This window comes from Somniosus microcephalus, chromosome 12 (assembly GCF_052327205.1).
Source record: "Somniosus microcephalus isolate GS21.2 chromosome 12, FLI_Smic_1.0, whole genome shotgun sequence".
NCBI classification, from domain to species: domain Eukaryota; kingdom Metazoa; phylum Chordata; class Chondrichthyes; order Squaliformes; family Somniosidae; genus Somniosus; species Somniosus microcephalus.
Window position 1 is genome coordinate 85778671 of NC_140998.1, and position 144179 is coordinate 85922849.

The window sequence follows — 144179 nt, forward strand, 5'->3', positions numbered from 1 at the left end:
AAGCAACCACCTCTGGAGAACCAGACAATCATCACAAGTTCCCAAATGACTTGTTAAACCTCTGCAGTTTCTCTGATGAATGCTTAACACTTGGAACCAAATTTGATTTTTAACTTTCCTGCAATTTTTTTCCAGTTACCTTCTTCGAACAGTTCATAATGATAAGATTGAAAACATTATTTCTCTGAACTTTCTTTAATTCTTCCAATTTACCTACAAGTAAAAAATAGCGTATCTTCAATTTTTTTTTAAATTAATTCATGAAATGTGGGTGTCGCTGGCAAGGCCAGCAGTTATTTCTCACCCCTAGTTGCCTTGAGAAAGTGGTGCTGGACCAACTTCTTGAACCGCACAGCAGTTTGATACAACTGAGTTACTTGCTGGGCCACTTCAGAGGGTAGTTAAAAGTCAACCACGTTGGTGTGGGACTAGAGTCACATATAAGTCAGACCTGGTAAGGACGGCAGTTTCTTTCCCTAAAAGGACATTAGTGAACGAGTTGGATTTTTACAACAATCCAACAGCTTCATGGTCACTACAGGAAACTTTTTTTTATCCGGCACCGACGGGACCGACGTGGTGCCGGTTCATCAAAAATTCCGGATAACCGAAAGCTATAGTAAAAGATACGGAGAGCTGAGAGCTCCGTATAAAGCAACAAACCCTGTTGCTTAGCAACAGGTTCAGAACAATGGCCACAAGTTCCAAGCGTCTCTGTAGCTTAGCAACAGCTGCAGCCACACCCTTGCACAGCAACAGATCGAGGAAGGCAAGTACAATATGAAGTAAAACTTACCTGAACCTACTCCTGAATTTTGCCGGTTAACCGAGATTTCCGGTTATTTAGGTGCCGGTAAATCGAAAGTTTCCTGTATTAGTGATATTTCCTTTATATTTCCAGATTTCCTTTTAAAACAATTCAAATTTTCAAACTGCCATTTGAACTAACATGCTCTGGATTATTAATCTAGGCCTCTGAGCCAGTAAAATAACCACTACACTACTGTACCCGAGTATATTGTGATAAGCAGTTTAGTACATTAACCACAAATGAAAGAATGAGGTTCTTTTTCTGTAGACTAAGGCTTCTGAAGAGATCAAAAAATGCAGCAATGCAAAAAGTGTTTTGCATCATAAACAATCTTGAAGCTTATTCTTTCATATTAGTGTTTTTGCTTGTAGATCTTTTGCATCTGTTTTGGGCTCTGCACATGCTGTTTAAGCAAAGCTACCAATGCCTTTGTAACATGCGGCACCATCTTGAACCTTAAACAGAACCCTACATAGCTACTTTTCAGTTTTTGTCAGCTCATGGGAACTCATTGGACTGAAATAGTATAAATTCCCAACAATTAACCCACACTTTGTACTGACCATGTTATGCTTTCTAAACATGCAGCATTCTAATCTAAATCATGCAATAAAAGCCAATCAAATGCATCACATTTTTCTACAGCAGACACTCACTGTGCTCAAAGATGGCTAATCTTTTCACTGTATTATCTCTTATAGTTAAAACAATTAATGCAAATTAATTTCCTTTAGCAAGACTATGCTTCAGTTCTTCATAAATTAAGATGATGGCATTTCCTTTGGTTTAGTTTCGAAGGGTCTATCTGTTGTTCTTTCTAAAAGTTCGAGGTAACTTGATGTTAGAGAGCCATTCACTGTTTTTAAATTAACTTAAATTTTGCAGACAGATACAATTTCCCATTATAATATTTGGTGCTGAAATGTTTCTGAGGATATGTAGAGTAACTATAGCATAGTTGCAATCAGTTTTTAAAAGTGCAGATATTTACCTTTACACTGGATAACCTATTTTTCTGTTTATTGCTGAATGTTAATTTTTGTTTATGTAAACTTGCTGACTTGAGGATATTACCATATGAGATGTAATGAGAAGGAAAGCTAAAGACGTTCAGATGCAGTGCTGTGTTTGTTCCATATAGTTGAACCCACATAAGGATACTCAGAGTGTCCTCTTGTGGGCAGAATATTTTCTTAACATTTACACAAAAATAACTCTTTGCTGTGCATTCTCCTTCCAAATCTCGTTATTTTCAGAACCCAGATAATGATCATTTACATAACTAGCCAGTTTCCAAACCACTGATCATACAATTAGGTTAGACAGTGAAAATACAAAAACCTGACGCAGACTCTGGATAGCATATTGATGTGTAAACGCTTTTGTTAATTTATACATGCATATATGCTTTGAATCCTCTGGAGGGTGGCAGTGCTGCATTATACTGCTGTTCTGCAGAATAATAATACTGGTCAAACCCTTCTCTGCTACTGTTAAATACTTCTTTTACATTTTGGTATACAGATAATGTCTATCAAATGTGAATGTGGCTGGAATTTAATAAAGTATATAAAGCACAAGCTTTAAAAAAACATTTTAGTCCAGACTTGTATACAACTAAATTAAAAGATTTAAACATTAGGATTTACTTTACCTTTTGAAATTTGAGATAATATAGAAAGTAATGAAATGCTGGCATATCTGAATGGATTGTGATATTTCTCCTTGCTCTGACCCTCGCTCCCATCAGGGCTCTGCAACCTACTTCTAACAAAACTGGAATCAGGAGAGAGAAGTCTCAGACAAAGCTAAATCTGCTCTTCCACAGTGATAACATCTCATGTAAACACAAAGACCCAGATAATTTCATTTGAATTCTCATCCAAGAAAAATATTTAAATTTCCTCCTAAGCTATGCAGCTTTCCTTAACCAAAAGGCTAGGCAATGCATTTCACCCAATTTCTGGCCGTGCCTTTTTAGAGTTACTTGCTGAAGTTGTGCAAGAGCATCTGGGTGAACTGCCCTTTTTAGTTCTATCCTCTCTTCCTGGGTGAATTTCCTGGGTTACACGACACTAAATAGCATGACACAACCCGTAAACTTCCCAGGAACCACTGTCAAAGTACTCCATGTTTTACCATAAACAGGATGGCTAACTATGCAATCACATTATTACATTTGTTGTAATATGAGGTGGCCACTCCCAGGTATACACGGTGATGAGTGTGTTTCATATTTCCTATTTACTCAATCAATACTAATTGTAGTAATGAAGCTTAGACTTACATCAGGCACACAAATGAATTCTGGCTACATAAAGAAGAAATGATGATTGAGGTCCAAGATATGTTGGAGGGGGTAAACACTTAAATGTTTTCTTTACCCACAGACCAGCATGTAGAAATGGACATAGAAATGGCCTTTTGGTTAAGGAAAGCTGCATAACATAGGAGGAAATTTTAAATAATTATTTTTTCTGGGTTCAGAATTCAAATGAAATTATCTGGATCTTGTGTTTATACAAGATGTTATCACTGTGGAAGAGCAAATTGATCTTTGTCTGAGACTGATCTTGTCTGAGACTATTGGGCCAACATTTGCAATCGGAGGCTTCCCGCGGGCGGATGCCTCCGACCTGCAAAATATCTACAAATTTACCTGGTGGCCCAGGAAGAATGGTTGCTTGTGATCCTGGCTCTCTCCAGGTCCACGCGGGCAGAGCCCCATGTATCCCAGGGGCGCAAGCGGCTCGTAGGCGCTCCAGAACTGTCAAAAGTATGAATGGGGATCACCTAAAATATATACCAATGTGGCGACATGCCACCACTGGACATAATCCGCTCACGGCGGCACAGACAGTCTAAGCAGAAGCCCCCAGCCGGGGGCCCTTTCCTCCAGCAACTTGTTTCCCGCAGGGACAGGCTGCCGGGAGCACTTCCTGTCTGGGAAGTATTTAAGTGGATGCGCGGGCTTTTCTAGTTCCTGTTTGTCATGTGGTTGGAATAAAGCAGTTGTGTTTTCAATAGCTCTGGTCTCGACTCCCACGTTTGCCGCGGTATCTCAACACTGGTGACCCCGACGCTCAGGACGAATCCTAAGCTAGCATGGCGGATACAAACGCAGTCACGGTTAAATTACCAGACTTTTGGGAGAACCTCGCCGAAGCCTGGTTCGTTCAAGCTGAGTCCAGATTCCGGCTGAAAGGCATTACAGTCGACGCCACGAAGTACGACTACCTCGTCGCCTCGCTCACCTACGCTACAGTCCCCAAGGTTTGGGCAGCGCTGCAGAATCCACCAACGGAGGGCAAGTACGAACATCTGAAGGCTGCGCTACTTAAAAAATTTCAAACGTCCTCTTACCAGCGCCACTGCCAACTCCTGGACCTCCCCGGCCTTGGTGACGCTTCACCATCAGACCTGCTTTCCCACATGCTGTCCCTCTCAGACGACAAAAACCCCGGCGCCCTTTTTCGCACGCTTTTCATTCGGCAGCTCCCCGCCAGCATCCGCCCGCTCATTGTGGAGTCTGACTCCACGGACCTGAATGATATAGCCGAAAAGGCTGACCGACTGCTCTCTGCACAGGCCGCTCGCGACGTCGCGCCCGACCTCACGGCAACGACCACGCGGTCTTCCCGGGCCGCTAGGCCCGACCGCCCTACCACTCCGGGTCACTGCTACTACCACACCCGTTTTGGCGCTAGGGCTCAACGCTGCACGCCACCGTGTACCTTCAAACCCCCCCCCGCACCGGCCCCCGCGATGGCCGCGGGGCAGAAGGAGCCCCTACTGTACGTCACTGACGACAGAACCAACCGCCAATTTCTGTGCGACACAGGGGCCCAGCACAGCATCACCCCCGCCTCCGCCCTCGAGATCCAACGCGGCACACGGGGTATCACACTGGCTGCAGCCAACGGCTCTGAAATCCGCACATATGGCACCCGCATGGTCACGCTCGACCTCGCGGGCCGCCGCTACCGCTGGGAGTTCCTCACAGCCAAGGTCCTCTGCCCACTCATCGGCGCCGACTTCCTACGCGCCCACGGCCTCCTTGTCGACATTCCGAGGCACCGCCTCGTCGACATCAACACTATGGCCCCCATCCCCGGCGCCTTTACCCCGGCCCGTTCGGCCGGCCTGACGACCTACTGCCTCGCCAGAGCCACGGACGACTACTCGGCACTTCTAGCTGAGTTTCCCGCCCTCACTAACCCGACCTTTTCGGCCAAAGCCGCCAAGCACGGTGTGGAACACTATATCCCCACCACCGGCCCCCCAGTTTCTGCCCACGCCCGCAGACTCAACCCGGCCAAGCTGGAAATCGCGCGGGCCGAGTTCACCACCATGGAACAACTCGGCATCATCCGCCGCTCCAGCAGCCCTTGGGCCTCGCCCCTCCACATCGCCCCCAAGCCCGGCGGAGGCTGGCGCCCTTGCGGGGACTACCGCCGCCTCAACGACGCCACCACCCCCGATCGATACCCGGTGCCATACATCCAGGACTTCTCGGCCCGACTGGCCGGACGAACCGTCTTTTCCAAAGTCGACCTGGTGCGCGGTTACCACCAAGTCCCCGTACACCCCGCGGACATCCCCAAAACGGCCGTCATCACCCCATTCGGCCTGTTCGAGTTCCTGAGGATGCCCTTCGGCCTCAAGAATGCAGCACAGGCTTTCCAGCGCCTTATGGACTCAGTCCTCCGGGACCTGAACTTCCTATTCGTCTATCTAGACGACATTCTCGTGGCCAGCTCCTCCAAACAGGAACACCTCGAACACCTTCGCATCCTGTTCGGGCGCCTAGCCCAACACGGGCTCATCCTCAGCCCGGCGAAGTGCCGATTTGGCCTAACCGAGATCGATTTTCTCGGTCACCACATCACCCCTGCTGGGGCCGTCCCCCTGCCCAACAAGGTGCAGGCCGTCCAGCAATTCCCCCGCCCCACAACCATCAAGGGCCTCCAGGAGTTCCTCGGGATGGTGAACTTCTACAACAGGTTCATCCCCAGAGCCGCAGCCCTCATGAAGCCCCTATACGACTCCCTCCGAGGAAAATCCAGCAAGATGGACGTAGCCTGGACCACTGACACGGCAGCCACCTTCGACGCCACCAAAAACGCGCTCGCCGACGCCACTCTGCTCGCGCACCCGAGGGCCGATGCCCGGGTCGCGCTCACCACCGACGCCTCCGACCACGCGGTCGGGGCCGTGTTCGAGCAGTGGGTCAATGGCGCGTGGCAGCCACTTGCCTTCTACAGCCGCCAACTGCGCCCCCCGGAGGTCAAATACTCCACTTTCGACCGCGAGCTTCTCGCACTCCACCTGTCGGTCCGCCATTTCAGGTTCCTCCTGGAAGGCCGCCCCTTCACCGCGTATGTGGACCACAAGCCACTCACATATGCGATGGCCAAGCACACCGAACCCTGGTCCGCTAGGCAGCAACGCCAGCTCGCGGCCGTCTCCGAGTTTACTACGGACATTCAGCACGTCTCCGGTAGGGACAACGTGGTCGCCGACTGCCTTTCCCGTCCCGCCGTCTGTGCGAATCACCTCGCGGTCGACTACGCACAACTAGCAGCAGCCCAGCTCACGGACCCAGACCTCCTCTCGGCGGCTACCAGCCTGCCAGGGCTACGCCTAGCCAAGGTCGCGCACGGGCCCGAAGCCACGGCAGTCACGTGCGACGTCTCACTCGGCCAACCCAGGCCGGTCGTCCCTGAGACCTGGCGCCGCCGCGTTTTCGACGCGCTCCACGGGCTCTTTCACCCGGGTTCCCGCGCATCCGTCAAACTCCTCTCCAAGCGCTTTGTCTGGCGCAGCCTCAGCAGAGATGTTCGGACTTGGGCCACCTCCTGCCTCGCCTGCCAACGGGCTAAGGTACAGCTGCACACCAAAGCACCCCTGGGAGACTTTGAGGTACCCAGCCGCCGCTTCGACCACGTACACGTCGACATCGTCGGTCCCCTGCCACCATCGCAAGACCAAACTTATCTCCTCACGATGGTCGACTGCTACACACGCTGGCCTGAGGCAGTGCCGCTGACCTCCACCACCACAGCCGACATCGCCAGGGCGTTCGTTAACGCCTGGGTTGCAAGGTTCGGCGTACCGGCCGACATAACCTCCAACAGAGGCGCCCAGTTCACCTCCGAACTCTGGACGGCCACAGCACGCAACCTCGGGGTGACGCTCCACCGCACCACGGCGTACCACCCGCAGGCCAACGGACTTTGTGAACGCTTCCACAGGTCACTCAAGGCCTCACTCCGCGCCGGCCTGCAGGACAGTACCTGGACTGACCGCCTACCGTGGGTGCTACTCGGCCTACGCACCGCGGTCAAGGAAGACCTCCAGTCCTCGGTAGCGGAGTTAGTCTACGGACAACCGCTGCGCGTCCCAGACGAATTCCTTCCGGAGCCTACCAAGCCTTGGTCGGCCGAACAGCAGCGGCTCGACTCTTTCTCTTCCGCTCAGCAGTTCGCCCCACTTCCGGTCAACCGACACGGCGAACTCGCACCTCACGTCCCGCCAAATTTACAGCAGGCGCGCTTCATCTTCGTGCGACACGACGCGCACCGCGGGCCCCTGCGACCCCCGTACAACGGTCCGTACGAGGTGCTACAAACCGGGGACAAGGTCTTCAAGCTGCGACTTGGCGACAGGGTCGAGACAGTCTCCATCGACCGGCTCAAACCAGCACACACAGAACCAGGGGAACAGGTCCCCGTGGCCCAGCCTCCAACTAGAGGCCGTCCCCCCGGCAAGCCAGCACAGCCGGCGGCGAACCGCCCGACCCAACCAACCAGACCGGCGACCACTCAGAGCCGCTGCGGCAGAACCATTAGACCACCGTCACGACTCGTCCACTCCTCCTAAGCGGATTCTGGGGGGAGCTCTGTGGCGACACGCCACCACTGGACATAATCCGCTCACGGCGGCACAGACAGTCTAAGCAGAAGCCCCCAGCCGGGGGCCCTTTCCTCCAGCAACTTGTTTCCCGCAGGGACAGGCTGCCGGGAGCACTTCCTGTCTGGGAAGTATTTAAGTGGATGCGCGGGCATTTCTAGTTCCTGTTTGTCATGTGGTTGGAATAAAGCAGTTGTGTTTTCAATAGCTCTGGTCTCGACTCCCACGTTTGCCGCGATATCTCAACACCAACACATTAAATTTAAAAAAATGTAATTACATATTTAAAATGAATTAAAATGCCACTTAATTAAATATTTTAAACAAAAATTTAATTTTTTGGGGGGGAAATTAAATGTTTTTATGGGGCTAAAAATAAACTTAACTTTTTGAAGAGTATTTTTAATTTATAAATGAGTTATCAAATTTCATTTTTCTATTTTTTTAAACTCTTAAGCTGGTAAAAGCAGGCCTTATGCCTGCTTTTACCAGGCGTAAAAATTTGACAGTCATTCAGCGGGCGGAAGTTGTGCAAAAAGTGCAACTCTCCACCCGCAGAGGCACTTTTCTTGGGCATGCGGATGATCTGTCAAGGGAATTCTTGACAGAGCACAAGTGCCGGTTTTCAGCGCTTGCGCTTCGCATGCCTGAAACCGGCACTTGCGCAGCCCCTATGGGCGCGTACGCACCCATAGGGGTCGCAAAATCCGTCCCATATTCTCCCTGCCATTGGTCTATATTAAAAATAGAAAGTTCCTGAAACTGATCACTGGGATACCCTAATTATGCCCTCTGTTTCCTGTTTTTAAACCAAATATCGATCTAGCACATTTTAACCCTCATGTGGACTCCTTATTTTAGCCATTAATCATCAATCTGGAACCTTGTCAACGGCTTTCTGAAATCAAAGTATTGTATTAACTGAATTTTCGATGCCCACTATGTCTGCAACATCTTGGGGGGAAAAAACGTAGTGTGGCGGTACCACCGGTTGTCCCTTACATTGAGATACATAATTCCTTTTAACTTACCTTACTGTATGTGTCTGTTACTATACTCAGGCTTCTCTCCTGTACTCTGATGTCATGACATCAGAGCTCGGAACCTTCCAACATTAGAGCTCGGAACCTGCTGGCAGTTGAGCTCGGAACCTGCTGGCAGTTGAGCTCGGAAACTTCTAGTCAGTCCTCGTGGAGTCCCCGCTGGGACAAGACCTATACCACGGTGCTCCTACAGTCAGCCATCTTACCTGATGTAATTAGTCTGTTCCTGTAAATAAGCAACTTGTTAATAGTTCGTCAAAGTCAAACTCTCTTATTTAGTGGCGATCTACACGAACCGCTACATTGGTGACCCAACGACGTGAGTACGAGAGCTCAATTCCAACACTACAATTGGTGAACCCGTATCTGTGAACGATTTTCATGGTAGCAACGCGCACCTGAACCTCGTCTTCCCACAAGACGACCAACGCACAACCGACGAACAACCACGGAACAGCAACCACCTCACTCCGCCAAAGGCGACCCCGTCTTTGCGAACGTATTCGCAAGGTAAGCGCAGCCTGGAGCAGATCCCGTTTGACACGGACAAACCTCAACTGGACCCCATTCGTTTTTTTGTGAGCAATTTTCACAAAAGAAGCACGCCATGGAAGCACCAGCCGTTTTGCTGTCGCTACCGCAATCCAGGGAGCCACAGTCTCCCCCGTGCTTTATACCGGTAGAAGCCCTGTTCGACGAGAACATCGATGCGGCGCCGACCACGCACTTGCTCACGGTCCCCGTACTCGTCTTTCCTACCACCACACGGATCGTCCGCCTCTACGTCCACAGCGACAGCAAGTATAAATCTCTCCAAGTGCGGGGTACAGCATGTTCGGGCCCACAAAATCGGAGCGCGCCCTGCAGGGATACCACGAGGACTCACCCCCATGAAACACGAGGACGCACTCCTCGCGCACGAGGACCCATCCCTCGCAAACCACGAAGACCTATCCCTCGTGAAAAACGACGACGACTCCTCCGCCGATGACGCACCAGCCCTTCAACCTGCTGGTTGTGTTACCTACTACACGATTCGGCGTGAACAAAAGGCGTGCCGCCCTCCCGGCTGTTTTCTCCTAAATCTACAACTGTTAAAGTGTTGCCGCCCTCCAGGCAGAGTTAACTCCTCCTGAAAGCAACAACAACCTGGACCGTTGCCGCCCTTTCTCCAGTTTTCCCTTTGACAAACGCAAACCTCTACTGACGTTGCACTCATCGAGGACGGGTCCAACGGGCATCCTGCGGCTGCGTTCAGCCACGTAAAAGTTGCTGGCCTCACCGATCACTGATCAACGCAGCAACTCTTCACCCTCTGTTGTGTTCACGTTGTAGCACTATGGCACGCACCGTTCCGCATGTTCCCTCCTGAAGGTTTCGCTCACCTGTCGGCGAGTTCACTCACCTCGCCTGTCAAGTCCTTCTGGAACGTTCGTTTGGCGTTCCTGCAGAGTTCGTTATAACAAGGACTTGTTCCAACATCAACAGAGTCATCGCCCGCGTCCGCCCAACTTGCCCATCACTCTGACAAGGCCTGCTGTTTCGCACGTCTCCACGGTCTTTCGCCTGACGGATACACTTTATTCGCCACGACGCGCATACGGATCCCCTCACGAGCAGCATCTTCGGAACTCGCTCGCCAAGCCGAGACAGCACGATCGCCGAGACCACCAGCTCGTCAGACCATCTCATCCTTGGACTTTCGTTAAAGCGAATTCTGGGGGGGCCTATGTGGCGGTACCACCGGTTGTCCCTTACATTGAGATACATAATTCCCTTTAACTTACCTTACTGTATGTGTCTGTTACTATACTCAGGCTTCTCTCCTGTACTCTGACGTCATGACATCAGAGCTCGGAACCTTCCAACATTAGAGCTCGGAACCTGCTGGCAGTTGAGCTCGGAACCTGCTGGCAGTTGAGCTCGGAAACTTCTAGTCAGTCCTCGTGGAGTCCCCGCTGGGACAAGACCTATACCACGGTGCTCCTATAGTCAGCCATCTTACCTGATGTAATTAGTCTGTTCCTGTAAATAAACAACTTGTTAATAGTTCGTCGAAGTCAAACTCTCTTATTTAGTGGCGATCTACACGAACCGCTACAGTAGTTTATTTAAATGTGACCTTCTAGTGTAGAAGCTGTTGGTACCACCTCTAACTATGGGCACCAGTTTTATGGAGAGCCATGCTTGGGAGGCAGAGCTAAATCCCTTGATTTGGGATTATTTCCTTGCTAGAAGGAACTATATAGTTTGGAGAGAGCTTGTGGTGCATCAGGGTTGCCTGTTACCTTAGGTTACTTTAAGTACGCTTACGCACATGGTACGCCCCTGGGATCCACAGGCCACTACACTGTGCACAACTCCGCAGCAAAACACGCAAGTTTTCGAAGGGGGGGGTTCACACCAGGTAAGTGCAGATTTCGTTCAGAGGTCGGCGGTGTACTCCTTAGCTATGCCTTAGCCCTCCCGGTTTGTCTGAAAGTCTCTGGGAATGGAAGGTGAATCTCCTGGGCACTGCTGCTAGCGACCTGGGAGAAATTGCGCCATCGTACTTCCTTTAATTGAACATGGGCAGCCTCCTGATTCTCAGAATTTCTTGCACAACAGCAACTGGCGCAAATGGGCGAGCAAAGATACTCAATTATAGGGGACCCAACCTTTATAAGGTAAAGTATAACATTTGCAAACTGCAGGCAGAGGTCACGTGATCAAACTCCAGGAATATGTCCAACCAGAGTTGGCAACCCTTTACTCAGGGCATTAGCATTACACAGAATTTACAGCACAGAAACAGGCTATTCAGCCCAACTGGTCTATGCCGGTGCATAAGCCTCCCCCCACCCTTCTTCATCTAACTCTCAGCATAAGAGGTTTCTTTCTCCCTCATGTATTTATCTAGCTTTCGCTTTAAATGCATCTATGCTATCTGCCTTCAATTAGTCCTTGTGGTAGCAAGTTCCACATTCTAACCACTCTCTGGGTAAAGAAGTTCCTCCTATTTGGATTTATTCGTGAGTATCTTATATTTATGGCCCCTAGTTTTGGACTCTCCAACAAGTGTAAACATTTTCTCTACATCTACCCTATCAAACCCTTTCATAATCTTAAAGACCTCTATCAGATCACTCCTCAGCCTTCTCTTTTCTAGAGAAAAGAGCCCCAGCCTGTTTAGTCTTTCCTGGTAGGTATAACCTAAATCTTTTTTGCACCTTCCCCAGTGCCTCTATATCCTTTTTGTAACACGGAGACCAGAACTGTACTCCAAGTGTGGTCTAACCAAGGTTGTGTGCAGGTTGAATATAACGGGCCCTGAAATTGCAGTCGGCGGCATAGCTAAGGAGTACACCGCCGACCTCTGAACGAAATCTGCACTTACCTGGTGTGAACCCCCCCACTTCGAAAACTTGCGTGTTTTGCTGCGGAGTTGTGCGCAGTGTAGTGGCCTGTGGATCCCAGGGGCGCACCATGTGTGTAAGCGTACCTAAGATCACGTGGGGCAGTGCGCCAATCAGGAAACAGAAATCTCCGATGCCCATTTATTTGTAGGGCATGGATTTGAGAAGACTTTTCTGCCGTCCTCCTGTTTCTGGTGCACCCTGGCACGTTAGGCAGTCGGTACAGAATTTCATGTGGAAGTGTGGGTCGATTTCCAATATTTAGGCTATGCAAGAAAAAAAATTAATCTCTTAAAAAGCAACACGCACTTAGAGCTTTGGACCCCGTCATTCCGTTTGAGCAATGTTGCATTCAACCGTGAACTTACTAGACATGATTTTTAATGCACAAAAAATGAAAGTGTTCTAAATCTCAAAAACATTCCAAATATACTAAGTTTATTAACCTGAAGATTTATGAGAACCTGTCTTTTGAAACAGTGCAATTAGCACTTGCTGTTCCCGGAAGGACAGTTATTTATATTTAATCTTACTTTATCTTAACTGCTTTTCAGTTTGATAAGTTTTAAACCCATTCATCGCACACTGAGAACCATATTTCAAGCTGCTATTTTGATGCTTCACCTAATATTGTATATCCCCCCACTTCCCTTATGCTATGTGAACATGCTCCTACGCCTGTTTGCACCAGCCGTAAAATTTTCCAGTGTAATTGATGCGCAGTTGGTGGGCAATTAGCCCAACTCTGTGCAGAAATGAGGATTTGACAGTCGCAGCAGATGATCTGTTTAATTGGAACTTGACAGATCACAAGTTTGGGATTTAGCGCATGCGCTAATTTCAAAGGCGGTGTGACGGCGTACTCGGAGTACCGACTGCAAATTCTGCCCCAATGTCTCTGCTTTTCAATTCTATCCCTCTAGAAATGAACGGCAGTGCTTGGTTTAAACATTTAGAACGTTTAGCGGTTTATGATCAAAACTAGAGTGAGCCAGAACACAAACTGTTTAAACACATGGAGCTGTGTTTATTTTTTTCAGACTGCCATGTATCAAAGGTTACATTTTTTAATTAAATGGTTGCGACTTGACAGAGCTTCGCTAGTCACCGGGCAATTCAATGTTGGCAAATCCCACTCCGTCTCCGTCCCGCCCCCCCGCGCTGCAACAAGCAGGAGAGGTGTTGCAGGCCTGGAATATAGAAGGAACAGTAACCGCGAGGGTTAAGTCTTCCATTTCTTGGATAACACTGCCCCATTAAATTCACATTAGAAATGTTTCTAAACCATTTTTCAAGCTGCTGTTTTGATGTTTCACCTAAAGTCGCATATTCCCCCCTTACGCTGTGCAAACAGGCTCATCGCTGTCTAACTGATTCATTCCAACAGCTTGCTAATTGTTTTCTGCCCACTCACTCCCCAATGCAAGCTCCACACTGAGGACAAGGCCCACACACGTGACCCGCACCAGCCGCCTCCACTCGAAGGGCCGGCTTTGGCTGCCTGCGATGCTTCTTACCAACTGTGGAGTCTAATTAGTGCCTGACAAATCTGTTGAGAGTTGTTTTTTTTTGTTATTTTTGCCAAATTACTCGAAAATCGTCATTAGATAAATAAAACTCAATAGAGAAGCGTTTGGGGGTTTTTTCCACACAAAATAAAGTGTGAAATACAATCGGGCAGTGTGCAAGCGCTGCCGCGCGGTGGGTGAGTGACGGAGCCGGGGGCCTGTGGGCGCGAGCGCTGGCCGTTGTCAGCGGGTGCTGTGGGCTGGAGCGCGAGCAGCGAGGGCCCGGCCTGGCGCGAGCGCAGTTGCGGGATGCCGCTGTTTGAGGGACTGGGCACCGGAGGCGAGAAGACGGCGGTTGTGATCGATCTGGGGGCCGCCTACACTAAGTGAGTCGGAGAATACAGAGGAGGGGAATAGAAGGATATGCTGATCGGGTTGGATGGAGTAGGGTGGGAGAAGTAGAGTGTGGAGCACAGGCCCAATGGCCTGTTTCTGTGCATATTTAAAAAATAAATCTATTCAATTAAAATTCAAAGTTGTTTTCAGATTCGGTGAAATGGTTGATAAACCGCGGTGTGCTACCAGTGGTGGTGGATGTTGTTAGAACTACATCAGGACAGGCAACTGTTTACCTACAGGATTCCCTTTGTTTAATGTTGACATACAAAATACTGTTCTAAGTATTTATACAGGAACTAATGCTTGTGTGCAAGAAGTGAGACATCTGAATTGTGAAGGATGCTCTCAAAACGTGGATATGCATAATGCTGCCCTCTTAGTGGACACTCTCTCACTCTTGATTTTTAATTCAGGGCGTAGACCCCTGGGGCCAATCATCAGCTGCATTCAAGAAAATGGTGAGATGCTCCTAGTCTTTTAAAACAGCACTGTGAAGCTGGCACTAGATATTGTGCGAGAGTGGCCCAGGAATGATGTGCTTATTCCCCCTCACCCCATGCTGTGATCAAGAATTTAATTGATTGTATTATTGTCACTGGTCAGTTAATGTAATTTTTAAAAGCACCATAGCAATTGTTACAATTTTTAGCTAACTCTAAATGTTCATTCCGATGACTGCTTCTGTAAACAAGCCTATGCTCCCTGTGAACTGAAGTATGACATTATCTGCTCATTTTCCAGAGTTAACAGAATTTGTGACCTACCTAATTTTTCAGATCGCAGAAGATCAGTTACTCCCGAGCAGTGTAACTGAGGCTAAAATACAAATTAGATCTTGAAATAGAAAAAGATCAAAGCGGTGGATTTTACTTGAACATTATTTAACTCTGAATCAGTTACAAAACAAATAAACATTACTAAACTCTGATTTTTTTGGTCTGATTATACTTCTGTGAAGAACCTTGGGACGTTTTACTACATTAAAAGTACTATATAAATGCACTTTGTTGTTATGTTCATGGAGCATTTCCACCCTAGCCAATCAATTGGCTGGCATGCAGAGAACCACTGAACAATGGCTGCAGACTGGGGTCAGAGATATCTCACGTCCCTCTTAAAGTTCAAACTGAAACAAAGGTATTTTTCACAACTAAACAAAGCTGTTAGTCATCTGTAGGATTTAAAAGCACATATTGCTGCAACAGATTCTCATCCCCACCCCCCCCCCCCCCCCCCGGATGGGTTAGCTGTCCCTGGTGGTTAGTTTTATCTACATTATGGGCTCAGACTTAACTAGTTCTAATACCTGGATGGACTTCAACTCTTCACCTGCTACATAATAGTGATACAACTTCCCCTCCACCTGTTTGGTCCTGATCTTACATTTCCTCTTCAAAACAATTAACATCAGATAAGAAAATACATTTCTAATTGCTCTATTTACACAACTGAGCCTTAGATGGTGGGAGTTTAGATATTTAGTATGTTCCAATCAGCAGTAAGAAAATAAAGCAATCACCTATGTAATCCTATGTAAAACATTTCTCCAATAGATTTTGGGAATGTTGCCTTTTTGCGATTTGAAATATGGCAGATCTTTCTATCTGTCACTGCATTGTTTAAAATTGCCACTAAACGTGTCTCACCATCTGACCTAAGGGTGCTTTGTATTGGAACATTGGTGATGCTATAAAGCAGTTACTGCTTCGTAGCAACACAAGATGCAGTGTGAATTTAGAGTTGCGGCCTAGCTAGACTCCAGTAGTAGTGAGACTGCCTGGGGCAAGTAGTGTGGTGTGAAACAGGTTTAAACTTTTTTAATTTACCTGAAGTTAATTTAAATGTTTAGAGAATGTAGACACTGCCACTTACGCGCGCTTTAAATTCTTAAATTGTAAAATTTTAAATTGCATCTCCCTCCAGAATGTCCATTCACTTGCGAACAAGGCCCTTGCCATCCATGAGCTTATCGTGGATGACTGCATCAATATCATGGCCCTGACGGAAACTTGGTTGAGGGGTGATGACACCTTACTCTTAAATGAAGCCTCCCCACCTGGCGATACCTTCCACCACTTGCCCCGCTCAGACCGCCGTGGTGGCGGTGTGGCTCTCATCACCAAATCACACCTTGGTCTGCCCCTATTCCTCCGGCAGTTTCTCCTCCTTTGAGCATCTCGCCTTATTCCACCCCTCTCACCTCTCATTTAAAATTCTTGTTTTCTACCACTCGCCCAAGTACCAAAAATGTTATTACTGAGATATCTTCACTGTTCCCCCTCAGCCTCTGCACCGAACGACTTCTCATCCTCGGTGATTTCAACCTCCATCTCAATTCATCATGTTCTCTCTCCTCTGAGTTCACTAGCCTCCTATCCTCCCTTAAGCTCTCCCTCCATGCAAACTCCCCAACCCATATTCACGGCCACCCCCTCGACCTGGCCATCTCTCGTGGCCTCACTACTCCCATCGTGTCAATTGCAGATAAGGCCATCTCTGACCATTTCCTCGTATCGCTCCCAATCCACATCCCCACCCCAGCAAATCCTTCTGTGTCCGCCCCTGGAAAAAACTCTCCCAACTCTCTTACAACTGCACTTATGAAATCCCAACTGTCCAGCCTCTGGCCCTCCATTCACTATGACATTTCTGCAGCTACCGATCTGCTCAACCACACCCTCACCACTATCTTTGATGCCCTAGTTCCTTCTAAAACAATTACCCTCTCACCCTGGCCGTTCCCCCTGGTACAGCTCTCATCTTCGTTCCCTTAAGCCCAAGGGATGCAGACTCGAACGGATATGGCAGACAACTAGTTTAGCCATTCACCGCCAGATCTGTCTGGACCACATAAAGCACTATCAGGCCCTGCTCTCGTCTGCCAAAATTGCTCACTATTCCCGAATTGTTCTAGAATGCAAAGATAAACCCCAGCTCCTATTCTCTACTGCTAACCGTCTTCTTAAACCCCTCTCCTCTGTCTCCTCCACCCTCGCCTCCAATAATAAATGTGAGGAGTTCATGGACTTCTTTGCCTCTGCCACTTCCCTTCCTTCCCCTAGCCCACTGGGCCAAACTTCCTCTAAGGATCCCCCCTGCCCTAGCCCTGAACTCACATCTTTCTCCAGTTTCTCTCCGATCTCCCTTCATGACCTCTCTGCGCTCATCTTGTCCATGAGACCCACCTCCTGCTCCCTCAACCCTATTCCCACCAAACTGCTGACCACCCAACTTCCTTTTCTGGCTCCCATGGTATTGTTAACGGTTCTCTCCTCAGGTACTGTCTCCCCCACCCCCACCTCCAATCTGCTATCATCACCCCTCTCAAAAAAACAAACCTTGATCCCTCAGTCCTTGCAAACTGCAGCCCCATCTCCAACCACCCTTTCCTCTCAAGTCCTTGAACGTGTTGTTGCCTCCCAAATCCGTGCCCATCTTTCCCACAATTCCATGTTTGAATCCCTCCAATCAGGTTTCCGCCCTTCCCACAGTACCGAAACGGCTCTCATCAAAGTCACAAATATCCTTTGTGACTGTGACAAAGGTAAACTGTCCCTCCTCGTCCTCCTTGACTTGCCTGCAGCCTTTGACATGGTTGACCACTCCATCCTGCTCCAACGCCTCTCCACCATCGTCCAGCTGGGTGGGACTGCACTCGCCTGGTTCCATTCTTATCTATCTAATCGTAGCCAGAGAATCACCTGCAACGGCTTCTCTTCCTGCTCCCGCATTGTTACCTCTGGTGTCCCCCAAGGATCTGTCCTTGGCCCCCTCCTATTGCTCATCTACATCTTGCCCCTTGGTGACATCATCCGCAAACACAGCGTCAGTTTCCACATGTACGCTGACGACACCCAGCTCTACCTCACTACTTCTCTCGACGCCACCACGGTGTCTAAATTGTCAGGCTGCTTGTCCAACATACAGTTCTGGATGAGCAAAAATTTTCACTGATTAAATATTGGGAAAACTGAAGCCATTGTTTTCAGTCCTAGCCACTGACTCCATCCCTCTCCCTAACATCTGTCTGAGGCTGAATCACACTGTTCGCAACCTTGTGTCATACTTGACCCTGAAATGAGCTTCCGACCACATATCTGCAGCATAACAAAGACCGCCTACTTCCACCTCCGTAACATCACCCGTCTCCGCTCTTGCCTCAGCTCATCCACTGCTGAAACCCTCATCCATGCCTTTGTTACCTCTAGACTTGACTATTCCAACGCACTCCTGGGTGGCCTCCCACATTCTACCCTACGTAAACTTGAGGTCATCCAAAACTCAGCTGCCCATGTCCTAACTCTCACCAAGTCCCGTTCGCCCATCTCCCCTGTGCTCGCTGACTGACATTGGCTCCTGGTTAAGCAGCGCCTCGATTTCAAAATTCTCATCCTTGTTTTCAAATCCCTCCATGGCCTCGCCCCTTCCTATCTTTGTAACCCCCCCCGAGATACCTGCGCTCCTCCTAATTCTGCCCTCTTGAGAATCCCTGATTATAATTGCTCAACCATTGGTGGCCGTGCCTTCTGTTGCCTGGGCCCTAAGCTCTGGAATTCTCTCCCTAAACCTCTCCGCCTCGCTACCTCTCTTTCCTCCTTTAAGATGCTCCTTAAAATCTTATCACTTTGACCAAGCTTCTGGTCACCTGCCCTAATTTCTCCTTTTGTGGATCGGTGTCAATTTTTTTGTCTTAAAATACTCCTGTGCAGCGCCTTGGGACGTTTTACTATGTTAAAGGTGCTATATAAATACAAGTTGTTGTTGTAGCTGTTTTGATGGGGAATCAGAGATCCAGCAAGGCAGTTCGAAATGGTTCAAACCCATCCTGCATCTACCAGTCTGAGTATAAATGTAGTATGAAGAATACATGAAATAGAATGTATCTTGTAGGAGCAAAAAGGTGCCGTGATTTTACACTTGGGGAATTGCTCTTTTATCTCCTCCCATGATTTAATTTTATTGTTAACGTAATGGCCACTTTTCCCTGAAGAAACTCAAGGCACAAACCATGGCTTTATAAAGAAAACAATTTATTATTAACACATTAGAAAAGTTTCATTAGCATCTAAACAATATATTGGTTTTATTATGCAAAAATTAGAACTGCCTTAACAATACACTACCTTTTGAATTTCCAAAATACATAACCTTTAAAAGTAAATGTCTATCCTAGACTAGCCCTGTAAAAGTCACATACTCATGTTTGGCAGCAAGCAGCTAAGAAGACACCGGGTGAGGTAGTGTCGTCAGGAAGCAAAGCAAAGTTGCAGCAGTCGCGGTGGAGCTGTCTCCTCTCTCTTAAAAGTCTAGCTTTTATAAAAGTCCGTTTTAACCTGCCACCCCAACTGAGACGGTGCTTTGTCAATAATTGGTTCCAATCAATACCACCCACGATTGGTTGACACACTTGTTCTTTCTGTGTCCACAACCTAACATAAGCAGATGTTCAATATTATTGTCAGCCAGCCCGGACTTGTTCTTGTTGCCATGGTGATCTCTCCTCTGCTGCGTGGTCTTTTACAATGACCCGGAAGTTGTGGCCAGTGATGAAGCGATGGCGCTCGCCACTGACCTCGTAAAAAGCCTGGTTATTGACCCTTCTGCCAATGGAAATAGGTCCTTCCTATCCACTCTATCTAGATCCCAAATAACTTTATACACCTCAATTAGGTTCCCCCTCAGCATTCTCTGTTCCAAAGAAAACAACCCCAGCCTATCTAATCTTTCCTCATAGTTAAAATTCCTGGTCCCAGGCAACATACTCGTAAATCTCCTCTGCACCCCCTCTAGTGCAATCACATCGTTCCTGTGATGTGACCAGAACTGCACGCAGTATTCTAGCTGCGGCCTAACTAGTGTTTTATACAGTTCAAGCATAACCTCCCTGCTCTTATATTCTGTGCCTCGGCTAATGAAGGCAAGTATCCCGTATGCCTTCTTAACCACCTTATCTACCTGTCCTGCTACCTTCAGGGATCTGTGGACATGCACTCCAAGGTCCCTCTGATCTTTTGCACTTCTCAGTGTCCTACCATTTATTGTGTATTCCCTTGCCTTGTTAGCCCTCCCCAAATGCATTACCTCACACTTCTCCAGATTGAATTCCATTTGCCACTGTTCTGCCCACCTGACCAGTCCATTGATACCTTCCTGCAGTCTGCAGCTTTCTTCTTCATTATCAACCACACGGCCAATTTTTGTATCATCTGCAAACTTCTTAATCATACTTCCTACATTCAAGTCCAAATCATTGATATATACCACAAAAAGCAAAGAAACCAGCACTGAGCCCTGCGGAACCCCACTGGAAACAGCCTTCCAGTAACAAAAACACCCTTCGACCATTACCCTTTGTTTCCTGCCTCTGAGCCAATTTTGGATCCAACTTGCCACTTTGCCTTGGATCCCATGGGCTTTTACTTTCATGACCAGTCTGCCATGCGGGACCTTATTAAAAGCCTTGCTAAAATCCATATAGACTACATCAAACGCTCTACCCTCATCGACCCTCCTTGTTACCTCCTCAAAAAATTCAATCAAGTTAGTCAGACACGACCTTCCCTTAACAAATCCATGCTGACTGTCCCTGATTAATCCGTGTCTTTCTAAATGAAGATTTATCCTGTCCCTCAGAATTTTTTCCAATAATTTTCCTACCACCGAGGTTAGGCTGACTGGCCTGTAGTTACTCGGTCTAACCCTTTCTCCCTTTTTAAGCAAAGGTACCACGTTAGCAGTCCTCTGGAACCACACCTGTAGCCAGAGAGGATTGGAAAATGATGGTCAGAGCCTCTGCTATTTCCTCTCTTACTTCTCTTAACAGTCTGGGATACATTTCATCCGGGCCTGGGGATTTATCCACTTTCAAATATGCTAATCCCCTTAATACTTCCTCTTTCGCTATGTTTATTTCGTCTAATATTTCACACTCCTCCTCCCTGATTGCAATGTCTGCATTGTCCCTCTCTTTTGTGAAAACAGATGCAAAGTATTCATTAAGAACCATACCCATGTCTTCTGCTTGCACACACAGGTTACCTTTATGGTCCCCAATAGGCCCTACTCTTACTTTAGTTATCCTCTTGCTCTTAATGTATTTATAAAACATCTTTGGGTTTTCCTTGATTTTACTTGCCAATATTTTTCCATGCCCTCTCTTTGCTTTCCTAATTTCCTTTTTAATTTCACCCCTGCACTTTCTATACTCCTGTAGGCTTTCTGCAATATTGAGTCCTTGGTATCTGTGATAAGCTTCCCATTTTTTCTTTATCCTACCCTGTATGCCGCTTGACATCCAGGGAGCTCTAGATTTGTTAGTCCTTTATTCTTCTGCACCAATCCTTTTGTAATAAAGGTTAACATACTATTTGCTTTGCTAATTGCTTACTGTACCTGCATGTTTACTTTGTGATTCTTGTACAAGGACACCCAAGTCCAATGTTCCCCCTAATTTTTTTTTTAGGGTGTGCGGTCCCTTTAAGGGGTTGCGCGGCCCATTCAAAATTTCGCGCATGCAAAATCTCCCATTTGAAAAGTCGGTCCTGTGCTGCGTGGGACCTCCAGACAGCCGCGCGGTGGCGCAGCTTAGCAGAAACATCACTCCGGTCCCTCTGAATACCAGCGTTTCCCAATCTCTCACCGTTTAAAAAATATTCTGCTTTTCTATTTTTCCTACCAAATGGGATAATTTCACATTTCTCCACATTATATTCCATCTGCCATGTTCTTGCCCACTTATTTATATCCCTTTGTGGCCTCTTCACGTCCTCCTCTCTACTTACTTTCCCACCTAGCTTTGTATCATCAGCAAATTTAGATACATTACACTCGGTCTAAGTCATTGATATAGATTGTAAATAGCTGAGGCCTAGGGACTGATCTTTGCGGTACCCCACTAGTTAGAGTCTGCCAACCCGAAAATGATCAGTTTATTTCTACTCTCCATTTGCTGTCCATTAACCGGTCCCTAATCCATGCTAATATATTATCCCCAATCCCATGAGCCCTAATGTTGTGTAATAACCTCTTGTGTGGCACCTTATCGAATGCTTTTTGAAAATCCAGATATACTACATCCACTGGTTCCCCACCCCCCCTAATTATCCTGCTAGTTACAACCTCAAAAAAACTCTTAACAGACTTGTCAAACACGATTTCCCTTTCATAAATCCACGTCGAATCTCCAGCATCCAGCAACTGTAATGTCATCAAGCAGGCTAAGCAGCCAATTACATTGAAAAATTCTCTCAGACAGCAAACCAGGAAGTAAAATGCACAGATTATCCTTCACTTTTTCTAAATTTCACAGAAAGAAAAATAAAGATTGGGACATACACATGGGATTAAGGTAGAAGCTGAAATATCATAAACTTCAAAAAAAAGTTATATTAAAAACCATGGAATTTATCATATTAATGGAAAAATTTGACATTCCACAAATATAAAATTAGTTTTTCAGGGCCAGAACGGTTGTTCACCAGTCAATATGCCATTAAAAATCCAGCTGCACCTCTTTCAACGAGGCTTAACTTTTGGGTTTTTTTTTAACAGCGATATTCCAGCGTAGTGGGGTAAGTTTTCACTGGGAACTACATTTCAGTGTGATTTGAATTGATTGTGGGCTCCAGGGAGTTCCACAGCATACTCAGTGGAGGAGCAGAGAATGACTGACAGCAACTTCTGGATTTCCGTGTTTATCTACGCATGCGTTGACTCCAGAAGTTGCTGTCACTTTCAGAGGAGTAATGACTCTGAACGCTGACCGTTTCGCCGTTATTACCACCGCAAAATCTGGGCTATTGTATCCAAAACTTAGCCAAGTTAAATCGACAGTTGTTCAAACGACCTTTTCAGAATCCTTTTTTATAAGACACGCTGGAGCCGATTTAGTATCAGGCGTTTGTTACTACATATGAATTTTCGTTACAACCTACTATGAGACATGAATTGGGGGTAAAGATGGAAAGAAAATAGATTTAATATTTAAAAAAAACCTTTTATTCAAGGCGTAGGTGCTAGATTTTGCTTTCCAAAAGTCCTACAGAAAAAGTGACGGTTCCAGTTTTTACTACTCTGATTGCTCAGTAATTTTATCCAGTGAGTAGCTGACTATACAGACCAGGAAGATCCCAGGTTCAATCTCTGGTTTGTGCTGACTTCATTGATCTCAGCTAGGTAGACTTGGCACCCTTGGTAGTGGATAATCATCCTGCTTCCCACTCATCTTCACTAACCAAAAACTCCAGCATGTTTGGACTTTATGAGGATAGAATGGGGCCAGGCTGTGACGGCCCCTGCAGTCAAAAATTGGCAGAAAAACTGGCAAGGGAGGAAGATACAGTATTTAAAAACCTCATTGCCAAAAGAATTGCTAGATGTTTATTTTCTGCTAATTCATCTGTTGCTTTGCAAAAAGATGTGTAGCATTGCCACTAATAAGGTTTTTTTTTAAAATTTCATTGATGCAGGTATGATATTTAGTAATGTCAGGTACATTGAAAATTTCTCTTTCGATTTCTAGATGTGGTTTTGCTGGAGAAACTGGACCAAGATGCATCATCCCTAGTGAAATTAAGAAGCCGGGTATAGCCCAAGTAAGATTTTTACCTGCACTTGAAAATAATTTGTGTAAAGTGCTTTGGGACATTTTTTTGAGATGTGATAAGGTGCTCTGTAAATGCAAGACTTTTTGCTTTTCTGCAGTGGGCTTGGGGCAGGCACTTACAATGGAATTTTTACATGCAGAGCAGTTTTCATTTGAGTGTAATCCCAATTGACTCGGGAACACAGGAGCATGAGGCTCTTTCAGAAATGTTGTCTGATACTGTTTGGGGCTTGATGCTGCATCTGGCTGGGTTTAAAAAGTGTTCAGGTGGTCTGTTAGAACTATTACGTATATTTTATAAAACTTAAACAGTTAAATCTTTTGAGAAGCAGATTCTCCTGCCTGCGATCTTTAAACGTTAAAATATTTACTGGTTGATAATGAAGCTTTCTTGTGTTGCAGTGCAATTCACAGTCTGCCTTAAAACTTAGTGCAGCCTACTACGAATAGCACTGTGCAGCGATCAGTTTTGTATGTCTAGGGTGATGACTAGCTGCTGCATGAATTACTGATTTGCTAAGGTCTAGAATCTAAAACTTCATAACTATATTACCACTTTTGAAGATTATCATGAATTTAAAGTGGAGATAATGTTGGTGCAGAATTTATGGGCGGTATGATGGCATACTCTGAGTACACCGTCAGAACCGCCTTTGAAATGGACAGCAAGTTTGAATTTCCACATGCGCTTGCGACTTGACAGACCATCTGCTCTGACTGTGAAATCTTTGCTGGCACAGAGTTGGGATAATTGCCCACCAACTGCCCAGAAATTCCGTATGAAAATGTTATGACTGGTGCAAACAGGCGCAGGAGCCTGTTTGTACAGCATATGGGGAGGGGGGATATGCAGCAGCCTGAAAAAAAGACCCGTCATGACCAAAAAAATGGCTTCAAAATAAATCTATATCCATCTATCGCCTGATCCCAACACAACTCTACCAAGAATAAGAGACTGATTAATTTATTAATTTACCAGGGTGATTTATTTATTAATTTACCGGGGTGCGTGAGACTAAAATTTTTATGAATGAGCATCGGAGATTTCTGTTTGCTGATTGGAGCACTGGCCTGTGTGATCCCAGGAATGCTTGCGCACAACTCTGCAGCGTCTGACAGCAAGTTTATGTGAGGGGCCTCGCACTAGGTAAGTGCGAATTCCTTTTGGAGGACTCCATAGCTACGCCGCCAACTTCAAGTTCTTAGCCAATGTGTTGGTCTTTGATATTTTTAGTGTACTTTTTTAGTATGATGGAATTAATTCATGGGATGTGGGCATTGCTGGCAAAGCCAGCATTTATTGCCCATCCCTAGTTGCCCTTGAAAAGGTGGTGGTGATCCACCTTGTTGGACCACTGCAGTCCATGTTCTGAAGGTGTTTCCGCAGTGCTGTTAGATAGGGAGTTCCAGAATTTTGACCCAGCGATGAACGAACGGCAATATATGTCCAAGTCAGGGTGATGTGTAACTTGGAGGTGGTGGTGTTCCCATGTGCCTGCTGCCCTTGTCCTTCTAGGTGATAGGTGCTGCAGTGCATCTTGTAGATGGTACACACTAGCCATGATGTGGTGGAGGGAGTGAATGTTTAAGGTGGTGGATGGGGTGCTGATCAACTGGACTGCTTTGTCCTGGATGGCGTTGAGCTTCTTGAGTGTTGTTGAAGATGCACCCATGCAAACAAGTGGAGGGTATTCCATCACATTCCTGACGTGTGTTGTAGATGGTGGAAAGGTTTTGGGGAGTCAGGAGGTGAGTCACTCGCCACGGAATACCCAGCCTCTGACCTGCTCTTGTAGTCACAGTATTTATGTGGCTGATGCAGTTAAGTTTCTGATCAATGGTAACCCCCCAGGATGTTGATGGTGGGGGATTTGACCATGGTAATGCCATTGTATGTAATGGGGAGGTGGTTAAACTTCTCTTGTTGGAGATGGTCATTGCCTGGCACTTGTGTGGCACGAATGTTACTTAATGGCCCAAGCCTGGATGTTATCCAGGTCTTGCTGCATGCGGGCACGGACAGCTTCATTATCTGAGGAACTGCGAATGGAACTGAACACTGTTCAATCATCAGTGAACATCTCCACTTCTGATCTTATGATGGAGGGAAGGTCACTGATGAAGCAGCTGTAGATGGTGGGGCCTAGGACATTGCCCTGAGGAACTCCTGCAGCGATGTCCTGGGGCTGAGATGATTAGCCTCCAACAACCTCAACCATTGTCCTTTGTGCCAGTGGAGAGTTTTCCCCCTGATCCCCATTGACTTCAGTTTTACTAGGGCTCCTTGATACCACACTCGGACAAATGCTGCCAAAGGCAATCACTCTCAACTCACCTCTGGAATTCAGCTCTTTTGCCCACATTTGGACCAAGGCTGTAATGAGGTCTGGAGCCAAGTGGTCTTGGCGTAACCCAAACTGAGCACTGGTGCTCAAATGTAATTATGTCGCCTGTGCAGCTGAGAGCTTTCACACTCTCAACATTTAAATCAACTCCAAGTGGGTTTTTTTTAAAATTGCTGCCTTTATCCCAGGTTTGGCATTGCGCTGGAGTTGTAGTCCATGAAGCGTTAACCCAAGTAGAATGAGACTGCCTGTCCCTGGGGATCCTGTGTTTCTCTCTGGAATTGGGTTGGGACCCAGCTCCTGATTCATACTGCAACTTTTAACATTTCCGTTAAGCAGAAACTGCTTTGCAGTGATGCTAAAGTTGTATAATAAATCCACCATAAAGTCCTAAAAATGTGGGTTTTAAAAAGGGACTTTAAAGCAGGAGAGAGGTGCAGGGGTTTGTTACCATTTTGGAGTCACTTCAAGAATTATGTGCATATACACACATTAGTCAATTTCCTGTGACATTGCACATGGGTATTCAAGGTGTGGAGATGCCGGAGTTGGACTGGGGTGGACAAATGTAAGAAGTCACACAACACCAGGTTATAGTCCAACAGCTTTATTTGAAATCACAAGCTTTCGGAGCGCTGCTCCTTCGTCAGGTGAAGTGGAGAAATGCATAAAGACACAGCTTATATAGTCAGAGAATCATGTCAGATGTTTACAGGTAATCTTTCCAACTGCCACTTATCACACCTCGGCAGAGAGATAATCACAGCAATCCAAGGTGTGAATGGTGTCCAAACAGGTCAGTCAGGAAAACATTACATCAAAGAACAATGAGGTGGAGTCACAAGGGGTCAAATATTGCAGATGCTGGGGTCTGTATGAAAAACAAAAAAACAGACAAAAAACATTTTTTTTGCTGGAAATCACAGCAGGTCCGGCCGCATCTGTGTAGAGAGAACAAGCCAATGTCGACTCGAGTCTGGATGACCCTGCGTCAGGTGGGGTTACATGTAGCGTGACATGAACCCAAGATCTCGGTTGAGGCCGTCCTCATGGGTGCGGAACTTGGCTATCAGTTTCTGCTCGACGATTTTGCGTTGTCGTGTGTCTCGAAGGCCGCCTTGGAGAATGCTTACCCGAAGATCGGAGGCTGAATGTCCTTGACTGCTGAAGTGTTCCCCGACTGGGAGGGAACACTCCTGCCTGGTGATTGTTGCGCGGTGTCCGTTCATCCGTTGTCGCAGTGTCTGCATGGTCTCGCCGATGTACCATGCTCCGGGGCATCCTTTCCTGCAACGTATGAGGTAGACAACGTTGGCCGAGTCACATGAGTATGTACCATGTACCTAGTGGGTGGTGTCCTCACGTGTGATGATGGTATCTGTGTTGATGATCTGGCATGTCTTGCAGAGGTTGCTGTTGCAGGGTTGTGTGGTGTCATGGTTGCTGTTCTCCTGAAAGCTGGGTAATTTGCTGCGAACGATGGTCTGTTTGAGGTTAGGTGGCTGTTTGAAAGCGAGTAGTAGAGGCGTGGGGATGGCCTTAGCGAGGTGTTCGTCGTCATCGATGACATGTTGAAGGCTGCGAAGAACATGGCGTAGTTTCTCCGCTCCGGGGAAGTACTGGACGACGAAGGGTACTCTGTTGGTTGTGTCCCGTGTTTGTCTTCTGAGGAGGTCGGTGCAATTTTTCGCTGTGGCCCGTCGGAACTGTCGATCGACGAGTCGAGCGTCATATCCCGTTCTTACAAGGGCGTCTTTCAGTGTCTGTAGGTGTCCATCGCGTTCCTCCTCGTCTGAGCAGATCCTGTGTATTCGCAGGGCTTGTCCATAGGGGATGGCTTCTTTAACGTGGTTAGGGTGGAAGCTGGAGAAGTGAAGCATCGTGAGGTTGTCCGTGGGCTTGCGGTAGAGTGAAGCGCTGAGGTGTCCGTCTTTGATGGAGATTCGTGTGTCCAGGAATGAAACCGATTCTGAGGAGTAGTCCATGGTGAGTTTGATGGTGGGATGGAACTCGTTGATGTTATCGTGCAGTCTTTTCAGTGATTCTTCGCCGTGGGTCCATAGGAAGAAAATGTCGTCGATGTATCTGGTGTATAGCGTTGGTTGGAGATCCTGTGCAGCGAAGAAGTCTTGCTCGAACTTGTGCATGAAGATGTTTGCGTATTGGGGTGCGAATTTGGTCCCCAAGGCTATTCCGTGTGTTTGGGTAAAGAACTGGTTGTCGAAGGTGAAGACATTGTGGTCAAGAATGAAGTGGATGAGTTGTAGGATGGCGTCTGGAGATTGGCTGTTGTTGGTGTTGAGTACTGAGGCTGTCGCAGTAACGCCGTCATCGTGGGGGATACTGGTGTAGAGTGCCGAGACGTCCATCGTGGCGAGGAGTGTTCCTGGTTCAACTGGTCCGTGGGTGCTGAGTTTCTGTAAGAAGTCTGTAGTGTCGTGACAGAAGCTGGGGGTTCCCTGTACGATGGGTTTCAGGATGCCCTCGACATATCCAGAGAGGTTCTCGCACAGGGTTCCGTTGCCTGATGCGATAGGACGTCCAGGTGTGTTGGCTTTGTGTATCTTTGGGAGGCAGTAGAAGTCTCCCACGCGGGGAGTACGTGGGATGAGAGCATGTAGGATGCTTTGAAGGTCTGGGTTGAAGGTTTTGATCAGTCTGTTGAGTTGGCGGGTGTGTTCTTTGGTCGGATCTGCGGGTAACTGTCTGTAGTGTTCCTGGTTGTCCAGTTGTCGGTATACTTCTTTGCAATAGTCCGTTCTGTTCTGTATGACGATGGCACCTCCTTTGTCTGCTGGTTTGATGACGATGTTGCGGTTGGTCTTGAGAGCGTGGATGGCGTTGCGTTGTGCTCGGGTGACATTCTGGACTGTCTTGTGAGTGCGGCTGATGAATCTGGCGTTGATGCATCTCCTGACAGCTTGAGCATACATGTCAAGCTTAGGGCAGCGACCCTCCGGAGGGGTCCAATTTGACTCTTTCTTCTTCGGTTGCTGCACTGCGGATCCTTCTGTCTGCTGTTCCTGATCATTGATTGTCTCATTGGGTTCGCTGCTGACATCTTGGGATTTGTGGAAGAATTCCCGGAGCCTCATTCTCCTGATGAATTCCTCTGTGTCTGCCACGAGACCGATGGGGTCCATTTTGGTGGTGGGGCAGAAATTGAGCCCTCGGCTGAGAACTTCAGTTTCGTCTGGTTGAAGGGTGTGGTCGGACAGGTTGACGATGGATTTCCCTGTGGTTTCAACCGTGGTACCAGGGGACCTGTTTGGACACCATTCACACCTTTGATTGCTGTGATTATCTCTCTGCCGAGGTGTGATAAATGGCAGTTGGAAAGATTATCTGTAAACATCTGACATGATTCTCTGACTATATAAGCTGTGTCTTTATGCATTTCTCCACTTCACCTGACGAAGGAGCAGCGCTCCGAAAGCTTGTGATTTCAAATAAAGCTGTTGGACTATAACCTGGTGTTGTGTGACTTCTTGCATGGGTATTCAAGAGCAATTAGAATTTTTCAGATCAAGCAGGATTGGGGAGAGGGGGTTAATGGAACTGATGTTGGGGAGAGGAGGTAAGGATAGGAGACTGGAGGGAGAAAACAGTGGGAGGGGAAGAGGAAAGAGTGCTGAAGATGGGGAATTCAAATTGGCAGGGATAGGGGAGGGAGCAATTGAACAGCCAGCTATCAGAGGGGAGTGAGCCAAATATTAAAGCTTTGCAGATATAATAGTGGAAGTAATTGACATGAACTGTTTGGGAGTGTGATAGAACTAGAACTACTCCATAGAAATATCAGTCCTCATAAGCTGTGTAGACGTACAGGGCAATGATCGTAAATTGTAAAACTCCAAATCTTGGATGTGGGTAAGCCATTTTTGTTTTTGCTTTTTTTTTGCAGGCTGTTAAAGTAGTTCAGTATAACATCAATACCGAAGAGCTTTATGGTTATTTGAAGGAATTCATTCACATGCTGTACTTCAGGTAGTGTATACTTTAAAATTATTTTTACTGTAATTTGATATTTTAATGCTATGCTACATGCAAAGCAAGCAAGCACAATTGAGTCTGCATTAAATTTCACAGTGACTTTTTTTTGAGCTATTTACCTTCCCCACCAAGGAGAACAGACCTGTTCCAAATCCCGACACAATGCCACTCTTGATCCAGCTGCTGGAACATGCGCAAGAGCATCTTTGACCTTTTTTTTTTAATTCCGAGGGGGGGGAAATGCTGATCTCCCGCCGTAACTTCATCGAAGGTTGGCAGAAACCCCAGAGAAATTATGTAAAAGGCCATTAATGCTGTTTCTCAGGAGTTTCCGTCCTTACAGGAGAGCCCCTGCAGAAATTCTTTACCACCATTTTTTAATGGGTTACGAGGATTGCAGACTTGCTGTGTGGGGAACATAGGGTGCAAACTTTAATCTAGTTTCCATAATTCACGGACTGCCATACTACTCGTTCCTCTTGTGGGGGGGGGGGGGGGGGGGGAAATGACTTCAAATAGAAGATTTTTTTTTAAATACAATTTTCATTTAAATTGAGCACAATGCAATTGATCCTTAATCATGGGTTACATGCTAATTGCTCCATGCTTTTTAACAAAACAACTAAGCTTCTAGATGACTTTCTATTTGTTGATTAATTTCTCTGTAGAAGTTTGCAATCAGTTCTATTTAATTTTAATATAGTCTGTCTTTTTTCCTCTTTCCTTTACAGACACTTACTGGTAAACCCAAGGGATCGTCGTGTTGTCATTATTGAATCTATTCTGTGTCCATCACACTTCAGAGAAACGCTCACCAGAGTGTTCTTTAAGCACTTTGAGGTAGGAAGCGATGTAGCTAATGGTGCATTAAGACTAAAGAGAATAAATGAGCTAGATTAACCGGAGTGTAATATAATTGGAAATTAGTTTATATGTTCACTGTGACTGCCCGTATAAATCTATTACTGGCTTATGTGATTTCTGAAGATGTCACCTTTTTCTATAGTTTGTGGATTTTGTAATTTGCCTGAATAGATGTGAAAACAGCTGACATGTAACCAATTTAGTTTTTTAAACAAGCAGTGACCCATTTTCATCATATAGATCACAAGTGTGACCTATCTGCCTGGAATTGTGGAAAATGTTTTGTAAAAGAAAGGTTGGTGAGCAAATTATCTCAGGCCACTTTTGTGCACTTCTTAACAGTAAGATTTTAGCAGCATCGGGAGATGGCCAAGAACAGATTATCTACCTTCTCAACTGGAGAAGAGTGTGCGCACAGTAGGTGGAACAGGAATGGAGTAAATACATTAAAATGGCACCTATCATGCTTACTATTGATGCAGTGAATTATGAACACTACATTTTGAATTGCAGAAGTTGACCAGGTTTTTTAGTTCTTTGCCGGGCCACTAGATGGAGTGCCACGCTATAATGACCACCTCCATTTCTGGGTAGAATGGGGAAGCAAAGAAAATTCGTTCATGGAGGAATGATCTCCTGGTGACTATGCTGCAATTGTGGAGGAGCAGATGTGAGCAGCCGACAAATAGATATTTTAAAGTATTATTACATTTGGATTTTCCGTAGAAATTGAATCCCTTGGAGATAACTGAAAATCAGAAATAAGTTATATGATTTCTCCACTTTGTGTTTTTGTAGGTTCCTTCAGTGCTCTTTGCTCCAAGCCATCTCATGTCTCTACTGACTCTCGGTATCAATTCTGCTGTGGTATTAGATTGTGGATATACAGAAGCACTAGCATTACCTGTATCTTTTTGAAAGTTCAATTTTATAAAGGACGAAATAAATGCTGGTTACTAAAAACTTGTCTAGTTTGTAACCATCATCAATGTAGGCTGTGGAAAAAAAAAAGTACTGGTAACAAATAGAAGCATGGTTGTAGTAAATTTTGGCAAGTAAACTTAATGACTGAATTTAATGGCATTTTGATAAGGTTTAACAAAGAAAGGTCCTCCTCTAATGGTGGCTAACTTCGTCCTTCCTGGATTTAATAAATCCATTTGCACAAAATGGTTTCGTAGATTTCCCCCTTGCTATGCTGTAGATGTGTTTATTCATGTACTGTGCTTTCAGGTTCTGTTGACCACATATGAAATTGCTCATTCATTGGCTGCCTTTCCTGTTTTCATGAGTTCTACATGTCAAAGATTGACTCGACTGCTTTTGTAATACTACAATATCTTAGTCCTTCCTTGAATAACTGAAAAATATGCCGTTGCAACTGCTTAGTAGCAAAGTAAAGTAAATAAAGTATAATATTTTAAGAGGAAAAAGTATAAAATAGATTTAGGTTAGATTATGTAGAAATAGAATACAATTCAATATAAATGAGCGAGAGATAAAGAGACAAAAGAAGACCGTCGGTAGAAGTAAGCATTTATTAGAAGTAAAGCATTTATGCACTAGTATTTGTTTTTATTAGTGTATATAGTTAGCTACTGTAATAATGTTTGCTTCAACAGTACAGTGAAAACCAGAATTTCCCTAGACATGCCAGTAGCCTCTTATATTGTTCCACGGAAGCTCAACGTAAACTCGAGGAACAGCACCTCATCTTCCGATTAGGCACTCTGCAGCCTTCCGGACTCAATATCGAGTTTAACAATTTCAGATCATAACCTCGGCCCCTATTACATTTTTACTTGTAATTTTTCCACTCCTTTTCCCCCCCCCCCCCTTTCCTTTTGTTTCTCTCTCACACCTGGCAGCTATCTCTTGCCCTGCCAGTACACTTCACACCTAATCTCAGCCTATTACCATCTCGTCTAGCTTCGAATACCTTTTATTGTCTCTTTTACTTCTTTTGTTTCTTTTACTTCATTTGTCCGATCGCAGCCCTGCCTTCGATCTATTTTATTTTCTTTCCAGTTTTGAAGAAGGGTTCGACCCGAAATGTCAACTCAAATTTCTCTCCACGGATGTTGCCTGACCTGCTGAGTTTTTCCAGCATTTTCTGTTGTTATTTCGGATTTCCAACATCTGCAGTATTTTGCTATCGTCCCAGTAGCCTATGGGTTTGCTCTCCCAACATGCTGTATTGGCTCACTTGTCATAACCACATCTGGCAGTTAAACTGGTAACCATATCACTACACAACCTTGTTAACAGTTTGGGTGAAATTGGTTGCTGTTAGGAATTCTCTCTCTCTCTTAATTTAATATCCATTAGTGCCATGGTTTCAGGCCAAATAGCCTGCTTATACTCGCTGTTCAGGCTACTTCATGAAAAATGCCAACTTGGGTACCAAGTCCACTTGTGGAAGTGTACCTCATCAAAGAATTGACATCTTCAGGTTAAAAAAAGTGCATTGGAAGCTGGGTCATGGATGAAATGGGAGATTAGATCAAATTGGTTTCCTAAAAAAAAATGTTTTACTTCTTACAGGGCAGATAATACAATCAGGGCAAATATATATAAAAAGAGGTAAGCTACAGAAAGGAGTATAAAAGGCCAAGTGGGAGTATGTGAAAATTGACACAAGAACAAAGATATAAAAAAGCTTTCTTAATAGGCACATTAGAAAGAAGATAGAGGAGAGTAGGGTGCTGAGTTGGTTGACGAGCTTGTAATGCAGAGTCAGGTTATGTAAGAAATACTAATTAAGTACTTCACCTCCGTTTTCACACTATTGATATTGTGATACTGTAGAACCATCAGAGATGGGTGTGGAAAATTCAGTAGAAGCTATTATTCAATGAAAGATAGATATAAAAAATTTACTTAAACTTAAGATAAACATATTACCATCTGGGGATCCTCAGGGAAGCTAAGGAAGAAATAGTGTAAGCTCTGACTATAATTTTAAATTATGTGGAGTGAAAAATTGTGCTGGAGGGTGCCAAATGTCACTTGTTTGTTCAAATTAGGAGACTGTAAGCCAGGACATTTTCGACCATCTAGTATTACTTCAGTTGTTGGTAGAGTCTGGAATATAGGATGAAATTGCTAAGCACTTGGAAAAATATGAGCTAATCGAGGCCAGTCAGCACTGATTTCTAAAATTTTGTGCTTGAACAATCTTAAAGAATTCTTTGAAGAAATAACAGGATAGATAAAGGAAATGCAGTAAAAGGTGACAATACAAGTAGATATGGCCTTTTCGATTTAAAAATAGAACAAATTGAATTATTGATTTTGTATGTAGTGGCACAGAATGCAAAAGCAAGGAGATTATGTTGAACTTGTAGACGACCTTGGCTTGGCTATAGTTGCAGTAACCTATTATAGGATAGATATAAAAGCAATGGTGAAAGTTTCACGTCAATTCACCAGGATGTTGCCCGATACGAGAGATTACAGCTAGAAAGAGAGATTTTAGAGTTGTGGCTTTTTTCACTAGCACTGAGAAGGTTGAGTGGTAACCTGATGGCGGCCTTCAAGATTATGAAGGCTAATGATAAGGTAAACAGTGATGGATTGCTTCTGCTGGTTGGAGGGAGGGTAATGAGGGCACAAATTGAAAATGATCACAAAATTGAAGAGAATTTTTTTTTAAATACACAAGTGACTAGCATTTTGAATTCTCTGCCACAAACCATTGTTGAAGCAGAGTCCATAAATTATCTTCAACAGGAGTTAATTGCTTGAAAAGAGGAATACAGGAAACTCTTTTTTTTAATCCGGCACCGACGGGACCGGCGTGGTGCCGGTTTATCAAAAAGTCCGGATTACAGAGAGGTATAGTAAAAGGTATGAAAGCCCCATACACGGCCACAGATCCAGGCATCCCTGTTGCATGGCAACAGGTGCAGGAACCCCGGCCACAGATCCAGGCGTCCCTGTTGCATAGCAACAGGTGCAGGAACCCCGGTTACACGGCCACAGCTCCAGGAACGGCCACTAATATGAAGTAAAACTTACCTGAACCTACTCCTGAATTTTGCCGGTTAACAGAGATTTCCGGTTATTTAGGTGCCGGTAAATCGAGAGTTTCCTGTATTATAAGGTATGGGGAGAAAGCAGGGAAGTCGTATAGACTAGGTGGCTTATGTGGACAAAAACACAGATACAGACTTGATAGGCCAGGTGGCCTGTTTCTGTGCTGTAAGATTTGAGGGAAAAAATTGCCCGGGGTGGCTAAAGGGGAAACAGTGACTGTAATTATGGTGTGTAATGCAATCAGGAAAACGTATACAAGTGTATTAAACTTTTTGCCTATTTGAAATTTAACCTTAGCTTTGTCAGATATATGAAGGAGTTCCTATTTTGAATGCCTGGGAAGCACTTCCACTGGGAGGAAAAACAATCCACAAGTAAGGATTTAAAATGTTACTTCTGTGTATTTATTGATGTTTGTATATTTGAAATTTAGAAAGATTGAAGTGTTAAAAAGTCCAAAATAAATGTTTTTATTACTGAAGGGAGTTGCAGTCACGGTTATTAGAAGAATGCACTGTGGACACAGGGACTAAGACTGGAGAAGGCTTGGCTTCTGTGATGAGTAAGGCTTGAAATACATTTTTTAAATATCTTGCATATTTACAGATGATATTTATTTCATGGCACTCTATCAATAATTTCTCTATTTTAAAAGAAAGAAATAATACATTTATAGAGAGCTCCATTTGGTTTCAAAATGTTTTGCATCCAAAAAATTACTTTTTGAAGTGTAGTCACAGTTATGTAAACAAATTGGTTAAAACATTAAAAAGAGCAAAAAGGTCATTTTACAAAGAATTTGAATGTATTCGATTTTTAAAGGTATCTAGCCGTAAGTTCATCAGATAATTGACAGTCAGTATTTAAAATGTTATAGTATAATATTATGTGGCATGGACTCTTAATGTTCCCAAATTCATTTCAACAGGCTCACTTCCAGAAGAAACTCTAGAGGATGTCAAAGGTAGGAACATAACTATCTTGTATGATTCATTGTTAATTGGTAAATTTATGTGGAAAATACATTTGCTTATCAAATAAAAAGAAAGACCACAAATGTACATCTAGAATAAATACATAAAATGGTGAAATGTGCATCGTCTGAAAGAGCAGAGTAGATTAATTTTTCTGGTGTAACCTTTGATCTTTTTAATCTGAATTTTTTGGAGGGGAAATGTTAGCATCTGAAGTTCATATCTGTTCAGCCACTAGGACTACCAAGCTTTCCTATTTCTTTTAAAAGCATGAAATAACTTCACAGCACATTCATATGAAATGATGTAACAAAAGGATGTGCGTAAGGTATATGGAACTGAACTGCTCAGTGAAAACAAGAATAAAGCACGAGAATGTTGCCTGCTTTTAAACTTAAAAAGTGTCTAACCATACTTTTTTTTATTATGTTAAACTCTGCCAAATAAGCATCCATTCTATTTGAAATCTGTGTACTCATGATTTTTAGGAGAATTTAAACTTTAAAAAAAATTTACCTTTTCAGTTCGTACTTGCTTTGTGAGTGATCTCCAGCGGGGTCTGAAAATTCAAGCTGCCAAGTTTAACATCGATGGAAAAGCTGAGGTAAGCATTAAGTAATGGTGAATAAGACAGACTAATTGAGCTGCAAAGTCAGAGTTGCATGGCAGTAATTTGATATTTTATATTTATTTGTAGCGCCCCCAACTACCTCCAGATGTGGCATACCCTCTGGATGGAGAGAGGATTTTGCATGTCAAAGGATCAATCAGGTTGGATCATTTGTATGAACAATATAAATTAAACTGTGCATCATACTTGAGTTGCAATAAAAGGAATGGCATGGTATGTTGAAGTGGTAAGTGGAGTTTGTGACTGCAGCTTCCCACTTAGTCTTGGTTTCAACCATTTTGCCATTGGGAGACAAAGGAAAAGTAGACGACTAAGCATTCAGGCAATTCTCGTGCACTTCCCACCAGCTGACTCCAAACCATCAGAGACCCCTCCCCTGGTATTTAGTTGAGTTTTTCAGTTGAGAAACCATTAGTATACACTTGTGAAGAATATAGGCAGAGGACAGATTAGAAAATTACAAAGTTGGAAATGGATCTCAGTAACCAATGGAAAAAGTAAATCAGCTACTATAGGGAAATAAAAATTGAGCAAATCAGGTTCCCTCAATGACTTTGTTAATAAAAAAAAATTGTCCAGTATGGAACTGAGCCATAAAGAACAGAAAAATCTTGGGTTTGATCCATGGTTTGTGCTGAATTAGCTCATCTCTGCTAAGATGGTACTGGGAATGCTACATTTAGCTTCAGTATATGTAGGCTAGGGTTGGGAGGAGGGGGCAGCAAATCGGCCAGGGCTTTTGCTCCTGATTCCTGCTGCAATGTGTGGCCATCTCGTGTGGATAAAATCAGGCTCCGCTATGATGTACCCTGTGGTTGAACTACCTAACAACACTCGCTGCCTAGGATCAAGTGAAGATTAACTACTTAGCCAAGGTACCAGAGGGCAGCTGATACTTGTAGAGCCAAACTCCAGTATAACTTAGACAGCTTCAGTGGCTGGGGGTGTAGGGAGTGGAGTAATTTGTACAGAAAGAGATTAAGAGTAAAAACCAATGGGGTCAAATGAATAATATTTAGAAGAACAAGTGGCAAAGTGCAATATGAATTTAAAAGTGTGATGTAAAATACACATAAGGCCGGAATTTTACCGGTGCTCAAAGTGTGGGTTTGGAGGCGGGTCCGCTGTCAAAATCACAAAGATTGACCGGGTCGGTATCCCACTGTAAACCCGCCTCCTTGTCAGCTTCCCAAGTGTCGGATCTGTCATCCCTGAACAGACCCGACACAAAGCGGCGGGGCAGCCAATTTAGATACTTAAAAGCTTGTTAAAAGGTAGTTAAGAACCATTTTCCCATGTACTTGCCATTTTACCAGGTTTTTAACGAGGTTCCCGGCGAACGGCTATCACGTCAGGTAAGTAGGTTGGATGTTGTGCCAGCATGGGAATGATTTACAAACCTGACAGCTACAAATGTTCTATGAAAGCTCCCATTTCATAGGTCTTCACTTTCCAAGGTTAGAAGCTGTTGCTTACTGCATTTGGAAGACAGATTGACCTTTATGCAGCTAGCAAGTGTTTGGAGCAAACTCTCTATCCAGTGTCACCTCATTGGAACAACCTCTCTCATCATTGACAGAGCGCTTCTGTCATCTCAACCTCACCTGCCATCTATTCCATCAGCGTCGATGCCCTTAAAAAAATCTCACCTTGGTCCTCAGAATCCCAATACGATCAGCCGCAATACCAGCATCACCGGGCACAGCAGCACCAACATCCACACCAACCTTCTCCACAATCAACTGATGCTGCACAGGGCATTATTACCCATGTACATTGCTGCCCGGGATGCCAGCGATGGCCTCACCATGTCCAGATTTACTTCACTTGATGCTGTACACCCTGGCTGCCACATGATGCACCAGGTTGGCACTACCCCACACCAACACCATAAAGCATCCCTACAATGTCCAGGCCATTCCTTTCACACGCATCATCATTGGGGGAGGGAATGTTATGTCTCACCATTCACTGGGACTCACCTAAGACACTTCTAAAGGTGCACATAAATATGCCCAAGAAGGCAAAGTGTTGAAAATAAAGATTTCAGTGCTTGACAACACATTAACAGGAACTTTACACAAATATTGGCTAAAGCACACAAGTGCCCACCCTTGTGTGTTGTTAGTTTGAATGATTGGACAAGGATGAGGATGAGTGTGAGGGGTGGCTAGTGCGATGGGGAAGTGATAATGTAGACAGAGAGGGATGGGTGCAGGTGCAAGGTAAGTTGGTGTAAGGATGTGCAGGAGTAGGGTAGGGAAGGCAGAGTAATGGGGATGTGATGAGTGGCACAGGAGGATGAGTTTGAGTGTGGCTTTGCAGTAACGTTTTGTGATCATTGAAAGATTTGCACCACTGCAGCCAGGTCATCCTGACATCATCCCTGCTTGTGTCCTCCTGTGCAACCAGGCTGCATTGGGGTCCTGGGGAGGTGTCTTCCGCTCATGGGATGGGAGGAGAACCTCCCTGCGTGCTGTGACTCCCTGCATAAGCATTTGGAGGGAGCCATGGGAGAGCCTGGGTGCAGCAGTGCACCTTTGTGCAGTGCTTGTCAGTGTTTGCAGCACCTCAGTAGGCAGAACACTGACAGCACAACTGTCAAAATGAATGTGGACATGGCCCCTTTAAGGAAACCGGCTGATGACGCATCATCAAATGATGTCATCAGACCCGCTTCCTATTAATTGTCCGGGAACCTCGTAGGGCGGGCTTAACGAGCCCCATCAACGGAAAATCATGTTGGAGGCCGGGATCGAGACAGATGCGGGGTCCCCACACGCCACGGACGTCGCCTGCCGAGTTTGGAAAAATCCAGCCCAATGTGTGCAAAAGTCAGAGTAGCAAGAGAATAGAGAAACAAGATTAATATGCGTGTAAATTCATCCAAGCTAAACATTTCTCTAATTCTCAATGCAGTGGACTTATTTTTTTTTACTGTACGCCATGTTCAGGTGGAAAATATACAAGTAACCAGAATCCGTTGTCAATATTGGTGTTTCAGTATATTAAATATAGGAGAGAAACTGGAAAAATTGCTTTCAGTTTCACTGCAAGCACTTTGGGGAAAAAAAAACAAACAAATGTTTTTAAATGTCACCTGGAGTGATTGACTTGAAGCTACAGCAAGTGGCCTTGTCAGCATAATGATATTAGTAAAGAAATCTCAGCAACCAAACAAAACTGGTGACGTACAATTTTATAGTTGTTAAAACAAACTGTTCTGTTGAACTTGTGAATTTTGTTACCTTATAGTAATTCTATGATTGCCCACGCAGAGAGCTCCTATCGTCAAGATTTCACATTTAATTTAAGGAGTAATACTGAATTCCGAGTCTACTTTGTTACCATTGACTGCCGAATTAAATTAGTTGTTTGTGATGTGGTTCTATACTAAGTGATTTGCTTAAATTTTCAGTTCAAGGAATATTTTCTCTTCACTTTTTTTGTTTGCAGAGATTCTGTAATTGAAATTCTCTTTGAACAAGATAATGAGGAGAAGTCTATTGCCACTTTAATCCTTGACTCACTTTTACAGGTAAGAGGATGCTGTGTGCTAAATTTGATGGATTTATAAAAACAACTTTGTCAGCCTCTTTTGATGCCACATTAAGGTTTGCCATTAAATATGTGAAAGTGACCCAGAGTTGAAATACTACAGTATATTGTTATCATGGGATTCATGTTTAGGATAGCTTCAGTTGCAGTTTGACTCCATAGTAGCACTAGCACCTCTATGTAAGTAGGTTGAGTTCAAGCTTCACTTGAGCACATAATCTAGTCTGATGCTTCAGTAGTGCTGAAGGAGCGCTGTATTGTCAGAGATACTGTCTTTCAGATGATATGTTAAATTTGCCCAGTGTCCTGCCCAGTATGAATCTTGAAGCCATCACCCCCAAAACCGGATTCGCTGGTTATTTATCTCATTTACTGTTGTCGGACCTGTGAGTGAGTGTACTTCAAAAGTAATTTGCTGTGAAGAGCTTTGGGATATCCTGAGGACATGAAAGGCACTATATGAAAGCAAGTTCTTTTTTGTGCAAATTTGGAGCACCATTATGTGGCAGCACAGCACGATGGAGTGGTACAGGTTTGATATTTTCCCCTTTTTGCTGATTAGGTGCCACTCTTAGTTGTACTGATTGAGGAGATACCAGGTACCTCCTTATGAGGCATGGGGGAGAAGAGGAGGAGAAAAAGAGATTGGGAGGAAAGTGAGCCACTGGTACAAGTGGTGTTGGCAAAGTAGGAGTAGATAACTCATTTGGTTTATTGGGTATACATGGTGCATAGTTTTGAGAGAAATAGAGGGAGAGTAATGATACTTCTGTTTCACTAAAGTATGTTTTTAAAATTGTTACTAGTGCCCAATTGACACAAGAAAACAGCTGGCCGAGAACCTTGTGATCATTGGTGGAACTGCTATGCTGCCTGGCTTCCTACATCGTATTATGGCTGAAATTCGGTACCTGGTAGAGAAACCAAAATACAAAGAAGTGTTGGCTGCCAAGACGTTCAAAGTTCATACTCCACCTGCAAAACCAAATTCTGTGGCTTGGTTAGGAGGTGAGAATGTGTTCTCTATAGCACATCTTGATTAATGAAACGCTTTTATTTATGAACGGTTTTATTGTATCAAAGTATGATTGTTTAAGACTAATTGACGTGCGCCCAGGATGGGATTGGTGCACAGTGGGACATCTGTCCAATACTGTGTGTGGCCGTTTCTGCTGGATTTCTGTTTTGGCTCAATATTGGACACGGTCCACATTATGCAGTGGGCTTCCCCAAGAGCTTGCATGCAAGTAGGTGTGACTTCAGAGTACTGATGCAGCAAAAGGGCTGCAGCAACAAATTGTACAGTTTTTTTTTTTTTTGTTTTACCCCATTCTGCACTCTGAAACTGGATGTGGTTGTAAAACTGAATTGCTTCTGGCTAACCATACAGCTCGATAGAGTATGTAAATGAGTAAAGTTCAGATTTACCAAAAGAGTGACAAACTGCAAGATTACAAATCTGGCAAACTAAAGCACTATAATATGTTAAGCATCTTTCAATTACTTTAAAACATGTAGAATCATGGTATCTTACAGCACAGAAGGGGGCCATTTGGCCCATCGTGCCTGTGCTGGCTCTTTGAAAAAGCTATCCAATTTAGATTTCCGCAGCCCTGCAAATTAGTTCTCTTCAAATACCAATTGCCTTTTGAAAGTTCCAATGGAATCTGATTCCAACACCCTTTCAGGTAGTGCCTTCCAGATCATAATAAGGCGATGTTGGAGCACTGCCGCGTTTCAACGCCCCTCCCCTTCAGTTAAAGGGGAGGACCGCTGCACATTCTGCAGGGCCTCCGATGGCTCATACTAGGCCACCAAGGTGGTTTGGTGCCATGGCAGCAGCCCGGTGCCGAGATGTGGTGCCGAGCTGCACAATGATGGCCAGGGCCATGCCACGGCCCACCATGGAGGGCCGACCAAAAAAAGTAAATGGCAACACAGGTCTGGGCTGCACCTCCCCTTTAAATACCACCCGCGAGCGGAGGTCGGCCCAGCTCGCGACCCGTGAGGCTGACGCTGACACCGCTCGCGGGGGTGCAGCTGAATTTCTGCCACGGGGCGCTAAGGGGTTGCGACGCATGGCAATGACGTTGGGGGTGCGGCGCTATCGGGTAGCGCCTCAGCAACATTCAGCCAAATTTCTCGGGAGGCGCTTTTTTTTGGCCCCTCCCTGGACGATAAGCCCTTTGCACAGGCAGTGGAGCCGAATTTCTAGCCCGTTAACTTTGAGCAATGCCAACATATTTAGCACCACCTTTCTATCTATTTTTATCCTATCCAATATCTCTACTTCCCCCCCCACTGCAACATTAATTTCATCCTCTTTTGTGAAGACAAAATACTCATTCAGTACCTCAGTCATGCCCACTGCCTCAAGAAAATTTTTCTTTCCCTATCGGCCCCACCCTTCCTTTAACTATCCTTTTACTTTTTATATGTTTATAAAAGATTTTTTAGTTTCCTTTTAATCTTTTCTCTCTTTGCCCTTATATCTTTTTCAATTTTCCCCTGCACACTCTGTATCCTGCCTGGTTTTCTACTGTATTCTGTACCTGACATTTGTCATAAACCTCTACCTTTGTCATCCAGGGAGCTCTAGCTTTGGATGCTGCATTTTTCCTCCTTATGGGAATATGCTTGGTTTCTACCTTCAGTATCTCTGCCTTGAAGGCCTGCCATTGCCTATTTACTGTTTTCCTGGCCAATCTTTGTTTCCAGTCTACCTGTGCTAGATCCCTTCTCAAATCACTGAAATTGGTCCTCTTCCAGTTTGGTATTTTCACCTTTGATTTATCTTTGTCCCTTTCCATAACTACTTTAAACCTAATATTTTGATCACTGTTACCCAGATGTTCTCCCACTGCCATACACTCCACTTGCCCTACTTCATTCCCCAGAACTAGATCCAGCACATGGTTCCTTCCTCGTTGGACTAGAAACATACTGATTAAGGAAGTTCTCCTGTACACATTTTAGGAATTCTTCACCCTCCTTGCCTTTTACTCTGTTTTTTCATAAGAACATAAGAAATAGGAGCAGGAGTAGGCCAATCGGCCCCTCGAGCCTGCTCCGCCATTCAATAAGATCATGGCTGATCTGATCCTAACCGCCAATCCACTATCACAGAACCATCTCCTGAATCTAACAGAATTAGACACACGAAATAGGAGCAGGATCAGGCTATTTCCCCAGTCTATACTAGGTAATTGAGTCCCCTACTATTACTGCTCTATTATTTTGTTTTTGTACTTTGCACTGAAAAGCAGAATCTGTTTGTCTGAAGTTTGTAAGACTGAAATGTTATTCCAAAGCAAACTCATCATTTGCAGGCAGCAGTAAGCAAGTTGCAACAAAACTCTTATTTAATGTTTCCCCAATGATCTGAAAATAAAACACATCTGGAACTGTTGATGCACTGCAGTTTTAATAGTGCTTCACCCACAAATCCTGCGAACAGATTCTGTCTGCATGATGCATATTTTATTGATGGGAATGGCTATAAGATTGCCAATTATCATCAATGACCTACTTCCACATTGTGAAATGCAGCAGTTTGTTCAAATCATTGTTATTCAGTAGGAAAATAATTGAAATGCTGGCCCTGTTGAACAATGCATCAGCCGCTTACTCGGTACATATCTGGACATTGAATTGGCTGATATTGCAGATAATCCCAGGCAGTGAGGACATAAGAACATAAGAACATAAGAAATAGGAGCAGGAGTAGGCCAATCGGCCCCTCGAGCCTGCTCCACCATTCAATAAGATCATGGCTGATCTGATCCTAACCTCAAATCTTCTATCACTCTGCATCCACCCGAACCCATGTGATCTCCCGGGAGAGGCGAAAAACCAGATAAAGACCCAATGGCCAATTTGGGAGAAAAAAATCTGGGAAATTCCTCTCCGACCCATCCAGGCGATCGAAATTCTTCCAGGAGATCATTCTGTCCCTATATTTTCTACAGTACTTACCTTCTGTAAAGGCGATCTCCACCCCAGCCAGGAACAGGAATAAAACCATCTCCTGAAATCTAACACAGAATTAGAACACAGTAGGAGCAGAACAAGGCTACACGGCCCCTGGGCCCACTCCACTACCCACAGGGCCATGACCATTCCGAACCTAGACTCATGTCCAATTTCCTGCCCGCTCCCCGTAACCCTTAATTCCCTTTACTTCTAGGAAACTATCTATTTCTGTTTTAAATTTATTTAATGATGTAGCTTCCACAGCTTTCTGGGGCAGCAAATTCCACAAACCTACCACCCTCTGAGTGAAGAAGTTTCTCCTCATCTCAGTTTTGAATGAGCAGCCCCTTATTTTAAGATTATGCCCCCTAGTTCTAGTTTCACCCATCATTGGGAACATCCTCACCGCATCCACCCGATCAAGCCCCTTCACAATCTTATATGTTTCAATAAGATCGCCTCTCATTCTTCTGAACTCCAATGAGTAGAGTCCCAATCTACTCAACCTCTCCTCATATGACCACCCCCTCATCCCCGGGATTAACCGAGTGAACCTTCTTTGTACTGACTCGAGAGCAAGTATGTCTTTTCTTAAGTATGGACACCAAAACTGTATGCAGTATTCCAGGTGCGGCCTCACCAATACCTTGTACAACTGCAGCAATACCTCCCTGTTTTTATATTCCAACCCCCTAGCAATAAAAGCCAACATTCCATTGGCCTTCTTAATCACTTGCTGCACCTGCATACTAACTTTTTGAGTTTCGTGCACCAGGACCCCCAGATCCCTTTGTACTACAGTACTTTCCAGTTTCTTGCCATTAAGATAATAACTTGCTCTATGATTTTTCCTGCCAAAGTGCATAACCTCACACTTTCCAGTATTGTATTCCATCTGCCAAATCTCTGCCCACTTACTTAGCCTGTCTATGTCCCTTTGCAGGTTTTTTATGTCCTCCTCACTCACTACTTTCCGTCCCATCTTTGTATCATCTGCAAACTTTGATATGTTACACTTGGTCCCCTCCTCCAAATCGTTAATATAGATTGTAAAGAGTTGGGGACCCAGCACTGACCCCTGCGGAACACCACTAGTTACTGGTTGCCAATCTGAGAACGAACCATTTATCCCAACTCTCTGCTTTCTGTTAGAGAGCCAATCCTCCACCCACGCCAGAATATTACCCCCAACCCCGTGATTTTTTATCTTGAGCAATAATCTTTTGTGTGGCACCTTGTCAAATGCCTTTTGGAAGTCTAAATACACTACGTCCACTGGTTCCCCTTTATCCACCCTGTATGTTACTTCCTCAAAAAACTCAAGCAAATTTGTTAAACATGACTTCCCCTTCATGAAACCATGCTGAGTTTGCCCTATTAAATTATGTTTATCCAAATGTCCCGTTACTGTCTCCTTAATAATGGACTCTAACATTTTACCAACCACAGATGTTAGGCTAACAGGTCTATAGTTTCCAGCCTTCTGCCTACTACCCTTTTTAAATAAGGGTGTTACATTAGCAGTTTTCCAATCTGCCGGGACCTTTGCTGAGTCCAGTGAGTTTTGGAAAATTATTACCAATGCATCCACAATCCCTACCGCTACTTCCCTCAAGACCCTAGGATGCAAGCCATCAGGTCCAGGGGATTTATCCGCCTTGAGTCCCATTATTTTACCAAGTACCACTTCCTTAGTGATTTTAATTGTATTTAGTTCCTCCCCCCCCCTAGAGCCCCCTGTTTGTCCAGTGTTGGGATATTCTTAGTGTCCTCTACTGTAAAGACTGATACAAAATAATTGTTCAGTGTTTTTGCCATCTCCATGTTTCCCACCATTAATTTCCCGGTCTCATCCTCTAAGGGACCAACATTTACTTTAGCCACCCTTTTTCTTTTTATATAACTATAGAAACTTTTACTGTCTGTTTTTATATTTTTTGCTAATTTACTTTCATAATCTATCTTCCCTTTCTTAATCAATCTTTTTGTTATTTTTTGCTGTCTTTTAAAGACTTCCCAATCTTCCATCCTCCCACTAGATTTGGCTACCTTATATGCCCTTGTTTTTAGTCGGATACTATCCTTAATTACTTTACTTAGCCACGGATGGCTATCTTTTCTTTTACACCCTTTTTTCCTCAGTGGAATATATATTTTTTGGAAGTTGTAAAATAACTCCTTAAATGTACTCCACTGATCATGTACTGTCTTACCCTTTAATCTATTTTCCCAGTCCACTCTAATTAATTCCGCTCTCATACCTTCATAGTCTCCTTTATTCAAGCTCAGCATGCTTGTTTGAGATCCAACCTTCTCACCCTCTAATTGAATATGGAACTCAACCATGTTATGGTCACTCATTCCAAGGGGATCCTTTACTAGGACATTTTTAATTAATCCTGTCTCATTACACAGGACCAAATCTAAGGTTGCTTGCCCCCTGGTCGGTTCAGTTACATACTGCTCAAGAAACCCATCCCTAATACACTCAATGAACTCTTCCTCAAGGCTGCTCTGCCCAATTTGATTTGTCCAGTTAATATGATAATTAAAATCCCCCATAATTATAGCTGTTCCCTTATTACAAGCCTCAACTATTTCCTGATTAATACTCCGTCCAACAGAGTTGCAACTGTTCGGAGGCCTATAGACTACACCCACTAGTGTTTTTTTTCCCCTTATTATTCCTTACCTCCACCCAAACTGTTTCACTATCCTGCTCCTTTGACCCAATATCATTTCTCTGTATTATGGTGATTCCTTCCTTTATTAACATAGCCACCCCACCTCCTCTCCCTTCCTGCCTGTCCTTCCTGATTGTTAAATAACCTGGTATGTTTAATTCCCAGTCATGGTCACCCTGCAGCCATGTTTCTGTAATGGCCACAAGATCATACCCATATGTCATTATTTGTGCCGTTAACTCATTCATTTTGTTACGAATGCTACGTGCATTCAGATAAAGAACTTTCAAATATGTTTTGTAACACTTAGTTCCTGTTTTTTCCCTTTTTAGTACTTTACTTTTTACTCCATACCTTCTGTCCCTTCCTGACACATTCTGTTTTTTAATTCCCCCACTGCTACCTAAGTCTATGACCTTCTCTGTTGTCATTTCTATTATTTGCTCTCTAGAAACCTCCCCCCCACTAATTAGTTTAAAGCCCTCTCTACAGCCCTAGTTATATGATTTGCCAGGACTCTAGTCCCAGCACTGGCCAAGTGGAGTCCGTCCCAACAGAACAGCTCCCTCCTGTCCCAGTACTGGTGCCAGTGTCCCAAGAAGCAAAACCCATTTCTCCCACACCAGTCTTTGAGCCACGCATTTAACTCTTTAATTTTATTTATCCTAGCCAAATTCGCTCGTGGCTCAGGTAATAACCCAGAGATTATTACCCTTGAGGTTCTGTTTTTTAATTTGACCCCTAGCTGCTCATACTCCTTTAACAGAACCGTCTTCCTTGTCCTATCTACGTCGTTTGTACCAACATGGACCACGACAACTGGATCCTCCCCCTCCCACTGCAAGTTTCTTTCCAGCCCAGAAGAGATGTCCTTAACCCTGGCACCAGGCAGGCAACACAGCCTTCGGGACTCCCGCTCTTGACTGCAGAGAACCCTATCTATCCCCCTAATGATACTATCCCCTACAACATTTCTTTTTACTCCCTCCACTTGAATGGCCCCCTGTACCACAGTGCTGTGGCCAGGTTGCTCATCCTCCCTGCAGTCCCCGCTCCCGTCCTCACAGGGAGTAAGAACCTCGATCCTGCTGGACAAGAACAAGGGCTGCGTCTCCTTCAACACTACATCCTGGATCCCTGTACCTTCCTCACTCGTAGTCACACCGTCCTGTCCCTGACCACGGACTACATCTGCAGTAATTAACTTCATAGGTGTGACCATCTCCTGAAACATAGAGTCCAGGAACTTCTCCCCCTCCCTGATGTGTCGCAGTGTCCGAAGCTCGGTCTCAAGCTCCATAACATGGAACTTGAGTTCCTCTAGCAGCAAACACTTGTCGCAGATGTAATCACCGTTAGCCTCAATGGGGTTCACCGGCTCCCACATCTCGCAACAGTAACACATCACCTGCTCCATTCTATATAATTAATTTAATTTCTTATTATTAGTTATGAAGACCCTGCCCGAGGAGGCAGTGGTTTAACAGTTGAGGGAGGAGATGACTATGATTGTCACTGACAGTACCATCTCTATGCTGGAGTTTGGCTTCAGGTGTCCTTGTAGCAGATGGCACAGCTTTGCAATTGCCTCTGTGATGCCCCAGAACCATGTGATGAGGCGGATTGCTTGGTCATTGCTAAGTAGGCATCAATGCTTGCAGATATAGTCGGTAGCAAAATGGTATGTTCAGTCAGTCTGCCTTTAGTGCCAGCTGGCCTTGTCTGGAAAATTTTCTTTTATCATTATCTTCAAATATGAAAGCATTTGTACATTCTGTAAGAGCTAAGTACATCGGCAGTCAACATGAAAAATTATTTCTGATCTATTCAGAGTTTTTCAAAATTGTTTTCTTTCCCTATGTTGTTCAGCTATTCTGAACTGTTTGCATTTATTACATATAACTTGGAGTAATACCAGCTAGGAGGTTGGATAACTGTCCTGGAAGATCTAAAAATGTTATGTTTACTTGCTTTTAGGAGCCATTTTTGGTGCTCTGCAGGACATTTTGGGTAGTCGTTCAGTCTCCAAAGAATATTACAGCCAGACAGGTCGTATTCCTGATTGGTGCTGCCTGAGTAACCCACCTCTAGAAATGATGTATGAAACTAGTAAAGCACCACCTCCATTGATGAAGAGAGCATATTCCACCGAGAAGTAGAGATGATATTGATGTTCTGAGGCAACCTACTTTAGAAGTAACAGACTATTTGTTTAGCAAGTATATTGTCTGCTCATATTTTTAAAATTATGTTGCTCAAAGTTTCTACATGTTAACACTGTATCAAATATATTTAAACACTTGTTGGTAGAGCAAAAATGATGTGTACTCTGAAAGCTCTTAACTAAAACACTGCATGTTTCCAAAAAGCTTGTTAAGCTCTGAAAGCTGAAGTAAACGTATGGCATTAAATTCTTACTATAAGTACTGCTGGAGATGGATTTTTGCAACAGATAATTTAGTTGGATGTAAAGGTTTGAAATTGCAAATGTTTGAGTGGAAATGGATCCTGATGCACAAGTGTATATTTTTGGTCCAAAGTTTACACCAGTAAAAGTTCTTGAAGCACTAAGTGTTTTGAAATATAGCTTGGTTATAATATGTTGTAGTTAAGTTTTCCACATAATCCTTTGCCAGTACACATTGTTGTGTGCAGTGCCAAATGCTGTTTTGAAATAATCACATTTTAAACTGATTCATCCAATAAAACTTGTACATTTACAAGATTTACATTCCAAAAAGATCAATCAGAATATATTTTGACCAGTGGGTACATATTTGTGTGTTGAGATTCTGCAGGCATTTGTTAATGTAACCACTATTTCTGTAATAATGAAACACATACTCCAGGATAAGGTCACCTTTGCCTCAAATTTCCTCCTTTTAAAAAGAAATCCCTGTTCCTTTAAACCCAGCTCTTTTACCAAGCTTTTGGTCACCCCTCCTAATATCTCCTTCTTTGGCTCGGTGTCCATTTTACAATTTTTTTTAATTAAGCTTCTGAAGCGCTTTGGGACATTTTTCTACATTAAATGCATCATGTTGGGAGTTGCTCTCTCCAATTAGTTAAGGAGGATAAGTCAGTCTCCTACTTATATCACAAACAGGACAAATTCTATCCTGTAGAAGGCCAGCTGGCAGATCGAGCTGATTGTATCTGATATCAGACTTCACAACAGGTACCATATACTTGTGGAAGGAGATAAGCATACTCCCACTATTCTTAGTAAGTGGGGATGCAAGACATTTCTGGACTGTGAGGACCTTGTATGTTATGCTGCTCTTATTTATCTTGCAGATGGTTAGTGATTTTTGGCAAAGCCTGTTTGTCTGCCTTTGAATTTTGCAAAATAAACTGGGTCATAGATCTTTAACTTTAGAAATTGCTTTAGATTGCACATGTGTGTCCAAATAGATACTTTTAAACTTGGAGTGAGGACCATTATAATAATTTTTGTGTGCCCTAAATATACTGTAAATGAATCCTAAACAACTGATTAATGGTAACATTCCTGCTGGCATTCCATGTACTTTTTTTATGGGAAGCAGTCATGCAGTTACCTCAATCAGTCTCAATCGACTCATTTCATTAAAATTAACTTTAAATTGACCTTTCACAGCATGATTGGCATGTCATTCTCCAGCAATCATTTCAGTAAGACCCACACAGTGCCTCCCTCATTCACTTAATCTGAAACCAGTAAACATGTTGTTTACACTAGCAGATCTGTAAGTAATTATACATCCGTTCCCTAGTGCTGGATGATAGCACAACAACTTCACTGCAGGTTGCTTAATACATATGGTAGAATACTAGAGCAGGTAATATTGCAATTCACATCATGGGGGGAAGTATATCTAAAGCTAGTCGATTAGTTGTGTAGTGATTAAAGGAATGATCTGTTAAAAGTTTTAAAGATGTGGAAATTATCCATAAAACAGTAATTTTTTAATTAGGCAGTGGTAATTTTTTGAAGCTTTACCAAATGACTTTGACACATGGTAACAGTATATAGTGGTCATTTGTAAATATTTCATTTCAGAATATATTTCTTAATCACAGCAGTGAAATTGCTCCGAAAACTATGCCTACTGTTAGCAAGCGGATACGAGTACAACATTCTGAAAATGAAAAAGGTTTTTCAACAAATTAGAACTTTTGTGGTATTGTAGACGTTTCAGGTTTACTATATTTTCCTCATTTATGAGCCAGTCCAATAATGTACTATTGGCAGTACCAAATATATAGAGGGCAAATTTCCTTGGGGCTGCTCCTGTTCTGGCACCTTAACTTTGGTGGAAACCCCAGTTACATTCAAAGTGATTCTGCTGAAATTCCAACGAGGTTATGACAGCAGAGCAGGACAAGCCTTGAGGAAATTCACTCCCCATAAATTATTAACTCATGGTAACACATTTTGGTGGGGTGAGGGGTGGAATTCACTCCCCATAAATTATTAACTCACGGAAATGTTTGGGGGGGGGTTCCGCCAAGGTTATGGTGGCCGATTGGGAGTATTCCCAAGGAAATTACTGGCGTGTTTTACTTCATTGTAGCCTTCATGGCTGTATTAGAGATTCTTCTGCTTTTTGTTGATTAATTTTTGATTTAAACATGATTTGGAAGGGAAATTTTGTCTTTCATTGGGATTGCCATATCTTAAAGCTCTGTCGGACAGGATTTGGTGCAGGTGAATCTATCCCTCTTTGATCCTCTAAGTCTGACAGATTTTTGGAAAGTGCTTTGTTCGGTGATTTGTTGTCAATTTGCTCGATACTGGACTAGTTCAGTACTGAGAAGCAAGAACAGATGGAAATTGATTTTTTTTTATTTGTACAGGTAATACAAGTTTTATTTTTTTTTAAAAGGTGTTGACCTCTACACTGCAGTAAATATCAGAATTCATACATATGCAATTCTGTATATTACAGCCTTGTGAAAGACTATTCACTATGGTTAGTCAGAGAATCAGGAATAAAAAGCATAGGCCAGGAAAATCCTTGGGGCTTCTCCCACTCAGGCACCAGAAGTTTGGTGGAAGCTCTGTTTACACGTGTAAACGGGATTTCCGTTGAACTTCCGTCAAAGTTACAGTGGCAGAGTAGGAGAAGCCCAAGGAAATTCCCAGCAATAGTAACTTGCTTCAAGTAGAAACCAATTAAGAGAGTCTTCATACATAAGAATATTGTTAACAGATTTGTTCTTGCGGTCATAATTATTCATATAAACATCTTCCAAATTCAAAACTTGCATCCAGTAAAGAATCTTCAAGTGTGCTAGGGTGATTTATTGTTTTAAATGTGACTGCTAAATTGAGTTTACATCAAATCTTACTGTTATGGGCACAGTTCTGTGCAGCTTAGCACTTACCATGTCAATTACATAAACTTGGCAATGTTAGTTAAAAAACTAACTAATGGGGTTTTTCTAATATGGATGCATCCTAATGTTCATTTGAATTACCTGTTCATCACTCTTTATGGTATCAGAGAGCCCATCATTTAATTTCTGCTTCTCGAAAAATATCAAGATGGATGTTATATAAACTCAGTTTAGTATTCATGTTGACTTGATCACCAAATAATCATGAATCACTTGACTTGTATAGAATTAAGTATGAGTTTAATCTTTCCCTAGCTTTCAAGATATAGAACAGTAACTGATATCTCTGTTGTAACTGTCCAACTGCAATAATTTACCAATAGCTCAAAATAGTTAAAATCCCAGGCGATTCAGGAGAAGCTGTAATGACCTTTGTCTCATTAATCCAGACCTTGTGCAAGAGAGATGGGTTTCTGTGGACTATATTGACTAGTTTCCCTTCCTACAGTAAAAAGTAAAAGCACAAAAATTAAGAACACAAATATCGCAACAGAAATATATCTTGTATGTACTATTATCATTAGGGTTGACTGTTCAGTAAAATTAACATTTAAGATGGCCAGCACAGCTCAATGATATTACATGCCCAATTCACCAGCCAAATGTATTCTATTAATCAGGCTTATAGGAAAAAGTGAAAGGTAGAATCTGAACTAAAGATGGCAGGAAAAAGAATGTGATTGGTGAGTGGGAAGACAATTAGATTCACTATATGAAGCATGCTCAAAAAGTGAGAAACTAGCAGCTGTAATGATTTTTCAAAACACATTAACTCAAAGACCTGGGCTGTTCACATGCTAATGTGCATATGGATCTAAAGAAAAGATTGGCAGAGGGGATGGGTCAAACTCGTAAAACATAAATTTAGGACTGATATCAACAGCTCTTCACACAAAGCATGATGAATACTTGGCGTGGATAAAGTAGTGGAGGCAAAAACCCTGGAATCATTTTATTAAGAAACAACAGTTTCAGAAACATATTGCAATGGTTGGGGGGGGGGGGGGGACTTTTTAAGGTCTTTCTGGGTTAATGAACTAAAATGAATGGCATCATCTGTAAATATTTTGTGAAACTGCTGAGCATATTTCTGTACATTATTGCTAGCTGAGGTGCTATAACTTAGAGCTTGTTTTAAGTCAGAAATGCTTCTATTATCATTCAATTATATAAATCACAGCTTGCATCTGAGAGATTGTGATAATTGGATTATGATAAAAAGTGGCACAATATTAAGCTTACATAACAACAGTGATTACAATTCGAAAAGTAATTCACTGGATGTAAAGCGCTTTGGAGTGACTGGAGGATGTGATGAGGCATAATGTAAATGCAAGTTCTTATTGTAATGATAAACAAGATCTTTGCATATTTTCCTAGACATTTTTGAGGGTGGGACTTCCAGTTTTTAAAAGGTTATTGGCTCTTTATTGCCTTCTTTGGTTCTCTTAGCACCACACACCATTCCCAGTTGCTGAAGGCAGATGAGCAACCTGTTCTCAGCCCTCTATTAATTCTACTCTGAAATTGGCTGCTACAAAGTGAGTGATATCAGCTCAAGATGATTCTCCTATTAATTTTCCCTCCTCTGTCAAATGTTATAGCCTCTACTTAGCATCTCGCCTCGATGGCACAGCTAGATTGGTAACTTTCTATGTGGAAGATTAAGAATCCGTGTGAAATATGAATCCACATGCTAACTCAGTGGTACCCCCATCTGTAATTTATGTTTAACTTTAATGTGTAATTTTTTGGAATGTATAACGATGCAATCAACAACAATCTTATTTCTGACTTTGCAAAAATTGTAACAAGCAATTGGTAGAAGGTTTGTCATTAGTTTTATATAACCTTGTCATTTTCAAAAATTCATTTTGATATATTTGTAACAAACTATCTTGATTGAAAAGGATATGTTTTAAAACACCTTGATTTGATTAGCTTTCATTCAGTCTTTGAAGGAAATTAAAGTTTGTGATTGTGTTGATCACTATCAGCAACAGAGGATCAATTAAAATATCTATAGTTATATATGCAACATGCAATGCACCAAAAGCTATAATTACCGCTACATCCCAGACTAAAATCTTCTTTCTGTCACCTCCACTAACGAGTCTATTTCCGTCCAGGTGTAGGCATCGCACCACCCCAATGTGCTCTGTCAGGGTAAAGAGACATTTTCCTGTGGGAAATATTGGATATTTCTTAGAGTACTTTACTCATTACAGCACTAATGTCAATATATTATATAATAAAAACATAAAATGCTGGAAATACTCCGCAAGTCAGGTAGCATCTGTGGTGAGAGAAACAGTTAACGTTTCAAGTCAATGACCTTTCATCAGACCACAACTCTGTTTCTAACTCCACAGATGTTGCCTGACCTCCTGAGTATTTCCAGCATTTTCTGTTTTTATTTCCGATTTGTAGCATCCACAGTACTTTGCTTTTGTATTGATGTCAATATGTTATTTATCAATCCCAAAAAACAATTTACACAGTTGTACATTCATCTAAGTACCAAGTGTGGTACACGCTTGAACATACGCCCAGAAAATGGTTTCCTTTTTTGGTGGTGAGGGGGGAATTGTACGTTTCTTTGGCAGGGTGAATTCAACAGGTTCAATAGCCTCCATCCACACTTGGTGATACTACCTAATTTTTAAAGTTTTTATTTTCTCTGTTCCCTTTCTTGGTCTCTGTATCACACAAATATTAATGGCAGCAGGCATGTGACTCCTTTGAGTGTATATGGAAAACAACACTGCTTCCACCTCTAAACTCCAGGCTTTGCTTGTTAAAGTTCCTTATGTTATACAGGAAACTTTGGTTTATCCGGAGGTTAACTGTCCGGAATACTCGAGCCACCGGCAAAATTCAGGCGTTGGTTCAGTAAGTTTTTTTTCCACTAGTCAGGCTCTGCAAGGTCTAGCTAAAGCTGTTGCTTAGCTACAAAGACGCTTGCAAGCTACGGCCGACTGTTTAGAAGCTGTTGCTAAGCAACAGGGTTTGTTGCTAGATACGGAGCTCAAAAGCTTCCGTATGTTTTAACATTAGCGCTGGTTTGTCCGGCAGTTTTGATGGGACGGCAACAACTCGGTCCTGTCGGTGCTGTATAAGGATATAGGAAGTCTTTGTTCACCATCCAACTTTTGCCCAATATGGTATCAGAATGTAACATACTCCAAGACAATGTTTCCTCTTTCTGTCTGACAGAGAGATGTTTGATACTTGGGGGTGGGAAGGACCTATGCTGTGTTTTCTACTTGGGAAAGTCTTGCAGTTCTTCATGAGCTATAGAAACAACACCCAGGGTTCTCCAAGCAGTATTTGTACTGATTTATCAAAAATACTGTACTCATTATCAAAATGCAAAACCCTGGCATTAAAGTATACTCCCTCTGTGTAGCAGTCATTTATGAACTCTTTGCATCACATTTGTATGCAGGATATCTATATAGCAGCTCTGGAAAATCCACACACTTTCACTAAGATTAACCTTGCTGAAAATAAAAATATAGGAGCTGAAACTCCATTGGGGTTTGATCCCAGCATAAATGTCAGGATCTGCCTGCTGGAAACCTCTGACACCGACTCTGCCCAAGTTTGCAGGATCAGGGGAAGTCACATCATTTCCCAATGCCATTGGGGGCACATGTTGGGCACCTACCACAGGGGAGAGGTTGAAACTTCTGGCCTGAGAGTGAGACAGTTCGCCCATCGACTACCTATAAATGTTATATTTTTCTAAATCTTTGGCGGTCCAGGCCTGGATCCTCAGGTGGGCCCTACATTCACCATTTAGCCTGTACTCGCCCAGCATGCTGGTCTGCAAATGCTACATCAGTCTCAAGACAATGAAACTCCTGGCCTGTGAGTCCCTAACCCCAGCCATAGCCTTATGGTGGCACAGAGGTTCTGCCCCTATCCAAGCCCATCACAAAGTAGCAGAGAAGGCAGGGACCCTGTTTATCTAGGTGCTGGTCTAACTTGCAGCCCTTCCGCCTGAGTTACCATGTCTGTGCTGAAGGGGCTATGGATTTTCAGCCCCATACAGTTCGGTGGAAAGTCCTCCCTTGCGTCCTCAGCACTCCCAAATAGGTCCTCTGTGCTACAGGTTCTCAAGCGTAAGAGAACTCAAATATTACAATACAGCTTGATCTTTAAAACACAAAGTCTAAAGTTTCACTCTGAAAGACATTGAATAAAATTATTTGTTTTGGGCCTCTTGGATTTTCTCATTGAAATAAATGCAGAAAAACGTGGCACAGTGCTGTGACGTATTAATATTAGTGCCACAAATTAGTAGTACGTTTCTACTGTTACTCAGCAGAGTTCCTGATCTAATTGGACACATTTAAAGGGAGGCTTGATACATGAGGGACAAAAGTATGGGGAAAGGGTGGGAAGAGGTAATTAGAGTGGAAAGAAACTTGTGTAGAATTTATAGACCAGTTGGGCAGAATAGCCTCTTTCCTGTACAATGTATGTAATTCTATGACTTGCTTGGTATAGAGCGGAGGTGATACAGAGGGAAGAAGGAATCAGAGGGTGAGTTAATCCACATCAACCTTGCATAGCTTTTCAAAATTGTTTAAAGAGTAGCATGGATACAGGCCTATAAAAAAAGATCAGCTGCCTGTATCATCTATGGAATTATTTTTGGCATGAAGAAAGAAATGAGCTTACAAAATAAATTCATCATTTGTCTATTTTTCACCTGTAAAGTCCCAGACTCGAATGGTGCTATCTGACGAACCAGAGCAGATTGTCTTCTCATTAAACATCAAACAGTACTGTAGAGAATAAGTTGAAGTATGACATCAAAAATTGTAAAATGTGGACGATGTTATTTTCCTTCAATAATGCAAGAAATAAACAGACATGAACATAAGAGATCATAAAATATCAAGTCAGTGCAGAGAAGGAGGGAGGAATATTTCAGGAAGAAACTTGAGATGGGACTTTTGTGAGAGGGATCAATAGAGAACAAGATTTTAAAGGAGAGGCAAGAGGGGTGGAAGAAGGTAAGGTGCTCGAAGAGGAAGGTGCTAGATGATATGGGGGGGGGGGGGAGGTATAATCTGGTGATAAGGTCCACCCCACTAGCATGACTGGGCAGGGCAGGTGGTGAAAAGTAGGGAAGCTTCTGTAAGGGACAAGGTTCTGTCAATACTATGATGTCAATACAATTGTCCACAATAAGGTTGTGGTTGGCAAGGGCCTTGTTCGTGAGGGAACAGACATTCTAGAGGGAAATGCAGAGGGGGGTGATTGTTGATCAGCTACCAGAGTCCCGAGGAGGCAGTATTGGGTGGAATGAATGGGACGGGAAGGAGGTTGGCAAAATTAGCCCCCAGTAGACGGGCTGTAATTGAGTGGTCTTATTGAAAATACATAGGATTGTAATTTCACAAAAATTTCATATATCTTCCTTTTAGATCTTCACTAAAATAGGGCACCAATTTAACCTGGTCTAACTCATTGAATTATCAAACTTTGTGTACTTAATTTAGTCACTGCACGTTCTTTTACTTCTGTTAATATATTTGATGATTATGAGCTCCATGTTAGCAAATAATTGCAGTCCAAAAGCCAGTATTTTTCTAATATAAAAGAGCATATCAGATAGTAAAAGGCTATCCATAATTGTGAACCTTATCACAACATAAAAAGCAAACTATGGAGGAAGGGTGATATAAACTTTAAAAGGGTAGTGGAGGAATTTCCCTCTTAAAATAAATGTTATGACATTTTACCTTACCTAACTGATTTTTGAAATACAACTTTTCCCCAATTGGAGTCTCTGCAGGTCTAAGAAGAACTAGAGGACCAGGATAATGGGTATGGTGCATTATTCCTTCACACTTGCCATTAATGAGAATTGATGCTGAAATAGGAGCATAAAAACACAGTGGAAAGACCAGCTGAAGTGAAAGATGCTGTGAAACTGCAGACCGAAGGAGACAGATGGGTAGAAATCAAGGAGAAAAACAGCAAAAATGACAAAATTTAACAGACAACAATCTTTAAGAGGGAGAAGGAAAATCTGATAGAAACATAAAGAAGCGAAACAGAAGATACAGGAAGAATAGGAGATAGATAATTTAAAAGCAAAAATAAATAGAAATAAAATGAGAATAATTTAAAGAAAATAAAAGGGAGAAATTCATATAGCAAAAATTAAATAAAAAATAAAGAGCATAAAATACAGCGGAAAATATTTTAGAACATTCCTTATTTGGGGTAAAGGGCTAAGTGAAACAGTAATGGGATGAAATTGCACTGCAATATTAGACCTGGGTTTTATGGGCTGATTGGGGAAATGGTTGGGCAGGACTGCTACCCACCAATGTGATTCTGCTGGTACCTGGCCACATTTTCCTTGGGGGGGTGGGGTTCAGATTCCCGCTCCTGATTGGTTCTCCGTGATTGGGATAGAGGGAAAGGAGTGCACGGGGGAAGGAATGGGAACCGTTAGGTCATTGAGTAATGAAGAGAAAGCGCTACAGTTCCTCAGCAGACAAACAGGGGAGGCAGTGGAAGATTGAGAAGTTGGATGACAGCTGTTGGGTTCAGGCTGGTGGTGGAATGGCTGCTTCCAGTATTGAGTGTTTACTGTCTTCAGACATTCTGATTACTTAAAAGGTCTCCTATCATTGCTCAATCACATCTTCTGATTCACTAATTACAGTGCACCCTCTTAAAACAAATGTCCTTACATCCATCACAGATGCTGGATGTTTGGAGAAAGAAAGATTTGAAAAGCAGCTGGGAGCTCCACAATGCCAAATCCTGCACTAATGCACTGATTCTGTCAATGCAACCTATTCAAGTATCAGCCAGACACATCTGTTTGGTAGGCAAAATTATGGAGCCTTCCCGCCGCTGCGTCAGAAGGTGAAAGGTTTGAGACCCACTCCAGACACCCCTGGTGAGTGGAGGCTAGAATATGGTCTCTAAATACTGGGTTGACAGTATTCCAGCCTCTTGAAAAGTGTTGAGTTCAGACCCCACACCTGAAAGCCTCAGCAAGTATGCCGGCTCTGAATATGTGCTGACGTTCAGCAGGGGTACTTGCGTCTGATGGATACAATGCCCCCCCTGCCATCGTAAAGGCTAGGTGGGGCTCTTTAACTAGAAGAAGGAAAACCATGAGGAAGGCAATGGAAATGACCTCAGCTACTCTTCCCTAGTAAGTGGCTCAAATATCTCATGTGTGAGACTTGAGTTAGGACCTGCCCTGGGGCAGAACACAACAGACAGACTCTAATCCACTATAATTCTTGAAAGCTTTGCTAGACTGTACCTTAGGGTTCACCTGTCCTATCCAGGCAACAAAAATAGGACTTGAGAATCCCAATGGTTTGCTCAACTACTATTCGTGTAGCACTCAATGCTTCATTGTAGCTGTTTTTTACCTCTGTGCTTAGATGATGGAAGGGAGTCATCACTATGGCGAAGCAAGTACCCCAGGACTCTTATCAGCCATCTTGACACATGGCTCTGGCTGAGCAATGCAGGCATCCTCATTTCCAAGAGGTTCATATTGTCACACAACAGTCAACCTCCTAGGAGTGCACTCCTGCACTCAAGTAGGCACTTAGTAGGAACACTATATTAGGGTTAAAGGTTCACACTTCACACAAACTTGTGCAGCAGGAAGCGCGTAAGATTATGATTGGAGACAATCCGAAAGGAACCATAATTCTAGAGACCCGAGCTGGACTTTATTGCTGGGCACCCTCGGAATAATCCAGGCATCTAAAATGCTCCTTTAACATGCCAATGGTGTGCTCTATGATGATTCCAGTAGTTACACGGACTCTTTGCACTGGTGCTCAGTTCACGTCCTGGGAAACTGTACAGGTGATGTCAGCCACGACTGCAGAGAATAGCCTTGTTCCCTCAGGAGACACCTGAGACTTTCCTTTCAGAACAGAATAGTGTCGGGACACTGAGTTGCCTTAAAATGAATGCATCATGGCAGCTGCCACAACAGCAAGCATTTACTTCTATGATCTAGTGTTGCTGGTTGCAACCAAGCTAGACATTGAGAAAATTAAATTGCTGATGGGATTGAACAAGAGAGCATGTATGACCACATGGGGACAATCCATAACTCCTTGGATCATGGAAAATCTGCCACTCTCTTAAAATTCCAGTATCCTGCCATGACACTTCTGGTTATCCAGAGGGAAGTGGGTGAAATGGCTTACTCTAGCAAACAATGCATCTGTGACCTATTTTATAAAGCACTGGTTAGGCCACAACTGGAGTACTGCATCCAGTTCTGGTCACCACACTTTAGGAAGGATGTGAAGGCCCTTGAGAGGGTGCAGAGGAGATTTACCAGAATGGTTCCGGGATGGGGGATCTTAGCTACACGGACAGGTTGGAGAAGCTGGATTTGTTTTCATTAGAGCAAAGGAGGTTGTGGGGTGATTTGATAGAGGTGTACAAGATTATGACGGGTTTGGATAGGCTAGACGGGGAAAGGCTGTTCCCACTAGTTGATGGTACGACTACTAGGGGACACAGATTTAAGGTTTTGGGCAAGAGATACAGGGGGGGACGTGAGGAAAAACTTTTTTACGCAGTGGGTGGTGAGGACCTGGAATTCACTGCTGACTGAAGTGGTGGAAGCGGAGACACTCAATGTTTTCAAGGGGAGTCTGGTTAGGCACTTGAGGGCAGACAGGCAGACCAGGCTGCCAAGAGAAGACAGGATATGCTCTCACTGCAGTCAGGGAGTAGTGGAGACAGAGGTGCACTTCCTCACAGCCTGCGGAAAATATCAGGGCATCAGGGAGAATTTCTACCAAAAATTCTCACAAATATGCCCTGATTTCAGAAATCTGAATGACAACCAAAAACTCCCATTCCTACTGGGAGAGGAGAGAAGCTGTGTAACACTGGCGGCACACTATGTTACAGCTTGCCATGAACAGAGGGACAACCAGTAAACTAAGAAAAGAATATATATAAACAATGCGAATGTATATTTATACACTCAGGGATATACCTGTTTATACACTGTATGAATAGAACTGCGTTTATGTGCTAAACCATAAATGTATTTTGATGCTTTGGCAACATAAGATGTAACTTATCATGCCAATAAAGCGATTTGAATTGTGAATTGTGAAATAAACTTGCAGGGCTACGGGGATAGAGTGGGGGTATGGGACTGATTGAATTGCTCTACAGAGAGCCGGCACAGACTCGATGGGCCAAATGGCCGCCTCCTGTGCCATTATGACTCTATTTTATACACCTGCATACAGCTGATTGAATAATGTTAGTGATGTCCCAAGGAGCAACCTGGAATGAACACTCTTGTTCAGATTCTCCTATCAATACTCCTATCCAGCACAGCTCTGTGTTGGGAGTGTGATATTGCAGAATCTCCCTTAAAGCATAAATGTTATACAGGCGAGAACATGACTGATCAAATAGACCTGATAATGACAGCCAATAGGATATGTGACATCACCACATCATTAACAGCTTATTTGAAGGTACCCACCCATTTTAGTATTGGTATCCTTTTCCATTTCCTCCTCCCACCTGCCCAAGTACTGTCTAAAAGTCCAGGCCAGTTTGCTCATATGAAATTTCTTTGGTATTTTAAGACAGGATAAAAATAAATGAGTTCTTGACTCCACTAAAATAGGAATTTCATGCAGCATGCTAATATTGCATAGTGTAATTTCACCTCATAAGAGTTCTCTTTGTTCTCATGAAAATGCAAAGAATTATGGAGAGTCCCTAACTAGTAATGGTTTCAAGTACTCATATCTCTGGTTTTTAGTGTACCAATGCCTTAAACAATTAAAGCCCTAAAATAAAAAGGGGTGATTCTGAGATCCCTTGATGCCAGGGAGAACAGAACATAGATAGGGCTACAAGACTCTTGTTCAGATTCTCCTATCAATACTCCTATCAAACACAGCTCTGTGTTGGGAGTGTGGTATCTCCCTTAAAGTGTAATTTCTAAATATGGCAGTGTTATAACTACCAGTTGATACACAGCAGTGTGCCTAAATTAAATTTCATACAATTGACAGCACATCTACCTGGGGTAGTGTTATCTCTTCAACTGGAGGTCTGTGTGTAACCATTTGTTTCATCGTTACATTATCTGTGTTCTTAAATCTGGAAAGATACTTTATTCTCACTATTTGGTTTCTGTCTCTGTCACCTTGTGCAAACTACTTACCACATCCCCCATGTGTCCTTGACACTTACACAGCAATTTTCCACTGTCTGTTGACCAGACAAGCACTAAGCAATCCCCTCCTCCACTCACCAAATACCGACAGTCAAACTGACAGCAGTTCACCACTGCAGAGAAGAAAATGCACACAAGACTGTAAACAGATTCACTCTCAGTCAAAAAAGATTATAATATACTGTATACTTTATCTTTGATCCTTTTTAAAGTTTTTAATATTCAAGTTTCTACTTTAGAAAAATAGTATGAAGTAGATCATCGGTGGACTGAACTCTACAAACGATTTGCACTCATAATATTGGATAGAATTTACACGGGGGTACTTCCAAGCTCTCGCCGTTTATGTCAATTTTCCAGGGTTTCTGCCAAAGTTACAGCAGGAGATCAGAAGAACCCCCATGGAAATTCCAGGCGATTATCAAGCCGATAGATTTTATTTAGAAAAAATTGAAGCAAAAAATAATTATGCAATCTGGTATAAATGCGAAACTTCAAGATATGTAACAGAGTACAGAGAAGATTTAGATTACTGATTTTATCCTAATGATGGTATTTGTCTGTACTAATGTATAAACCTAAGCACAATTCAGGATACCATGTGTTACATATTTATTAAACAGTAAACAGCTAAGTGAAGATTAGCAATGGAATGCTGTAGATTTGCATCTGTTATAAGCTTATCTCTCCTCAAATTGGTAAACTGCAAAACTGAAATGTAAATATTAACTTTTTTTGCTGACCATCCATGGAGTCTTTGGCCTATATCTCACTCTGATGGCTAGAGATGGACAATTTAATTTTACAAAACAGGCTGAGAAATATTTTTCCAAAAATAATTGGGATAAAGCATATTTAACTATATGCCTCTTAACAAGAATGTATATATAAACATTTCCTACAAGATGCTTCTATTTGAGTTGAATGACTTGGCTCCTACATTGATTACCTGACCCAGATAATAATATGCCTCTATGGGCTGAATTTTGCTGGCGCTCAGAGTGCAGGTTTGGAGGCGGGTCCGCTGTCAAAATCGAAATGATTGACAGCAGGTTGGGAACCCGCTCCGATCCCGCCTCCATGTAAGTTTCTAAAGTGTCGGGTCTGCGATTTCAGAACAGACCCGATACCAAGCGGCGGGGGAGGCATTTATGATAGTTAAATGCTTGTTAAACGCTTGTTAACTACTATTTTGCCAGCCTTTTTCTATTTTCCCACTTTTTTAACGAGGTTCCCAGGATTCGGAGATCATGTCAGGTAAGTAGGTCGGATTCTCTGTCTCCCCATTGCTGTGAATAGGTGACAGCTGCAAAAGTGGTATGAAAGATACCATTTCACAACTGTTCACTTTCCAATGTCAGGACTTGGAAGACACTTTTGAGCTGTATGCAATTTGGAAGTGTTTGGAGTAAACTCTCTATCCATTGTCACCTCCTTGGAACCAGCTCTCTCACCATTGAGAGATCGCTTCTGTCATCTCAACTTCAACTGCCATCTATTTCAGCAACATCGGTGCCCTTGAAAAAATCTCACCTTGCTCCTCTGAATCAGCCCCAACACAAACATCACCAGGCTGCAGAGGTCACAGGGCATCAGCACCTGACACTATTGCTGCCCGGGAGGCCAGCAATGGCCTCACCATGACCAGATTTACTTCACTTGACTCTGTACACCCTGGCTGCCACATGATGCGCCAGGTTGACACCAGCACCATAAAGCATCCCTACAATGTCCAAGCCATTCATTTCACACTCATCACAATTGGGGGGGGGGGGGGGGGGGGGGACGTTATGTCTCAACATTCACTGGAACTCACCAAGATACTTCCAAAGGTGAGCACAGATCCTTCCAATAAGAAAAAGTGTTGAAAATATAGATTTCAATGTTTGACAACACATTAACAGAAAAGTTACATGAACATTGCATAAAACACCTAAGTGCCTATCCTTGTGTGTTGTTAGTTGGTATGCTTGCAGTAGGATGAGGGTGAGTGTGAGAGGTGGCTAGTGAGATAGGGAAGTGATAATGTAGATAGAGAGGGATGGGTGAAGGTGCAAGGTAAGTTAGTGTGAGTAAGGGTGTGCAGGAGTAAGGTAGGGAAGGCAAAGTGATGAGGATGTGATGAGTGGGACAGCAGGATGAGGTTGGGTGTGGATTTGCAGTAATGTTTCATGATCTACTGAGATCCCCTGGACCTGATGGCCGACAGCCTTAATCTTGATATCGATTGGACAAATCAAATTGGCAAAGGTAGCCTTGAGGATGAGTTCATAGAGTGTATTCGGGACAGTTTCTTAGAACAATACGATGTGGAACCAACCAGGGAACAGGCTATTTTGGATCTGGTAATGTGTAATGAGACAGGGTTAATTAATGATCTCATAGTAAAGGATCCTCTGGGGAAGAGTGATCATAACATGATAGAATTTCACATTCAGTTTGAGGGTGAGAAACTTGGGTCTGAAACTAGTGTCTTAAACTTAAATAAAGACAATTACAAAAGTATGAAGACAGAGTTGGCTAAAGTGGACTGGGAAAATAGATTAATTGGTAAGATGGTAGATAAGCAGTGGCAGACATTTAAGGAGATATTTCCTAACTCTCAACAAAGATATATTCCAGTGAGAAAGAAAGACTCTATGAGAAGGGTGAACCATCCATGGCTAACAAAGGAAGTTAAGGGTGGTGACAAATTAAAAGAAAAGGCATACAATGTTGCGAAGATTAGTGGTAGGCCAGAAGATTGGGAAATTTTTAGAAACCAGCAAAGGATGACCAAAAAAATTATAAAGAGGGAGAAAATAGATTGTGAGAGTAAACTAGCAAGAAATGTAAAAACAGACAGTAAGAGCTTCTACAAGTATATAAAAAGGAAGACAGTAGCTAAAGTAAACGTTGGTCCCTTAGAGGATGAGACTGGGGAATTAATAATGGGAAAGAAGGAAATGGCAGAGACTTTGAACAGTTATCTGTCTTCACGGTAGAAGACACTAAAAGCATCCCAATAATAGTAGATAATCAAGGGGCAAAAGGGAGGGAGCAACTTAAAACAATCACTATCACTAGAGAAAATGTACTAGGCAAACTAATGGGACTAAAGGCTGATAGGTCCCCTGGACCTGATAGCCTACATCCTCGGGTCTTAAAAGAAGTGGCTGCAGAGATAGTGGATGCATTGGTTGTAATCTACCAAAATTCCCTAGATTCCGGAAAGGTCCCAGCGGAATGGAAAACCGCAAATGTAACACCTCTATTTAAGAAAGGAGGGAGATAGAAAGCAGGAAACTATAGGCCGGTTAGCCTAACATCTGTCATTGGGAAAATGCTGGAATCTATTATTAAGGGAGTAGTAGCAGGATATTTAGAAAATCATAAGACAATCAAGCAGAATCAACATGGTTTTATGAAAGGGAAATTATGTTTGACAAATGCATTAGAGTTCTTTGAGGATGTAACGAGCAGGGGAACCAGTAGATGTAGTGTATTTGGATTTCCAAACGGCATTCGATAAGGTGCCACATAAAAGGTTACTGCACAAGATAAGAGCTCACTGTCTTGAGGGTAATATATTAGCATGGATAGAGGATTGGCTTTACTATCAGAAAACAGAGTCGGGATAAATGAGTCATTTTGAGGTTGGCAAACTATAACTAGTGGGGTGCTACAGGGATCAGTGCTGGGGCCTCAACTATTTACAATCTATATTAATGACTTGGATGAAGGGACCGAGTGCACTGTAGCCAAATAACTGATGATACAAAGATAGGTGGGAAAGCAAGCTGTGAGGAGGACACAAAGGGCTGGATTTTATCAATGGGGACGCGTTGGGGGTGGGACTGCTGGTTGTCGGGTTTCAGTCCCGCCCCCAACGACGTCCAGGCAACACACGCTATTTTCCCTTGATTGACCTTGTTAAGCCCGTCCTGCGGTAGGAAGAATAGAAAAGCAAAATATTATTTAAATGGAGAGAGACTACAGAATGCTGCGGTACAGAAGAATCTGTGTGTCCTCGTACATGAAACACAAAAGGTTAGCATGCAGGTACAGCAAGTAATTAGGAAGGCAAATGGAATGTTGGCCTTTATTGCTAGGGGGATGGAGTATAAAAGTAGGAAAAGTAACTGTACAGGGCGTTGCTGAGACCACACCTGGAGTACTGTGTAGTTTTGGTCACCTTATTTAAGGAGGGATATACTTGCATTGGAGGCTGTTCAGAGAAGGTTTACTAGGCTGATTCCTGAGATGAAAGGATTGTCTTATGTGGAAAGGTTGAGCAGGTTGGGCCTATACTCATTGGAGTTTAGAAGAATGAGAGGTGATCTTATTGAAACATATAGGGCTAAAAATGGAGTAGCGCCCCAATTGGGGCACTAACCGGAAAAATTAGCGTCCCCGCGCCGGAAATTGAGTGGTTGCGCCCCAAGAGGGAAGCGAGGCGCTACTGGAAGTGCCCCACATCCCTCTTGGGGCGCTGTGAGTCAATATTGCAGCGTTATGTCACGTCACGCCGCGGTATTGCAGGCCTTCCTCCCCTTCTTAAAGGGGAGGGGCCGTGTGCAGCGCGACCTGGGGCCCAGCTGGACCCCCGGGGATCGGGAGTGCAGGCAAAAGAGCCCGGCACTCAAGAGAAGTGCCGGGCTCTTGGAGCGCAGCCAGCACTCTGCGGGGCGGGGGGGGGGGGGGGCGTTTCAGGAGGTCTGGGACGGGAGCGCAGACAGGTGCTGACAGGCGGCCAGCAACAAAAATGGCCGCCCCGCACCTCGCCTTTAAATTGCGCCTCCCCGGCCGCAGGTACGCCCCCCCTGACCCCGTCGGACATAGCGTCCGGCGGTAAGTCAGGGGGCGCTCCCGAAGATCGTGGCCGGGGCGTGAGCAGGGCGCTGTGCACGCCAATGATGTCATCGCCAGCGGCGCAGCGCCGCAGGGCGCTACCGGTTAGCACCACCACTAAGTTCCCGCTGAATTTTGCGGGAGGCGTGGGCAGTGCCACGCCCGGGCGCTAGTTGGTTTGTGTCCCTTTAGCGCCCTCTTAAGGCGCTAACAGGAGCCGCAACCAACTGAATTTTTCCCCCATAAGATTCTGAGGGGGCTTGACAGGGTAGATGCTGAGAGAATGTTTCCCTTCGTGGGGGAATCTAGAACTTGGGGCATAGTTTCAGGATAAGGGTTCGCCCATCTAAGTCGGGGATGATGAGGAATTTCTTCTCTCAGAGGGTCATGAATCTTTGGAATTCTCTACCCAACAGAGCTGTGGAGGCCGAGTCAGTGAATATATTCAAGGCAGAAATAGACAGATATTTGAGCTACAGGGGAGTCAAGGGTTATGGGGAAAAGGCAGGAAAGTGGAGTTGAGGCCAAGATCAGATCAGCCATGATCTTATTGAATGGCGGAGCAGGCTCGAGGGGCCAAATGGCCTACTGCTGCTCCTATTTCTTATGTTCTTATGAGATCAATGAAAGGTTTGCGCCACTGCAGCCTGGTCCTCCTGACCACATCCCTGCTTGTGCCCTCCTGTGCAATGTGCAACCAGGCTGCATTGGTCTCCTGGGGAGGTCTCTTCCTCCCTTGGAAGGGAAGAGAACCTCCCTGCATGCTGTGACTCCCTCCATAGTCATGCGGGAGCCTGGGTGCAGCCATGCACCTTTGTGCAGTGCTTGTCAATGTTTGTAGCACCTCAATGTTGCAGAACACTGACAGCACAACTGTCAATATAAATGTGGCCATGGTCACTTTAAGGAAACAGGCTGATGACGCGTTATCAAATTACGTCAACAGATCCGCTTCCTTTTAATTAGCCGGCAAACGCACAGGGTGGGCTTAACAAGCCCCATCAGGAGAAAATCCTTTTCACAGAGCGACTGGAGCCAGGAAGGGACCGGGACCCACCAATGACCTCTCCCGCCACGATCCCGCCTCCGATGACGAAATCACGGCCTATGTCTCAAAATAAGTTGGCCCATTTTCTTTGAGTGAGCCTGATTTTTAACTCCATGACAAAAACAAAGAAACTACAGTAATACCACAGTAAATTCTAGTTTATTGATTGTCACTGTGAAACTAAACTTGCTTAAACTAATTTCTCATGAACTAACACATTATATTGCCATTTTTAAACCAACTGTTGAGGGGAAAAAGTGGCTTCACAAAGTGGTAAAAATTATAGGGCCTTTTCTGTCTTCATTATAGGCCTGAAAAAAGTAGCATCTAAACTACTAATTTGGAAGTCTCTGCCCCATCACAGAGACAGATCTGTAACAAAACATGTTTTTTTAAATGTTTTAAATCAGCAAATGGCAGTATGGTGACACTGTTACATTGTTTAACGTGGGATTATCAGTGTACAAACTCTAGTGGTTTGCTTATCAAATGTATTACTGATATATATATTCTATTCAGAAACAATATTTTATAATTGTGCATAAAACATGTTGCTACAACAATTCTAACATAAAACTTCACTATATATTTCAGACAAATTCGTAAATTTTAAATTAACACACTACAGCACCCACAGGCATATAATTGCAAGCTATGAGACTGATCTTTGCTGATGTCAATGGGAAAGAGAAATGAGAAAATCAAATGGAAAATGGAAATATTAACCAATAAATAAGCAATATCCTACTAGATGCAATAAAAAAATTCAATGCAAAAGGGCCCTGAAATTCCCCAGGTGACCACTGTTTCCCACTGTTAGTTCAGCAGGAGACTGTAGAAATCTCCATAGAAATGGCATAAACAAATTAAAAATGCTTTTGATGTTGTTTCTTTGGGGTTTCTAGTGGTCTCCTGCCAAAGTTACATAAGGAGATTGGTGGCACTCCCACGGAATTTCAGAGCCAAGATTCACAAATTCTGGAGCTGATTTTCCTCTGCTCTGTGCCCACGGAACACTTAGTTCCTGGGTGCAAAGCTGAGAAAAAAGGGGTTCAGACACATTACTCCACGTCTCCACCCACTTTCCATTGCTCTTTTACTTGCAGGGTTTCCCTTGAGGGCAGGCTAAATGCTTGCACCTGGAACTGGCACAAGCATTTAATCATTCTTTTTCCTGAGCTTCAGCTTTGCGGAAGCTTAAGCAGGGCAACTCAGCAATTAGGGGACTTAGTCCTTGTGACCAGACTCCTTCAGAATGCAGGAACTAAGAGGGTCAGGCAGCAAGGACTTGGAGGGCACAAAAAAGGTAAGTGTTCTTCTTTTTGCAGGAACAACAAAGAGTTATCAAGACTGGAGGCCTTCTGGCTACATCCCTTGGATAGTAGCCAGAAGGCCCCGCAGCCAATGACCATTACTGCCGATGCATGTCTCTCAGACCTGCAGCAAGAGTTGCATTTCCTCCCTCACTTCTGAGCGCAACCACAGGCCAAGGGACAGGCTTGCACCAGGGGAACGTCGGGCCTCGGGTAATGACTTGAACCCAGAAATACAGCGGGTTCAAACTAGGTCAGGTAGAGTGCACTTTGGGTTCAGAGGGAGGAAAATAGGCCTCAGATGTATGATTAAAAGATAATCTTGAAAACAGACATTGCAATCTTTTACAAACGTTTTCTTCTTGTGTTTATTTCAGTGTAATTACCTTCTGTATGGCCTTTTAGTACAGCTGTACATACTCCTCTTTGTATATTCCATATTCTTACAGTGTGGTCCCAGGATGCGCTAGCAACTAGATGGTCTTTCATAGTCAAGTACTGTTTAGTAAGCAAATGGATAGTACCGTCTCAAGCAAATATAAATGATCCTATCATGTGCAATTTAAACATATTTCAACATATGATTAGCCATGATCGCATTGAATGGCAGAGCAGGCTTGAGGGGCCGAATGGCCTACTCCTATTCCTATCTTCTATGTTTCAACATATGCCGTCATTTGAAAGTATTACAAGCATCATGTAAATTATTAATTTTTATTTTAATTATATAGACCATTTAAAAGAAATTCAATTAATGTCACTATATGATCATTATAGGATCTCCAAACGAGATAAATAATGCACTTGTTTTGAAATATGTTTCCTATTATAAACGTTAACACTAATCTTCACCATTAGTAATCTTTGGGAAAAAAACAAAAGCAACAAAGATTTATTATTATCTTTAATACATTTTCACTTATTTTGTGAATAATTTTGTTTAAATAAGACAACAATGGGATAACTGGCTTGGAGGAATTGCTTAATGAATATCCATAAGGGCTGATTCAATGAGGCACGCTTCCAGAATGCATGGGTGCCTCACAAGGAGGCCCACGCACCTAATTCATGAGGCACCAAAAAGATTTTTCAAAAAATGTTGAGACCTCAGAGTGTTACTATATATATTGATATAGTGGCCTTTTTACACTGATTAATTTTAGCAATTTTAGTATATAAATTGGTCCCACACCAAAATCAGCAATTTTTCTCATCTGTTCACTGGCACTGCTCACCTGTATCAAATATATGTTGCTCAGATTTCCTGCTCTGGCCTTTAGAAGTTTGATCATCCAAACTGTCATCATCGAAGGGGGCATTTCTACACATGTGCCCTTGCTGGTGCTGCATAGCTTCTGTTCAAGCAACCAGTGATGTTAAAATGGCACAGCAGCCTTTAAGATTCCCTGCCCCCTTCAGTTCATTAAACTTCCTGCGCTCAGGGAAAACAAGTAGGGAGCAAATTCAAATTATACTGAGCTAACATTGCAGAATGTGGTGCTCCCCTCTCTACTTGTATGAAGGATTGCAGGAGTGCAGCAATCTTGGCTCCAATTTTTTTGGTATCGATGAATTGGCTCCATAGTTAAAATGACATGATCACTACAATGGCCTAGGGTTCCCAATCTCAATGCCAATGTTAGCCCACTCATTTTAATGGGTTAACAGCTCCACCAAATATGAGGCTCAGTAACTCTTCCAAACCCCAGAGATGTGATGGCTTAAACAGAAAGATATAAAAAATGATATAATTTAACTCAACAGTTTGACTTTTTTGGTTTAAAAAATGGGTATTGATGATTATACTCACTGTTTAAACAATCTTTAACAGAAAGGCTATCAATTTTTCCTCTTATATCAATAGACAATAGGGGCAATTTTCTAATGTTGTATTCCCAGTGAGGCCATTGGGATGCACAGTGGAAATTCAGACATTGAAGCGGGTGCCCGAAGCTAGAAATGTAATCCATTGTGTCTCATTGATAATAACACAGTATTTGAAAGAGAAAGTGGTATACTGAGACCTTTTTGTTAAACAATTACTGGATTTCATGAATTGAATGTAAAGGTGAGCTGTAGAAGTTAACTAGATAGGTGATAACATTACCTGGATCTCATCTTCATGACCTCGGAGAATGTTCCTACACCGGCCATCCTGAATTGACCAAACTCGAAGAGTTCTGATTTACAAGAGCAGATGGGATAAACTAGCATTGATTTACAGAAAAGTAATATATTAACATAAAATTACTAATACCAGACAAATATTTCTTGCCAAAATTCAGTCATGATAAATTGCTTTTTAATTCAAACTAATAATATTTTCTTAATGTAATTTACTTTTGCACAAATTTCAATTGTAGAATATCTTGTTTTTTTGAGAATATTGCACAGTGATCAATAAGGCTCCAACGCACTGTTCCCCCAATGGCTTAGCTGGCAGTGAGTAGCCAAAACATAGAGACCAGGAAGATGTCAGGTTTGATCTCTGATCTGTGCTGAGTTAGTTGACTGGGGTACAGTGCCACATTGGCTTCCGTGCCCCTGGACCAAGAAGGGGAAAACTGGCCAGAGTTCCTGCTCCAGATAGCTATACAATAATGCTGCTTTGAATTGTGCTTGCATGTGTGAGTTGCACATATGTGTGTGTGGACAAGATAAAGATCAGCTGTGATGTTCCCTTCAGTAAGATAACTTAGCAATATTACATGGTTGAGAGAGACAAGAGAGTGAAAAGGAGTGAAAAGAATAGTTAGTTTACCCTCAAATATAAAAACATACTAGATTTTGTAGGGTGGCAAGATGAAAAATAATATTCAAGTTCCAGCATCCTGTGCCATGGGTTGTGGCTTTGTGTCTGATTCGTGACACAGTGAGTTCCTGATCTCAATCATGTCACCTTGTAGGAGATACCGAGAAGAGGTCAAGCACTTCTCTACGGAGGAAGATGGAAAAATGGAAGTCTAGTGAGCCTGAGGCATTCTCAAGCACCCACCATAGTAGTCAGTGACAGGGTAGTTTTGTTGATTGTGTGGGAGCAGCTCTCCAGCATGTGCTCTCGGATCGGTGGATGGTGTGAAGAAAAGTAAACATAAAAGAATATTACATTTTATCCCAACATCAATTATGGACAGATCTTTAGACAATATTCTTGTATTAAAAATATTCAATTATTGAACTATCACTTCAAAGGTGAATGTGCTACCTGTAGAATCTGAGCTTTACCTATCCGAGCTGGCACTGACCACCTTTGTTCCATCAAAACAGAGATGATCAATTCCTGAGTTGTGACCCATCAGTGCTCGCAGACAAGTCCCAGTTTCCGTTTGGAAAATTCGAATCAAGCTGTCAGCGCAGCCTGTTATAATGACTTCGTGCTGAAAATCAGAAATCTTTACTTTAGCTTCTTACACTATTAATAATTACAGCATTCACACTCAAAATCTGTTGCATTCATGTAAGTTTATTTAAAGGCATTTTAAGAATGAAATATTTATCCAGTTTTGGCACTGCCACCCAGTGTCATTATCAAGCACTCTAGGTCATGTGTAACATGAACCAAAAGCTACAGTAAAAGTCATTATACTTTGTGCTATCAATGTGCCTGAATGCCAAACTCAGAAATTTACCATGTGAATTTTTCCATTTTATGTTGAATTATCAGCAGTTTTGTGTTGTGTAGGGACTGAGAGCACATAAACTCACTTCATGTAGGACCCAAATGACTGGTGGATTTTCCAACTTTCCATTAATTTGGGCTTGAACCTAGGCACCATAAGGTAACGGGCAGTGTGCCAAGTTACAGTGCCACCCAGTCCTCATCAAAGATGTTTTTGTAAATGTGGTCATTTCTATTCAAGAGATTGTATCATCTTGGAAGAAAATCCAGAGAAATAAAAATTTAGAGTTATGTGGTTTTCTATAATATTCACAACGGTTTTGATTCTATCTTTTCTTTTATTTCATTTTTTTTGCGATGTGGGTGGCACTGGATAAACAGCATGTATTGCTTATTCCTAGTTGTCCTGAGAAGGTGGTGGTCGGCTTTTTTCTTGATAAGTAATATTTTTACAACTAAGTGGCTTGCTAGGTCACTTCAGAGGGCAACCACATAGTAAGGACTAGAGTCACATGTAGGACAGACCAAGCAGGGTTGGCAGGTTTCCTTTTCTAAAGGACATTAGTGAACCAGTTAAGTGTTTATGACAAAACAGCAGCTTTCATGGTAATTTTTTGGTGTATCAGCTCACAAATTACTACATTTATTGGGCCAGACTTTGCTGAACAAATAATAGCGTCTGAACGACGCATGCCATTATTAATTCGCAAATTGGCCAGCAACTTGTAGCGAAGAAGAGATACCCTGTGAACTGCGAATTGCCATAGTAGCTGGCTGATTTGCACCGCTTTGCCATTAGCTTTGCAAAAACTACATCTTGTGCGTAACCTCCCCGTGATTTTCATGAAGTTGCCGCATTTGCACATTAATTGGACATTAAACTTACGACAGAATGATAAATCTTGTAATTAATAGAGGAAATAGCCTTTTAACAATGTGATAATTGTTAATGACTGCCAATCAACCTCTCTGGCACTGAAAATTAACTATTACAAGTGTGGAGTCTCATTCCTTCAGGTTGTGAATTGTTATAGATTTTAAAAATGTCAAATTTTACATTCAAATTTTTTTTCTTACTTTTCTTTTCTGTCTCTTTTTTCTCACTCTCTTAATCCAATCTTTCTTTCCCTCTCTTTATTTCTCTTTCTGTACCTGATTTGAAATTGACTTCACCCACTCTAATTCACCCTCCTTCTCAGTGCTTCCTGTTTATTTCTCAATTCTTTAATCTCTTTGGTTAAGGATATATACTGTTTGTCCCATTGTTCACCAAGGTCCCAGATGCCCTGTTGCCCTCACCTCTCCATTATCAGCTCGCATTTCCAGCAACTTCGTGGACAAAATTTTTAAAACCTAAATGTACATGATTAAGTCTAACTAACGGGACAGGCTGTGAGATGCCCTGCTCCCACAAATTCTGGCCCATTGAATTCAATTTAAGACTTGCTATGGTGAGATTTGAACCACTAGGGTTGCTAGTCTAATACTATAACCACTACCTGAACAAGACAGGCCGCATTGCCATTACCCTGAAATTAATCCTGTGTTTTTAGTTGTCAGATTCTGCTTGTCAGGAATTTGCTTCAAGACTCTGTGGCCCTATTAAGGAAAAGTGGGATTACTTTAGGAAGTAAACCCAGACCAGTACAGCTCAGCAGTCTTTGTGAGCAACATGAACTATTCAAAATTAATTATAAGATGGAATCAAATTCACTTCTGAAATGATATGACCTATAATCTAAAATTACCATGTATAATACTAGAAATACAAGACTGAGTTAAAAAGCTGTAACTCAATTACATAGTTTAGATGGTGTTATACTGAAGCAGCATTTGACTGAGTGTGACATCAAGGAGTCCTGGTAAAACTGAAGTCAATGGGAATCGGGGGGGAAACTCTTCACTGGCTGGAGTCATACCTAGCACAAAGGAAGATGGTTGTGGTGGTTGGTGGTCAATTGTCACAGCCCCAGGACATCACTGCAGGAGTTCCTCAGGGCAGTAACCTAGGCCCAACCATCTTCAGCTGCTTCATCAATTCCCTTCCCTCCATCATAAGGTCAAAAATGGGGATGTTTGCTGATGACTGCAGTGTTCAGTGCCATTCGCAACTCCTCAGATAATGAAGCAGTCCATTCCCACATGCAACAGGATCTGGACGACATTCAGGCTTGGGCTGATAAGTGGCAGGTAACATTCACACCACTCAAGTGCCAGGCAATGACTATCACTAACAATCGAGAGTCTAACCACTGCCCCTTGACATTCAACGGCATTACCATCGCCGAATCCCCCACCATCAACATCCTGGGGGTCACCATTGATCAGAAACTTAACTGGACCAGCCACATAAATACTGTGGCAACAAGAGCAGGTCAGAGGCTGGGTATTCTGTGGCAAGTGTCTTGCCTCCACCATCTACAAGGCACAAGTAAGGAGTGTGATGGAATACTCTCCACTTGCCTGGATGAGTGCAGCTCCAACAACACTCAAGAAGCTCGACACCATCCAGGACAAAGCAGCCCGCTTGATTGGTACCCCATCCACCACCTTAAACATTCACTCCCTCCACCACCAGCATACTGTGGCTGCAGTGTGTACCATCTACAAGGTGCATTGCAGCAACTCGCCAAGACTCCTTCGGCAAAATCTCCACACCTCTACCACCTAGAAGGACAAGGGCAGCAGGCGCATGGGAACACCACCACCTCCAAGTTCCCCTCCAAGTCACACACCATCCTGACTTGGAAGTATATCGCCATTCCTTCATCGTTGCTGGGTCAAAATCCTGGAACTCCCTCCCTAACAGCACTGTGGGAGTACCTTCAACGCACCGACTGCAGCGGTACAAGAAGATGGCTCACCACCACCTTCTCGAGAGCAATTAGGGATGGGCAATAAATGCTGGCCTTGCCAGCGACGCCCACATCCCATGAACGAATTTAAAAAATATATCCACTGAGCCTTGAAATTGAATTATACCCTTTAAATTACTCACAGGCATTTCTTATTTTATATCAATTGCACTAAAATAGTTTTAATTTTTAAAAATTATTTTGTGCAATGCCATTTTCAAGATTGAGCTGTTAGTCATTCATTTCCACATGGATTCTCCTGATCAACAATAACTTTGGGGGCAGATCTACAGAATCCTGGAGAAACACCCTAGATATTTTTGTTCCTTTATCAGAATTTTGATGGATCGTCCGTCAAACCGGAGAACCCTTATGGAAATTCAACCCGAATGTGACATAGGAACAAGACATACATAAAGGATGGAATATGATTTACATTCCCTGACTGGGTGACCTGCTAACTGATGAGCAACAAAGATATGGGAGAATTGTGATCAATATGAGTAGCATACAGATTAGCTCATCATCGTGTGCCCTGATGATATTACATTAGGTAAGTAATTAATATTATAAAAGATATAATCATTTAATTTTAAATAGGATCTAAGCTAATGCACAGATTGCAGTGTGATTATGAAGACATCACTGCAACTGTTTTTTTCTATCTTCTGTTTACAATTATAACACCACCTCCATGAAATACAAACAAAAATGTCAATACTTTGGAAGGAATTAAAGCATACGGTTACTTTTTGTATTTGTGTAACTATTCTTGCAGGTGGCTGGATGGAAAAAAAAATTCTACCTTAATGCAAACACATGTGACAGCATCTGTATGGCTATTCAGTACATGCAGACAACTTGCAGTGAACAGGTCCCATACACGTGCAGTTTTGTCTGAACTTCCACTAACCAGCTGTTTCCCTGTGAACATGAAAGAGGCAGAAAGCATATATTGTACAATTCAGGTAATGTTTTATGTTAATTTTTTTAATTAAATAGACATAAAAAGAATGTGGTATGTGGCACAATGATGAAGTGTGTTAATGCATTAATGTGCGTACCATGAAGTAGGTAGACATGAGTTTGCATATGCAATTACCCACACATCAAGTTTCTAATTTCTATTATGCCACCAGTAGGAAGGTCAAGCAGTGTCCCACAGGAGAGACAGAAGCATAGAAACATAGAAGATAGGAGCAGGAGTAGGCCATTCGGCCCTTCGAGCCTGCTCCGCCATTCAATGAGATCATGGCTGATCATCCAAATTCAGTACCCTGTCCCTGCCTTCTCCCCATATTCCTTGATCCCTTCAGCCTCAAGAAACATATCCAACTCTTTCTTGAATATATTTAATGAACTGGCCTCCACCGCCCTCTGTGGCAGAGAATTCCACAGGTTCACCACTCTCTGGGTGAAGAAATTCCTCCTCATTTCAGTCCTAAATGGCTTACCCCTTATCCTTAGACTATGACCCCTGGTTCTGGACTCCCCGGCCATCAGAAACATCCTTCCTGCATCTAGTCTGTCCAGACCTGACAGAATTTTATAGGTTTCGATGAGATCCCCTCTCAATCTTCTAAACTCCAGTGAGTATAAGCCCAATCGACACAATTTCTCCTCATACGTCATTCCTGCCATCCCAGGTATCAGCCTGGTGAATCTTCGCTGCACTCCCTCCATGGCAAGAACGTCCTTCCTCAGGTATGGTGACCAAAACTGCACACAATACTCAAGGTGCGGTCTCACCAAGGCCCTGTACAACTGTAGCAAGACATCCTTGTTCCTGTACTCGAACCCTCTTGCTACGAAGGCCAACATACCATTTGCCTTCTTAACCGCCTGCCGCACCTGCATGCTTACCTTCAGCGACTGGTGCACAAGGACACCCAAGTCTCTTTGCACTTCCCCTTCTCCCAATCTATTGCCATTCAAATAATAATCTGCCTTCCTGTTTTTGCCACCTCACATTTATCCACATGATAGTGCATTTGCCATGTTTCTGCCCAATCACCCAACCTGTCCAAATCGTACTGGAGTTTCCCGACATCCTCCTCGCAGCTTACCCTCCCGCCCAGCTTTGTGTCGTCTGCAAATTTGGAGATATTACATCCAATTCCCTCATCCAGATCATTAATATATATTGTGAACAGCTGGGGCCCTAGGACCGATCCTTGCGGTACCCCACTAGTCACTGCCTGCCACTCGGAAAACGACCCGTTTATTCCAACTCTTTGCTTTCTGTCCGCCAACCAGTTCTCTATCCAAGTCAATACCTTGCCCCCAATCCCATGTGCCTTAATTTTGCACGCTAATCTCTTGTGTGGCACCTTATCGAAAGCCTTCTGAAAGTCCAAATACACCACATCCATTGGTTCTCCCTTATCTATTTTACCAGTTACATCCTCAAAAAATTCCAGTAGATTAGTCAAGCATGATTTACCTTTAGTAAATCCATGTTGACTTTGTCCGATCCTGTCACTGCTTTCCAAGTGCTCTGCTCCAAGAAGCAAGTCAGAGAACTGAGTCACTCTGGGCAGCTCTTGTGAAAGCGAGAATGAAAGGATACAGGAGAGGAGGTGGAACAATTAGAAAGGATAACGATACATAAAGAAGCAGTACTGAAAAGGTTGGTGGAACTCAAAGTGGAAAAGGCACTGGGATGATGGCATGGATGCTGAGTGGAAATGGCAGAGCCTCTGACTACAATGGATATGGAAGTTGTGCCAGAGGACTGCCAGATTGCCAAAATAACACCTCTGTTCAAGAAGGAAGAAAAGGATACCATGTAACATAGTCAGTAAGTCACAATGTGGGATAAAATTAACACTCACTTACAATTATATGGGTTAATTAAGGACAGTCAGAGTGTATTCGTACAAGGCAAATCATATCTGACAAACCTAATAGAGGTCTTTGAGGAAATAACAAATTGCGTTGGCGGACATGGCTCATATGTATTTTTATTAAAGTAAGGAGGGAGTGAGGCTTTGGCTTAGTGGTAGCATTCCCGCCTCTAAGTCAGAAGGTGGAGGGTTTAAGCACCACTCCAGACATCCCGGGTGAATGGAGATTAGAATATGGTCTCTAAATACTGGGTTGCCACAAGCAGGTTACTCACATCCGGACAGAGTGATCACTGGCTCAGTGGTAGTTTTCCAGCCTCTGAGTCAGAAGGGTTGAGTTCAGGCGCCAGACACCCCCAGCATGAAGAGACCAGACAGCTGGCTCTGCATACTGGATTGATGTCTAAGGGGGGTACTTGCATCTGATGGGTACAAGTGGCCTCCTCCCTCATCGTAAAGGATAGGTGGGGTTCTTTAACCTTGGTTGCAACCCATCTAGGAGAAGATACTCCGAAGATAAAACTGGAAAAACTGGCAATGAAACCCACCCTCAGCTACTCTTCCCTAGTAAGTGGTTCAAAAATCTCACGTGTGAGACTTGAGTTAGGACCTGTCCTAGGGCAGAACACAATGGATGGACTTGATAATGTGCCACATAGGAGGTTTGTTGATAAAATTAAGATGAGTAGAATTAAAGAGGTGTAGCAGCATAGACAGGAAGTTGGCTAAATGATAGAAAATAGTAATGATTAATAGATGCTTTTATTGAACTGCAGAGATATAAACAGTGGTGTTTTGCATGGGTTTGTGTTAGGACCATTGCTCTTCTCAATGTATGTAAATGATCTGGACTTGAATAAAGGGAGCACAAAGCAAAATTTGGAGATGACATAAAAATAGGGAGCCTTGTTGAATGTGAAGAGGACGGTCAGTGACTTCAGGAGGACACAGACAAGTTAGTAGACTGGGCAGATTGATGTCAGATATAATTTAATGCAAAGAAATATGAGGTTCAGGAGGAAGAATCAGTATAGAAAATATAAGAGCATACTTTTCAAGCCCTTGCATGCGATGAGGTACTTCATATACTGTGAGCCCCCACTGAAAAACTGCAGACCCAGTGCTTGCAATTTTTCAATGCACACTTGCGCTGTGCAAGGTTTCTTACCACGTGCGAGGACTTGAAAAATGTATCCTATACACTAAATGGTAAAAATTAAAAGATCTAGAAGAGCAGCGATATTTAAAGATGGTAGGGGCAGAGGTGGAGTTGCATGAGGCCAGAGGTTAAAGGAATGGAAAATTCAGGGAGATTTAGGGCTAGAGGTGATTGTGGCTATATGGTGGGGTGGGGTGAGGCCCTGGAGGGATTTAAAGCTGAGGACGAGGATTTCAAACTTCAGATGTTGGGGGATGGAGAGCCACACTAGGTCAGTGAGGATTTGGGTGAAGGAACGGTGGGACTTAGTGTGGAACACAATATATCTGGCAGAGCTTTAAATAAATTGGACTTTATCGAAGGTGGAGGATGGGAGGCTAGCCAGGAGAGTACTGGAGTAGTTGAGTCTGGAGGTGACGAAGGTGTGTAGAAGTGTTTCAATGGCAGAGGTCTGACGGAGGAGTGGAGGCGGCAACATGTGTGATGGACCAAAAGTCCACTATCTATACTGTAAAATTTTATGATTCTAGATGAGTCAAATGTGACTTTGGCAGAAGCCTTGTGGCAGATTTCTACTTAAAACTTTCTATTTAAAATAATTCAAAGCAATTACATTTTTCTGGATTGTCAGGTGTGTTTTCAATTAATTGCTCAACTACTCCCAAAGAATTACATGGGTACAAAATCAAAAGCATAGACCCAAATTCTTTGCGAACTAACAAATTCTATTCTTTGAAATGCAGTTCCTCATTTTAACCAAAATATGTACATTAATAGGCTGCATATATTAAAAAATAAAAATAAACTGTTTTTACAAAATACCATGTTACCATATTAAGTTCAATTAATAAGAAGTTATCAGTGTATAATTGGAATAAGCTTTCTAATCTGTAACACTTGCTGTCATCTTAAATCTTCTTGAAGTGGACACATATCAATGGTCTAGATAAGACTGATTAGCCAATATTTAATATATGAGTGCCAATTTTTTGAAATTAAATACAAAAGTATTTAGTGGTTTCAATATTCTTGCAGATATTTGGTTGTTTGTTTGCTGATATGCATTTCCAAGGGGAACACTGCTGCTTGCTCACAAGTTTATCCTGCAAGTAACTGGTCCATAGAGCTCAATGAGATCCCATTTTCAATCCTCAGTCTGTGCCACGTTAGCTCATCTGTGTTACAGAGGGAAACATTGGCTGGGGTACCTGTCCCTGGCCTCTATCCCTCAATCGCTCTTGGAAGTGCACTTGTAATGATCAGGTAAGGACAAAATTGGGTTGGTCTGTAATTCCCCTGCAATTGTGTTTAAATCCCTTCATGGCTTCGCTCCTCCCTATCACTGTAACCTTCTTACATTACAACCCACCTCTTCCCTGAACTCTCCGTTCCTCTGACTTGGACTTCTTGCGCAGCCCATCCCTTTGCCAACCTTTGGTGGCTGTGCCTCCACCCATCCAGGCCCCATTTCCTCCGTCTCCTCTTTTAAGATCCTCCTTAAAATACACCTTGTTGACCAAGCTTTTGGTTACTCCTCCCAATATCTCTTTTTTTGGCTTGTCATTTACTTTTTCCTTTACGCCTCTGTGAAGCACTTTGGAACATTTTTCTATGTTAATGGTGCTTTATAAATGCAAGTTCTTATTGTCATTGTGATTGAATAGCCAGCCAATGCTCACAGTCTAGGTTCACATCTGAATAATGACCACTTAGTCAAGGTACATGAGGGGGACTGGTGTCTGTAAAACTGTAGAAGTCAATGCCTACGAGAGAAAATAAATTGCAGTTGTTTTCATAATCTACATTTTTCTATCTCACATTCTCTGCTCTTGCTGAATAGTTACTCACCATCACAGTCGAGGCAATTCACTCTTTCTTGATGGCCTCGAAGTAAAGGTAAAACTGTATATCTGCCCAATGCCCAGTTTTGATTTAGGTGACAAGCCCTAATGTAAATCTCCTTCCATCGGCAGGTTGGAGACAGTGATGCAAAATCAGAAAAAGTACCTGTGCGGTATGTCGGAGATGTGAGACCTAATAAAATGAAAGGGTAACAATTTATGAACAGATGTCAAAGAGCAAATATTGCATGGCATATCACTCCAGGCTGGTTCTGATGACATGATAAACCATTAGATTGACATTTATGAATGTCAGTAAAATCCTGAGGTTGTCTTAAAGTTCCTGCCAGACAAGGTTATTCTTTACAATATATAATCTATCGTAAATATTTTACTTGTATACCATTAGGCTTAATGTGGCAGAGGGTGCATGAAATATGCAAAAGGATAATACAGACAGATAACGAGTTTGAAGGTGAAAGTATGTGATATATGTCATTAGTACTACCTTTAGTGTTTTTAATACAAATACACAAAAAATGCACATTATTTGCAGCAAAAAATATATATTTTCCTTTTTGAGAATCTGACTACATAGTTGATGCAGATTAAGTACTTGCTGAATCTTAATGATAGAACACATGCTTCAGTAATACACTTATTAGCTTCTCTTGGAGATAATGCAGAAAGACTTGCCTTCTGTGCTGGTATAGACAAGAAAAGGGGTTGAGGGGGTTGATTAGTTTGTTACTCATCCCTGGTTCCTTCAGTGTGTTATTACATTTGGAAAGTTATTTTTGCTCATTGCTTTGTGGATTACAATGGCAAGTGGTTTCCAGTGAATCCCTTCAAAGAACTAACCTAATCTGATCTTGGTTGCAAACAGAGAAACCCGCCTCATGCAGCAGCATGTATAAACAAAAGGTTGGGGCAGTGCTCCTCTGTTGCTTGCCCACAGAGTCTGCTTTGTAACTCCATCCACACTGTATTTTCTGTCCTTTCATTCGCAGCCCCCATTCAGCCTTTGCATAGACTGAAAGCTTTTCAAAGTTATTTTTGAGACTTTAAAAAGACTAACATTTTTTTCTCCCCATTTGTGGCCACATTTCTTTAACTTTCAAGCTTGTCAGCCAGGGCTGAATTTTTCAACCTAACCATTGTACAGAAAATGAGTTGAAGCGGTTATATAAAGTATTGCAAGTATGCAGCCTTAAAGGACAGCAGCTCAAAATTAAAGAGATGCAGACACTTGAAGGTAAATGCTGTTGAATAAGGTACAGCATTTTGCAGATCTTAATGTAAGACTTTACCACTGATTTTGTGCATTATCAGAAATTACATGTATTCATTTGAAATCAAATCATTTCAAAGCGCTTCTCACTACTTAACCAAAGAATATTCTAGACATTTATCATCCTATCATTTAACATGTAAGAATTATCGTCTTCACCAACACGTACGTTGAGTTTTCTAAATAATAACTTAGTCACAATTGTAATTTCAAAAGCATTTTTTTTCTAAATTAATTCAACAATATATTATCACAGCATTTTTCCTTTACTGTGATAAAAATCCTCCTAACACATAAATAAATCATTAACCAGTAATGTACAGTTCTAAAAGACAGCCATTAGTAGAGTTCGGCAGGAACCCCTGCCAGCTGATAGATAGTGCAGTATGTTACCTGTGGGACTGTAACTGTACTGGTTCTTGGAGAAGAGCTGCTGATCAGTGTCAAAATTAAGCCAATTTTGAAGAGCACATTGTGACTGCCTATTAAAAAAATTAAATGGCTAAGTATTACATATGATATGCCGACTAAAAAGAAAATTTAAACCATTTACCATTTAAACAAATGTTTTGCTCTCATTATTTTCAATCAATTTTCAAAACAATTCAAATATCTGAAACTTAGTTGTAATATATCTGCGTTCTACAATTATTTGCTTTAAAAAAGCAATGACTGGCGTATCAGACTAATGAGTAAAAGGTGATAAGTTCAAACTTTATTTGTTCAGGTATGCACAGTCTGTAGCCTAAGACCTTCAAAGCTAATGAAGGACAATAAATTGTTTAAAATTCTCCCTGAAAAGACCATAATTTAGTAGTCCACAATGCTGCTTATTTTCCTTAGGAATGACACTCATACATTTTCCTCTACAGGCTTCTGTGATTATTTTATCCTGATGATCTTTCAACAGTTATCAGCTAAGGTATTTTATGAAGTTCCTTTCCTATTAAAACAATATGAGTAAAGACCAGTCTATTTTGAATTAAGTAAACTCTGCAGAATTTCTCAAAAGGATAATTGGAAATAAGATTTAAATTTTTCACCATGTTATTTGTTCAGACTGACTCTCTACTAACGTTTTTAATGCTGAGACATTTGGTTTTTCACCATTAAAACCATAACTATTAAATCAAATTACACGCTTAACTGATATCGGATTTTGTATAGCTATCTTCTTTCTAAAATTTAGCTTAACTTAAAGTCACATTTGTTCAAACTTTAAGTTAACTAAAGCATCTCATTAATAAATATTTTTAAAATACTAATGTTTGCACAGTACGTATTTCATTGCAGTTTGTTATTTTTTGTATGACTTGTTATACTCATTAACATGAAGGATTCTGAGGAAAGGGATTATCAAGTTGATATGGCTGTTAAAAAAAGCATACAGGATCCTGGGCATTATAAATAGAAGCATAGAGTACAAAAGCAAGGAAATTATGTTAAACCTTTACCGAAACGGCGCTTATCAATGTCACAAATGACATCCAATGTGACTGTGACAAAGGTAAACTATCCCTCCTCATCCTTCTCGACCTGTCTGCAGCATTTGACATGGTTGCTCACACCATCCTCCTCCAACGCCTCTCCACCATGGTCCAGCTGGGTGGGACTGCACTCGGCCGGTTCCATTCTTATTTATCTAATCGTAGCCAGAGAATTACCTGCAATGGCTTCTCTTCCCGCTCCTGCACCATTACCTCTGGTGTCCCCCAAGGATTTATCCTTGGCCCTCTCCTATTTCTCATCACGGAACATCACGGAAGACCTCTCCTGGTCCCTCAATACCTCCGCTCTGGTGAAGAAGGCCCAGCAGCGCCTATATTTCCTAAGGAGGCTGAAGGGATGTAACCTGTCACCCCTGATCCTCTCTAACTTTTACCGCTGCACAATAGAGAGCATCCTGACAAACTGTATCACAGTATGGTATGGCAGCTGTAGCTACTATGACCGGAAAGCCCTGCAGCGGGTAGTCAAAACTGCCCAACGCATTACCGGCACCCGGCTACCGACCATAGAGCACATATACCAGAAACGCTGTTTACGGAGGTCACGGTCCATCATCAAAGACCCTACCCACCCCAGCCACAGTCTGTTCGCCCTCCTGCCATCTGGGAGACGCTACAGATGCATTCGCACCCGTACGACCAGATTTAGGAACAGCTTCTTTCCCAGGGCTGTCATCCTACTGAACTCCACAAATAAACTCTAAAGCCTGCACATCTGCCAACGCACTTTATTATGGTTATGTTTATGTTAATGTATTACAAGCCAAATGTATGTCGAATGTCTAATTGTCTTAATCTAAATGTACACTCTCGGGAGCCGCAAGCCTACATTTCGTTGTACTGCACTTGTGCACTAACAATGACAATAAAAGTTGATTTGATTTGATTTGATTTGATCTACATGCTGCCTCTTGGTGACAACATCTGAAAACACAGCATCAGTTACCACATGTACGCTGACCACACCCAGCTCTACCTCACCACCACCTCTTTCGACCCCTCCACTGTTTCTAAATTGTCAGATTGCTTGTCCGACATCCAGTACTGGATGAGCAGAAATTTCCTCCAACTAAATAGTGGGAAGACCGAAGCCAGTGTCTTCGGTTCCCGCCACAAACTCTGTTCCCTGGCTCCATCCCTCTCCCTGGCAACTGTCTGAGGCTGAACCAGACTGTTCACAACCTTGGTGTCATATGTGACCCCGAAATGAGCTTCTGACCACATATCCACGCCATCACTAAGACCGCCTATTTCCACCTTTGGAACATCGCCCAACTCCGCCCCTGCCTCGGCGTATCCACTGCTGAAACCCTCATCCATGCCTTTGTTACCTCTAGACTTGACTATTCCAATGCACTCCTGGCTGGCCTCTCACATTCTACCCTCCATAAACTTGAGGTCATCCAAAACTCTGCTGCTCGTGTCCGAAATTGCACCAAGTCCCGTTAATCCATCACCCCTGTACTCGCTGACCTACGTTGGTTCCCAGTTAAGCAAGGCCTCAATTTTAAAATTCTCATCCTGTTTTCAAATCCCTCCATGGCCTCGCCCCTCCCTATCTCTGTAACCTCCTCTAGCCCTACAACCCTTCGAGATCTCTGCACTCCTCCAATTCTTGCCTCTTTATTTTAATTCCGATTTTAATCGCTCCACCATTGGTGGCCGTGCCTTCAGCTGCCAAGGCCGTAAGCTCTGGAATTCCCTCCCTAAACCTCTCCACCTCTCTACCTCTCTTTCTTCCTTTAAGACGCTCTTTGACCAAGTCATCTGCCCTAATATCTCCTTATGTGGCTCGGTGTCAAATTGTGTTTGATAACGCTCCTGTAAAGTGCCTGGGACGTTTTACTACGTTAAAGGCGCTATATAAATACAAGTTGCTGTTGTTGTATCACTGGTTAGACCTCAGCTGGAGTATTGTGCTCAATTCTGGTCACCACACTTTAGGAAGGATGTCAAGGCCTTGGTGAGGGTGCAGAGAAGATTTACCAGGGATGAGGGTCTTCAGTTTTGTGGAGAGACTAGAGAAGCTAGGATTGTTCTCCTTAGAGCAGAGAGGGTTAAATGGAGATTTAATAAAAGTGTTCAAAATCATAAAGGGTTTTGATTGCGTTAATAAGGAGAAATTTTATCCACTGGCTGGAGGGTCGGTAACCAGAGGATACAGATTAAAGTCAGATTTAGGACTAATTGAATAGCTCTTTCAAATAGCCAGCACAAGCATGATGGGCCTTCTGTGCAGTATGATTCTATGACTTTCCATTTTGGGCAGTGTCATGAATCAAGTCAGGTTTTGCACCCTGTGCAGAGCTCCTTTTAGTCTGTTCCAGCAACAGATAGAGATTTCCCTCTACTTTGTTCTTTTCTAACACCAGCTATCATTTCTCTGCCAATTTATGTCAATGAATGCAGTATTATGGACAGTTATTGTCCTTTGAGTCCATGCCCACTAGGAACTGAACTGAAACTGCATAAACTCATTTTGTGTAGGACCTGAACAGCCAGCATACAGGATTTAAACTCAGGTCGCAGGAATGATAGGCTAGTATCTAACCCAATCTCCTTTGCTGCAGTCTGTATTTATTAGTCGAGATTCACTGGACTACATCTGTAGAGAGTAATAAAATATTTTTTTTTACAGAAAATAGATAATACAATTTTTTTTTAAAGATTATTTTAACTCACAGTCAGAATGTAACATTAAAACAGGTAAAGAAATTTTAATTTACCACAGAATGTCAGTGTTTGTAAATTCCCTCCAAGATTTGTTACAACATGCCATCCTGAATAGATCCTTTGCGGATAAATATGAAAAGATTCTTTCCACCAGCTCTTGGGGCAGGATTGATACAAAGTCAATGGATAACAAGGGACAGAGTTCGGTGTAGATCTCTTTCAGCTGTGACAGCTGGAAAATAAAAGCCATCACATAATCAGACTTGCACTAAAAATGGACGTGATTGGAATTAGTATTTGAAGACACTTTAAAAATAATTCCTGTAATGAAAGCAAGAACTCAAATTTATATAGCACATTACAACATCTCAAAGCACTTCACAACCAATGAATTACATTTTTTAATTGGGCAATTGGGCCTATTTCGATATAGCAAGATCCCGGGAAAAAAACAATTGAGATAAATGACCACTATTCTTCAAATAGTGCCATGGGATCTTTTACATCTACCTGAAAAGGGAAACGAGGCCTCGGTTTAACATCTGACTGGAGGATAGCAACAATGCAGTACTCCCTCAGTACTATACTAAAGCGTCACCCTAGATTATGATCTTGAATGAACGATCCTCTAACTCAGAGCCAAAAGTGCTATTAATTAAATCAAGCTGACATTTCACTGTAGTTTTAAACAGCAACTATACCCTAATGGGATAACATCTTTGTCAGGGCTATTTTTGAGCTATTGTACCGCAAGATATCCTATTCTATGGAGTATCAAAATTAACTAATGTGGTCTTGAATACATAGCTACTTCATGCTGCAATGGCTTCCATTGCAGTGAATTGAAATTCTTTCTCACATTCTTGCTGTGAGAAATAATAAAATAAGTCTACAATGTCATAAAAAGGATCAGGACTGATTTTCTTCTGTCCTGCTCCCAAATACCACCCTAAAAATGCGTAATATTCCTTTGCTCCCATTCTGCTCTTAAAAACACTGCTCCCCCAAATTCTCTATGTCATAGAGTCATAGAGTCATAGAGTTATACAGCACGGATAGAGGCCCATCGTGTCCGCGCCGGCCATCAAGCCCTGTCTGATCTAATCCCATATTCCAGCATTTGGTCCGTAGCCTTGTATGCTATGGCATTTCAAGTGCTCGTCCAAATGCTTCTTAAATGTTGTGAGGGTTCCTGCCTCCACAACCCTTTCAGGCAGTGAGTTCCAGACTCCAACCACCCTCTGGGTGAAAAAGTTCTTTCTCAAATCCCCTCTAAACCTCCCGCCTTTTACCTTGAATCTATGCCCCCTAGTTATTGACCCCTCTACTAAGGGAAAAAGCTCCTCAGCATCCATCCTATCTATGCCCCTCATAATTTTGTCGTTTCTGATATCTGCACCTGATGTGTCCAAAGAGGGTCCAGCAATACATGAAAATGAATGTCAGAGGACTTTGTATGGAGATCTCTTCTAATAGTGCTGGGTGCAGGTCAGAGCAAGTTGCTCCATTGCAACCTGGTGCTGCTGATTTTTGATCTGCTGTTTAGATGCTATCTGTCTTAAATAACAGGCTGATATTGTCAAGAAAGGTCTTTATTTTTGACATCCGGAATTTAAAAAAGTTTTTGCTGCTCAGTATTTGTTGCAGAATGCAGTTCATCTTTTTCACTTACTGATGAAAGCTGTGTTCAGTACTGTGCATCTCCCCTTTGCAAAACGGCTTATTTGGAGGCTCGTGAGGAGCAACAACCACAGGCCCCTTGACACCTACTGAAGAAATGTGCCCGACCCTCTCCTGAGCTACTAATAACGTTTCAATAGCACATAGTAAGAAATCCCCCTCCCCCAACTGTAAACCCGCTGCTCGCCACCTTGAATAAAAGACAAGGCTCACAATCAAGTCAACTTCCTTCTATTCTCACACTATTATTCCTCATACCCACACTTATTTTCCCTATTTCTCCACCTGCTAGGCACCATAGTGCCACTCTCTTACCAGCTTCCTCCAGAGTAATCTGCAGGGGCACATGGATTGCTGTTTGGGGTGCTGCTGCCATCCCAGCCATGGCGCAGCTGGATGAACTAATTGACAGGGGATGGACCCTTTAAATAAACATGATGAAGACCACCAAAATGCAACTCGCAGCTTCTAGTAGGCACAAATTAAATTTAAAAACTTATAATGGATCAGTAGCTGGCACGATAAAACATTTAAATGACAAACGTTTGGCACACTGAACGCATTTTTTTCAGAGAATAGTAATTGTGACCAGGAGGTGCGGGCTGCTGGCAAATATAAGGTGAGAAACGCACTTGTGAATATTTTCCATGCTCCACGTTATACTTAAAAAATTCTGATTATTGTGTTATCTTTCCAGCAGAAAATTCAAAACAGGCGACAAGAAAATATTAATAATACTTCCAAAAGATGACGGTGAACAACATCTTGATTGTGTATAATCCTAGTACTATTTTGTTTGGATAATTAAGTGTGTTAACGAATTATACTTCCGAAAGGTAAGGCAGGCCTGAATCAGAGGCGCTCCGCCAACATCTTTACCTGACACACACGGAACAACCGCGACAACGCTTCATTCTGCTCCTGTACATTCAGGGAGGTGAATGCAGAAGTGATCAGCTCCATTTTCTCTTCAAATGAGCGGTCCATCTCTGAGATCTGCAGCAACCCGTCTCTTCCCCCCGCCCCAGGCCCAGGCCGTGCGGCCTCGCCAGCAGACGCCGAGCCGCTGCCATAGCAACCGGCAGAGCGGCGGCTGCGGACGGCACCAAGCTGCCTTCACCCGGGGCAAGTCAGGGCGAGCGGGGACCGGAGCCCGGAGCCGCCGAGTCATTTCTGGATTAATAGAAGTTGTTAGAATTAAATAATCGTCGAAGCGTGTCTGAAATAAAGAGGGACTTGTACTCTGGGGCGGGATCTGCCGTCGGTGCAGGATCGGCCTGAATACTGCCCATGCAATGCCACGGGAGATCAACTAGTTTGTATAAGAAAGGCTCCCGAAGAGATCATCAAAAAGACATTTCATATATTAAGACTTATAAGACTTATATTTAAATGTGTTGGCAAAATTCCATAAAATGTAAAAATCAACCGCCCAACGTGGGGCTCGAACCCACGACCCTGGGATTAAGAGTCCCATGCTCTACCGACTGAGCTAGCCGGGCTACAATTAAAGCATTTGGGGAAAGGAATCCTCTGCTGCTAATCTGGTCCAAGATAATCTGGTTCACACAGAGAGATCCCGCACCCCGCAGTGGATCAGCATTTCAGAATTTATCGGTGCACAGCCCGCCACTTCCATAGTCTGGCCCTATGCAATGCAAAAACCTGACAATGTCATCCAAGCATTGTAGCTGGTCTATCCTAACAGTGCAAAGTCCACCCTCCCAATTACACTGAAAATGCACATTTGACCTGTCAGACAAAAGACAGATTACCTGAGTGCACATCCTTTGTCAGCACAAAAGCTGCAAACCCAAAACGTTAACCTGAAGGACCCTTATGTGTAATTGCAGCATTTTTCTAATTGTATTTCAGATTTACAGTTTTTCTCTTTTTTATTGAGGCGGTTAACTCCTCCAGAAATATAATAGTAAATCAGCTCGGTCGTCAGTACGCACAAGACTGATGGTGCATGGCCCCGCTCTCAACGTGAAATCGACAGATATAAACACAAAGCAAAAAACTGTAAAGCTGAAACAGAAAATGTAGTTCTGACATCTGAAATGTTAACTCGTCTATTTTCTCCACAGATGCTGGCTGACTTGCTGAGTGTTTCCAGTATTTTCTGTTCTTATTATTGGCAGAATAATTCTGCTCTCAATATGAGGTTGACATTATATAGCCCGACCCCCCAGAGTAGAGTAAAAACAATTGGCCCAGTTTGCTCTAGAATGCTAACCGAGGTTTGAGGAAGAACCACCTCAGAGGAATACTTCTGTCGAAAGGTCGTCGATCTGTAAACGTTAACTCTGTTTCTCTAGAGACGCTGCCCGATCGGCTGAGTGTTTCCAGCATTTTCTGTTTTTATATTATAAGAGAAATACGTTATGTTCTAAGTATTCCTTGTACATTTATATTATATTTAAAATGTTATATATGCACATACTTCCTGTCTACAAAACCTTGCTTCCCATTGCCACAATTTTGTCACATTATGTCAAAGATGTGCGGGTTAGGTTGATTGGCGATGATTAAAAAAAAATTGACCCTTAGTGTTAGGGGGATTAAATGTGTGGGGATAGGGTGGGATATGTGTTGGTGTAGGGGTTATGGGGATCGGGTGGGATATGTGTTCGGTGCAGGCTCGATGGGCCGAAATGGCCTCTATCTGAGGTTTCTGTGATTCTGTGATTTACTATTGAAGCTGTCCATGTGAATATTTATAATTGGATTGCTTTGTGTAAATAGTTGACTAATTATGTAGTTGCAGGGTTTGGACACAAAATGGCACTATGTTGAATCTCTCAAATTAATCTGGCAATTCTGCCATTTTGCTGCTTTTACTCCACATCAAAAAATCTCTTCTAAATTGTAAATAATATATTTATGCATTATAAAATATATTTTAACTTAATTTTTTGACCCTTTCTGCTCTGTCCACGTTCAAAGGCATTCGCCCAACCACATACTGCTTTTCTTTTCCCTTTCGGCTTTTGCGATCTGTAGCTTCTAGCCTTGCTCCCAGCTCAGCCTTGGTGCTGCTCTTAGCTTTAACATTTATAAATTGCCCTGTTAGTCCCTCTCATAGCTCGCAACGAATCAGCCTTCGCTCCACTTCCCATTGCAAATAATTTCCTTCTGCTTTCACTTTCGGCTCTGCCTTCACACCACTCTTCAGCCTCTAACCCCGATTCTTTCCTCCTTTAAGACGCTCCTTAACCCTTTGACCAAGCTTTTGGTCTCCTGCCCTAATTTATTCTTATGTGGCTCGGTGACAGATTTTTGCCTTATAATACTCCTGTGCAGCGTCTTGGGACGTTTTACTACGTTAAAGGCGCTATATAAATACAAATTGTTGTTGATTCCAGCTCTAATTTTTTTTAAACGGTCTATTCTTGGCTCTTACTTTGCTCTTCATCCTCTGGTCAGGACATGCTTGTGCTCCGTGATCTCTCTGTTTCTGAATGCCCTTTTCCCACAGCCTGTACTGCACTGTCTTTCAAATTCTCACTCATTTCTCACGACTTCCCCAAACGACTTAACTGGTGCTGCACCCCTACCAAATTATTACAAACCAAATAATCCATTCCCACAAAACATTTTCTCTCAAACGTAATAATGGTCTTACCAGATCCACTTCATTTTAAAATATTCTCGCAGTGCGGGAAACACCACAACAATATTTTAGATACAGTATCTGGGCTGGATGGGGAGAGTGACTCTGTGAAGTGACACTGTGGTAGCTCTTAGGGAAAGTGATGGTTTGTTGAATGTGGATAAACTCAAATTCAATTATTTTGCCAATTTTTTTAGATTAAAAAAATCCATGAATTGTGTAATGAAAATGTTGGAATTTAACTACAACTAGCCATTAAATGTACAGACCCAACATTTTACAAGGGAGTGTGCCCCAAGGTCCCCTTTATAAATACACGACCAGCGGCTGGGGCAGCAGTGGGCACAGACCAGCTATCCGGGGCACAGCTCCATTTATGCAGCCGAACACGGGCTTAATGTCCTTATTTCATTTTGAGCTGCACCTTTATAACGGCCCTTCGATAGCTCAGCTGGTAGAGCGGAGGACTGTAGGGCTCAGAATAGACATCCTTAGGTCGCTGGTTCGATTCCGGCTCGAAGGACGCCAATTTTTTTAAAAACGCATAGCATTTTCATTAAAAAAAAATCCATTAATTGTGTAACATAAATGTTGCAAATTAGGTGCAACAGATCCAATTTTTTTTACAAGGGACTGTGCCCCAAGCAATTTTCTTTCGCTTTAACACCAAAGTCTGAGTGATTTTTCTGGTCTGTTTGTTTCCATCTTTTAAGCAACTATGTATTTCACCTCCACTTCACTAACATAGACTCAAGCACCAAGTGGCAGCTCAGCAATTACGAGCCCAAACACAGAACACGACAGACTGTCTGCTGCTGGAGCACAAGCCGCAGTGTTTAGCTCGCTGCTGATGAGCTCACGGATGATAACACACAAAGGGCCCTGTGCACGTGCTAGTCCCCACAGCCCGGCTAGCTCAGTCGGTAGAGCATGGGACTCTTAATCCCAGGGTCGTGGGTTCGAGCCCCACGTTGGGCGACTCATTCTTTTAAAAAAAAATATATATATTTTATCAGGCGACTCGTTCTTTTTAAAAGAATATATATTTTATTTACAATACTTTTATTTATCTTCATCATCACCTCTAAAGATTATAAAAGAGATGCAGGGTAGAAGACGGAGAAATGGGAGCGAGGAAGAAAACTGTTTAGTGAACTGTGTCTCTGCCTGGGAAATTATCTCAGTGCAGGTGAGTGCCAATGACTGCACCATTCAGCCAGCAAGAGGGGGGTCGAGGCACAGGAAGCCAGCTAGTATGGGGGTGGATCTCGTGGCAGTGCTGCCAAGGGGAATTCAGGATTGGGGCGGGGTGGGGAATCAGGGCAGAGGAAGACCAGCAGTGGGGCAAAGGGCTGTCAAGGAAGGGGATTCGGGTCAGCAGGGAAAGGGGGATTGATGTATGCGAAAGCCAGTCTGCAATGGAGCACGGGTGTGTCAAAGAGAAAATACAGCCAGCCCGAGCTGTTGGTGGGAACATGGGAACATAAGAACATAAGAAGTAAGAGCAGGAGTAGGCCATACGGCCCCTCGAGCCTGCTCCGCCATTCAATAAGATCATGGCTGGTCATCGACTCCACTTTCCCGCCTGATCTCCATATCCCTTGATTCCCCTAGAGTCCAAAAATCTATCTATCTCAGCCTTGAATATACTGAAAGACTCAGCATTCACAGCCCTCTGGGGCAGAGAATTCCAAAGATTCACAACCCTCTGAGTGAAGAAATTCCTCCTCATCTCAGTCTTAAATGGCCTACCCCTTATCCTGAGACTATGCCCCCTAGTTCTAGACACTCCAGCCAGAGGAAACAACCTCTCAGCATCTACCCTGTCAATCCCCTTCAGAATCTTGTATGTTTCAATGAGATCACCTCTCATTCTTCTAAACTCCAGAGAGTATAGGCCCATTCTACACAATCTCTCATCATAGGACAGTCCTCTCATCCCAGGAATCAATCTAGTGAACCAGAGTGAAACTGACTCTATTCACCTGGGGGAAAGGAGGCAAGGAGTAATGGCCCACAACAGTTCGAAGGCACACAAACACAGAACTCAGTGACCAAAATATTAGAGACTGACTGGCTGCGGCCGAAATGCAATCGAGAATATATGGAGCAGCAGGTTTTGTGATGGGCGATTGTGGAGGCAAACCTCGGGAGCAGGAGCCATCTGAGTCACGGCCGTCCAAGCACGGCTACTCAGCTCAAGCTTTTTCTACTGGAGCATTTGTTTGAGTTACTTCTGGAGCTTCTGCATCAAAAGTTTTTCATGTACAAAATAGATACATTTCTGAATGAAAGTTACTGAGCAGAGCAGCAGACAGCTCAACAAACGTTTTTGTGCGGCTGGGGCAGCTTGTGACGGTGTCTGGGCCTCGGTAATTCTGTGTTTCAGTAAAACGGGATAGTATCAGGAAAACAAGGGAACTGGGGATGGGGCAGAAAAGGAGACAAGGAGTAGAAAGCTCTTCAATTCGGAAAGATCCCAGGAAGAACAGGGGTAATCATTATGAAGAGAATGTTATCAGGTAGGACGAACAACTGCCTCTACATTGAGTGAGTTGGGGAGTTCAGGGTGATTGGAGTTGGGCTGCCACAGTAATCATAGAGTCATAATGGCACAGAAGGAGGCCATTCGGCCCATTGAGTCCGTGCCGGCTCTCTGTAGAGCAATCCAGTCAGTCCCATTCCCCCGCTCTATCCCCGTAGCCCTGCAAGCTTATTCCCCTCAAGTGCCTATCCAGTCTCCCCTTGAAAACATTGAGTGTCTCCGCTTCCACCACTTCCGTCAGCAGCGAATTCCAGGTCATCACCATTCGCTGTGTAAATTTTTTTTTCCTTACATCCCCCCTATATCTCTTGCCCAAAACTTTAAATCTGTGTCCCCTAGTCCTTGTACCATCAACTAGTGGAAACAGCCTTTCCCCGTCTAGCCTATCCAAACCCGTCATAATCTTGTATACCTCTATCAAATCACCCCTCAACCTCCTTTGCTCTAATGAAAACAAATCCAGCTTCTCCAATCTGTCCTTGTAGCTAAGATTCCCCCATCCCTGGAACCATTCTGGTAAATCACCTCTGCACCCTCTCAAGGGCCTTCACATCCTTCCTAAAGTGTGGTGACCAGAACTGGACGCAATACTCCAGTTGTGGCCTAACCAGTGCTTTATAAAGGTTCAGCATAACTTCTCTACTTTTGTACTCAATACAGGAAACTCTCGTTTAAACGGCACCTAAATATTCAGAATTCTCTATTAACCAGCAAAATTCTCGCTCTGAAAACAACACCTCAATAACCAGCAATGTTGCCAAGTCCGAGTCCGAGTCTCCAGCGGTGACCGAGTTAGTCAGTGGGGGTAGTTCTCCAAACTGCCACTACTCGGCTTCTTGGAGCTGTCGGAAGTCGGAACACCTCAAAACTCCTGTAACAGGAGTCTGACTCTCCCGCGCTGCTGGTAGTCTCTTCTGAACCGCCATTTTACAGGGGTACCGTGTGTCTCCCACGCTGCTGGTAGTCATTGCATTGCATTATGGAAATCCCAAAAGTTGGTTCAAGCAAAAGGAAGAGAGTGGTGTTAACTTTAAAACAGAAAATCGACATATGCCAATGACTAGAAAGGGGAGAGAAGCGTATCAACATTATGAATTAATTCAAAAACGGTTTGTCAACAATCTATGACATCAAATCGCAGAAGGATAAGCTGCTCAAGTTTTATTCAAGCTCGGAGATATCTAAGAGTGTAGAGAAACGGCGTACGCTTCGTAAGCCTAATCTGGAAGAGCTGGATACCGTGCTTTATGAGTGGTTTTATCTTAAGCGTTCAGAGGGTGTTCCAATTTCCGGATCCATGCTAATCAAGAAAGTGAAGGATTTCTACGTAAAGATGGAGCTCACTGACAAGTGTGCTTTCTCCAAGGGATGGCTAACGTGCTTCAAGTTACGGCACGGGATACGACGTAACCTCAGTGAAAGTGATATTGAGCAATGGGTTGTTGCAGATAGAGAAGTTGCTGTTGTGCATATGCTAAATTATGATGAAATAATTGAGACTGTTTTGAATCCAAAGAAAGTGAGATGGAAAGTGAAGAGGATGAGATTTCTGAAGAGAAGAAGATTTCTTGGGCTAAAGCTGCAGAAGGATTTGCTTTATTCCTCAAATTTGCTGAAAGGCATCCTTGCTACTCTGCCCAAGAAGTTATGCACCTCCATATTCTGCATTCCACATTTCTACAAAAAAGGCAAAAGTCCACTAAGCAAGCAGACATCCGGGACATGTTTAGGAAAGCTTCCAAAAGAGTTGAAGCAGTGGAAGTGCCTGAAGAATCTGTTGAAGTGCATGATCCTGATGACCCAGCTGGCATGGATATTCCTGATGAACCAGCTGACTTGGAATAAGTGTACAGTCAACCACAGTACTGTACTTTATACTGTACTGTACAGTCATTTATAAGTTTTGTTTTACTATTAAGTAATTAAAGAGTTATGGAGTACCCTCAACTGGCAGTACTGTACTTAATCAAGCATCTTCCACCATCCATTTAACACAACATTCTGTAGGTGAGTACCCAATTACTGTATACTGCACATTTCTTGATTTTTTAATTTTTGTTTGTTAAAAATAGCCTCGGTAGATAACCCTCTCTGTCATCCGGAATTTTTGATCAACTGGCAACACGCCGGTCTCGTCGGTGCCGGATACCAAAGAGTTTCCTGTACCTCTGTTTATGAAGCCCAAGATCGCATATGCTTTGTTAACCACTTTCTCAATATGTCCTGCCACCTTCAGGGACCTATGCACATTAACTCCCAGGTCCCTCTGTCCCTGCACACTCTTTAAAACTGTGCCATTAAGTGTATATTGCCTCTCCCTGTTCCTTCTGCCAAAATGCATCACCTCACACTTCTCTGTATTAAATTCCATCTGCCACTTGTCTACCCATTCTGCTAGCCTTTCTATGTCGTGTTGCAGTCGATTGGTATCATCCTCACTGTTTGCCACACCCCCAAGTTTGGTGTCACTGGCAAATTTAGAAATTCTACTCTGTATTCCAATATCCAGGTCATTTATATATATCAAAAAAAGCAGTGGCCCCAGCACTGATCCTTGGGGAACACCACTGTCTACCATCGTCCAGTCTGAAAAACAGCCATTTACCACAACTCGCTGTTTTCTGTCCTTAAGCCAATTATTTATCCAAGCTGCCACTGACCCACCTATTCCATGAGCCTCAATTTTGTTAACCAGCCTTCTATGTGGTACTTTGTCAAACGCCTTCCGAAAATCCATGTAGACAACATCCATTGCATTCCCTTCATCGATCCTGTTACTTCAGCAAAAAATTAAATTAGATTAGTCAAACACGATCTTCCTTTTACAAACCCAAGTTGGCTCTCCTTAATTAGCTTAAACCTCTCCAAATGCCTGTTAATTTTTTCCTTGATGATTGTTTCTAAAACTTTACCCACCACTGATGTTAAACTGACCAGCCTGTAGTTACTAGGATTGTCCTTACATCCTTTCTTGAACAATGGTGTCACATTTGCCACTTTCCAATCCTCAGGCACCTCCCCCGCATCTAGGGAAGATTGGAAAATTATGGCAAGCCTTTCCGCTATCTCCTCCCCCAATTCCCTTAGCAACCTGGGATGCAAGCCATCTGGACCGGACGACTTATCCACTCTAAGCATACCCAGCCTTTCTTGTACATCCTGTCTATCAATTTTCACCCCTTCCAGTGCTTACATAGAAACATAGAAACATAGAAGATAGGAGCAGGAGTAGGCCATTCGGCCCCTCGAGCCTGCTCCGCCATTCAATGCGATCATGGCTGATCATCCAAATTCAGTACCCTGTGTGGTAAACCACTTTTATCGTTCACTATCGTTACACTATGGTTATCACTGTTTATATCGTTACACTATGGTTATCACTGTTTACACTGTTGTATCACTACACAAGGTCACCTCTTGTCACGCTGTTATACCTGGGCTGACCACAGCTGACTCCGCCCATGGCTCCGCCTGCTTGCCCAGGTATAAAGGTGGTCGACTGGCTGGTATTCCTCCTTGTTGGACCCGATCACCCACGAGGGTGGGCTCTGTTATTTAGCCAATAAAAACCTATAGTTACTATCTTAACTCGTCGCTTTTCATTGGATGAATTGATAGGTATATCACCCTGTCCCTGCCTTCTCTCCATATCCCTTGATCCCTTTAGCCTTAAGAAATATATCTAACTCCTTCTTGAATATATTTAATGAATTGGCCTCAACTGCCTTCTGTGGTAAAGAATTCCACAGGTTCACCACTCTCTGGGTGAAGAAATTCCTCCTCATCTCAGTCCTAAATTGCTTACCCCTTATCCTTAGACTGTGACCCCTGGTTCTGGACTCCCCGGCCATCGGGAACATCCTTCCTGCATCCAGTCTATCTAGTCCTGTTAGTATTTTATACGTTTCAATGAGATCCCCTCTCATTCTTCTAAACTCCAGCGAGTATAAGCCCAATCGACCCAATTTCTCCTCATACGTCATTCCTGCCATCCCAGGTATCAGCCTGGTGAATCTTCGCTGAACTCCCTCCATGGCAAGAACATCCTTCCTCAGATAAGGCGACCAAAACTGCACACAATACTCCAGGTGTGGTCGAGCCAAGGCCCTGTACAACTGCATTCTACCTTTTCCACTTCTACCGATATTTTGTCAGCGTCCACCTCCTTAGTAAACACTGATACAAAGTACTCATTGATTTTTGTAGCCTTGCCCTGCGCCTCTAAGCATATATCACCTTCTTTGTCTCTAATAGGCCCCACCCCGCCTCTTACTACCCGCTTACTGTTTACATGCCAGTAGAAGATTTTTGGGTTCCCTTTTATGTTAACCGCCATTCTACTCTCATATTCTCTCTTTGCCAATCTTATTTTCATCTTCACATCCTCTCTAAACTTATTGTATTTGGCCTGGTTCTCCCTTGAAGAATTCATCTGACATGCCTCATAAACCCTCTTTTGCTTCATCATCTTCTCTATCTCCCTCGTCATCCAAGAAGCCCTTGCTTTGGTTCCCTTACCCTTCCCTCTTGTTGCAATGTGCCTAGTCTGTACTTGGAACATCTCCTCCTTAAAGATCACCCATTGTTCCGTTACAGTTTTTCCTGTCAGTCTTTGGTTCCATTTTACCCTGGCTAGATCCTTTTGTATCCCATTGAAGTTAGCCCTATTCCAGTTTAGAAGTTCCACTCTAGATTGTTCCTTGCTCCTCTGCATTGCTAATCTAAATCTTATGAAACGATGATCACTCGTATCCAAGTGTTCTCCCACAGACACTTGGTCGACCTGGCCCAGCTCATTCCCCAGAACCAGATCCAGCAATGCCTCCTTCCTAGTTGGGCCAAGAATATATCAGTCAAGGAAATTCTCCTGAACACATTTCAGAATTTCCCCCCCCTCCTTTCCCTTTAACCTAGCATTATCCCAATCGATATTTGGGTAATTAAGGTCCCCCAATATCACCACTCTATAGCTTTTGCATATCTCTGTGATTTCCCTGCCAATTTGCTCCTCTACCTCTGTCTCACTATTTGGAGGCCTATAGAATACCCCCAATAGAGTGATCATACCCTTTTTGCTCCTCAACTCTAACCAAATGGAATCTGTCCTTGTCCCCTCAAGAACATCCTCCCTTTCCAAAACTACAATGTCTTCCTTATTCAGCATTGCCACCCCACCTCCCTTTTTTCCTTCCCTATCTTTTCTGAACACCTTGTACCCTTGAATATCAAGTGCCCAGTCCTTACCATTTTTAAGCCACGTTTCCGTTATTGCCACAACATCATATTGCCACACAGCTAATTGTGCTTGTAGCTTGTAGTGTCCGAGTATAAATAATACACGGACTGCAGGAGAACAATAGTAACAGGTATTTACTGAACAGAGGGTACTCTTTTTGTTTGGACCCAAAAAAAAAACAATTGGACTGTAAATAAACAAAAGTTCAACTAAAACTTAACAAATCAAATTAAAATTTGGTTTTCCGGGTTGATAATGCACTCCAGTCCCCGCGGTGCCCACCGGTCGCGGAAATACTCAAGCGCGCCGATGGACACCACGTGCTCCAACTCCAGGGCCACCCGGGCGCGAACATGGCCGCGGAAGAGAGGCAGGCAATCCGGCTGGACGACCCCCTCGACCGCCCGCTGCCTGGACCAATTGATGGCTCTTTTAGCCAGGCCCAGGAGCAGGCCCACAAGGAGGTCCTCCAACCTGTCCGCTCCCCTCCGCACCGGGTGACCGTATATCAAGAGCGTGCGACTGAAGTGCAATCAAAAATCGAGGAGCAGCCCCTTCAAGTAGTGAAAGAGGGGCTGCAACCTCACACTCCATATAAACGGCCTGGGAGTCCGTGAACCTACTTAAAACCTTATTGCACGGACCGCTCCGTGCAACACCCTCCAGGCCAAGTCCCCGATGGAACAAGGGAGGACTCCCGCGTAGAGAGCCCTCCATTGGGGACCTCCGCCACCGCCAGTCGGCAAGACGCCACGCCAAGGCGTGTCCGGACGGTAGACGAAGATGGCAAAGTGGAGAGTGTGCAGGAGCAGCCCGTACAGGAAACCCCTCCGCGCGGAATGAAAAGGCACGGAGGGTATTTCCTCGAGACGGCTCAAGTTGTAAGGCGCCGGTTCCCGAGGGGAGTTTCGGGGCCGGGCGCCGATGAGGAATTCCGTCCGAACGGGGGTAAGCTCGGACGGGATCGCCCCACGTGCTTGAGCCGCCTCGATACACCTAGTGGAGTCGGGGCCCAGTGCCACTTTCACCGATTCGATGGCTTCGACCGCGAGCCGGACGTTGGCCCAGGACAGGCGCCGCGCCAGCTCTTCCGGCGCCATCCAGCCCGCTCCTCCGCCATCGAGCAGGTCCCCGACTCTGGTCACCTTGCCAGGCACAGCCCTGCCCTCCGCCAGCCGCCCGAACCCGCATTCGTGGAGGTGCGGATTCCTGAGCAGCGGCTCCCGAAGGAGAGCCGCCGCTCCTGACGGGGGAGAGCTCCGCCTGGAAGTGACGTAGTTCCAAACCCATAGTAGTTCCTGGTAGAAGACAGGCAGCTCCCGCAGGCCGGCACGCCTGCCGCCCACTTTCGCAAACAGGAGCTGCGTGTCGTAATTGAGGCCGTGCAGCTGGCGGAAGAAAAACGTCGCCAGCGCACACCATCTCGGAGGATTCTCGACGTACAGGTATCTCTGCAGCGTCTGAAGACGGAAAGTCGCAGCCTGGGTGCGAAGGCACACCAGCGCCTGACCGCCCTCCCTAAGCGGGAGACACAGAACCGCGGCAGAGACCCAGTGCTTCCTTTTGTCCCAGAGGAAGTCGATGAGCTCCTTCTGCATCTTGGCGACAAACGCAGGGGGAGGGATCAAAGTGACCAACCGGTACCACAACATGGCGGCCACCAGCTGGTTTATGACCAGCGCTCGACCCCTGTAGGACAACACTCGGAGCAGTCCTGTCCAGCGTCCTAGGAGAGCGGTGACTTTGGCCTCCAGCTCTTGCCAGTTCGCCGGCCAGGCGTCCTCGGCAGGGCTAAGGTAGACTCCCAAATAGAGGAAGTGCATGGTGCTCCAGGCGAAAAGCCTGAACTCCTCCGGCAGGGAGTCCACCCGCCACTGACCCACCAGGAGTCCGGAACATTTCTCCCAGTTGATCTTGGCGGAGGATGCGTCCGAGTAAATCTGCTGGCATTCCCGCATCCTCCGCAAGTCAGCGGGATCCGTGACCGTGAGGAGCACGTCATCGGCGCAAGCCGAGAGGACCACCTCCACGCCCGGCCCTTGCAGCGCCAGTCCCGTCAACCTCTTCCGCAAGAGGCGCAGGAATGGCTCCACGCAAACGGCGTATAACTGACCGGACATGGGGCATCCCTGACGCACCCCCCTCCCGAAGCGAAGGGGCGCCGTCAAGGACCCGTTAACTTTAATCAGACACTCCGCGGCGGCGTACAGAAGTCGGATCCGGGCGACGAAATGCGTCCCGAACCCGAATGCGCGCAGAGTCCCGAAGAGATACTCGTGATCCACCCTGTCGAACGCCTTCTCCTGATCCAGGGAAAGGAAGGCGACCGACAGACCAGCCCTCTGGGAGTGGTGGACCAGGTCCCGGACCAGATGGATGTTATCGTGGATGGTCCGGCCCGGGACCATGTAGGACTGGTCGGGGTGGATCATGTGGGCCAGCACGGTGCCAAGGCGAGCAGACATGGCCCTGGCAAAGATTTTATAGTCCGTGCTGAGGAGGGAGACCGGGCGCCAGTTCTTAAGGAGGCGGAGATCGCCCTTCTTAGGCAGCAGGACAATGACTGCCCTGCACCAAGAGAGGGGCATCTCCCCGGTCGCCAAACTTTCCCCCAGGACCCGTGCGTAGTCGCCCCCCAAGACGTCCCAGAATGCCCTGTGGAACTCCACGGTCAGCCCGTCCAGCCCCGGGGACATTCCCCTAGAGAGCTGGCGGAGGGCGCCGGTCAGCTCCGCCAGGCTTAGCGGAGCGTCCAATTTTTCGGCGCCCTCCGGGCTGACCTTCGGCAGGTCCTCCCACAAAACTCTGCGCGCATCCTCGCTGGACGGATCCAGAGAGAACAGAGCCTCGTAGTAGGCGCGGGTCTCCGCGTTGATTCCCTCCGGATCCGAGACCAGAGATCCGTCATCGGCCAGCAGCCCCAAGAGCTGCTTACAGACCCCCCGTCTTTTGTCCAGCGAGTAGAAGAAGGGGGAGCCGTGGTCCAGGTCCCGCAGGAGCTGGATCCGCAACCTCACGTACGCGCCTCGGGACCCGATGAGCTGCAGGTCCTTCAGCGCACCCTTCTTCTCTTCGTACACCTTCCGCAGGGCCGGGTCCTCGACGACCTGACCGAGACGGGACTCCAGGTCGAGCACCTCCTTCTCCAACCGCCCGACCCGGGCCTCCCGCCTCTTGGTCGACCCCTTCGCGTACTCCTGACAGAAGAGACGGATGTGAGCCTTGTCCACGTCCCACCATAGCCTCGAGGAGGGGAAGCCCCCCCGCTTCGTTCTCCAGTCGGCCCAGAACGGATGAAACGAATCCCGGAACCGCGCATCCTCCAGCAGCAGGTTTTTAAAATGCCAGTACGCGGACCCCCCCCCCGCGCGCGTAGTGGAGCGAGCTCCGCCCACACCAGGTGGTGGTCTGTGCACGGCACTGGCCGCATGGAAGCCGCCGGAACGCAAGAGACGTATGATATGCCTATCAATTAGTCCAATAAAAGGCGATGAGTTAAGAACGTAACTGAAGGTTTTTATTGGCTAAATAACAGAGCCCACCCTCGTGGGTGATCCGATCCAACAGGGAGGAATACTAGCCAGTCAGCTACCTTTATACCTGGGCAGGTAATGGGCGGAGTCGGAGGTGGTCAGCCCAGGTATAACAGTGCGACAAGAGGCGACCTCGTGTAGTGATGTGACAGTGAGAACAGTGAGAACAATATACAGTGATAACTATAACAGTGGTTTACCACATTCACCCCTTGTTTAGATTAGAGTCCGGCGGGGTGAAGTGTATTACCAGCTCTGGTATGTCAGTCTGTCCGGAGGCTTCGTTAGCCTCTCCGATCGTCGCAGCGGCGGTGTTACATTATCCGGTGTTAAAGCTGGTGTCTGCGTAGTCGGCAAAGGCTCGTGGGGTTCCGGCATGCCGTCTACCTCGGCTGGACTCGGGGGGTTGGGAGGGGGGGGTGAGGGTGCGAGGTCTCGTAAGGAGACAGTGTCCTCCCGTCCGTCTGGGTAAGCCACATAGGCGTACTGGGGGTTGGCGTGCAGGAGGTTCACCTTCTCGACCAGGGGGTCCGTTTTATGGGCCCTCACGTGCTTTCGCAGCAAGACGGGTCCCGGAGAGGTCAGCCAGGTTGGTAGGGTGGTTCCCGTAGTCGACTTCCTGGGGAAGACAAACATTCGAGCATGGGGGGTGGTGTTAATGGCAGTGCAAAGTAGTGACCGGATGGAGTGCAGCGCAATCGGGAGGACCTCTTGCCAGCGGGAGGTTGGGAGGCCCTTAGACTTTAAGGCTAAGAGGGTGGCCTTCCATACCGTCGCGTTCTCTCTTTCCACCTGGCCGTTCCCTCGGGGGTTGTAGCTGGTGGTCCTGCTTGCTGCAATACCCCTCTCCAATAGGAACTGACGGAGTTCCTCGCTCATGAAGGAGGCGCCCCGGTCACTATGTATATAGTTCGGGAACCCGAACAAGGCGAAGAGTTTGTTCAGGCATTTAATGACCGTGTTACTGGTCATGTCTGGGCAGGGGAAGGCAAAGGGGAAACGGGAGTACTCATCAACGATGTTGAGGAAGTACACATTACGGTCGGATGACGGTAGGGGCCCCTTGAAGTCGATGCTCAGACGCTCGAAGGGGCGGGTGGCCTTGATCAGGCTTGCTCTGTCCGGCTTATAGAAGTGCGGTTTGCACTCAGCACAGATCTGGCAGTTCCTGGTCATGGTCCTGACCTCCTCGATGGAGTATGGCAGGTTGCGGGCCTTAATGAAATGGTAGAGTCTGGTGACTCCGGGGTGGCAGAGGTCATTGTGGAGGGTCTGAAGTCTATCACTTTGCGCGCTGGCGCATGTAATGCGTGAAAGAGCATCAGGGGGGTCGTTCAGTTTACCGGGCCGGTACAAGATCTCATAATCATAGGTGGAAAGCTCGATTCTCCACCTCAAGATTTTGTCGTTCTTGATCTTGCCCCTCAGCTTGTTATTAAACATGAAGGCAACCGAGCGTTGGTCGGTGAGGAGGGTAAATCGTTTGCCTGCCAAGTAGTGCCTCCAGCGCCGTACTGCCTCCACAATTGCCTGGGCTTCCTTCTCGACCGCCGAGTGTCGGGTCTCGGGGCCCTGTAGGGTCCTTGAGAAGAAGGCTACCGGCCTACCCTCCTGGTTAAGGGTAGCGGCTAGGGCGAAGTCGGATGCATCGCTCTCCACTTGGAAGGGGATTGACTCATCCACTGCGTGCATTGTGGCCTTGGCTATGTCTCCCTTAATGAGGGAGAAGGCCGCGCACGCCTCTTCCGTGAGGGGGAAGGATGTGGTTTTCAGGAGGGGTCTGGCTTTGTCCGCATAATTGGGTACCCATTGGGCATAGTAGGCGAAAAGCCCCAGGGTTCTCCTAAGTGCTTTTGGACAGTGGGGGAGGGGTAGCTCCATGAGGGGGCGCATTCTTTCGGGGTCGGGGCCGATGACTCCGTTCTCTACTACACAGCCAAGGATGGCAAGGCGCGCTGTGTTAAACACGCATTTCTCCTTATTGTAGGTGAGGTTCAGCCGTTGGGCCGTACGGAGGAATTTCTCCAGATTCACGTCATGGTCCTGCCGGTTGCGGCCGCAGATGGTGACGTTATCGAGATAGGGGAAAGTGGCCTGTAGTCCGTTCTGGTCAACCATCCGGTCCATCTCCCGTTGGAAAACCGAGACCCCGTTGGTGACACCAAAGGGGACCCTAAGGAATTGGTAGAGGCGGCCATTCGCCTCGAAGGCGGTGTACTGGCTGTCCTCCGGGCTGATGGGGAGTTGGTGGTAGGCCGACTTGAGGTCGATGGTCGAGAATACGCGGTATTGTGCAATCTCATTGACCATGTCCGATATGCGGGGGAGGGGGTATGCGTCCAGCTGGGTGTATCTGTTTATGGTCTGGCTGTAGTCGATAACCAGGCGATTTTTGTCGCCGGTCTTGACTACCACCACCTGGGCACGCCAGGGGCTGCTGCTCCCCTCAATAATGCCCTCTTTCAGGAGTCGCTGCACCTCAGAGCTAATGAAGGCTCTGTCCCCAGTGCTGTACCGCCTGCTCTTAGTAGCGACAGGTTTGCAGTCGGGGGTGAGGTTAGCGAACAGGGAAGGTGGCGGTACCTTGAGGGTGGATAGGCTGCAGGTGTTACGCGGTGGGCGGTTTAACTTTCGCTGGTTGTCGACTGTGAGTGGGGGGAGGGGTCCACCGTATGCTAGGGTTACACTTTGGAGGTGGGATTGGAAGTCCAGCCCTAGTATGACGGCAGCGCACAGCTGGGGGAGTACGAGGAGTTTAAAATTTTTATACTCTGTCCCTTTAACCGACAATGTCACGACACAGTAGCCGCTGATGTCTGTGGCGTGCGACCTCGATGCCATCGAGATGCGGCTGCGCGTTGGCAGGACGGGGAGGGAGTAGTGGCTCACCGTGTCTGGGTGGATGAAGCTCTCCGTGCTTCCGCTGTCGAACAGGCAGGTCGTGGCGTGGCCGTTGACTTTGATGTCCATCATTGAGCTGGCCAGGTGGTGCGGGCGGGCTTGATCCAGGGTCACGGAAGCTAGGGTGTAGATGAGCGCGTCGTTGTCATGACAAGATGGCGGCGAAGATGGCGGCCCCCGTAGTTCACATGAGGCTCTGTTTAAATCGTTTGCCCCGCACAAAGATGGCCGCCCCTGCTGTTCCCATGAGGCTCTGCAGGCTTCGGCTGCCCCGCACAAAGATGGCCGCCCCTGGTTTTCCCATGAGGCTCTGCAGGCTTCGGCTGCCCCGCACAAAGATGGCCGCCCCTGGTTTTCCCATGAGGCTCTGCAGGCTTCGGCTGCCCCGCACAAAGATGGCCGCCCCCAGGGTTCGCATGAGGCACTGCTGGCTTCTGAGGATTTGCTTCTGCAGGCCTTGGAGAAGTGGCCTTTCTTGAGGCAGGTTTTGCAGGTCGAGTTTTTGGCTGGGCAGCGCGACCTCGGATGCTTCTCCTGGCCGCAAAAGAAGCAGCCAGCGGCCCGATCGGGGTTGCCTGATGTCGGGGCCGGTACCGGGGCTAGCGGGCCCGGTCGGATCCGTGATGCAGACGCTGAGGTAGGTCCCGGGGGCAGCGCTGTGAAGGGTGGTGGGGTGGGGGTCGGGCCCGAGTCCCAGGGTCGCGAATAGTACCTGGCAAACGCTTCCTGGTCTTGCTGGGTGGCCTCTAGGGTGAGGGCGAGGGCTTCGGCCTTGTCCAGGTCTATGTCCTTAGCTTCAAGCAGTCTTTGCCGTGTGTAGTCGGAACGTAGGCCTCTCACCAAGGCGTCGCGGACATTGTCTTCCATGTTCGCAGTAGCCGTCACCGCTTTAAAGTCACAGTTCCTGCCGAGTTGTCTCAGCGCTCGTGAAAATTCAGCTATCGATTCTCCTGGCTGTTGCTGGCGAGATCTTAAGAGATGCCTAGTGTACATGTAGTTTACCGGGCTCCGGTACTGCTGTTTCAGTAGGTTGATGGCGTCGTCGTACGTAGTCATGTCCTGGATGAGTGTATATACTCTCGGGCTCGCTTGGGCTTTCAGGACTCTTAGTTTGGATCTCTGAGGGACGACGGCTTCCTCCAGGTACGATTCGAAGCAGTCCAGCCAGTGTTTGAAGTCGTTGGCTGAGTTTGGTGCCTGTGGGTTTAGATCCAGGTATGGTGGTTTCAAGGCTTGCAGCCAAGCCGGCTGGTGTGGCCCGTTGTCTGGAGGCTGCTGTTGCTGTGCTGCTGGGTGAGCTCCTTGCTGTTGCTGTTCATTATCAGACATCTTTAAAATTTAGTCAATAAAATTGATATGCCTATCAATTAGTCCAATAAAAGGCGACGAGTTAAGAACGTAACTGAAGGTTTTTATTGGCTAAATAACAGAGCCCACCCTCGTGGGTGATCCGATCCAACAGGGAGGAATACTAGCCAGTCAGCTACCTTTATACCTGGGCAGGTAATGGGCGGAGTCGGAGGTGGTCAGCCCAGGTATAACAGTGCGACAAGAGGCGACCTCGTGTAGTGATGTGACAGTGAGAACAGTGAGAACAATATACAGTGATAACTATAACAGTGGTTTACCACAACGTACGCCCGGGAAATGTAGAGGCGGTCGATTCTGGACCTTCCTCCCCCAGACCTCACGCTAGTGAAGGCGCTGGAGTTGGGGTGGAGATTTCGCCAGACGTCCACCAAGTCGAAGGACCCAACCAGGTCCCTCAACTTCTCCATCGCCGCCGGGCTTCGCGGGGGACCCGAACGGTCCCTCGCCTCGAGGGTGCTGTTAAAATCCCCCCCGAGGATGACGCACTCGCCCACGTCGACGGAGCCCAAAAGAGCGGACACTTCTTCGAAGAAGCGCACTTGCTGCGCACCGGTCTGAGGGGCGTACACGTTCACTAGATGGAGCGGCACGCCCCCCAGGCGAACAGTGACCTGGAGCAAGCGGCCCGGCACGTGCTCCTTGACCCCCAAGATCTCCAGCTGAAAATGCGGGGCCAGCAAGATAGCCACCCCGCTGGAATTGTTGGAGAGGTGGCTCATGCTGACCCCTCCTTGCCACTCCAGGAGCCACGTGGCTTCGTCTCCCGGAACGGTGTGGGTTTCTTGCAGGAAGCACACCGCATACTTCCCGTCCCGAAGGACTGAGAAGTTATTGAATCTGCGGCGCGCCTCCCTGCTGCCGTCGATGTTGAGGCTGGCTATGGTTATCTTCATGTCAGAAGCATAGTGCAACCTCTACCTACACCTAATGGGGGGAGGAAGCGCAGCTGCTGATCAGCCGCCACCTCCTCAGCAGCCCAGTGAGGAACGTTCTGAGCCGACGCAGCTCGAGCGGGTTCACGCCCTCGTCCGCGCCCATGATCTTAACAGCGGCGTGGACGGACACGATGAGCAGCGCCAGCTCCGACCACCTGTCGAGGGCCAGCCGGACCTTATTGCGCCGACCCAGGCACGTGGCCATAAAATCCCGGAGTTCTCTTACGGGAGTGAGGGGAGACTCGGCAAGGGGCACGAGGTCATCCATCGCCTCGTCGGCGCTGGAGTCCGAATCGTCCTCCGTGCCCATCACCGAGTCCCCATCCTCCTCCAGGGGGTCGTCACCAGCGGCCGACCCGTCTGCCACGCAGTGCGCAGCGAACGGCTCGGCCGCACCAGCCAGCCCCGCCTCCGCCCGGATCCCACCCCCAGGATCAGCGGCAGAGGATTCCTCCCTGGGCTCCCCTAGGGGTCCTGGGACAGAAGACGGCGGCGGTTCAGAGCCCCCCTCCGCCCCAGACGCCGGAACGACTGGAGAAACCGGGGAGAGAACAATTCCCAGCTCCTCCAGTACGTCCGGCACCAGAGACGCAGCCAGGGGGCCATCCTCCTCCCCGCCACCAACCTCCGACCCAGCGGATGGGGTGTTCTGAATTAAAACCTCTACCAGGCCGAGCAGCCTCTGGGAGATGTCCGGGTCGCATTGGGCAAGCTAATTTTCCTCGAGCTCGCCCGACCCAGACCCCAGGCCGCCCGACCCGGCGAGGGGTAACGACACTGATAAAATGTCAATTTCTGCAGCGGGTTGTTCCGCGACCCCCCCCACGGGCAGGGTCTCGTCCCCATCCCCGGGAGGCACGCGCCGGACGGACACATCTGCCTCAGCCTCCCGAGGGACAGGCGACCCCCGCCAATCGCCGGTGGTGAAGACAGCGGGGGGGGGGGCGCAGTACCCGCGGCGGGCGACGACTCCCCCTGCTCGGAGGGACCTTCCTCCTCCCGGTCCTCCTCCTCTTCCAGGGGGTCGTGCCTTCTTTTTAGCACGGAGGGAGCGAGGGAGACCTCCATGTCTGCAGAGGCCTCCTCCTCAGCTCCCTCCGGCGGAGCAGGTTTGTCGGGTTCCTCGGGCCCGAGCCCGGCCGCAGGTATTGCCGTTTCCGCTACGGCGGTTGCGGCCACAGGCTCGGGCACGAGGCCCCTCCCACTCACGTCTGCCCCGATTAACTCCGCGAGGAGTGCGGGTGTAAGGGGCTTAAGGGGCAAGGGCTGGTCCTCCATGGGGGGACCCGCCCGAAGGTGTTTTGATTTTTTCCGCGCCTTTTTTCCAACCGGACGCGCTCCCTCGCCCCCCGCCGGAGGCCTTGGTGGCATCAGCCCCCGACATCAACTGCGCATCAGATGTTCCCGACGCACGGGCAGATCCGGGGGGAGGAGCGGCGGCGGCGCCAGGCTCGGCCGCACTAGACGATCCAGCGGCCTTGGAGGCGGGGCAGTTTTTCCTGATGTGTCCCACCTCCTTGCAGGCGTGGCACCGCACACCGTCCAACGTCCAAAAGACGCGATAGGCGGTCCCCTCATGGAGGACGACGAACGCCCCGTCGGTGTCCTCCTCCCGCGCCAGCTGGATAAACAGCTGGCGCCGGAAGGAGAAGACGTGGCGAAGGCTGGCCTCCCGGAAGCCGAGCAGGATGGGCGTAATCCCCGACCTCACCTCCCCAAGTTGGCGCAAATGTGGGAGGAGGAGCTCACCAGGAACATAGGGCGGGACGTTAGAGATGACAATTCTCTGCGCGGTGGCCTCGAGAGGATCCACCGGCAGGAAGGTCCCGCCCACGGTGAGCCCCTTGGCGTCGGCCAGGGACACCGCCCGCTCCGACCCCAGGAAGAACACAGCCTTCCCATACATTTTTGAGGCCGCGACGATGGCTGAGGGGCCGACAACCCCAGCCATGGCTTTAACGCAGGCCTCAATGGTCATAGTGGGGTGAGTGTAGCTCTTCGCCCCAAGCTTTTTTGTTATCAATCTGAAAGGTGACGGGGCAGCAGAAGCAGCGGGAGCAGCTGTGGCTGTGGCTGCCACTCCCGCATAAGTCCTGGCTGGCCCCGCCAAAGATGCAGTCGCCATTCTGGGGTGTTTTCTAAAAAGGGCTACACTCACCCCAAGTCACAGGCCTGAAGGTGTTAATTGTGGCCTCAGGTATTTTTTGGTCCTCAACTGAGCAGAGGGAGCTGTTTAAATTGAAGACACACCTCTCCCCCTTATTGATTGAAATTGGGGGAGGGGCCTTCTCCCCTCTGCTCAATAGGCAATTAATAAATAAAGATGAAATGCGGTGCCTCAGAGAGAGAGGCAGAGAAAGACAAAGAGGGGTTGGTGGGAAGGAGGGAGGCCGCAAAGGCAGGGTCGCCACTCAGGATGGTGGGTGGGTGGGTGTCGGCAGGGGTGCACTCTCCGATGAAAAATTAAAGTCTTTGAAGGTGGTCTTCTAGCAGGGGGAGAAGATGTCTTCACCTGGGAAAGCTGGAGATGCCCCAGGCTCAGTCCCACACCAGGTCTTAACGATGTACAATTGGGCTGTTCACCTAGGCAGCTCCAGCTATCCCAGGTCAGGCAATAGGAAGGGGTGCTTAATTAGTGGTGTGTGTGGCCTAGTGTTTTACAAGAGCCACACACACACACACCCCTTGATGATCCGGCCCTTTTTTCTTCTTTTCTCCCCCCACCTAAAATACAAAGTCTTTGGGAGAGTGCACCAAATAACACCCACCTGAAAGATGATGTTGTTCTTCCCTCCTTCCAAACAGTTGGTGGTTGTTGGTTGTTTCTCTCCCCTCTCTCCTGGAATGGAGGCCAATTTGGGGAGGCAGTAATGGGAAAGGCCTCTCCCCTGGTTGATGTTGTTGCTGGCCTCCTTTCTCCTTCTCCTCCTCTGTCCTCTCTCGCTCCAGGCACCTCAGTTGATGTTATGATGATGGTGGAGTTGGTGGTGGTGGTGGTGGTCCAGCGTTCTCCTCCTCTTCCTGGTCAGGGGACCACCACTTTAGTCCACTTTCCTAGTCTGGCTGCTCCTTCTCATTCTGCTTGCTGCTGCACAGCCAGCAATGCTGTGAATAAGGTACTGAACAGAGGGGAACTTAAGACTAAAATACAGAAGCCTGCTATAGCTTTATATACAGGGGTGGTCACTGCCGGTACTGCAGTATAGAATCAGTTCTTCTCTTAAAGGTACATACACAACAATTCCTCCCCTTTTAGATAAACAGTACATAACATTCATTTAACAACTAAATAATAACGAATTACAATTACAATTTTCTCTGTACTATATACATCAACTGAAATAATCATTTATAAGTTCAGTCTTTGAGGAGGCTTCCTGATCCTGACTGGATAGCGCCTTTCTTGAGTATCCTATTCTTGCGGCGGAGTTGATTCTGGCTCATTGTCATTGGTTGGTTCGTCAGCTTCCAATACCACTGCTTCTGAGGTAGACACAATCTGTACTTCGGGTTCATCACCAGGTGCACATGCTCGTGGTATGGGTTTGACTTGTTCCTGTGACTCTAGAATCTGGTCAGCATGGCGTCTCACGATGCTCTCTCCAACGTCCACTGTGTACATTAGTGGTCCCTGCTGTGTGCATATCGTTCCTGGCTGCCATTTTTCTGTTCGGTAGTCGCGGGCCAAGACTGGTTGCCTTTTCTTGAAGCTCCTGGTTGGCTTCTCATTTATATGCTGGAATTGCTTATCCTCAACATCTCGTCTTATGTTTGGTTTGAGCAAATCCAGGCGACATCTTAGCCTTCGGTTGAAGAACATTACGGCTGGAGCTTGGTTGGTGACTGCATGTGTCGCATTCCGGTAAGCAAACAAGAAATTATCCATCTTGTGTTGTAGTGGTATGTCGTCATTATACATTGCCTTTATGGCCTTTTTAAAGGTCTGAACAAACCTCTCAGCCAATCCATTTGTGGCTGGATGATATGGGGCAGATGTGTAATGTTTCACCCCATTATTCCTCAGAAACCTCCGGAAATCCTCGGACACAAACTGTGGCCCATTGTTGGAGCAAATCTGTTCTGGCAAGCCATTCCTGGCGAAGATGGTCCGTAGGACTGCAATAGTTTTCTCCCTGGTGGTGGAGGACATTTTGATGACCTCTGGCCATTTCGAATGGGCGTCCACAGCGATTAGGAACATTGAGTCCATAAATGGACCAGCAAAATCAATGTGTACCCGTTGCCATGGAGATGAGGGCCACTCCCATGGATGTAGCGGGGCCTGTGGTGGAGCGTTTTGGACCTTCTGGCATCCTGTGCATCTCTTGGTCATATCCTCGATTTCTTGATCGATTCCTGGCCACCACACAAACGCCCTGGCTAGGCTCTTCATTTTTACCCCTCCCAGGTGACCCTCATGAAGCTCATTGAGCACTCTATCTCTCAACTTGGGTGGAATTACCACTCGGGATCCACACATCAAGGTCCCCCGGCACACTGACAGCTGTTCTCTCCTTGGCGAGAATGCTGGCAACAGTGAGTCGCCATGTGCTGGCCATCCCTTCACCGTCAAATCATAGACCCGAGAGAGTGTCGGGTCATTTCGGGTTTCCTTCTCTATACTTGAGTCTGTACCAGGTAGACATTCGACTATGGTCGCATGGAATATCTCAACAGGGTCCACTGCAGGTGCTTCCTCTACCGTAGGCAACGGTAGGCGCAACAGCCCATCAGCGTTTCCATGCTGTTTCGTACCCTTGTACTCTATGTCGTACTGATGTGCCCCTAGAAAAAGTGACCACCTTTGCAGCCGTTGCGCCGTCATCACTGGAACGCCCTTCTTTGGGTTAAAAATGGAGACCAGGGGCTGATGATCAGTCAGTAGGGTGAATTTCTGCCCGTGCAGATAGTGATTGAACTTCTTCACCCCCCACACCAGGCTGAGGGCCTCCCTGTCAATCTGGGCGTAGTTACGCTCGGCTGAGGTTAACGAGCGCGACGCAAAGGCTATTGGCCTCTCTGAACCATCAAGGAATTTGTGTGACAGCACCGTTCCGATGCCATAGGGAGACGCATCACATGCTAACCGAATCGGTAGTGTTGGATTGTTGTGGGCCAATACTTCTTTTGAAGTGATTAGGCATTTACATTTCTGAAAGGCACGCTTACACTCATCACTCCATTTCCATGTTACTCCAGTTTGCAGTAGGGCATTCAGTGGGTGCAGAATTGTAGATAAATTCAGCAAGAACTTATGGTAGTAGTTCACCAACCCGAGGAACGACCTCAGTTGCGACACATTTTCCAGTGCTGGAGCCTTGACTACAGCCTCAATCTTGTCCGGCAACTTATGCAACCCTTCCTCATCAATCATGTGGCCACAATACAAGATTTATCTCCTGAAGAACTCGCATTTGGGGCGGTTGGCTCGTAGCCCATATTCCTGTAATCTCGTGAGCACCTGCTCCAGGTTGGCAAGGTGTTCACTGTCATTTTCGCCCGTAACCAGGATGTCGTCCAAATAACACTGGGTCCCCGGGATCCCTTGCAGGATTTGTTCCATCGCCCTCTGCCAAATAGCCGGGGCTGATGCTACCCCGAATACCAGTCGATTGTACTGGTAAAGGCCTTTGTGAGTGTTTATAGTGAGGTATTTCCTAGATGCTTCTTCCACCTCCATTTGTAGATACGCTTGGGCCAGATCAATCTTTGTAAAGCGTTTCACTCCAGATAGTGAGACGAAAATATCTTCTATCCATGGAAGTGGATATTGTACTGTGTGCAGGACTGGGTTCACAGTTACCTTGAAGTCCCCACAGATGCGAACCTTCTTCGGTTCCCCAGGCATGCTGCTTAATGATTTCTTCATTACAGGAATGATGGGTGTGGCCCACTCGCTCCAGTCCACCTTGGACAGCACACCCAAATGCTCCAGACTCTCCAGCTCTGCTTCAACGGCTGGATGGATCACGTAAGGTACCGGTCTGGCCTTAAAAAATTTTGGGTTTGCGTTATCTTCGATTTTTATCGTTGCCGTTACTCCTTTTAGAGTCCCAAGTCCTTGTTGGAACACCTCTTTCATGTCAGTTAGAATCTTTGACAGTCGTCCAGGTGTGACATCATCATCCTTTTTATCAGTCACAGTTAGCGCCTGAATGGAATGTCAATCCAATTGTATTTTTCGGATCCATTCACGTCCCAATAATGGCGGTCCTCCATCTGGTAGTATATATAGATACAGTTTCTGTGTTTCCTTGCCGTTGTATTCAACTGGCGCCCTTATTTTTACTCTGGGGTAGACTTTTTGCCCCGTGTATGTCTTCAATACAATGGACGTGTCCTTCAAGGGTATGTGTGAGAATAGCCGCTCATAGTCTCGTCGATTCATGACAGTTAGGGCTGATCCTGTGTCCAATTCCATCTTTACTGGGGACCCTGCTATCATGAGGGTGACCCAAATGGTTCGGTGATCCTCCTTTGCGATCACGTTGTGTAACTTTAGACAGCTTAGTCTCTTGCTCCCGGAGTCCTTATCACTCTCCTGATCTTCCGAACTACTGTCTGTCAATTTCTTTACTTTCTTGTACTTTTCTTTAGTAGTTCTTGTAGTGTTGGTTTTCTTTCCCGACCTGCAGACTCTTGCTATGTGTCCAATTTTCCCACATTGCCTGCATACTTTGTCCTTAAACCAGCAGTCCTTCTGATCATGGGTTGTTCTGCCGCAGCGATAGCACTTTTCTGCTCCATACGCCATTTCGTTAGCGCTGTATTCCTGGGGTTTCTGTTGTATTTCCGCAGCTCCCCATGCTGCTGCTTCGTAGGATACTGCCATGCTGAAAGCCTGTTCTAGCGTCAGGTCCTTTTCCGAAAGTACTCGTTTCTGGGTTCCTTCACTCTGGAGCCCGCAGACAAACTTATCCCGTAAGGTGTCTGCCAGTCCTGCTCCGAACTGGCAGTGCTTCGATAACTTGCATAGTTCTGTAAGATAGTCAGCATTGCTCTCATCTTTGTGCTGGTTTCTTTTATGGAACTTGAATCTTTCTGCTATCAGCAGCGGTGTAGGGTTTAGGTGTTCCTGTAAGATATTAACAATCTCCTCAAAACTTTTCTCCATTGGTTTAGCTGGGGTAATTAAATTTTGCAATAGGCCGTACGTTCTCGCGCCCATCAAATTTAATAATACCAACGCCTTCTTTCCATCGGCCACCTCATTTGCCTTGCAGTACACTTCAATTCTTTCCACATACGTGGTCCAGTCTTCTACCTCGTTGTCGAAAGCAGTGATACTGCCACTTTTCGGCATCTTGGGTGATTTTAAATGGCGCCTCCTGCGCTTTTTCTTCTTCACCAATGGATTAAAATGGCGCCTCCCGCGCTTTTCCTTCTTCCCCAATGGAATAAAATGGCGCCTCCCGCGCTTTTCCTTCTTCCCCTTGCTGCCACGCTGCTCCTAGCGTTCTGCAGGGTAATGGCAGCGACCCGCGGCTTCGGCGCGTCTCACTTTTCCTTCCCCTTGTTTTATTTTCGCTACGCTGCCCGGTTCTTGAGCACCGACCGCGCCCTGTGCACTCCACCCTCTCTCTCTCTCTTTTCCTCCCGACGACGCTGCACGGCCCCTTTGCAGAGCCGCTCGATCGAGCTCGAGCCCGCCGCAGTCCAGAAGGGTCGGCGCACTACCTGCTACCAGCACGATTTGCTGGAACACCTTGACTGGGGAGCCAAGCCCAGCTCTCCACAGCCTCTCCTGCAACTCTCCGAACTCCGATGGATCCTTGGGCGGTTGCCCGCGGTCATCGCCTGTTGTTCTGACTTCGACCTCCAAAAGCTTCTTCTCAGGGAAAGATCCCCGTGAGGTGATGCACTACTGCAGGTGAGTTCGAACCTGCTCGTCGCCAATGTAGTGTCCGAGTATAAATAATACACGGACTGCAGGAGAACAATAATAACAGGTATTTACTGAACAGAGGGGAACTTAAGACTGAAATACAGAAGCCTGCTATGGCTTTATATACAGGGGTGGTCACTGCTGGTACTGCAGTATAGAATCAGTTCTTCTCTTAAAGGTACATACACAACATAGCTCACCAACCTTATTCACCACGCTTTGTGCGTTTATGTACATGCATTCTAAACCCATTTTTGAATTTTTCATAGTCTTTCTTAGTCTGCTCCTATCTAATATGGTACTACTACTGCCTCTAGTACGATCTTCTCTAGTACTATCCAACACACTCACTCTTTTATGCACCTATTCCTCTTTTCTACTCCTATATGCTGGTGCCCACCCCCCTGCCAAGTTAGTTTAAACCCTCCCCAACAGCACTAACAAAGCTCCCCGCAAGAATATTGGTCCTGGCTCTGTTGAGGTGTAACCCATGCAGCTTGTACAGGTCCCACCTTCCCCAGAAATGATCCTAATGCCTCAGGAATCTAAAGCCCTCCCTCCTGCACCATCTCTCCAGCCACGCATTCATCTGTTCTATCCTCCTATTCTTGTACTCACTAGCACGTGGCACCGGGAGTAATCCAGAGATTACTACCTTTGAGGTCCTGTTTTTTAATCTCTCTCCTAGCTCCTTAAACTCTGCCTGCAGGATCTCATCCCTCTTTCTGCCTATGTCGTTGGTATCGATATGGACAATGACCTCTGGCTGTTCACCCTCCCCCCTCAGACTGCCCTGCAGCCGCTCAGTGACATCCTTGACCCTGGCACCAGGGAGGCAACATTCCATCCTGGAGTCACGTCTACAGCCGCAGAAACGCCTGTCTGCTCCCCTAACTATCGAATCCCTTACCACTATTGCTCTTCCACTCTTTTTCCTCCCCCCTGTGCAGCTGAGCCACTCGTGGTGCCATGGACTTGACTCTGGCTGCACTCCCTAGAGGAACCATCGTTGTCACCAGTACTCAGAACAGAATACATGGTTGGAGAGCGCGATGCACTCCGGGGACTCCTTCACTACCTGCCTGGTCATCCTCTTCTGTCTGGTGGTCACCCATTCCCTCTCTGCCTGCATACTCTTAAGCTGCAGGGTGATCACCTCTAGAAACATGCTATCCACATAACTCTCAGCCTCGTGGATGCACCGCAGTGACTACAGCCGCCGCTCAAGCTCCGAAACCCGGAGCTCGAGTTGCTGTAGCTGGCGACACTTCCCGTACATGTGGTCGTCCAAGCTACGTGAAGCGTCCAGGACTTCCCACATGGCACAGGATGTGCACACCATGGGACTGAGCTGTCCTGCCAAGCCTCTATTTAATAGACTAAGAACTAACCCAGCAAAAATATACTTAAAATTTAACAAAAAACACTCCCCAGCTACTCACCAATCAGCTCTTTCCTTCTATTTAATAGACTATTAACTAACTTAGCAGAAATAAACTTATAAACTTAAAAAAAACACACTCACCAGCTACTCACCAATCAGCTCCTTCCCTTGTGCCGATGTCATTTTTTTACTCTGATGTCACTTTTTCAAAAACTGCATCTGTTGAGTTGCTGTCGCTCCTTTTAACTGCTCCGCTCTGGCTGTACTCCCTCCAGGTCCGCTCCTTCCGGTCTCAAGCTCCTACTGCTCAGGAATGCTCCTTTTAACTGCTCTGCTCTCGCTGTGCTCCCTCCAAGTGCTCTCCTCTCGGTCTCAGGCTCCTACTGCTCAGGAATGCTCCTTTTAACTGCTCTGCTCTCGCTGTGCTCCCTCCAGGTGCGCTCCTCTCGGTCTCATAGTATCATAGAAATTTACAGCGCAGAAGGAGGCCATTCAGCCCATCTTGTCCCTGCCAGCCGACAAAGAGCTATCCATCCTAATCCCACTTTCCAGCACTTGGTCCGTAGCCTTGTAGGTTATGGCACTTCAAGTACTTATCCAAGTACTTTTTAAATGTCAGGAGGGACTTTGCCTCTACCACCCTTTCAGGCAGTGAGTTACAGAGCCCCACCACCCACTGGGTGAAAAAAATTCTCCTCAAATCCCCGCTAAACCTCCAACCAATTACTTTATATCTATGCCCCCTGGTTATTGACCCTTCTGCTAAGGGAAATAGGTCCTTCCTATCCACTCTATCCAAGCCCCTCATAACTTTATACACCTCAATTAGGTCCCCCCCTCAGCCTTCTCTGTTCCAAAGTAAACAACCACAGCCTATCCAATCTTTCCTCATAGCCAAAATTCCCAAGCCCAGGCAACATCCTCAGTAATGTTATCACTTAACGTTAGCCTCACAATGCCACCCACAGGTGCACTACCATTGGAAGGTTGAACCACTTGCTGTTTTAAATATAAATAAATGTGTTTTACATAGAGTTACATAGAGCCTACAGCACAAAAACAGGCCATTCGGCCCAACTGGTCCAAGCCGGTATTAGTGCTCCACCTGAGCATCCTTCCAACCCACGACATCTTGCCCTATAAGTATATCCTTCTACAGTATTCCTTTCTCCCTCATGTTCTTATCTAGCTTCCTCTGAAATGCATCTATGCTAGTCGCCTCAACTATTCCTTGTGGTAGTGAGTTTCACATTCTCATCACTCTCTGGGTAAAGAAGTTTCCCCTGAATTCCCTATTGGATTTATTAGTGACTATCTTATATTTATGGCCTCTAGTTCTGGATTAGCTTCTAGTCTATCCCTGACTCTATTGAATTACCAAAGATACAGGAAAGGGGCAAGGGGCTCACAGACCACCTGTCCAATTTCTTTAATAAAAACAGAAAATGCTGGAAATACTCAGCAGGTCAGGCAGCATCTGTAGAGAGAGAAACAGAGTTAACATTTCAGGTCGATGACCCTTCGTCGGAACTGGAAAGAGTCGGAGATGGAACAGGTTTTTAAGCAAGTGTAGGGGCAAGGAGAGGGGGGAGGGGAGGAAAGAACAAAAGGGAAGGTCTGTGATAGGATGGAAGGTAGGAGAGATTAAGAGACAAAAGGGATGATGGTGCAAGGCAAAAGGAGATGGTAATGGGACAAGTTAAAAAACAAAAGATGACTCTATATGAAGTGTAAATGGCAGAATGATCGACAGCTGCCATGTGAGAGAGAGAAAAAATAAATGATGCGGGCAGAGGTTATGGTCTGAAATTGTTGAACTCGATGTTGAGTTCAGAAGGCTGTAAAGTGCCTAATCAAAAGATGAGGTGCTGTTCCGCGAGCTTATGTTGAGTATCATTGGAACAGTGTAAGAGGCTGAGGACGGAGAGGTCAGAGTGGGAGTGGAGTGAAGAATTAAAGTAACAGGCGACCGGAAGCTCGGGGTCACCCTTACGGACTGAACAGAGGTGTTCCGCAAAGCGGTCACCCAATCTGCGTTTGGTCTCCCCAAAGTAGAGGAGGCCACATCGTGAGTAGCGAATACAGCATACTAAATTGCAAGAAGTACAAGTAAATCACTGTTTCACCTGGAAGGAGTGTTTAGGGCCCTGGACAGTGGGAAGGGAGGAGGTAAAAGTGCAGGCATCCATAAGGGTGACCCCAAGCTTCCGGTTGCCTGTCACTTTAATTCTTTCCTCCCCTTCCCCCTCTCCCTGCCCCTACACTTGCTTAAAAACCTGTTACATCTCCAACTTTTTCCAGTTCTGATGAAAGGTCATCGACCTGAAATGGTAACTCTGTTTCTCTCTCTACAGGTGCTACCTGACCTGCTGAGTATTTCCAGCATTTTCTGTTTTTATTTCAGATTTCCAGCAGCCGCAGTATTTTGCTTTTGTATTAGTGTCCCATTTTTTAATTCACTTTTGAATGGCTATTATCGGGACCTGGTGGTGTATCAATTTTGAGCTTTCCTAATCTATCCAAAGTAACATTACTATCTACTTTAATATTAATACAGTAATGCAATTCAAGTTTACAAGGGTAGAGGATGGATGGCCAGGAGAGCATTGGAATAGTAAGTTTGGAGGTGACAGACATGGATGAGGGTTTCAGCAGCAGATGGGCCAAGGCAGGACGGAGACCAGTGATGTTACAGAGGTGGATGTAGGTGTTTTTTTTTCCTGGAGAGGATATGTCTCTGTGACTATCCCCATTTCGCCCTGAATGAGGCATCTACTAACCTGTGGCGGTGCCCCTTTGCCTGGATTGTGATGCTCGGGGTCTTGGGTCATTGCCTCACTATAATCACTCTGAAAAGACCACAGTTTACCGGCTTCCATCTTCCAACTACAGGAAACTCTCCTTTAACCGGCACCCCAATCCAGAAATCTCTCTTAACCGGCAAAATTCAGGAGTAGGTTCAGGTAAGTTTTACTATATATTAGTGGCCGTGTAACAGGGGTTCCTGGATCTGTGGCCGTGTAACCAGGGTTCCTGCACCTGTGGCCATGCAACAGGGACTCCTGGATCTGTGGCCATGTAACCGGGATTCCTGCACAAGTGCCGTGTAACCGGAGCTCCTGCACCTGTGACCGTGTACGGGGCTCTCGTACCTTGGTAAGTATACCTCTCTGTAATCCGGACTTTTTGATCAACCGGCACTACGCCGGTCAAATCGGTGCCGGATAAAAAAGAGATTCCTGTAATATGAACACTGTCATGTGAATCAGCTATGGTCAGTTTTATTAATAAAAATGCTCGTAGTTTCCTTTTCTAGAAATAAATAGGTATAAAAGTCTGTCATGGCAATAAATTGAAAATATATCTATATAAATAAAATACAATTTAAAAAATATTTTTACAAACGGAAAGCTGTGCATAAATCATTTAATTACTAGAACATTACATTGTTTGATACATGACGCAGGCAAAAGAAACCAGATGCGACATGAGGAAACTTTTTTTACAAAGCGAGTTGTTGCAATCTGGAATGCACTGCGTGAAAGGGTGGTGGAAGCAGATTGAATAGTTACATTAGAAAGAGAATTGGATAAATACTTAAAGGAAAAAAATTGCAGGGCTGTGGGGAAAGAGCAGAGGCAGTGGGATTAGTTGGATAGCTCCACCAAAGAGCACGATGGGCTGAATTGCCTCCTTCGGGCTGTAACATTCTTTGATCCCGTGGCGCGCGGCCCCGCCCAGACCCTGGGGAGCGCGCGTGCGCGCGCACGGCTCGAGCGCGGTGAAAGACACTCCTGATAGGTGCGGCTGGAGCACGGCTCCTGTCCAATCAGAAAGCGTGTTATTGGTGGAGTGGCCGGGCCGGTGGAAAGGGTACCCTAAGTGGAGTGAGAGTAGTTCGTGACTTCCTTTGGTCCGGAATGAGCTCCATCGGTACCGGGGTGAGTACTCCAAGATGGCGGGCTTGTTGTTGATGTGGCCGAGCGATGGGCTGGGAAAGTATCGGGGGTTTTCAGTCGGGTGGGGTTGCTTCGCTCTGCCCCGGGCCTGGGTACAGGGCGCTAGGCCGCGGGGAGCCACTCTCTGCTCGGCCGGGTCTGCAGGGCAAAACTTGAAGCAGCGTTGCAGGCAGCGGCTGGCCAACTGGCAGCTCGGAGGGTCTCTGAGCAACTTCACCGCGGGCCCGGACACTCCCGTCGCGTCTCTACCGGTGAAGCTGCTGAGTCACCGGGAGCTTCGCAGTTAAAAGCGAAAGTAACGGCGTGGGGGGAGGGAGTCGTTGACGGCCGTCGGATCGCAATTCATCCTTGAATCTGGAACACGGCGGAGTAAAGCTTCCTGCTCGTCAGATGTGCATTTCAGGTTGAAAACGTCTGCTGAGTATTGCGGGAGACAACCTGGTCTTAAAATTAACACGCGTTTTCAGTTCGAAATGTGGACGGACTCTCGATGACGATTTTTAGTAAATTCCACGTGAATTGATTCAATTTTTAGTTTTGATTAGTTTTTTAAAATACAGATCTTACTGATTAGTATTTTGAAGTAATAAATATATAAATAGGGGGGGTTCCAGAGTTTATATCCCGCCAGTTTTTTTTCTTCCCTACTCTTAATGGATTGTTCCATTGATGTCCTGTGTTGAATCTTGGCCATCATCCAATAGAAACCAACAAAAGAGAAACAAAATCATGTTGGGGATGAAATGGTAGCGTGATTTTAATCCATTAGTTTAAAGACTACACATGTTTGGATTTTTTATTCTGTATTGAATTCATGACTCCAGCTCTGCTTTATAATTCTATTATAAAAAGCCTAGAACTCCACTGCTCCACTTTGAATAGTGCCATGAGATCTTTTACGCCCACCTGAGGGGGACAGATGGGGCCTCGGTTTGACGTCTTGTCCAAAAGAAGGCACCTCTGACAGTGCAGCACTGAAGTGCAGTGTTGCGCTGAAATAGACACTCCTGATTGGACAGGAGCCATGCTCCAGCTGCACCTATCAGAAAGCGTGTAATTGGTGGAGTGGCCCGGCCGGTGGAAAAGGAAGAAGCGGAGTGAGAGTTGTTTGTTTTATCGTTCGGTCTGGAATGAGCTCCATCAGTACTGCACTGAAATGTCAGCCCAGATTATATGCTCAAATATTTGGTTTGGGATTTGAACCCATGACCTTCTGACTCAGAAGTGACAGAGCCATGGCTGGCACCTAAGTTTCAAAACATAAGGAATTAAGGTCCTGTGTCGACTAGACATAATCGTTGGGTGATATTTTAATTTTGTACATTGTGTGATAGCGTGGGACAGATATCCAAGTTTCAATATAAGATTATGCTTTTGGTGAAACTTGGAAATAATAGAAATGTCCCATTATATAAGCAGGTGACTAGATCTGTTTTCATAGGGTTTTAACATTTTATTTTGCAGTCGGGAACAGCACGATAAGTTAGCTTGAGGTCTCATATTTTAATATTGAACATGCCAGAGAAGGAAGAAAAAAAACATTTATGTAGCATCTTTCACATCCCAAAATACTTCACAGCCAATTAAGTTCTTTTTGCAGCACGGTGGCATAGTGGTTAGCACTGTTGCCTCACAGCGCCAGGGACCCGGGTTCGAATCTGGCCTCGGGTGGGTGACTGTCTGTGTGGAGTTTGCACATTCTCCCCGTGTTTGCGTGGGTTTCCTCCGGGTGCTCCGGTTTCCTCCCACAGTCTAAAGATGTGCGGGTTAGGTTGATTGACTATGATAAATTGACCCTTAGTGTTAGGGGGATTAAATACGTGGGGTTACGGGGATAGGGTGGGATATGTGTTGGTGTAGGGGTTACGGGGATCGGGTGGGATATGTGTCGGTGCAGGCTCGATGGGCCGAAATGGCCTCTATCTGCACTGTGGGGTTTCTGTGATTCTGTGAAGTGCAGTCATTGTTGTAATGTAGGAAACATGTCAGCCAATTTGCATACAGCAAAGTCTGACAAATAGCAATAAGCATAAAATACTAGATAGCCTGTTTGTGTTGTTGATTGAGGGATCAGTGTTGCCCAAGACACTGGATGAACACCCTATCTCTTTTGAATAGTGTCGTGGAATCTCTTATGTCCACCTGTGGGTTTAATGATCCCACCCATGTTCACATTAACATTTAAAAAAAACGTTGCTGGGCAGCTTTCTCCCAATGGGCAGAGACGAGTAATGCAGAAATATTGCAACCTTAATGTGCTTTGCAGGCCAGTTCTACACAATTGGTTCTGAATACTAGCATTGCGTATAGTGTGAAAATCATTACATCTGGAAGTGATAGCTTTACTGAGCTCCACTGATGTCTGAGAGTTTATCCAATGAATAGCCAAGTGTTGCATACTGGGAAGGCTCCAGGCTCCATCCATGATCTGTGCTGAGTTAGCTGATCTCGGGCTGGAGTCAGTTACAGTACCCCGTCGCAGTACCTCTGTCTAGGTCTGGCAACACCGCGATTTTAAAATTCTCATCCTTGTTTTCAAATCCCTCCGTGGCCTCGCCCCTCCCTATCTCTGTAATCTCCTCCAGCCCCACAACCCCCCGAGATATCTGCACTCCTCCAATTCTGGTCTCTTGTGCACCCCCGATTTTTAATCGCTCCACAATTGGTGACCGTGCCCTCGGCTGGGTAGCCCCAAAGCTCTGGAATTCCCTCCCATAACCTCGACGCGCCTCTCCTCCTTTTAGAGGCTCCCAAAAACTTACCGAAACACCTGCCCTAATCTCCTTCTATGGTTCGGTCAAATTTTGTTGATGCTCCTGTGAAGCGCCTTGGGATGTTTTACTATGTTAAAGGCGCTATATAAATGCAGGTGGTTGTTCAGGGGGGATTGGTCAGAGTTCTTCCTACTGATTGCATCTTGTAACTACTGCATGTGCGTAGTTGTTGGGTGATTGGCGTCCATGGAACCATGCCCGGTAAGGATCCTTGATTTAAAAAAAAGAACTGTACTTGGTATAGAACTTTTTTGTAGTAGTTTGCCGCTCCAGTATGGCATGTTAGTGCTTTGTGTGTGGAAAGGCAGGTACGTTTGTCCCACAAGTTCAACCGTGCTGGGGAAGCATTAATTAAAGGTTAGATATTTTTGGAGGGGAGGGAGGGAGTGGGGGGTTCATTACAGAAAAATCTGCACCTGTCCTCACCTAACATCCACATGTGCACAGTTTTGAATATTCCTGTATAACAGGAGTGTCCATACTTTGTCCATGGGCTTCATGAGGCCCCCAAGTCCAGGCAACTCCTTACATAGGATATACGGCACAGAAACAGGCCATCCAGTCCATGCCAGCGTTTATGCTCCACTCTAGCCTCCTGTCTTTCCTCATCTAACTCTATCAGCATAACCCTCTTTTTTACATATTTGTTCACGGGATGTAGGCGTTGCTGGCACGGTCAGCATTTATTGCCCATCTCTAATTGCCCTCAAGGGTGGTGGTGAGCTGCCGCCTTGAACCGCTGCAGTCCGTGTGTTAAAGCTACTCGCACAGTGCTGTTATACTTGTAGCGCCTTGGTACAACTGAGTGGCTTTCCTCAGAGGGCAGTTAAGAGTCAACCACATTGCTGTGGGTCTGGAGTCGCATTTCGGCCAGACTAAGTAAGGGTGGCAGATTTCCTTCCCTAAAGGACATTAGTGAACCAGATGGATTTTTACAAAAATCTGGTAGTTTCATGGTCACCATTACTGACACTAGCGTTTTTTTAAAATTCCAGATTTATTTAATTAACTGAATTTAGATTCCACAGCTGTCATGTTGTGATTTGAACTCGTGTCTCCAGATCATGAATCCAGGCCTCTGGATTACTAGTCTAGTCACAGAACCCTCCATTCCCTTCTCCCTCATATGCTTGTCTAGCCTCCTCTTAAATGCATCTATACTATTTGTTTCAACCACTCCCTGTGGTAGTGAGTTCCACATTCTCACCACTCTGGGTAAAGATGTTTCTTCTGAATTCCCTTTTGGATTTCTTGGTGACTATCTTATATTAGGTCACCCCTCCTGTGAAGTGTCTTGGGACGTTTTCCTACGTTTTGAGATGTTTTCAAGAGAAAAGAGACCCAGTCTGTTCATCTTTCATGATGGGTATAACCTCGCATTTCTGGTATCATCCTTGTAAATCATTTTTTGCACCCTCCCCAGTGCTTCTCTATCCTTTTTATAATATGGTGACCAGAATTATACACAGTACTCCCAACTGTGGTCCTTCTTACTACAGTAGCTGTTTTTTTCACGTTTGAATTTAGAAGCGTGGAGATTTGCAAAGGGCTGTAATTAATCCTGTTGCCTCACTGGTGGATAAATTCTAAAACCGAAGATCATGATTGTTAGTATCAACAGCTTGAGATATACAAATTATTGGGAACATGGAGGCTGTACCTGTGTGACCCACACAGATTAAAAAAACTTGGGACAACCCAACTGTATCGTAAACATTTGCTGGGACCCTAGCTATTTTCTCTTTCCAGGCCCCTAGCTCAGAGATGCAGAGATTATTTGTAGAATTGCTGGCAATTTGTGGTATATTGTGCATTTCGTGTAGTATTTTGATCTCCTTGGCTAGTATCAAATTCTCCCTATTCTGTTTGGCGAGAGTGGGGATTCACTGGTAAGTAGTACAGATAGTGTTATCATCAGACTGAAATTTAACAATTTTCTTGCTTGAAAACTTAACTTCTGCTGACTTGCAGTTTTAAAGTAAACGGTCAATCAGCTGTAAGTGGGTACGTGATTAGGTGTTAATTGTTATGGCTGGGTATTGACTAACTAGTGTGTTTCTTAAAAAAAAGTATATATTGGAGAGATATCTGAGAAATGTGCAGAGCTGTGGGAATCTGATAAAAGGAGTGGCTTGCTAAACGGAATGGCAACAGGAATTTGGTGCAGAGGGGGAAGGAGATGCTAAGTAATTTAAACCAAAGGGCGGCAACAATAAATAAATAAATAATCACACCATAGGAAATAGAAAACGTGACAGCATAATCAATACACAGCAGAGTGGCGGAACCTGAGGAAAATTAAGTATATAGGTAATGATCTAGATATTCCTTTGTGCATTTAGTATCTTTATTGGTTAGTGTTAAGCTTAATTAGCAAGGATTTAATATTAGTGCAAGTAAGTGTAAGAACATAAGAAACAGGAGTAGGCCAATCGGCCCCTCGAGCCTGCCCCACCATTCAATAAGATCATGGCTGATCTAATCTTGGCCTCGACACCACTTTCCCGCTCTCTCCCCATACCCCTTGACTCCCTTGTAGGTCAAATGTCTGTTAATCTCCGCCTTGAATACATTCAATGACGCCGCCTCCACAGCTCTCTGGGGTAGAGAATTCCAAAGATTCACAACCCTCAAAGAAGAAATTCCTCCTCATCTCCGTCTTAAATGGGCGACTCCTTCTGAAACTATGCCCCCTAGTTCTAGATACCCCCACTAGGGGAAACATCCTCTCAGCATCCACCCTGTCAATCCCCCTCAGAATCTTATATGTTTCAATAAGATCACCTCTCATTCTTCTTAACTCCAATGTGTATTGGCCCAACCTGCTCAACCTTTCGTCATACGTCAACCCCTTCATCCCAGGAATCAGCCCAGTGAACCTTCTCTGCACTGCCTCCAATGCAAGTATATCCTTCCTTTAAATATGGAGACCAAAACTGTACGTAGTACTCCAGGTGCGGTCTCAGCAGCGCCCTGTAAAGTTTCATCAAAACTTCCCTACTTTTATACTCCATACCCCCTGCAATAAAGGCCAACATTCCATTAGCCTTCCTAATTACTTGCTGTACCTGCATGCTAACTTTTTGTGATTCATGTACTAGGACCCCCAGATCCCTTTGTACCACAGCATTTTGTAGTCTCACTCTATTTAAATAATTTGCTTTTTCATTCTTCCAAAGTGGATAATCTCACATTTTCCCACATTATACTCCCATCTGCCAAATTTTTGCCCACTCACTGAACATATCTATATCCCTTTGCAGACTCTTTGTGTACTCCTCACAACTTGCTAACCCACCTATCTTTGTATCATCAGCAAATTTGGCTACAGAGCACTCGGTCCCTTCATCCAAGTCATTACTATAGATTCTAAATAGTTGAGGCCCCAGCACTGATCCCTGTGGCACCCCACTAGTTACTGATTGCCAACCGGAAAATGATCCATTTATCCCGACTCTGTTTTCTGTTAGTTAGCCAATCCCCTATCCATGCCAATATATTACCCCCAACCCTGTGCGCTCTTATCTTGTACCGTAACCTTTTATGTGGCACCTTATCAAATGCCTTCTGGTAATCCAAATACACTACATCTACTGGTTCCCCTTTATCCACCCTGTTTGTTACATCCTCAAAGAACTCTAGCAAATTTGTCAAACACGATTTCCCTTTCATAAAACCATGTTGACTCTGCTTGATTGTCTTATGATTTTCTAAATGTCCTGCTATTACCTCCTTAATAATGGATTCCAGCATTTTCCCAATGACAGATGTTAGGCTAACTGGCCTATAGTTTCCTGCTTTGTCTCCCTCCTTTCTTGAATAGTGGTGTTACATTTGTGGTTTTACAATCCGCTGGGACCTCTCCAGAATCCAGGGAATTTTGGCAGATTACAACCAAGGCATCCACTATCTGCAGCCACCTCTTTTAAGATCCTAGGATGCAGGCCATCAGGTCCAGGGGACTTGTCAGCTTTTAGCCCCATTAGTTTGCCAAGTACTTTTTCTCTAGTGATACAGATTGTTTTAAGTTCCTCCCTCCCTATAGCCCCTTGATTATCTATTATGATTGGGATGTTTTTAGTGTCTTCTACCCTGAAAACCGATCCAAAATAATTGTTTAGAGTCTCTGCAATTTCTCTCTTTCCCATTATTAATTCCCCAGTCTCATCCTCTAAGGCACCAATGTTTACTTTAGCTACTCTCTTCCTTTTTATATACCTGTAGAAGCTCTTACTGTTTTTGTATTATTTGCTAGTTTACTCTCGTACTCTAGTTTCTCCCTCTTTATAATTTTTTTTAGTCATCCGTTGCTGCTTTTTAAAAATTTCCCAATCCTCTGGCCTACCACTAATCTTCACAACATTGTATGCCTTTTCTTTTAATTTGATACCATCCTTAACTTCCTTAATTGGCCACGGATGGTGCATCCTTTTCGTAGAGCCTTTATTTCTCACTGGAATATACCTTTGCTGAGATTTATGAAATATCTCCTTAAATATCTGCCACTGCTGATCTACCATCTTACCCTTTAATCTACTTTCCCAGTCCACTTTAGCCAACTCTGTCCTCATACCCTTGTAATTACCTTTATTTAAGTTTAGGACACTAGTTTCAGACCAAGTTTCTCACCCTCAAACTGAATTTGAAATTCTACCATGCTATGATCACTCTTTCGTAGGGGATCCTTTACTATGAGATCATTAATTAATCCTGTCTCATTACACATTACCAGATCTGAAATAGCCTGCTCCCTGGTTGGCTACTCAATGTATTGCTCTAAGAAACCATCCCAAATACCCTCTATGAACTCGTCCTCAAGGCTACCCATGCCAATTTGATTTGTCCAATCTATGATGATGATTAAAATTGCCCATGATTATTGCAGTACCTTTCTTACAAGCCCCCATTATTTTCTTGATTTATACTCTGTCCTACAGTATAGCTACTGTTAGGGGACCTATATACTACGCCCACCAGTGACTTCTTACCCTTACTATTTCTTATCTCCATCCAAATCGATTCTACACCTTGAGCTTCTGAGCCAATATCATTCCTCACCACTGCAGTGATCTCATCCTTTATTAATAGAGCTACCCCACCTCCTTTTCCTTTCTATCTATCCTTCTGAAATGTCAACTACCCCTGAATATTCAGTTCCCAGCCTTGGTCACCTTGCAACCACGTCTCTGTAATGGCTATCAGATCATACCCATTTATTTCTATTTGTGCCATCAACTCATCTATCTTGTTCCGAATACTGTGTGCATTCAGATAAAGAGCTTTTAATTTTAACTTATCATTTTTCCTTACTCTGACTCTTATTTTCTGGTGCACTCTTATGCTTGTATGCTCTGCCCCTTCCTGATACATTCTGGTTATCATTACCCCTGTTGTTGCCCTGCACTATTGCCTTCTCCTTTCTCTTTGCCTTCCTAAATACCCCTTCACTTGAACCCCTTCTATTTCCAGCTTAGCTTTTCTCCCTTCTGATTCTAACCTCAGGTTCCCATCCCCCTGCCAAGCTAGTTTAAACCCTCCCCAACAGCACTAGCAAAACCCCTTGCGAAGATATTGGTCCCGTTCCCATTGAGGTGCAACCCGTCTGGCTTGTAGAGGTCCCACCTCCCCCAGAAACGGTTCCAAATCCTCAGGAATCTAAAGCCCTCCCTCTTACACCATCTTTCCAGCAACGAATTCATCTGCTCTATCTTCTTATTTCTGTACTCACTAGCACATGGCACTGCAGTAATCTGGAGATTACTGCCTTTGAGGTCCTGCTTTTTAAGTCAAAGGAAAACGAGCTAAGCGACTAAATTCTAACTGCATTTAAAGATGCTAATAACTGATAAATTAATTAGTTATTGCGATTAATTATTATTTAACATCAAGCTAAATCCACCTAATTAATAGTTCTACAGATAACTAACAAATAATTAATTATGGTATGGCAGTTCAGGCAGTGTTGGGATTTATAGTTTGTAGACAATGAGATTGTCCCAGACTGCCACATCTACAAGAAATGTCTGCTTCACCACTCCGGCTCAGAATTGTTGAGCTAGAGGCACTCCAACACATAAAGGAGGAGGAAGAATTACTGGATAATTTACGCCAGAGTACAGTCACACCACAGGAAAGCACAGCTGCAGGAAGGGGAAGAGTGTGACTGTCAGTCAGCTGGGTAAGGGGAACGTAGGAGAGGTAGTGAAGGAGGTCCAGCAGACTCTGCTCCTGTCCAATGGGTACAAAGTACTCAATAACTGAGGATAAGGAGAAAGACTGTGGGAAGGACAGCCAGAATGCTGACCAAGGCACCATGGAGCAGGAGGCTGTCCAAGGGCAGGAGGTGCAGAGTAGAAAGGTTGTAGTTGCAGGGGATTCTATAATTTGGGGGGGGGGGGGGGGTAGATACTCTTTGCAGTCAGGGTAGAGTGTTACAAAAGGTGTGTTGCCTACCTGGTGCCAGCGTAAAGGACATCTCGAGACGGCTGGAAAAGAATCTGGATAGGTGGGGATCCAGATGTTGTGCTCCATGTCGGAATCAACGACATAGGAAAGGTTAAGGAAGGGGTCCTGTTGGGGAGTATCAGGAGTTGAGAGCTTAAATGAAAAGCAGGATGTCACGGGTTTACCCGAGCCACGTGTAAATTGGCATGGGGACAAACTGATTAGGAAATTCAACATGTGGCTAAAGGAGTGGTGTGGGAAGGAGGGGTTCCACTTCATGGGGCACTGGTGCCAGTACTGGGACAGGAAGGAGCTGTACCATTGGGACGGGCTGCACCTGAGCTGGGCTGGGACCAAGGTCCTAGCGGAATGGATAACTAGGTTTGTAAATAAGACTATAAACTAATAATATGGTATGGGAGGGGGAAACTGCTAGAAATTACAGAAACCTAACTATAAAAGAATCTGGGAAAGAGAGTAGAGGATAAACTAAAGGAAGGAATAAGGATAACATGAATGGCCAAAGATTGGATAAAATCAGAGCATAAAGGTAAAATAACTACAAAAAATAGAGTAATAATAAATAAAAACAATTTAAACTGTTGTTACAGCACTGTATGTAGTATTCAAAATAAAATGGATTAATGGAGGCAATAATTTGCAGAGAGGATCAAGATATAGTAGTGATGACTGAAACATGGCTACATTGAGAACAGGATTGGCCACTAAATATTTCAAGATATAACACATTTAGGAAACAAAAGAAGGAGGGGGGTGAGGGTGCTGTATTAGTTAAAGATAACACAATAGCAGTAGAAAAAAATGATGTAACTAATAGTAAGATAGATACAGAATCCATATGGTTTGAGTTAAAAGGTAAGAACGCTCAAGAACTATAGAGTAGTAATAATGAGGGACTTCAACTATCCTAATATAGACTGGGATCGTAATACAGGTTGGACCCCGGTAATCCGGCACCCTCGGGACAAGGCCGGTGCCGGACCACTGAAGGTTAGGTAAATAACACCTAAAATTACAATATTATGTTTGTTTATATTGCGGGAAATGGTGGCGGTGGCGCTGCCAAGCGGCTGCTCCGCAAACTAAAGACCGCCGGTTTCAATTCGTGCCGGACCACTAGGTGCCGGACCGTCTGGTGCCGGATTACCAGGGTTCAACCTGTAGTGTTGAGGGCAGAGAAGGGGAAGAATTTCTGGTGTTCAGGAGAAATTTCATGATCAGTACGTTTCTAGCCTGACGAGGGAGGAGGCATTGTTGGATCTGGTTCTGGGGAATGAGGTAGGTCAAGTGGAGCAAGTGTCAGTAGGTGAACATTTAGGGAACAGTGATCATAGTATCATAAGGTTTAGCCTAGAGACATACAGGGTAGGATAAAGAAAAAAAGGGAGACGTGTGACAGATACCGAGGGCTAAATACTCCAGAATCTTTAGAGGAGTACAGAAAGTGTACTAAATTGACCCTTCGTGTTAGGGGGATTAAATACATGGGGTTACGGGGATTGGGTGGGATATGTGTCGGTGCAGGCTCGATGGGCCGAAATGGCCTCTATCTGCACTGTGGGGTTTCTGTGATTCTGTGAAAGTAAAGATAGAGCATGAAAAATTCTTGGCAAGTAAAATCAAGGAAAACCCAAAGATGTTTTATAAATATTGATGTAAGAAAACTACTAGGCACTTGGTCTGAGTATTAAACAAGGCTTTAATCATCTGTTTTTCAACATGGAGATCTAGTTGTGTCCTTCACTGGTTCCTGTTAACGAATGTCCTGAGCAAGCTGGGCCCATACTCTCCCTGGACAGCGCCACCAGCAGGCCACCCAGTATTACTTCATAAGTAATTTCCATATGAATGACAAGATTCATGTCAAATATATTAAGAGTAAGAGGATAACTAAAGAAAGGGTAGGGCCTATTCGAGATCATGAGGGTAATCTGTGTGTGGAGGCGGGAGACGTTGGTAGGGTTCTTAATGAATACTTTGTGTCTGTTTTCACAAAGGAGAGGGGCGAAGCAGACATTGCTTTCAGGGGGAGGAGTGTGAAAGATGAAATAAACATAGTGAGAGAGGAAGTATTAAGTAGCAGCTTTAAAAGTGGATAAATCCCCAGGCCTGGATGAAATGTATCCCAGGCTGTTAAGCGAAGCAAAAGAGGAAATAGCAGAGGTCCTGACCATCATTTTCCAATTCTCTCTGGCTTCAGGTGTGATGGCGGAGGACTGCTAATGTGGTACCCTTGTTTAAAAAGGAGAAAAAAGATAGACCGAGTAATTACAGGCCTGTCAGCCTAACCTCGGCGGTGGGAAAATTATTGGAAAGAATTCTGAAGGACAGGATAAATCTTCATTTAGAAAGACACGGATTAATCAAGGATAGTCAGCACAGATTTGTTAAGGGAAGGTTGTGTGTGACAAACTTGATTGAATCTTTTGAGGAGGTGATGAGGGTAGTGCATTTGATGTAGTGTATATAGACTTTAGCAAGGCTTTTGATAAGGTTCCACATGGCAGACTGGTCACGAAGTTAAAAGCAAATGGGATCCAGGGCAAAGTGTCAAGTTGGATTCAAAACTGGCTCGGAGACAGGAAGCAGAGAGTAATGGTTGATGGGTGTTTTTGTGACTGGAATACTGTTTCCAGTGGGGTTCCGCAGGGCTCAGTACTAGATCCCTTGCTTTATGTGGTATATATCAATGATCTAGACTTGAATATAGGGGGTATGAGTAAGAAGTTTGCAGATGATACTAAAATCAGCTGTGTGGTTGATACTGAAGAAGGAAACTAGACTACAGGAAGATATCAATAAATTGGTCATGTGGGCAGAACAGTGGCAAATGGAATTCAATCTGGAGAAGTGTGAGGTAATGCATTTGGGGAGGGCTAACCAGGAAAGGGAATACACATTAAATGGTAGGACACTGAGTAGTGTAGAGGAACAAAGGGACCTTGGAGTGCATGTCCACAGATCCCTGAAGGTAGCAGGCCAGGTAGATAAGGTGGTTAAGAAGGCATACGGAATGCCTGCCTTTATTAGCCGTGACATAGAATACAAGAGCAGGGGGATTATGCTTCAACTGTATAAAACACTAGTTAGGCCTCAGCTAGAGTACTGCGTGCAGTTCTGGTCACCACATTACAGGAAAGATGTGATTGCACTCGAGAGGGTACAGAGGAGATTTACAAGGATGTTGCCGGGAGTAGAGAATCTTAGCTATGAGGAGAAAGACTGGATAGGCTGGGTCTGTTTTCCTTGGAACAGAGGAGGCTGAGGGGAGACCTTATTGAGGTGTATAAAATTATGAGGGGCATAGATAAAGTGGATAGAAAGGACCTATTTCCCTTAGCAGAGTGGTCAAAAACCAGGGGACACAGATTTGGAGTAGTTGGTGGAAGGTTTAGAGGAGATTTGAGGGGAGGTTTCTTCACCCAGAGGGTTGCGGGGGTCTGGAGCTCACTGCCTGAAAGGGTGGTAGAGGCAGAAACCCTCACCACATTTAAAGGGTACTTGGATGTGCACTTGGGATGCTCTAACCTGCAGGGCTACGGACCAAGAGCTGGGGAGTGGGATTAGGCTGGATAGCTCTTTGTTGGCCGGCGCAGACATGATGGGCCGAAATGGCCTCCTTCTGTGCTGTAACTTTCTATGAAAGGATAGGGAGCAGTCTAGAGTAAAAATACTTAGATTGGTGGATTGTCAATTTCAGTGGGATGAGAACGGATCTGGCCCGGGTAAACTGGAATCAAAGATTGGCAGGCAAAACTGTAATGGAACAATGGGCTGCCTTTAAAGAGGAAATAGTTCAAGTACAGTTGAGGTACATTCTCACTAGGGGGAAAGGCAGGGCAACTACAGTCAAGGCTCCCTGGATGATGAAAGAGATAGAGAATATGATGAAGCAGATAAAGAGTGCCTATGACAGATGTCAGGTTGTAAATACATCTGAGAATCAGGCTATATATAGAAAGGTCAGAGGAGAAGTGAAAAAGAAAATAAGAGGGGTAAAGAGAGGGTATGAGAATAGAATGGCAGCCAACATAATAGATAATCCAAAAGTCTTCGATAGGCATGTAAAAGGGTAGAAAGAGGAGGGGTGGGGCTGATTAGGGACCAAAAAGGAGACCTATGCATGGTGGCAGAGGGTATGGCTGAGGTACTAAACGAGTACTTTGCATCTGTTGTCACCAAGGAAGAAGATGCTGTCATAGACATAGTAAAGGAGGAGGCAGCGGAGATACTTGATGGTATAAAAATTGATAGAGGAGGTATTAGAAAGGCTGGCTGTACTTGGAGTAGATAAATCACCAGGAGCAGATGGGATGCATCCTAGGATGCTGAGGGAATTGAGGGAGGAAATCGCAGAGGTACTGGCCATAATCTTCCAATCCTTCTTAGATATGGGGCTGGTGCCAGAGGACTGGAGAATTGCAAATGTTACACCATTGTTCAAAAAAGGGTGTTAAGATAAACCCAGCAACTACAGGCCAGTCAGTTTGACCTTGGTAGTGGGGAAGCTTTTAGAAACCATATTCAGGGAAAAAATTAACAGTCACTTGGACAAGTGTGGATTAATTAAGGAAAGCCAGCACGGATTTGTTAAAGGCAAATCGTGTTTAACTATCTTGATTGAGTTCTTTGAGGTAACAGAGGGTTGATGAGGGTAATGCAGTCGATGTAGTGTACATGGATTTCCAAAAGGTGTTTGACAAAGTGCCACATAATAGGCTTGCCTGCAAAGTTGAAGCCCATGGAATCAAAGGGACAGTAGCAACATGGATACGGAATTACCTAAGTGATAGGAAACAGAGAGTAGTGGTGAACGGTTGTTTTTTGGACTGGAGGAAGGTATAAAGTAGTGTTCCCCAGGGGTCGGTTCTAGGACCACTGCTTTTCTTGATATATATTAATGACTTGGACGTGGGTGTACAGGGCACAATTTCAAAATTTGCAGATGACACAAAACTTGGAAGTATAGTGAAAAGTGAGGAGGAGAGTGATAGACTTCAAGAAGACATAGAAAGTGGTGAAATGGGTGGCCACGTGGCAGGTGAAATTTAATGCAGAAAAATGTGAAGTGATAAATTTTAGTAGAAAGAATGAGGAGAGGACCTATAAACTAAATGGTACAATCCTGAAGTGGGTGCACGAACAGAGAGGCCTGGGGGTATGTGTGCACAAATCGTTGAAGGTGGCAGGGCAGATTGAGAAGGCAGTTAAAAAGGCTTACGGGATCCTCCACTTCATAAATAGAGGTATAGAGTACAAAAGTGTGGAAATTATGATGATTTTGTATAAAACACTGGTTCGGCCCCAACTGGAGTATTGTGCCCAATTCTGGGCACCACACTTCAGGAAGGATGTGAAGGCCTTCGAGAGGGTGCAGAAAAGATTTACGAGAATGATTCCTGGGATGAGGGACTGGAGAAACTGGGTGTTTTCTCCTTAGAGCAGAGAAGATTGAGAGGAGATTTGATAGAGGTATTCAAAATCATGAGGGGTCTGGACAGAGTAGATAGAGAGAAACTGTTCCCATTGGCAGAAGGGTCGAGAACCAGAAGATACAGATTTAAGGTGATTGGCAAAAGAACCAAAGGCGACGCAAGAAAAAACTTTTTTATGCAGCGAGTGGTTAAGATCTGGCCTGAAAGGGTGATGGGGGCAGATTCAATCACGGCTTTCAAAAGGGAGTTGGATAAGTATCTGAAGGAAAGAAATTTGCAGGGCTAGGGGGAAAGTGTGGGGGAGTGGGACTAGCTGAAGTGCTCTTGCAGAGAGCCGGCACGGGCTCGATGGGCCGAATGGCGGCCTTCTGTGCTGTAACTATTCTATGATTCTATTCTATAAGGGATCCATCATAGTCTGGGTATACTATGGACCACCAAATAGTGGAAGGGAATTGGAGGAAGAAATATGTAGGCAAATATGAGGTGAATAGCAGACATAGAATAATAATCATGGGAGATTTTAGCTGCCCCCAAATAAACTGGCAGGAAGAAGTAGTGAAAGGACAAAAGGAATTGAGTTTTTACAGTGTATATAGGACTCCTTTCTTACTCAAAATATGTAAGAAATTCAACAGGAAAAGAACCACTGCCAGATCTTGTAATGGGTAATGAACCAGAACAGAGAGAAGTATGAGTAGGAGAGCATCTTGATAGTAGTGATCACAACATATTAAGGTTCAAGATTAGGATCGAGAGTGACTTAAGTAGGATAAAGACTAAGGTAATAGATTGGAAAAGTGCAAATTATGAGGAAGAGGGTGGATCTAAAGAATGTAAACTAGGAGAAAATCATCAAAAACAAAGACAGAAAAACAGTGGGAAATCTTTAAAAGGGTAATCAATAGAGTTCAAGTGAAATATATTCCACTAAAAGGCAAAAGAAGCAAGCTAATTATGGGGCACTGGATGAATAAAGAAGTAAAGGGAAAATTGAATCCAAAGAAAAAGATATATAAGAAGTATACTTGGATACTAAAGGTGAGGAGGACAACATAGAATATGCAGAACTTAGGAGAGAAGTTTAAAAAAATATATATCAGGAAGGCAGAGAATCAAATTATCAAGGAATATAAAAAGAAATAATAAAATGTTCTATCGTCACATAAATAACAAAAGGAAAATTAAAGTAGGGATAGGGCCAGTAAAGAATGAGCAAGATAAACTCAACAGGTAATGACAGAGAAATGGTAGAAGTATTGAATAACTACTTTGCTTCAGTTTTTACTAAAGAAGATAATGAAATAGACACTTCACTAGAGGATGAGCTAAAAAAGAATATTAATACAGTTGGAATAGAAAGGGAGAAAATAATTGACAAACTAGCAAAATTAAGAGGATAAAACCCCAGGTCCGGATGGTATACACCCACAGATACTCAAGGAAACTAGGGAGAAGATCGCAGAGGCACTAGTTTATATATACAAAAGTTGCATCGAAGAGAGAATAGTGCCAGAGGACTGGCGGACAACTGATGATCCTATATACAAAAAGGGAGATGGAACAAAACCTGGGAGCAATAGACCAATCAGCTTAATGCCAGTGTTGGAAAGATACTGGAATCTATACTGTAAAAGAATAGAGAACATCTAGAGAAAGAAAGTATAATCAAAATCGGCAACCTGGATTCTGAAAGGCTAAGTCATGTTTAACTAACCTGATAACTCTTCAAAAGAATTCTAACAGAACAGAAAGAGTAGACATGGGTGATGCAGTAGATGTCATATACTTAGATTTTCAAAAGGCTTTCGATAAGGTACCACATGGTAGGCTCATGACAAAGGTTAGGGCATGTGGAGTCAAGACTGAATGGGTAGTAAATTGGCTAAAAAATAGAAAGCAGAGGGTAGGGGTAAAGGGTAGTTAGTCAGATTGGAGGACAGTAGAAAGTGGTGTTCCACAAGGATCACAACAATTCACAGTTGTTCATAATTTACATTAATGATTTGGACTTGAACAAGTAAATCCATATCAAAATTTGCAGATGACACCAAACTTTGGGGGGTATAGATAAAACTGAGGAAGAATGCAACATAAAATAATTGGTACAATTTTAAAGGTGCTGCGTGAACAGAGACATTGAGGGGGGGGGGGGGTGGTGTACGTACACAAGTCTTTGAAGATGGCAGTATAAGTTGAGAAGGCTGTTAAAAAGGCATACGGGATCCTTGGCTTTATGAATAGAGTACAAAAGCAAGGAAGTTACCCAGAGAGTGGTTAGAACTGGAACTTGCTACAACCGCAAAGAGTAGTTGAGGCAAATAGTGTAGATGCATTTAAAGGGAAGCTAGAATAACACAAAGTAGAAGGATATATTGATCAGGTTAGATGAGGGAGGGTGGGAGGAGGCTCTTGTGGAGAATAAACACTGCCATGGACCTGTTGGGCTGAATGGCCTGTTTCTGTGCTGTAAATACAATGTATACTATAAGAAGAAACATAGAAGATAGGAGCAGGAGTAGGCCCTTCGAGCCTGCTCCGCCATTCAATGAGATCATGGCTGATCATCCAAATTCAGTACCCGGTCCCTGCCTTCTCCCCATATCCCTTGATCCCTTTAGCCTTAAGAAATATATCCAACTCTTTCTTGAATATACTTAATGAACTGGCCTCCACCGACCTCTGTGGCATAGAATTCCACAGGTTCACCACTCTCTGGGTGAAGAAATTCCTCCTCATTTCAGTCCTAAATGGCTTACCCCTTATCCTTAGACTATGACCCCTGGTTCTGGACTCCCCGGCCATCAGAAACATCCTTCCTGCATCTAGTCTGTCCAGGCCTGACAGAATTTTATAGGTTTCGATGAGATCCCCTCTCAATCTTCTAAACTCCAGCGAGTATAAGTCCAATCGACACAATCTCTCCTCGTACGTCATTCCTGCCATCCCAGGTATCAGCCTGGTGAATCTTCGCTGCACTCCTTCCATGGCAAGAACGTCCTTCCTCTGGTAAGGCAACCAAAACTGCGCACAATACTCAAGGTGTGGTCTCACCAAGGCCCTGTACAACTGTAGCAAGACATCCTTATTCCTGTACTCGAACCCTCTTGCTACGGAGGCCAACATACCATTTGCCTTCTTAACCGCCTGCTGCACCTGCATGCTTACCTTCAGCGACTGGTGTACAAGAACACCCAGGTCTCTTTGCACTTCCCCTTCTCCCAATCTATTGCCATTCAAATAATCTGCCTTCCTGTTTTTGCCACCAAAGTGGATAACCTCACATTTATCCACATTATAGTGCATTTGCCATGTTTCTGCCCAATCACCCAACCTGTCCAAATCGTGCTGGAGTTTCGTGACATCCTCCTCACAGCTTACCCTCCCATTAGACATTAGAAAACTTAGACTGAGCAGTTAAAAATGAACTTTAACATAGATAACTGTGAGGTGATCCACTTTGGTAGGGAAAACAGAAACATCACCTACATGTTAGAAAATAAGTAACTGGGGTAGAACAGCAAAGGGATCCAGGGATACAGGTGAACAAATCATTTCGAGCAACATCGCAGGTCAGCAAAGCAGTTACAAATGCTAACCAAGCACTGGGATTTATTTCTAGCGGTATTGATTCAAAAGTAGTGACGTTATGTTAAACTCGTATAGGACCCTGGTTAAGCCACACTTGAGTACTGTGCACAGTTCTGGTCTTCATACTTTAAAAAGGGCATAGAAGCACTGGACAAAGTCCAAAAATGATTTAGTAGGATGGTACCAGGAGTGAGAGATTAGTTAACGGGAAAGATTGAACAGGTTGGGGCTTTTTCCTTTTAGAGAAGAGTTAGAGGTAACCTGATAGAGGTCTTTAAAATTATGAATGGGTTGGACAGGATAGATGTGGAATGTTTCCACTTGTGGGAGAATCCAAAACTTGGGGCTATAAATACAAGCTAGTTACTAATAAATCCAATAGGGAAATAAGGAGAAATGTCTACCCAGAGTGGTTAGAATATGGAACTCGTTACCACAGGAGGTGGTTGAGGCAAATAGCTTCGATGCTTTCAAAAGGAAACCAGATGGGTACATGAGAGAAAAGGGAATAGAAATCTTTGCTGAGATGAGGTCGATGGAATGGGAGGATTGTGGAATGTAAACACCAGGACAGACTAGTTGGGCCGAATGGTCTATCTGTGCTGTATATTCTCTGTAAACATATTATTTTGTTGCACTGAAGAGGTGCCAGTTGATTTATATTTGAAGATAATTTATAATTTTGATATTGTTTAAGGCTGTAAGATTTTTTGTTTTGTTTTTAATTTCCAGTATGATTTGTCAGCATCCACCTTCTCTCCTGATGGACGAGTATTCCAGGTTGAATATGCCATGAAAGCTGTAGAGAACAGTAGGTAAGGAACCTGTAATCCTTGCAGAAATGTGTTTTCTTGAGGAATACTTAAATTTTCTGAAGTTTTAGTGAGGTTTAGCTAGTCTCATGTTTATTTCTAAGTGTTGACTTCTTATCTGGGGTACGGTTCCACAGGCATCAGTTGTCTAAGTGGCCATTATTCGCATGCGAGGATCAATGTGTTGTTCAACTGTGGGGGCATCATAACCAAACCTGACTGACATTGTCCAGTGTCTACTCAATTACTTTCAGAAGATGTTGCTGAATATTGATCAGGAGCATGAATCTTGGATGAGTTCTCTCTCTCTTTCTCTCTCTCCCCCCCCCCCCCCCCCCCCCCCCCACCTCCTCCCCCTCCATCCAGGGTACTGAGGCTAATTAATTACTAAATTTATGATTCAAGACTGCGATTTAGTTAGATGTTCATTCCATTTGGTGAACGTTGCCAAAATCCGGATTTTCACTTAAAAACTCTTGCATGTATTTAAAAGTACAAAAGCAAAGTTAATGCTAAATTGAGAATTTAGCCCTCCCTTTAAAATAAAAGCACATACAAATGTTTGTGATCTCAAAACGTTAACCTTTTTCTTATCCAATTCAGTAATTATTGTGTTTTCTTTTGATTTAATTTCACAGCACAGCCATCGGGATAAGGTGTAAAGATGGAGTAGTGTTTGGAGTAGAGAAATTGATCCTTTCTAAACTGTATGAACAGGGCTCCAACAAACGCATATTTAACATCGATCGTCATGTAGGAATGGTAAGATAATTTTATAAGCATTCTTCCTCCCAAAATTCATGTTTGTTTGTGAGGTGAAATTTAAACATTCTTTTATTTAAGAGGGTTGTCGCAGATCAGTATATCTGAGCCCAGTGTACAAAAATGAATTGTATGTAAAGAATTAGTATCGAATAGAACATTGTTGTTAAAATATGCTGCCTTACTGCAATAGTGCATCATATTTTGATTTGAGTATAGCTCTAATATTGTAATTGACATTACAGTAAGCAACTTTTGTTTCATCCGACAGGCAGTAGCGGGTCTTCTGGCAGATGCACGGTCTCTTACTGATATTGCAAGGGAAGAAGCTTCCAACTTTAGATCCAACTATGGATATGATATTCCACTGAGGGTATGAGGTCTATTTAGCACTGTCATTTTAGGACAGCTCTGAATTTTTAATGGGTAAATTGCACAACATAACATCTAAAAATTAATCCGGTGACTAACCGTAGAACAATGTTTTATCCACAAATGCATCGTAAATTCCCATTTTTCAAATATGAGCCTGGGTGATGTCAGCAGGCTATTTGCCCACAAGGGCAGAGTAGCAGAGCCCAATCCTGTCCTTGCCATACATCGACACACATGCATTTCCAACAGAGGTTGCTGGATAGCAATGAGGAGTAGTGAACCTTGATTTTTTTTTAATAACCCCACTTCTTTCTCTTTCTCCCCACCCCTCTCCCAGTTTGCCCACTACAGAAAAGCTGAGGCTAATTGCAATATACAAAGACTGCACTCCGATCAGGAAACTCAGCACAAACTGGGGATTGAACCTGGAGCCTTTCTGGTCTTTGTGGCTTAGCTTCTCACTAGTTAAAAGTTGTTGAGGAAGAGTGAATTGCAATGCTTCTCTTAAATGCATACATCAACAATCAAGCAAGTATCTACATTAACTACAGAGTACTTAACACATTCCAATTCACTTTTCTTCCATCTTGGCCATTTTTGTCTAGTTCCTTTCTGCACCTACCTTAACGATAAAGTTCAATCCAAAAGCAAACCCAATCCATTAAGTGTACTACAAAGTCTCTTGCTATTTATATTCTAGGTCAGTGCTGTCCAATAGACATTGCTGACATCTTTAGCCCTAATGCCTTGCATACACTTTCAATACAGGTACATGGACATCACATGTTTATTTACTGAACAGACATCTACCACCATTAGGTGATCGTCTTTACTTACATTTTCCAATTTTAAAATCTACTAACATAAAAATAGATAATTATCTCCTTGAGGAATGAGGAGTACCTTTTTTATATCATTTTATTTAAAAAAAACTTTACAGGGATTATGATCTTTTTCTCACCTGTGAAATAAACAGATTGGACACTGTTGGAAGTTTTACATCTTTTGTTGCCTGATTTTTTTCCCCCAAGCAATAGTTTGTGAAAATGGGGGGGGAAAAAAAAGTGAAATCCGATGCTTTGGAATGAAGATTGTATTTAAAAATCTGAAGCACCAATTGCATCTGTTTTGTATGCCTGAAGTTTGTCCCTGTAATTTAAAGCTAAAAGAAATACATCTGCATTGTACATTCACCAAAATTTGCAAATAATTTCCAGAGGTCCATCCATTACTAGAATTTATAGTACATAGAAACTAGTTATAAAAACAAAATACTGCGAATGCTGGAAATCTGAAATAAAAACAGAAAATGCTGGAAATACTCAGCAGGTCAGGCAGCTTCTGTGGAGAGAGAAACAGAGTTAACGTTTCAGGTTGATGATCTTTCGTCAGAACTGAAAAAAGTTGGAGATGGAACAGGTTTTTAAGCAAGTGTAAATAGAGGTATTGAGTACAAAAGTAGAGAATTTATGCTGAACTATATAAAGCGCTGGTTAGGCCACAACTGGAGTATTGCGTCCAGTTCTGGTCATCACACTTTAGGAAGGATGTGAAGGCCCTTGAGAGGGTGCAGAGGAGATTTACCAGAAT

The 144179-nt window shown here is 44.6% G+C and overlaps 3 protein-coding genes and 3 non-coding genes across 10 annotated transcripts in view; 4 read left to right on the forward strand and 2 right to left on the reverse strand.

Annotated features, from left to right (window-relative positions):
• Nucleotides 1–13883: 13883 nt before the first annotated feature.
• Nucleotides 13884–49471, forward strand: actr10 (actin related protein 10). Its single transcript, XM_086003268.1, has 13 exons — nt 13884–14055; nt 23589–23661; nt 29922–30004; nt 30742–30850; nt 31673–31780; nt 35219–35286; nt 35395–35474; nt 35841–35876; nt 36411–36490; nt 36584–36657; nt 39974–40055; nt 40882–41083; nt 48709–49471. The coding sequence occupies exons 1-13, from the start codon at nt 13979–13981 to the stop codon at nt 48888–48890; spliced, it is 1254 nt and encodes a 417-aa protein (XP_085859394.1). The 5' UTR covers nt 13884–13978; the 3' UTR covers nt 48891–49471.
• Nucleotides 49472–52331: 2860 nt separating this feature from the next.
• Nucleotides 52332–90083, reverse strand: LOC147109374 (uncharacterized). 4 transcript variants are annotated; one of them, XM_086003267.1, is made up of 12 exons: nt 89890–90083; nt 87384–87562; nt 83543–83631; nt 81866–82051; nt 76818–76936; nt 72764–72915; nt 71646–71718; nt 69925–70036; nt 62336–62460; nt 56834–56909; nt 54180–54295; nt 52332–52555 (listed from the first exon to the last, which is right to left on the reverse strand). In XM_086003267.1, exons 1-12 carry the CDS (start codon nt 89995–89997, stop codon nt 52427–52429), a joined length of 1464 nt encoding a protein of 487 aa, XP_085859393.1. In that variant the 5' UTR covers nt 89998–90083; the 3' UTR covers nt 52332–52426. The 4 variants fall into 4 exon arrangements, 3 of the variants coding, with proteins under 3 accessions (XP_085859393.1, XP_085859391.1, XP_085859392.1); XM_086003265.1 differs by having other exon boundaries at nt 54215–54295; nt 89890–90065; XR_015080258.1 differs by lacking the exons at nt 52332–52555; nt 54180–54295 and adding an exon at nt 57878–58003 and having other exon boundaries at nt 56833–56909; nt 89890–90065.
• Nucleotides 90084–90439: 356 nt separating this feature from the next.
• trnak-cuu (transfer RNA lysine (anticodon CUU)) lies at nt 90440–90512 on the reverse strand. Its single transcript has one exon. It is a non-coding gene; the product is annotated as a tRNA-Lys (tRNA).
• Nucleotides 90513–93062: 2550 nt separating this feature from the next.
• trnay-gua (transfer RNA tyrosine (anticodon GUA)) lies at nt 93063–93149 on the forward strand. Its single transcript is given in 2 exon segments — nt 93063–93099; nt 93114–93149. It is a non-coding gene; the product is annotated as a tRNA-Tyr (tRNA).
• Nucleotides 93150–93531: 382 nt separating this feature from the next.
• On the forward strand, nt 93532–93604 carry trnak-cuu (transfer RNA lysine (anticodon CUU)). Its single transcript has one exon. It is a non-coding gene; the product is annotated as a tRNA-Lys (tRNA).
• Nucleotides 93605–122197: 28593 nt separating this feature from the next.
• The window catches only part of psma3 (proteasome 20S subunit alpha 3), a 33399-nt gene continuing 11417 nt past the window's right edge, over nt 122198–144179 (forward strand). Inside the window, exons 1-4 of one of the 2 annotated variants that reach the window (XM_086003273.1) lie at nt 122204–122357; nt 141373–141455; nt 142091–142214; nt 142486–142587. In XM_086003273.1, coding sequence (XP_085859399.1) covers nt 122337–122357; nt 141373–141455; nt 142091–142214; nt 142486–142587 — 330 coding nt within the window. In that variant the 5' untranslated portion in view covers nt 122204–122336. Of the gene's footprint in view, nt 122358–141372; nt 141456–142090; nt 142215–142485; nt 142588–144179 lie in introns of both variants that reach the window. The other variant, XM_086003274.1, reaches the window with a different exon arrangement.

Bases quoted from the DNA above. Each gene is read 5' to 3' on its own strand.
- actr10 (XM_086003268.1), top strand. From the start codon at position 13,979: ATGCCGCTGTTTGAGGGACTGGGCACCGGAGGCGAGAAGACGGCGGTT. The intron at 35,475-35,840 runs GTAAGGCTTGAA...TCATTTCAACAG, and splicing joins AGGCTTGGCTTCTGTGATGA to GCTCACTTCCAGAAGAAACT. The intron at 40,056-40,881 runs GTAAGAGGATGC...AATTGTTACTAG, and splicing joins TCCTTGACTCACTTTTACAG to TGCCCAATTGACACAAGAAA.
- LOC147109374 (XM_086003267.1), bottom strand. From the start codon at position 89,997: ATGGACCGCTCATTTGAAGAGAAAATGGAGCTGATCACTTCTGCATTC. The intron at 76,937-81,865 runs GTGAGTAACTAT...TCATGTTCACAG, and splicing joins GAATTGCCTCGACTGTGATG to GGAAACAGCTGGTTAGTGGA. The intron at 70,037-71,645 runs GTAATGTTATCA...CTTACTAAACAG, and splicing joins GTCATGAAGATGAGATCCAG to TACTTGACTATGAAAGACCA.